The 144,179-nt window shown below is 45.4% G+C and overlaps 1 protein-coding gene across 1 annotated transcript; it reads left to right on the top strand.

Annotated features, from left to right (window-relative positions):
• The first annotated feature begins 33,504 nt into the window (after positions 1 to 33,504).
• Positions 33,505 to 126,995, top strand: LOC137345312 (NACHT, LRR and PYD domains-containing protein 3-like). The gene is made up of 11 exons (XM_068008810.1): positions 33,505 to 33,548; positions 39,176 to 39,271; positions 70,538 to 70,704; positions 76,293 to 76,464; positions 76,570 to 76,635; positions 88,064 to 89,801; positions 117,066 to 117,152; positions 117,374 to 117,544; positions 117,807 to 117,977; positions 126,549 to 126,716; positions 126,889 to 126,995. Exons 2-11 carry the CDS (start codon positions 39,193 to 39,195, stop codon positions 126,974 to 126,976), a joined length of 2,907 nt encoding a protein of 968 aa, XP_067864911.1. The 5' UTR covers positions 33,505 to 33,548; positions 39,176 to 39,192; the 3' UTR covers positions 126,977 to 126,995.
• The last annotated feature ends 17,184 nt before the right edge of the window (positions 126,996 to 144,179 follow it).

Genomic DNA, 144,179 nt, shown 5'->3' with positions numbered 1-144,179 from the left:
CTGATGGGGACCCACCTGTAGGTTTATCAAGGGTTCCCGGTGGCTCCCCGGGGGTAGAAACCCCTGACCCCCCTATTGTTCATCAAAAGACATTTGTTCTACTACCCTTTGTTCTCTCCTTAGTCCCGGACAGTTCTTTTTAAAATGTCCCAGTTGTCCGCAATGGTAACAGCCTGCCTGTCGGGCTCTTTCCCACTGTTCCTGTCGGGGTCCCCTTTGAGTCCCTTTTCCCCTTTTTTCCCCATTTTGCCACTCCGGTCCTTGTCCTCTATTGACTGGTTCTATTCTTTTCTTCACAATCTCATCTACTGTCGCTACCATTATTTTTGCTTTTTGTTTTTCTCTGGCTTCATCTCTATTAACGAAAACTTTCTGCGCTTCTCTGAGCAGTTCGTCCAATTGTTTTTCACTCCATCCCTCTATCTTTTGAATTTTCTTTTGGATGTCCGGCCATGATTTTGTTACAAAATGGTTTCGAAGGAGTCCTTGGGCAACCGGGTCTTCTGGATTTAAACCTGAATATTTCCTCATTGTGTCCCGTAATCTCTGTAAGACATTTGAGGGAGTCTCATCCTTTTCCTGTCTTACTTCGAAGCCTTTATTCAAATTTTGTGATTTCGGGACAGATTCCCTAATGCCTTTTACTATCAGATTTCTAAGGTCTTTCATCTGGCCCCTATGGCCGACGTTATTGTTCTGCCACTGCGGTTCTTGATTAGGGTATTTTTGTTCGGCTGGTTCGTTTCCCCCTACCCCGGGAGGGTTTTCTCTTTCCCAAATTTGCATTGCAGACCGTCGAATCATTCCCCTTTCTTCACTCATAAATAATATGCTCATAATGGACATTAATTCCGTCCAAGTATATATACTTGGACCGAGAAAATGATCTACTTGGTCTGCCAATCCTAAGGGGTCTTCCACAAGGACTTTCATTTCCTTTTTAAGCGCTCTTACCTCTCCTGACGTTAATGGTACACTAACAAATCCAATTTCATTATTTCCTATTGGTACCTCTCTCAAGGGCATCATTGTCTTAGGAGACTCTCTGTCTCTATCGTCGTCATTATCGTCGGGTTTAGGGGTGGTCCTTCTTGCCGTCCTTAGATCATATTTGGGTCTTGTCCCTGTTTCTAATGAGGAATGTGCTGAAGATGCTCCTGAGGCATCTTGTTCCTGGTCCGAACGGGGGTCTGAGCCCTGTGCCCCTCTACCTACTCCGGTTGGTTGTTGATTATTCCCCTGTGGTGTGATATAGGGAGGCGGGAGATGATCTAACACTTCCCACCTTTGGGACTGGGGCGCCGTTGGGTCCCGTTCCTTAGTTTGTAATGGATACAATTTGCAACCCTGTACACCCAACCAACAGGCAGCATAATCCGCCTCTTGTTGACTATATGGGACCTTTTCATTAATCCAAATGTTTAAGGTCTGACAGACCCAATTTTCATCCGATCCGTACTTTGGCCAGAAGACGGAGGGATTTTGGATTGGTTTCTGTGTCCAAATGAAACAACAATATTTGATCATAACTTTCTTATCTTTCTCCTTGGTTTTTGACTCTAAATCCCAATACTCCAACATCCGTCCCAATGGACTTTCTGGAGGTATGTTGCCGGCAGACCCTCCTTGTCTCCCATCGTCTTCCTTTTTAGACGACTTATTTCCCATGGTTAACTGAAGGGTCTTGTACCCTACGGTATTCACCTCCTAGCTGAAGGGTCTTATACCTTACGGTATTCACCTCCTAACTGAAGGGTCTTATACCATACAGTACTCACCTCCCAGCTGAAGGGTCTTATACCCCACAGTATTCACCTCCTAACTGAAGGGTCTTATACCCGGCAGTATTCACCTCCTAGCTGAAGGGTCTTATACTGCCCCACAGTATTCACCTCCTAACTGAAGGGTCTTGAACCCTGCAGTACTCACCTCCTAGCTGAAGGGTCTTATACTGCAGTACTTAGAAGGTCTTATCCTATAGTTAACCAGTATTCAACTCCTAACTGAAGGGTCTTATACCTTACGGTATTCTCCTCCTAGCTGAAGGGTCTTATACTGCCCCACAGTATTCACCTCCTCACTGAAGGGTCTTGTACCCTACGGTATTCACCTCCTAGCTGAAGGGTCTTATACCTTACGGTATTCACCTCCTAACTGAAGGGTCTTATACCATACAGTACTCACCTCCTAGCTGAAGGGTCTTATACTGCCCCACAGTATTCACCTCCTAGCTGAAGGGTCTTGTACCCCACGGTATTCACCTCCTAGCTGAAGGGTCTTATACCTTACGGTATTCACCTCCTAACTGAAGGGTCTTATACCATACAGTACTCACCTCCTAGCTGAAGGGTCTTATACTGCAGGACTGTAAAATTCACTCCTCAAGGACATTTGGTACTTAGAAGGTCTTATCCTACAGTTAACCATAAGTCACCAAGATAATACTTAAAAGTCGTTTTTCTTACCTTGGTCCGTGCACGGAGTTGCCTGACTTCACATGTGTACCTGCCGCACTAAATACTCGTTCAGAGTGACTTCCCTAGGATCTTTTTCAGTCAATTACTCGGGTCCGCTACCGATGAGAGAAACGAGACCGTTTTAAAATTAACGGGACGCGTCTTCTCGTCTGTCGTCGGCCGCGGTCCCGGCAATGATGAATAGATCCCGGACGAGCCCCCACTTATGAGAAACGTAGCCCACTTGATAATAATTTACACCAAGTCAAACTCTGAAGAAGTAAGTTTATTTAACATTCTTGCAAGATCGGGTGTCCTACAAGCAGGCACACCGATCAACATATTCAGTTCATGTTTATACAATACAAATACATTTGTCCACGCCTTTATTTCACATTATTGGTTATAACGTATTATGACACTAACCTATCCGATGGTTGCTACAGTCTCCTCCTCTGTTTACTTCTCCCCCTACTCTAACTTTCTAGCCCCTAACTCTTGTTTTTGTTTTACCTTATTTGGCTCTCCATTGTGTGTTTTAACTTGCAGCTGTCAGCCTTTATCTTAGTGGGGCAGTTTCTTATTCACTACATCCTTTGTTCTAACTCTTGCTGTTTCTCTTTTATCTGCCTAAGCACAATTTTTAAGTGATGTACTGTCCCAAGGTCTGTACTTACACACCCTTATCAATTCTCTTTTTCAGTGATGTACTGTCTTAAGGTCTCCACTTACATACCCTTATCAGTTCTCTTTGTCAGTGATGTACTGTCTTAAGGTCTCCACTTACATATCCTTATCAGTTCTCTTTTTCAGTGATTTCATTATGTTGTGCACAAATGACTTCTTGGTAACTTTCCACAAGCTGTAGAAACAACATTTCAATATTTCTTATTCTCACAATATGATAAAACAGGATCTGGCCAAAGTGGACTGGTATCAGCTACTTGTAGGAAAGTCTACATCAGATCAGTGGGAGTCATTCAAAGAGGAAATAGTGAGAGTTCAGAACCAACATGTACCCGATAAGGTGAAAGGTATGACCAACAAGTCCAGGGAACCCTGGATATCAGGGGATATGGAGGAGTGGATCAGAAAGAAAAGGAGGCTTATGGCAGATTCGGAGCGCTGTAAACAGCAGAGGCATTTAGAGGAGTATAGAAAGTGCAGGGGGGGTACATAAAAAAGTAATTAGGAGAGCGAAGACGGGACATGAAAAACATTGGTGGGCAAGGTAAAGGAAAATCCAAAGGCATTTTATAAGTATATTAAGGGTAAGAGGATAACCAGGGAATGAGGAGGGCTCATTAGGGACCAAAGTGGCAAACTGTGTGTGGAGCCGTAGGACATAGGTAAGGTTTTAAATGATTATTTTTCATTGGTGTTCACTATGGAGAAGGATGATGTAGGTGTGGAGATCAGGGAGGGGGATTGTGATATACTTGAACATATTAGCATTGAAAGGGAGGAGACATTAGTTGTCTTAGTGGGCTTAAAAGTGGATAAGTCCCCAGGCCCAGATGAGATGCATCCCAGGCTGTTATGTGAGACAAGGGAGGAGATAGGAGGGGCTTTGACACTAATTTACAAATCCTCTCTGTCCACAGGAGAGGTACCAGAGGACTGGAGGACAGCGAATGTAGTACCATTATTCAAGAAGGGTAGCAGGGATAAACCAGGTAATTACAGGCTGGTGAGTCCAACATCAGTGCTTGGGAAATTATTGGAAAACATCCTGAGGGACAGGATTAATCTCCACTTGGAGAGGCAGGGATTAATCAGAGATAGTCAGCATGGCTTTGTCAGGGGGAGATTGCATCTAAATAACTTGATTGTATTTTTTGAGGCAGTGACAAGATGTGTAGATGAGGGTAAAGCAGTTGATGTAGTCTACATGGACTTCAGTAAAGATTTTGATAAGGTCACACATGGGAGATTGGTTAAGATGGAAAGAGCCCATGGGAGCCAGGGCAATTTGGCAAATTAGATCCAAAATTGGCTGACTGGCAGGAGGCAGATGGTAATGGTCGAGGGCTGTTTTTGCGAGTGGAAGCCTGTGAGCAGTGGTGTACCACAGGGATCAGTGCTGGGACCCTTTCTGTTTGTAGTGTATATTAATGATTTAGACATGGATATAGGAGGTATGATCAGGAAGTCACGCCATTGGCACCAGCTGGACCTCATCGTCACACGGCGAGCCTCTCTAAACAGCGTTCAAATCACACGCAGCTTCCACAGTGCGGACTGCGACACCGGCCACTCCCTGGTGTGCAGCAAGGTTAGCCTCAAACCAAAGAAGCTGCATCTCTCCAAGCAAAAGGGCCACCCGTGCATCAACACTAGCAGAATTTCTCATCCACAGCTGTTACGTAAGTTTCTAAATTCACTCGAAAAAGCCCTTCAAAACACTCCCGCAGGGGATGCAGAGACCAAGTGGGCCCACATCAGAGATGTCATCTTTGACTCAGCAATGACCACCAAAAGCAAACATGTGAAGCGGAATGCAGACTGGTTTCAATCTCACATCGAAGAGCTGGAACCTGTCATAGCTGCGAAGCGCATTGCACTGCTGAACTACAAGAAAGCCCCCAGCGAGTTAACATCCATAGCACTGAAAGCAGCCAGAAGCACTGCACAAAGAACAGCCAGGCGCTGCGCAAATGACTACTGGCAACATCAATGCAGTCATATTCAGCTGGCCTCTGACACCAGAAATATCAGAGGAATGTATGATGGCATTAAGAGGGCTTTTGGGCCAACCATCATGAAGATTGCCCCCCTCAAATCTAGATCAGGGGACATAATCACTGACCAACACAAGCAAATGGACCACTGGGTGGAACACTCCCTAGAACTGTACTCCAGGGAAAATGTTGTCACGTAGACTGCGCTCAATGCAGCCCAGTCTCTGCCAGTCATGGATGAGCTGGACATACAGCCAACAAAACAAAAGGGTTTAAACTAGTTTGGCAGTGGGATGGGAACCGGAGCTACGGATCAGTGGATGGGGTAGCGGTTGAACAGGCAGATACCGAGTGCAGAGAGTCTGTGAGGAAGGTTAGACAGTTGACAGGGCAAAGTTGCAGCCAGTATGATGGGTTGAAGTGTGTCTATTTTAACGCAAGAAGTGTCAGGAATAAGGCTGATGAATTTAGAACATGGATCAGTACTTGGAGCTACGATGTTGTGGCCATTACAGAGATGTGGATATCACAGGGGCAGGAATGGATGTTGGATGTTCCAGGGTTTAGATGTTTCAAAAGGAATAGGGAGGGAGGTAAAAGAGGTGGGGGAGTGGCATTGCTAATCAGGGATAGTATCACAGCTGCAGAAAGGGAGGTCGTCGAGGAGGGTTTGTCTACTGAGTCATTATGGGTGGAAGTCAGAAACAGGAAAGGAGCAGTCACTTTGTTGGGAGTTTTCTATAGACCCCCTAATAGCAACAGAGACATGGAGGAACAGATTGGGAGGCAGATTTTGGAAAGGTGCAGAAGTAACAGGGTTGTTGTCATGGGTGACTTCAACTTCCCTAATATTGATTGGCACCTCCTTAGTGCAAATAGTTTGGATGGAGCAGTTTTTGTCAGGTGTGTCCAGGAAGGTTTCCTGACTCAATATGTAGATAGGCCGACTAGAGGGGAGACTATGTTGGACTTGGTGCTTAGCAACAAACCAGGCCAGGTGGCAGATCTCTCGGTGGGAGAGCATTTCGGTGATAGTGATCACAACTCCCTGACCTTTACTATAGTCATGGAGAGGGACAGGAGCAGACGGGATGGGAAAATATTTAATTGGGGGAGGGGGAATTACAATGCTATTAGGCAGGAACTGGGGAGCATAAATTGGGAACAAATGTTCTCAGGGAAATGCACGACAGAAATATGGAGGTTGTTTAGGGAGCACTTGCTGCGACTGCTGGATAGGTTTGTCCCGATGAGGCAGGGAAGGGATGGTAGGGTGAAGGAACCTTGGATGACAAGAGATGTGGAACAGCCAGTCAAGAGGAAGAAGGAAGCTTACTTAAGGTTGAGGAAGCAAGGATCATACAGGGCTCTAGAGGGTTACAAGGTAGCCAGGAAGGAACTGAAGAACGGACTTAGGAGAGCTAGAAGGGGAAATGAAAAAGTCTTGGCGGGTAGGATTAAGGAAAATCCCAAGACGTTCTACACTTATGTGAGGAACAAGAGGATGGCCAGAGTGAGGGTAGGGCCGATCAGGGATAGTGGAGGGAACTTGTGCCTGGAGTCAGAGGAGGTAGGGGAGGTCCTAAATGAATACTTTGCTTCAGTATTCATTAGTGAGAGGGACCTGGTCGTTTGTGAGGACAACGTGGAACAGTCTAATATGCTCGAACAGGTTGAGGTTAAGAGGGAGGATGTGCTGGAAATTTTGAATGATATGAGGACAGATAAGTCCCCGGGGCCAGACGGGATATACCCAAGGATATTACGGGAATCGAGGGAAGAGATTGCTGTGCCTTTGGCGATGATCTTTGCATCTTCACTGTCCACTGGAGTAGTACCGGATGATTGGAGGGTGGCAAATGTTGTTCCCTTGTTCAAGAAAGGGAATAGGGATAACCCTGAGAATTATAGACCAGTCAGTCTTAAGTCAGTAGTGGGCAAATTATTGCAGAGGATTCTGAGAGACAGGATTTATGATAATTTGGAAAAGCATGGTTTGATTAGAGACAGTCAGCATGGCTTTGTGAGGGGCAGGTCATGCCTCACAAGCCTTATTGAATTCTTTGAAGATGCGACAAAACACATTGATGAAGGAAGAGCACTGGATGTGGTGTATGTGGATTTTAGCAAGGCGTTTGATAAGGTTCCCCATGGTAGGCTCATTCAGAAAGTAAGGAGGCATGGGATTCAGGGAAAGTTGGCTGTCTGGATACAAAATTGGCTGGCCCATAGAAGTCAGTGGGTGGTAGTAGATGGAAAGTGTTCAGCGTGGAGCTCGGTGACCAGTGGTGTTCCACAAGGATCTGTTCTGGGACCTCTGCTCTTTGTGATTTTTATAAATGACTTGGATGAGGAAGTGGAAGACTGGGTTAGCAAGTTTGCTGATGACACGAAGGTTGCTGGAGTTGTGGATAGTGTGGAAGGCTGTTGTCGGTTGCAACGGGACATTGACAGGATGCAGAGCTGGGCTGAGAAGTGGCAGATGGAGTTCATCCTGGAAAAGTGTGAAGTGATTGATTTTGGAAGGTTGAATTTGAATGTGCAATACAGGCTTAAAGACAGGATTCTTGGTAGTGTGGAGGAACAGAGGGATCTTGGGGTCCATGTCCATAGATCACTCAAAGTTGCCACCCAAGTTGATAGGGTTGTTAAGAAGGCGTATGGTGTGTTGGCTTTCATTAACAGGAGGATTGAGTTTAAGAGCCGCGAGGTTTTGCTGCAGCTCTATAAGGCCCTGGTTCAACCACACTTGGAATATTGTGTTCAGTTCTGGTCGCCTCATTATAGGAAGGATGTGGAAGCTTTAGAGAGGGTGCAGAGGAGATTTACCAGGATGCTGCCTGGACTGGAGGGCATGTCCTACGAAGAAAGAGTGAGGGAGCTAGGGCTTTTCACATTGGAGCGAAGAAGGACGTGAGGTGACTTGATAGAGGGGTACAAGATGATGAGAGGCACAGATAGAGTGGATAGCCAGAGACTTTTTCCCAGGGTGGAAAGGGCTATCACCAGGGGGCATAATTTTAAGGTGATTGGAGGAAGGTTTCAGGGAGATGTCAGAGGTCGGTTCTTTACACAGAGAGTGGTGGGTGCGTGGAATGCGCTGCCAGCGGTGGTAGTAGAAGCAGATACATTAGGGGCATTTAAGCGACTCTTCGATAGGTACATGGATGATAGTAGAATGAAGGGTAGGTAGTTAGTTTGATCTTAGAGTAGGTTAAATGTTCGGTACAACATCGTGGGCTGAAGGGCCTGTACTGTGCTATGTTCTATGTTCTAAAATCGGAACTCAATGATGCCATTGATTTTCTAGCCAGTGGAAAAGCCCCTGAGAAGCACGGTATTACCCCTGAAATCATCAAGGGTGCGAAGCCTGCTATACTTTCAGCACTCCATGAACTGCTTTGCCTGTGCTAGGACGAGGTAGCAGTACCACAGGACATGCGCGATGCCAATATCATCACCCTCTATAAAAACAAGGGTGACCGCGGTGACTGCAACAACTACCGTGGAATCTCCCTGCTCAGCATAGTGGGGAAAGTCTTTGCTCAAGTCGCTTTAAACAGACTCCAGAAGCTGGCTGAGTGTGTCTACCCTGAGGCACAGTGTGGTTTCAAGCAGAGGGATCCACCATTGTCATGCTGTTCTCCCTTCGACAGCTACAGGAGAAATGCCGTGAGCAACAGATGCCCCTCCACATTGCTTTCATTGATCTCACCAAAACCTTTGACCTTGTCAGCAGACATGGTCTCTTCAGACAACTGGAAAAGTTTGGATGCCCACCAAAGCTACTAGGCATCATCACCTCATACCAGGACAATATGAAAGGCACAATTCAGCATAGCGGCGCCTCATCAGACCCCTTTCCAATCCTGAGTGGTGAAACAGGGCTGTGTTCTCGCACCTACACTCTTTGGGATTTTCTTCTGCCTGCTGCTCTCTCATGCGTTCAAGTCTTCAGAAGAAGGAATTTTCCTCCACACAAGATCAGGTGGCAGGTTGTTCAACCTTGCCCGTCTTGGAGCGAAGACCAAAGTACGGAAAGTCCTCATCAGGGAACTCCTCTTTGCTGACGATGCTGCTTTAACATCTCACACTGAAGAGTGCCTGCAGAGCCTCATCGACAGGTTTGCGGCTGCCTGCACCGAATTTGGCCTAACCATCAGCCTCAAGAAAATGAACATTGCGGGACAGGATGTCAGAAATGCTCCATCCATCAATATTGGCGACCACCCTCTGGAAATGGTTCAAGAGTTCACCTACCTAGGCTCAACTATCACCAGTAACCTGTCTCTCGATGCAGAAATCAACAAGCGCATGGGAAAGGCTTCCACTGCTATGTCCAGACTGGCCAAGAGAGTGTGGGAAAATGGTGCACTGACACAGAACACAAAAGTCCAAGTGTATCAAGCCTGTGTCCTCAGTACCTTGCTCTCTGGCAGCGAGGCCTGGACAACGTATATCAGCCAAGAGCGACGTCTCAATTCATTCCATCTTCGCTGCCTCCGGAGAATCCTTGGCATCAGGTGGCAGGACCGGATCTCCAATGCAGAGGTCCTCGAGGTGGCCAACATCCCCAGCATATACACCCTACTAGGCTAGCGGCGCCTGAGCTGGCTTGGCGATGTGAGCTGCATGTAAGATGGCAGGATCCCCAAGGACACATTGTACAGCGAGCTCGTCACTGGTACCAGACCGACCGGCCGTCCATGTCTCCACTTTAAAGACGTCTGCAAACGTGACATGAAGTCCTGTGACATTGATCACAAGTCGTGGGAGTCAGTTGCCAGCGATCGCCAGAGCTGGCGGGCAGCTGTAAAGGAGGGGCTAAAGTGTGGCGAGTCGAGGAGACTCAGCAGTTGGCAGGAAAAAAGACAGAAGCGCAAGGAGAGAGCCAACTGTGTAACACTCCCAACAACCAATTTTATCTGCAGCACCTGTGGAAGAGTCTGCCACTCTAGAATTGGCCTTTATAGCCATTCCAGGCGCTGCTTCACAAACCACTGACCACCTCCAGGTGCTTACCCATTGTCTCTCGAGACAAGGAGGCCAAAGAAGAAGAAGAGGAAGAAGATCAGTAAGTTCGCAGATGACACGAAAATTGGTGGTGTTCTAAATAGTGAGGAGGAAAGCATTAGATTACAGGACGATATAAGTGAGCTGGTAAGATGGGTGGAGCAGTGGCAAATGGAATTTAATCCTGAGAAGTGTGTGGTGATGCATTTTGGGGGGACTAACAAGGCAAGGGAATATACAATGGATGGTCGGACCCTTGGAAGTACAGAAGGTCAGAGGGATCTTGGCGTACTTGTCCATAGATCACTGAAGGCAGCAGCACTGATAGATAAGGTGGTTAGGAAGGTATAAGGGATACTTGCCTTTCTTAGCTGTGGCATAGAATATAAGAGCAGGGAGGTTATGATGGAGCTGTATAAAACGCTAGTTCGGCCACAGCTGGAGTACTGTGTACAGTTCTGGTCACCACACTGTAGGAAGGATGTGATTGCACTGGAGAGGGTGCAGAGGAGATTCACCAGGATGTTGCCTGGGCTGGAGCTTTTCAGCTATGAAGAGAGACTGAAAAGGCTAGGGTTATTTTCCTTAGAGCAGAGAAGGCTGAGGGGAGACCTGATTGAGGTGCACAAAATTATGAGGAGCATTGATAGGTTAGATATGAAGAAACTTTTTCCCTTAGCATAGGATATGGGGCATAGAATTAGGGTAAGAGGCAGGAGGTTTAGAGGGGATTTGAGGAAAAACATTTTCACCCAGAGGATGGTTGGAATCTGGAATGCACTGCCTGAAGAGCTGGTAGAGGTAGAAACCCTCACAACATTTAAGAAGTATTTAGATGAGCATTTGATATGCCGTCGCATAGAAGGCTATGAGCCAAGTGCTGGAAAATGGGATTAGAATAGTTCGGTGCTTGATGGCTGGTTCAGACACGATGGGCCGAAGGGCCTGTTTCTGTGCTGTATAACTCTTTGACTCTGTGACAATGTTTCTGAATTTCTGTCTCTGCGTCTTCAGCTCCATATTACTGTGTGTCTTACTTTCTTTTTGACTGGCTCTGTGTCTCTGACTCTGAGACGCTGTGTGTATGACTCCATATCCCCACGTGTCTCTTTATATTCTTATATATCTGACCCTGCGTCCAATTTTTTCTCTCTCTCTGTACCTTTGTGTGAGCCTGACCCCGTTTCTCTATGCGTTATGACTCTGTATCCGAGCGTCTGATTCTGTGTTCCAGTGCATCTGCCTTTGCCCCTTCATGTCTGACTTTTTATATTTGTCTGTCTAACACTCCATACCTTTCTATGTGACTCTGTGTCCCAGTATAGCTGACTAAGAATAGTCGTGTGTCTGAATGTGTATCCATGAGTCAATGAAACTGTATCTCGGTGTGTCTGACTTATTTAGCGCTGTGTGTCTGAGTTTGTCACCTTATGGGTCTGGATGTGTACCTCAGTGTGCCTGACACTGTATCCCTGTAGATGAATCTTTATAATCTGTGTACGAATCGTTCTGTGTTTTTGACCTTATACCCTCAGTGTCTGATTGTATTCTTGTATTTCTATCTATATAGACCTGAGCACCTGACTTTCTGAACTGTGCCTGACTGTATCTGTGTGCCTGACTCTCTCTACCTGTCAGTATGACTCTGTTTCTCTGTATGTATGTTTCTGTATTCCTGTGTATGGCTCTGTATCTCTGTGCATCTGTATCTATACCTTGTGTATGTCTGTATTCTTGTGTGTCTATATTTATAACCTTGAGTGTCTGACTCCATACGCTGTGTGCCTGACTGTATCTCTGTGTGCCTGTCTCTGTAGACCTGTGGATGTGACTCTGTATTACATATTGACTGACTCAGTGACTTTGTGCATCTAACGGTGTGAAAATCTGTCTGAAATATCTGCGTGTTTCTGACACGGTATGACATTGTAGCCCTGTGCATCTGACTGTATTGCAGTGTGTTTGTTATGTATCAGTGCCAGTCTCTGTATCTCTGCCCCTCTGATAATGTAAGTCTGCGTGTCTGACACTGCATGTCTCTTTACTGCGTGTCTCCTGACAACGCAGCCAAGCACCACATCATCACTGCAGTCCAAACTGTGCACATGCACGGAACACATTCATCCTTACCCACATGCAAAATGCACCTGAACTTTTCCAGCTTGCTGGTACAAATGTGCACATGCGTGCAAAACGTCATCACACAAAGGGACGCAGCCTCCAGTGTGAGTTTTGTAAAGTGGACTCAATTGGCGCTTATCTTCTCCACTCCCTCCCACAATCGGCACCTCAATCACTGCTTCTCTTCCACAAGAACACAAGAAATAGGAGCAGAAGTAGACCATATGGCCCATCGAGGCTGCTCCACCTGCGAGACCAAAAATCTATCTATCCCAGCCTTAAATGTATTCAGTGATGTCAGTCATGTAAGACATCCACAACCCTCTGGGGTAGAGAATTCCAAAGATTCACAACTCTTTGAGTGAAGTAATTTCTCCTCATCTCAGTCCTGAATGATTGACCCCTTATCCTGAGACTGTGTTCCCATGTTCTAGATTCACTGATCAATGGGAACTATTTCTCAGTTTCTACCCTATCAAGCCCTTTTAGAATCTTGTATGTCTCACTAAATCACTTCTCATTCTTCTAAACTCCAGAGAATATCGGCCCAATTTACTCAGCTTCTCACCATAGGACAACATGCTCATCCCAGGGACAAATCTAGTAAATCTTCACTGCACTGTCTCCAGTGCAAGTATATCCTTTCTTAAATGTGGAGACCACAACTGCACACAGTATTCCAGGTGCAGCCTCACCAAAGCCATGTACAATTTTAGTAAGACTTATTTATTCCTGTCCTCCAATCCCCTTGCAATAAAGGCCAACATGCCATTTGCCTTCCTGGTAGCTCACTGCACCTGCATGTTAACTTTGTGTGTTCCTTGTACAAGTACCCCCAAGTCTCTATGAACAACAACACTTAGCAGTGTCACACCTTTTAAAAGAATATTCTGTTTTTCTATTTTTACGACCAAAGTGAACAACTTCACGCTTCCTTACATTATACTCCATTTCCTATCTTGTTGCCCACTCACTTAACTTGTTTATATCTCTTTGCAGCCTCTCTACATCCTCCTCGCAGTTTACCTTTCCACCAAGCTTTCTATCATCAGCAAACTTAAATACCTTACTCTCTGTCTCTTCATCCAAATCATTAATATAGAGTGTAAATAGCTGAGGTCCGAGCATTGATCCTTGCAGCATTCCACTGTTCACTGTCTGCCAACTTGAAAATGCCCCATCTATGCTCACTCACTGCTTCCTGTCAGTTAACCAATCCTCTATCATTGCTAATATATTACCCGCGACACCACGAGCCCTTATCTTGCCTATTAAACTTTTATGTGGCACCTTATTGAATGCCCTTTGAAAATCCAGGTATATTACATCTACTGGTTTCCCTTTATCTACCCTCCTAGTTAGATCCTCCAAAACTCTAATAAATTTGTCAAACTGGATTTCCCATGCTGACTTGTTCTAATTATACTATGATTTGCCAAGTGCAATGTTAAGACGTCCCGAATAATAGTTTTCAGCATCTTCCTTATGGCTGATGTAAGGCTAACTGGCCTGTAGTACCCTGTTATCTCTTTACCTGCTTTCATGAAAAGCGGCGTGACATTTGCCAATTTCCAATCTGATGGGACTATTCTTGAAACTAAGGAATTCTCGAAAATCATAGCCAGTGCATCTTCTATCTCTGCAGCTATCTCTTTTAGAACCTTCGGATGTAGGCCATCTGATCCAGGGGACATGTCAGATTTTAGTACCTCAAGTTTCTCCAATACGTTTTATTGACTGATATAGATTTCCTTAATTTCCTCACTTGTTTTAGCCCCGAGGTTACTGTTTATTTCTGGTATGGAACCTGTGCCTTCCACTGTGAAGACAGACACAAAATATTTGTTCAGTGCCTCTTCCATTTCCTCATTCCCCATGATGATTTCTCCTGTTTCTGCCTCTAAGGGGCCAATGTCTACTTTCGCTATTCTCTTCCTTTTTATGTACTTATAAAAGCTCTTATAATCTGTTTTTATATTGCTGGCTAGTTTACTCTCATATTCTATTTTTTCCCTTTTTATCAACTTTTTGGTGGCCCTTTGCTGGTTTCTAAAACACTCCCAATCCTCAGACTTGCTACTGTTTTTTGCAACATTGTAAGCCATTTCTTTTAGTTTAATACTCTCCTTAACTTCCTGAGTGAGCCACGGATGGGTCTTTCTGGACGAGTTTCTGTTTTTGGACGGAATGTACTTTTGTTGAACCCTTTGAAGTCTTCTTTAAAATGTTTCTCACTGCTCATTTACCACAAAACCTGCCAGTCTATTTACCCAATTAGCCTTTGCCAATTCTTCCTTCATACCTTCGTAATTGGCTTTATTTAAGTTTAAGATTCTTGTTTGTGATTGACATATGTCACTTTCAAACTTAACGTGCAATTCAATGGTATTATGATCACTATTTCCCAGTGGATCTTTTACTATGGCATTGCTTATTAACCCTGCTACATTTCACAATACGAGATCTAAAATAGCTTTATCCCTGGTCAGTTCTACAATGTATTGCTCCAAGAAAATGTCATGAAAGCATTCCACAAATTCATCTTCTAGACCACAGTTGCCAAGCTGATTGTTCCATTCCATATGCAGATTAAAGTTCCCCACAATTAATACATTACTTTTTTACATGCTCCAATAATTTCCCATTTAATGTTCTGTCCAGTAGTATGACTACTGTTAGGGGGCCTGTAAATTACTCCCACAAATGTTTTATGACTTCTGCTATTCCTAATTTCCACCCAAACTGATTCTGCTTCCTGATCTTCTGAGGCCACATTCCTTCTTACTAATGTTTTTATGCCAATCTTTACTATCAGGGCTACCCCTCCTCCTTTGCCATTCTGTCTGTCTGTCCAAAATATTGTGTACCCTGGAATATTTATTTCCCAACCTTGATCTCCTTGTAACCATGGCAATTAGATCTGGATCACTTGCCTCTGTTCGTGCCACTAGTTCATCTATCTTATTACAGATGCTTCATGCTTTCAGATAAAAGCACTTTAATTTCACTTTATTTTCCTCTATTCCCTGCAATGACCTTATTTGCCAATGTACAATTTTTGTTAAACTCTCTGTTCCTGCCTGTCCCATTCTGTTGTGAGTTACCCACATCACTATCCTGCTCCGATACCCTGACCTCTCGCTTTGGATTTCTAAATTCCCCTTCACCCAAACCCTCACCCCTGTTAGTTTAAAGCCCTGTCCACAGCTCTAGTTATTGTTCAGTTTAGTTTAGAGATACAGCACTGAAACAGGCCCTTCGGCCCACCGAGTCTGTGCCGACCATCAACCACCCATTTATACTAATCCTACACTAATCCCATATTCCTATCACATCCCCACCTGTCCCTATATATTTCCCTACCACCTACCTATCCTAGGGGCAATTTATAATGGCCAATTAACCTATCAACCTGCAAGCCTTTTGGCATGTGGGAGGAAACCCATGCAGACACAGGGAGAACTTGCAAACTCCACACAGGCAGTACCCAGAATTGAACCCGGGTCCCTGGAGCTGTGAGGCTGCGGTGCTAACCACTGCGCCGCCTGATTGGCCAGGACACTGGTTCCAGCCTGGTTCAAGTGAAGCCCATCCCAATGGAATAGCTCCCTCTTCCCCGAGTACTGATGCAAGTGCCCCAAGAATCGAAACCCCTTCTTCACACCACTCTTTGAGCCACGCACTCTGATCTCTGATCTGATTGACCCTGTGCCAATTTGTGCGTGGCTCAGGTAGCAATCCGGAGATGATTACCTTTGATGATCTCCGTTGTAGTTTGGACCCGAACTCCTCAAATTCTCTGAGCAGAACATAATTTCCCGTTCTACCTTTGTCATTGGTTCCCACATGGATCACGTCAACTGGATCCTCCCCCTCCCACTCCAGGTACCTCTCCAGCCATGAAGAGATATCCTTAACCCTGGCACCGGGCAGGCAACACAGCCGTTGGAGCTCCCAGTTGCGACTACAGAGAACAGTATCTATCCCCCGGACTATACTGTCTCTGATCACGACCACATTTCTCTTCTCTCTCCCCAATGGAATGGCATCTTTCACCATGTTGCCATGGTCAGTCCGTCCATCCAGCTTACAGTCCTACTCTTCATCCACACAGGTATCAAGGACCTCATACCTGCTGGACAACAGGTGTACAAAATTATGAGGGTGCCATATGGAGCAAACAGGAAGGACCTGTTGCCCCTAGTGAAGAGATCAATTTCCAAGGGGCAGATTTAAAGTGATTAGAGGGGCACTGAATGAAAGCCCAGAGGGTTGAGGGTGTTGGAATTCACTGCCTGGATCAATGGTGGAGGCAAAAACTCTCAACTCATTTGCAAGGTACTTGGACATGCATCTGAAGTGCAGTAACCTGCAAGGCTATAGACCAGATGCTGGAAAGTGAGATTGGAATGGGAGGCTATTATTTTTCAGCCAGTGCAGACACGATGGGCTGAATGGCCGCTTTCTGTGCCTTAATCTTTCTATGGTTGTATGGTTTTATGGGAGTATTCAGACTGTAGGAGGTGAGAAAGGAAGGAAAACATTAGAAGTTAGGACCATAATAGGTAGACAACCCTGGAAGAAGTAACACTGAGACAGAGGGAAGGGAATTAGACATGGGGGAGTCAGGAGAAATATAATTTTAAATAAGAAATAATTTTTCAAAATCCTTGAAACTCTGAATAGATTTATCTGTCAGATTTAAAAAAAAATTTAATTAAATTTATAAACTTACAGTCACACCAATAATAGGGAATTAGTCAATGTTACAGTTGTTTCACTTATTTATGATGCACATTTGCTGATTCAGTTCCAGTAAGTGAGACTTGGAGTATAATATTCATGGGTGTGAACATCCTGATCAAGGCTGATCAATAAACTGAAGACTGTCTGATGAATTTTATAATCATTGCTCCATTGCTAATAAATTACAATGATTTGTTGGCTGTGCATTTTATTCTGGTGTTTGATTCTAAGAATCATGATTTTTGTCCCTTGCTGTCTGTGCCCTGTTATAGTCTGATAATAAGCAGGTTCTGTACTGAACCATGAAATTGAATTGAGGATACCGAACTCCAGGCAGCTACAGAAAACCCTCTTTCCCTGGGGCTTTCTGAACCACAGATTACAAAATTGTTAGAGCAGAAGGAGGTCATTCGGCCCTTCATGTCTACACCATCTCTCCGAATGTGCAATTCACCTAATACCATTCCTATGCCTTCTCCCTGTAACCCTGTACATTCTTCCTGTTCAGATAACAGTCTAATTCCCTTGTGAATACCTTGATTGAATCATCTTCCACCACACTCTCTGATATAAGAGTAGAGGTGGAATTTAGTAATTGTTACCATACACAGAATCCATGACATTGGGTAAAAGCTCAGTTATTCAGTTTGAATTTGACTGAGACCGTGTAGGATTCAGATTCTCCTTGTTCCAAAGAACAGGCCATGTATTGCAATGAAAAGTCTGAAGGTCATCTGTATGACTGGAATGTGGAATTAATCTTTAACTAGGGTGTGTGCAGAACACACAACTCTAACCCACCAGACACACTGGAACCGGAATCAGGAGACACAGCACAAGGTAAGGACCGTGAATTTACTGAGCACAATTATAGTCTTTTTATGTACTCGAATGGACTCGTCGCCTTTTCTCTGCATAGTTTTTCAATATTATTGGTTAGTTGTAATATCCACAATGGATCGAGTTAGAAAGAATTGTTTTATTAGGAAATTAACTTACTGGAAGCAGCACCATGTAACAAAATAAAACTTCCAAATATAGTCTCGCTCGCTAACATTGTACCGTTGTAAATAATGTTTAAATATATTTCTACTGTATGAAATGGTCATGACAACAAAGTTAGAGTCCGGGACTCTTCAACATAACCCCTAACTATCACCGAAATCCAAAGTTTCCAGCCCTGAGTTTGGGGGAGAGGGTATGGGGTAATGGGAGTGGAGAGGTGGGTGGTTCGGGATTGCGGGTGGGGGCACTCTTTAATCGTATTGAGTTCAGGATGTTCGGGTTCTTCAGTACCAAAGTGTGTCAAATACTGCCTTGTTAAGGGGAAATTGCAATCACCATTTCTCTGGAATTTAACTCTTGCATTTGTGAATAAGTCTGAAGATTTCAGGTACAATATGAACTGAACACCCATAAACAGGGTTATTGTTGGGTCAATGCTGACATTTAAAGGCACTATTGATGAGTTCATCTATCACTTTGCTGATCATTGTGAGGTGGCTGATTGGGTGATAAGTTTAGACTTTGTGGATAAGATACAGCCGGTTAATGTTTTATATTGTCCAATATGTCAGTGTCAGTTGCTTTGGAATTGCTTTGCTCAGACAGCTTGTTATGATGTTCAGCTCTTCAGCTGCTATTGGTGGAATGTAGTCACAACCCAGAGTATTCACTGTGTTCCACTATTTCAGCGTCATGTTAACACCAAGTACAGTGAACTGAATTGGCGGGACAGTGACTCTGTGAGGGTGACAATCTCTCAAGGAGTCCAAAGAAAATTACTCACTTGGCAGTTTGCATTCTCTTTTAAACTCGTGCTAAATAATCCTCAGTGTGCTAAGAATTACACTGACAACCAATTTAAGATTGTAAGATTTAGGCTTGCAGTGTGGTGCATTTGTGCATACTGGAAGCTACATATATTAATACACAGGGCTCTGTTCTTTGCAGAAAGAAAGAACATGTACACACATTGTGCCTGTTTCAGCTAAACAAAATAAGCGACAGCCATTTGCTGGTTCATCCGTCGGAGCAACGCCTTGACCAATCAGAGTGAAGCTGCCTGGTTTAAATTTCAAACAAAGCTTGTCCGTTAACTGTCAGTCACCCTAAACATGTGCTTTCTCCATGGCAATGCCACTAAGAATCAGAGTTCACTTGCCAACCAATCAGCACTTTCTTCTCATACAATATAAAGTTGTTGCTTCCCCTTACATTGGTATTCTCTCAGATTGTCCTGATGAGTACAAGACGAAAAGCTTCTGCAACATGTCTCTATTTTCAGCAATAAATATAAATTATAATTCTGAAATTCATTAACATTTCAGTTTTTCAGTCTCATAATTAATTGAATCTGCTGCCAAATCTTTATTTAAATGAAATGAAAGGTAAATTTGCAATACCACCAATAAAAGTTAGCCAGCCAATGGTACAAAGGATTTGTTCATTTACCACTCATATTTGCAGATTAATTTCCAGTAAGTGAAACCTGGAACCTGATAATGGTGGGTGTGAACATCCTGTTCAGGGCCAAGACTATTACTTATTAACTGGAGATTGTCTCTCTGATTTTATGATCATTGCTCTCTTGCTAATAACTGACCAGCTTTATAAACTAACTGTAATGATGGAGAAGGGGATTGAAGTACTCCATGGCAATCCAGATCAGGGGAACATTGTAAAAAGCCTGATACTGAGATTAATACAGCTGGGATTCGAAAGATTTGCATTTATGGTGAATTAGAATCGGCTCCAAGAAACTGCTCAAGATCTAAAGGGAAGATAATTCCGAATAAATAAACGTGTTCAATCAGATGGTTCACTTTACCCTTCTCTATGAAGTGTTATCCCAATAAACTAACCACAATCTTTGTCCATTGCTATCTCTGCCCATTTATAGTTTGATAATAGAGGATTTATGGTGAACAATGAAACCGAATTCAGGATAAAGATTTGATTCCAGCTACCAAACATGGTTTCAATGTGGGGTCTTCTGAACAGTTTGGGGGCAGTTTAGTCATTGTTGCCACAATTACTTTTAATGACTTTGGTTAAAGGATCAGGACAATCCAATCTGAATGAGACAGTGTCCGATTCAGATTCAGCCCTGTGCCAGGAAATAAGGTGGGGAAGGATTGAACTGATCAGGATGAAAGTTGTGTTTATGACTTCATTGTGCAACTGATCTTTACCCAGGGTGTGTTCATTACCTGCAGAACCCATAACACTGACTTACCCGGCGACTCTTGGGCTAGAATCAGGATCGTGACCAGACCAGCAATATGTTGAGAACAATCATTGTCCTTTACTGTAGAGAAATGAACACATCACGTTTTATGTAGTTTCCCCCCATATTTTCCATCTGGGATTCAGATCAGGCTACAAGCCTGCAGCTACTTCTGTAATTATTTAAATACTTCGCCCATTATTTTTAAATAACCACCCCATTCCCTTCCTAGTCCCCATGTTAGTTGACATTGTTAATGTCAAGGGTTCCGAAGAAGGGTCACTGACCCGAAACGTTAACTCTGCTTCTCTTTCCACAGATGCTGCCAGACCTGCTGAGTGAATCCAGCATTTCTTGTTTTTGTTAATGTCTTCCTCTCTTCAGGAACTGTCCTCCTCTGTTTCTGTTGTCATTACCCTCTCATCAACAGAAACACCCTTGAACCCTCTGTCGTTACAAACTACCATCCTATCTCCAAACTCTCTTTCCTGTCAAACTCATGAACGTGTTGTCACATCCACAATGCCTGCCCATCTTTCCAGGAATGCCATGTTTGAGTGACTGCCAATCAGGTTTCTGCCCAAACCACAGCACTGATGCAGGCACTTATCAAAGTTACAAATGATATCCTTTGTGACTGTGTTTGTTTGAAGTTCCTTCACGACCAGTCTGCAGATTTTGACATGGTTGATGACACCATTCTCCTGCAACGCCTCTCCTCTGTTGTCTAACTGGGTGGGATGATCCTCTCCTGGTTCCAATGCTCTCAAAACAATAGTAGCCAGAGAATCATCTTCACTCACTGTCAAAGGTTTCTCTTCTCACTCCAGTCACAGATTTTTCACATGGCTTGTCATACATATGGTATTTGATGAGCATAAATTTACTTGAATGAAATAAATATTGGGGAGACCTAAACCATTGTCTTCAGCCACTGATGTAAATTCTGTTCTCTAACTACTGGCAACATCCCTCTCCCTGGGAGCTGTCTGAGGCCGAGTCGAACTGTTTCCAACCTCGGGGTCCATTTTGACCCTGAATTGAGTTTCAGACCACACATACTCTGCATCACCATGACAGCTTATTTTCACCTCCTTAACATCGGCGACCTCTGCTCCTGCTTTAGCTCATCTGCTGCTGAGACATTCATCCTTATCATTGTTACCTCTCGACTCAAGTATTTCAGTGGTCTCCTGGTCAGAATCCCAGCTTGACCCTCCATAATCTTCAGCTCATCCAAAACTCTGCTCTCTGTATTTTAATGCACAGCTTGTCCCGTTCACCAATCAACCCTGCGCTCACTGACTGACAGTGGCTCCCTGTCCAGCAAAGCTGTGATTTAAAAATTATCTATTTCATTCAAATCCCTCAGTGGTCTCACCTCTCTCTATCACTGTAATCTCCTCCAGCTGAGATGCCTGCACTCCTCAAATTATGTCGCATGGCAGATTTTCACCATTGGGGCAGTGTCTTCAGTTGCCGAAGTCCTAAACTCTGGAATTACCTCTCTAAATCTTTCCTCCTCTCTACCCCTCTTCTTTCCGTGGACACTCCTTAACACCTACATCTTTTACCAAGTCTTTGCGGGATTTAGTTTATTGGATTCTGATGAAAGATCATTGACCTGAAACACTAACACTGCTGTTCTCTCCACAGATGTTGTCTGACCTGCTGAGAATTTTCAACATTTTCTGTTTTTGTTTATCTCACTGGAAATGCCTGGATTACCAGCAGGGAGGAGCAGTGTGTGTGCAGGAAATCCCGGGTGTTCGAGGAAACCAGACTGTGTTTGAGCCTGGCCACTCTGCTAGTGATTATTTAAACAAAATAATAATCAGAAAATGTTGGAAAGAATCAGCAGGTCCTACAGCATCTATAGAGAGTGAAACAGAGTTAACCTCTCAGTATTGTGACCCTCGAGTTGAACTATGGGCATAATGGTTGAACCTGCGCAGGTGTTCTGTCAGCAGCAGAAAGAGCTGGACATCATTCAGGCTTGGGCTGGTAAGTGGAAAGTAAAGACCTGCTCGGGTATGCAAATGAAAGCTGACCCGGGCTCGACAGAACCACATCCGACCCAGGCCCGAGTCCTTTCATTCTTTCCCGTGCCCGACCCCACCTGACCTAACCACCAGAATGTTCAGTTAACCTAGCTTCCGTTTTTTCACTTTTTAAGCTTGTGCTAATAAGCAACAAAAACTATAACTGGACTCGAAAGGTTGTTTTAAAAAGTACATTAAGATTGGAGCCACGTGCCGGAGGTAGTGAGTCAAAGATTGTTACCAGAGAAGTTAGTGATTGTTTGGTCACTAGTTAAACAGAAACCCATGGAGTTGTGTCCAGACAGGTTGTCCCACATGGTGCCAGTATCTGTATGGCTGAAAATAAACACTGCATTGCCCGAAGGCTCAGAAAATATTATACATTACCTAGACTCCTGCTTTACAGGGTGAAATACTTGCTGCAAGTTTATCCAGTGAGCAGCTGAGATACAGACACCAGGAAGGTCCTGAATGGTTAATTATTATAAAATATACATTCCTATATTAAAGATGCTGTGCTCTACCTTCGATGGAATCACTCACTGCAGACTAGTGCAGAGTGTTTCCCACGTTGACGTCCTGGCTGTCACTGGATCATGAGTCCAGGCCTCTGGATTACTAGTCCAGTAATCTTTGAAATATCTCTCCTTGATTTAATATTGTCATCCTGTAGGTTAGATTTTGCAAACAAAAATATTAACTGATTTACGGCTGCTTCGTATTTCGTGGTGTCACATGAATTAAGTAATTACAATATATTCAAAATTAGATATCAATTGTTAAGTACCAATGCCCAGCTTTGTATATGAAAAATGCCTCTTAATTTCATTAATTATCCATAAACACTGAGGCCACATTAAACTAAAAGCAGCGATTTATCAGGTCTCACAATTAATTAAATATATTTCAAATTCAGAGCACAATTCTTTGTATTTCCCGAACAATCTCTTAATTTACCTCACAAGACTCCTTTACTTTTTTTATTCAATACAATATGTTTTGAGACAGGCACGAGAAGTCTTTCCAACCCCTAACGAGACGCAGTCAATTCATTTGAAAACTGTGCAATTAAAGAAAATGGCCAAGTTCCTATTAATGCAGATTGAAGCTGTTAAACTGCTTTTGTCACCAAGAATACAAAGTGCGAAGGAAAACCAAGAGATAAACCAAAACACAAAAAGGTTACATTTGTGTCAATGAAAATAGAACTCATTAAAAACATCTTATTACATAACAGTGCAGCAACTAATTACATTGTAAATATTTCATTCAGGTTAAAATGGCAAAGACTTTCAACACCCCTAAAATCAGGAAAAGGGCAAGAAAGGGCTAACCGGATAATTATGAGCCTGGGCTGAGTTCTGCTACAATGTACGCACAAACCGTTTATTGATTAGTACACAGTAAGTTGAAATACCAAGCAGAGTAGGAAGCACACTTCAAAAGATATGCGGTTTCTAGTGTTTCACAAACATTTGTTACGCAAGGCTGTGACAGTGTTAGAGTGTGTCCAACCCGGTGTGACCCGACCCAAGCCCAAATGCCAGACCTGGAAGAGCAACCCGACCCGACCCCGGCACGTCATCGGGTCCTGTCTGGTTTGGGTCAGGTAGCCATACTCTAGTGGCAAGTAACATTCACGCCACATAAGTGCCAGGCAAAGAGCATCTCCAGGAAGAGAGAAACTAACCATCTCCCCTTGGCATTACCATTGCTGCATCCCCCACTGAGATAAACGTACAAACATATGAAATAAGAGGAGGAGTAGGTCACTCAGCCCCTCGAACCTGCTCTGCCATTCAACAAGATCATGGCTGATCTGATTGTAACCTCAACTCCACATTCCCATCTACCACCGATAACCTTTCACTCCTTCGCTTATCAAGAATCTATCTACCTCTGTCTTAAACATATTCAAAGACACAGCTTCCACTGCCTTTTGAGGAAGAGAGTTCCAAAGATTCGCAACCCTCTCCTTATCTCTGTCTTAAATGGGTGACCTCTTATTTCTAACAGTGACCCTTAGTTCTAAATTCTTCCAGAAGAGGAAACATCCTTCCTACATCCACCCTGTCAAGACCCCTCAGAATCTTATATGTTTGAATTAAGACACCTTTACTCTTCTAAACTCCAGCCTAGCCTGTTCACTCTTTTCTCAAAAGACAAGCCGCCCATTCCAGGTATTAGTCTAGTAAACTTTCTGTGAAATGCTTCCAATGCATTTCCATCCTTCCTTAAATAAGGAGACCAATGCTCTACACAGTACTCCAGATGTGGTCTCAGCAATGCCCTGGATAACTGAAGTGCAACCTCCCTACTTTTTTATTCCAATCCCCTCGAAATAAATGATAACATTCTATTAGCTTTCCTAATTATGTGCTGTACCTGCATACTAACCTTTTGCGATTCATGCACTAGGACACCCAGATCCCAATGCACCTCAGAGTTCTGCAATCTATCACCATCGAGATAATATGCTTTTTTATTCTTCCTGCCAAAATGGACAATTTCACATTTTCCTGCATTATACTCCATTTGTCAGATCTTTGCCCACTCATGTAATCTATCTATATCCCTTTGTAGCCTCCTTATGTTCTCTTCACAACTTATTTTCCTACCTATCTTTGTCATCAGCAAATCTGATAACCATACCTTCAGTCCCTTCATCCAAGTCATTTATATAAATTGTAAAAAGTTGAGGCCCCAGCACTGATCCCTGTGGCACACTGCTCATCACATCTTGACAACCAGAAAATGACCCATTTCTGCCTACTCCCTGTTTCCTGATAGCAAACCAATCTTCTATCAATGCCAAAACGTTACCCCCTGCACCATGACTTTTTATTTTCTGCAATAATCTTTGATGTAGCATCTTATCAAATGCCTTCTGGAAATCTAAGTACAGTACATCCACCAGTTCCCCTTTATCCACAACACATGTTACTTCTCCAAAGAACTCCAGTAAACTGGTTAAACATGATTTCCTTTTCACAAAATCATGTTGACTCTGCTTGATCACCTTGAATGTTTCTAAATGCTCTGCTATAACATTTTTAATTATAGCTTCTAACATTTTCCCTATGGCAGATGTTATTCTCAGCTGAGTGCAGCTCCAACAACACCCAATAAGCTCAACACTATACAGGACAAAGCAGTCTGATTCATCAGCACCCCATCCATCACCTGAAGCATTCACTCCCTCCACCACCGGCACGCAGTAGAAGCAGTGTATACCATCTACAAGATGCAGTGCAGCAGCTTGCGAAGGCTCCTTTGACAGTACCTTCCTGACCCATTACCTCTGCCACCTACAAGGCCAAGGGCAGCAGATGCATGAGAACACCACCATCTGCAAGTGTCCCTCCAAGTCACACATCATTATGACTTGGACTTCGATCTCCAATTCTTCACTGTCTCTGGGTCAACATCCTGGAACTCCCTGCCTCACAGCACTGTGGTTGTACTTACACCACATGGTCTGCAGGGGTTTATGAAGGCGGCTCAACACCACCCTCTCAATGGCAAATAGGTATGTGAAATAAATGCTGGCCATGACTGCGATGACCACATCCCATGAAAGAATAAAATTAGCTACATAACGCGGTGTTGGTCAAAAGTGTGAGCGGAGCTTTGTGCTTCATGTTTGTGGATTTATGGGGAGGAGCTGTCAATCTCCTGATCATAGGCAATAGGAGGAGCGGACTAACTGAGGATCATTAATTGATGCAGAGTTCTGGCTCAGTAGTGGCAGTGAGCATGCTCCACCTCGGCCACCAATTGTATACAGCTCTTTATGTAAATGAAATGTCCAAGAATTTGATATCCAATAATTCATCATGGATCAGTAAAGAAGGTTTCTGTAGATAAAAATCGGTCAGTAACTTATTGATCGATACTGAACCATTTATGTAAACATCCAAAAATTGAAGAGATTCTATCCTTCTTAAATAATTTATTACACTATTGAATCATCAATCTCCAATTCCCCAATCACATCTATTGTATCTCGAGAGTGATCCTGATAAATCCTCAAACTCCAATTCCTCAATCACATCTATTGTATCTCGAGAGTGATCCCGATAAATCCTCAAACTCCAATTCCCCAATCACATCTATTGTATCTCGAGAGTGATCCTGATAAATCCTCAAACTCCAATTCCTCAATCACATCTATTGTATCTCGAGAGTGATCCTGATAAATCCTCAAACTCCAATTCCTCAATCACATCTATTGTATCTCGAGAGTGATCCTGATAAATCCACAAACTCCAATTCCCCAAATAATGTTCATATTTCTAGAGATAGTGGTTTGATTTCTCTTCAAACAAAGAGTAGGCTGTATTTAATTACACACTCTACTGGAAATCATTCAGTTACTGATTCTAATTTTCACTCAGATATTTTATTATAATCATGTAAATGTATATTGTCCACTTGTGCATGTAAATTATGATTCATAGTAAAAGAAAAGCAAGTTCATTGCTTGTGGCATCTAATTTTACTCATTCACTGCATGCAGTATCTCTAATTGGGAACTGAAGACAGAGACATGTGGAATGAACTGCATCGAACCAGGGACTGAAGATCAAGTCATGGGAAATGAACTGTTACTAACTGGGGACTGAACCTTGAGACATGGGGAATGAACTGTTACTAACTGGGGACTGAACCTTGAGACATGGGGAATGAACTGTTACTAACTGGCGACTGAACCTTGAGACATGGGGAATGAACTGTTACTAACTGGCGACTGAACCTTGAGACATGGGGAATGAACTGTTACTAACTGGGGACTGAACCTTGAGACATGGGGAATGAACTGTTACTAACTGGGGACTGAACCTCGAGAGATAGGAAGTGAACTGTTACTAACTGGGGACTGAACCTCGAGACATGGGGAATGAACTGTTACTAACTGGGGAGTGAACCTTGAGTCATGGGGAATGAACTGTTACTAACTGGGGACTGAACCTTGAGTCATGGGGAATGAACTGTTACTAACTGGGGACTGAACCTTGAATCATGGGGAATGAACTGTTACTAACTGGGGACTGAACCTTGAGACATGGGGAATGAACTGTTTCTAACTGGGGAGTGAACCTTGAGTCATGGGGAATGAACTGTTACTAACTGGGGAGTGAACCTTGAATCATGGGGAATGAACTGTTACTAACTGGGGACAGAACCTTGAGACATGGGGAATGAACTGTTTCTAACTGGGGAGTGAACCTTGAGATATGGGGAATGAACTGTTACTAACTGGGGACTGAACCTTGAGACATGGGGAATGAACTGTTACTAACTGGGGACAGAACCTTGAGACATGGGGAATGAACTGTTACTAACTGGGGACAGAACCTTGAGTCATGGGGAATGAACTGTTACTAACTGGGGACTGAACCTTGAGACAAAGGGAATGAACTGTTACTAACTGGGGACTGAACCTTGAGACATGGGGAATGAACTTTTGCTAACTGGGGAGTGAACCTTGAGTCATGGGGAATGAACTGTTACTAACTGGGGACTGAACCTTGAGACATGGGGAATGAACTGTTACTAACTGGGGACTGAACCTTGAGTCATGGGGAATGAACTGTTACTAACTGGGGACAGAACCTTGAGACATGGGGAATGAACTGTTACTAACTGGGGACTGAACCTTGAGTCATGGGGAATGAACTGTTACTAACTGGGGACAGAACCTTGAGACATGGGGAATGGACTGTTACTAACTGGGGACTGAACCTTGAGTCATGGGGAATGAACTGTTACTAACTGGGGACTGAACCTTGAATCATGGGGAATGAACTGTTACTAACTGGGGACAGAAACTTGAGACATGGTGAATGAACTGTTACTAACTGGGGACAGAAACTTGAGACATGGGGAATGAACTGTTACTAACTGGGGACTGAACCTTGAGACATGGGGAATGAACTGTTACTAACTGGGAACTGAACCTTGAGTCATGGGGAATGAACTGTTACTAACTGGGGACTGAACCTTGAGACATGGGGAATGAACTGTTACTAACTGGGGACTGAACCTTGAGACATGGGGAATGAACTGTTACTAACTGGGAACTGAACCTTGAGTCATGGGGAATGAACTGTTACTAACTGGGGACTGAACCTTGAGACATGGGGAATGAACTGTTACTAACTGGGGACTGAACCTTGAGTCATGGGGAATGAACTGTCACTAACTGGGGACTGAACCTTGAGTCATGGGGAATGAACTGTTACTAACTGGTGACTGAACCTTGAGTCATGGGGAATGAACTGTTACTAACTGGGGACTGAACCTTGAGACATGGGGAATGAACTGTTACTAACTGGGGACTGAACCTTGAGACATGAGGAATGAACTGTTACTAACTGGGGACTGAACCTTGAGACATGGTGAATGAACTGTTACTAACTGGGGACTGAACCTTGAGACATGGGGAATGAACTGTTACTAACTGGGGACTGAACCTTGAGACATGGTGAATGAACTGTTACTAACTGGGGACTGAACCTTGAGACATGAGGAATGAACTGTTACTAACTGGGGACTGAACCTTGAGACATGGTGAATGAACTGTTACTAACTGGGGACTGTACCTTGAGTCATGGGGAATGAACTGTTACTAACTGGGGACTGAACCTTGAGTCATGGGGAATGAACTGTTACTAACTGGGGACTGAACCTTGAGACATGGGGAATGAACTGTTACTAACTGGGGACTGAACCTTGAGTCATGGGGAATGAACTGTTACTAACTTGGGACTGAACCTTGAGTCATGGGGAATGAACTGTTACTAACTGGGGACTGAACCTTGAGACATGGGGAATGAACTGTTACTAACTGGGGACTGAACCTTGAGACATGAGGAATGAACTGTTACTAACTGGGGACTGAACCTTGAGACATGGTGAATGAACTGTTACTAACTGGGGACTGAACCTTGAGACATGGGGAATGAACTGTTACTAACTGGGGACTGAACCTTGAGACATGGTGAATGAACTGTTACTAACTGGGGACTGAACCTTGAGACATGAGGAATGAACTGTTACAAACTGGGGACTGAACCTTGAGACATGGTGAATGAACTGTTACTAACTGGGGACTGAACCTTGAGACATGGGGAATGAACTGTTACTAACTGGGGACTGAACCTTGAGACATGGTGAATGAACTGTTACTAACTGGGGACTGAACCTTGAGACATGGGGAATGAAGTGTTACTAACTGAGGACTGAACCTTGAGACATGGGGAATGAACTGTTACTAACTGGGGACTGAACCTTGAGACATGGGGAATGAACTGTTTCTAACTGGGGACTGAACCTTGAGACATGGGGAATGAACTGTTACTAACTGGGGACTGAACCTTGAGACATGGGGAATGAACTGTTACTAACTGGGGACTGAACCTTGAGACATGGGGAATGGACTGGTACTAACTGGGGACTGAACCTTGAGTCATGGGGAATGAACTGTTACTAACTGGGGACTGAACCTTGAGACATGGGGAATGAACTGTTACTAACTGGGGACTGAACCTTGAGACATGGGGAATGAACTGTTACTAACTGGGGACTGAACCTTGAGACATGGGGAATGGACTGTTACTAACTGGGGACTGAACCTTGAGTCATGGGGAATGAACTGTTACTAACTGGGGACTGAACCTTGAGACATGGGGAAGGAACTGTTACTAACTGGGGACTGAACCTTGAGACATGGGGAATGGACTGTTACTAACTGGGTACTGAACCTTGAGTCATGGGGAATGAACTGTTACTAACTGGGGACTGAACCTCGAGACATAGGAAATGAACTGTTACTAACTGGGGACAGAACCTTGAATCATGAGGAATGAACTGTTACTAACTGGGGACTGAACCTTGAATCATGGGGAATGAACTGTTACTAACTGGGGACAGGACCTTGAGACATGGGGAATGAACTGTTACTAACTGGGGACTGAACCTTGAGTCATGAGGAATGAACTGTTACTAACTGGGGACTGAACCTTGAATCATGGGGAATGAACTGTTACTAACTGGGGACTGAACCTTGAGTCATGAGGAATGAACTGTTACTAACTGGGATTGAACCTTGAGTCAAGGGAAACGAACTGTTCCTAACTGGGGACTGAAACTTGAGACATGGTGAATGAACTGTTAGTAACTGGGGACAGAAACTTGAGACATGGGGAATGAACTGTTACTAACTGGGGACTGAACCTTGAGACATGGGGAATGAACTGTTACTAACTGGGAACTGAACCTTGAGTCATGGGGAATGAACTGTTACTAACTGGGGACTGAACCTTGAGACATGGGGAATGAACTGTTACTAACTGGGGACTGAACCTTGAGACATGGGGAATGAACTGTTACTAACTGGGAACTGAACCTTGAGTCATGGGGAATGAACTGTTACTAACTGGGGACTGAACCTTGAGACATGGGGAATGAACTGTTACTAACTGGGGACTGAACCTTGAGTCATGGGGAATGAACTGTCACTAACTGGGGACTGAACCTTGAGTCATGGGGAATGAACTGTTACTAACTGGTGACTGAACCTTGAGTCATGGGGAATGAACTGTTACTAACTGGGGACTGAACCTTGAGACATGGGGAATGAACTGTTACTAACTGGGGACTGAACCTTGAGACATGAGGAATGAACTGTTACTAACTGGGGACTGAACCTTGAGACATGGTGAATGAACTGTTACTAACTGGGGACTGAACCTTGAGACATGGGGAATGAACTGTTACTAACTGGGGACTGAACCTTGAGACATGGTGAATGAACTGTTACTAACTGGGGACTGAACCTTGAGACATGGTGAATGAACTGTTACTAACTGGGGACTGTACCTTGAGTCATGGGGAATGAACTGTTACTAACTGGGGACTGAACCTTGAGTCATGGGGAATGAACTGTTACTAACTGGGGACTGAACCTTGAGACATGGGGAATGAACTGTTACTAACTGGGGACTGAACCTTGAGTCATGGGGAATGAACTGTTACTAACTGGGGACTGAACCTTGAGTCATGGGGAATGAACTGTTACTAACTGGGGACTGAACCTTGAGACATGGGGAATGAACTGTTACTAACTGGGGACTGAACCTTGAGACATGAGGAATGAACTGTTACTAACTGGGGACTGAACCTTGAGACATGGTGAATGAACTGTTACTAACTGGGGACTGAACCTTGAGACATGGGGAATGAACTGTTACTAACTGGGGACTGAACCTTGAGACATGGTGAATGAACTGTTACTAACTGGGGACTGAACCTTGAGACATGAGGAATGAACTGTTACAAACTGGGGACTGAACCTTGAGACATGCTGAATGAACTGTTAATAACTGGGGACTGAACCTTGAGACATGGGGAATGAACTGTTACTAACTGGGGACTGAACCTTGAGACATGGTGAATGAACTGTTACTAACTGGGGACTGAACCTTGAGACATGGGGAATGAAGTGTTACTAACTGAGGACTGAACCTTGAGACATGGGGAATGAACTGTTACTAACTGGGGACTGAACCTTGAGACATGGGGAATGAACTGTTTCTAACTGGGGACTGAACCTTGAGACATGGGGAATGAACTGTTACTAACTGGGGACTGAACCTTGAGACATGGGGAATGAACTGTTACTAACTGGGGACTGAACCTTGAGACATGGGGAATGGACTGGTACTAACTGGGGACTGAACCTTGAGTCATGGGGAATGAACTGTTACTAACTGGGGACTGAACCTTGAGACATGGGGAATGAACTGTTACTAACTGGGGACTGAACCTTGAGACATGGGGAATGAACTGTTACTAACTGGGGACTGAACCTTGAGACATGGGGAATGGACTGTTACTAACTGGGGACTGAACCTTGAGTCATGGGGAATGAACTGTTACTAACTGGGGACTGAACCTTGAGACATGGGGAATGAACTGTTACTAACTGGGGACTGAACCTTGAGACATGGGGAATGGACTGTTACTAACTGGGGACTGAACCTTGAGTCATGGGGAATGAACTGTTACTAACTGGGGACTGAACCTCGAGACATAGGAAATGAACTGTTACTAACTGGGGACAGAACCTTGAATCATGAGGAATGAACTGTTACTAACTGGGGACTGAACCTTGAATCATGGGGAATGAACTGTTACTAACTGGGGACAGGACCTTGAGACATGGGGAATGAACTGTTACTAACTGGGGACTGAACCTTGAGTCATGAGGAATGAACTGTTACTAACTGGGGACTGAACCTTGAATCATGGGGAATGAACTGTTACTAACTGGGGACTGAACCTTGAGTCATGAGGAATGAACTGTTACTAACTGGGATTGAACCTTGAGTCAAGGGAAACGAACTGTTCCTAACTGGGGACTGAAACTTGAGACATGGTGAATGAACTGTTAGTAACTGGGGACTGAACCTGGAGTCAAGAGGAATGAACTGTTACTATCTGGGGACTAAAGATTGAGACATGTGGAATGTACGATCTTCTCGAACCAGAGACTGAAGAATTAATTTCTCACATGTCGTGGCTGTGGCATTAAAGAGACATGGAATGTCGGAGCACAGCTAGATTTTTTTTTTAGATTTAGATTTAGAGATACAGCACTGAAACAGGCCCTTCGTCCCACCAAGTCTGTGCCAACCATTAACCACCCATTTATACTAATCCTACACTAATTCCATATTCCTACCACATCCCCACCTGTCCCTATATTCTCCTACCACCTACCTATACTAGTGGCAATTTATAAAGGCCAATTTACCCATCAACCTGCAAGTCTTTTGGCTGTGGGAGGAAACCGGAGCACCCGGAGGAAACCCACGCAGACACAGGGAGAACTTGCAAACTCCACACAGGCAGTACCCAGAATTGAACCCGGGTCGCTGGAGCTGTGAGCGGTGCTAACCACTGCGCCACTGTGCCTTGAGGCTGTTTATTCAATTCAATATTTATTGTAGTTAAGTTTGTTCCCGTTATTATTAAACGTTAGAGAACAAATGAACGTTACATTTATCTTGAGACTATCAGTAATATTCTCATTTTCTGCCCTGCTATAATTAGATCTCCTGGTGAATGACGGAGTGATGAGAAAGGTCCACAGCTGGAAGTAAACAGGGATTGTCGACTGAAGAACAACAGCAGGTGAACCAGCACAGGATTGTGAGAACACCAACCAGAGAGAATAGTTTCTACAGATTGGAAAGTAGCTAATATAACCGCACTATCTAAAAAAGGATGTAGAGAGAAAACAGAATTGTAGATCAGTCAGCCCGACGTCGGTAGTGGGAAAAATTCTAGAGTCCATTATCAAACATTTTATAGCAGAACACTTAGAGAACAGTGGTAGAATCGGATAGAATCAGCATGGATTTACGAAAGGAAAATCATGCTTGACAAATCTACTGGAATTCTTTGTGGATATAACTAGTAGAGTTGATGTGGGGGGCAGTGGGGAGTGGATGTGGTTTATTTGGACTTTCAGAAGGCTTTCGACAAAGTCCCACATAAGAGATTAGCATGTAAAATTAAAGCGCATGGGATTGGGGATAATGTATTGCGATGGATAGAAAATTGGTTGGCAGACAGGAAACAAAGAGTCGGAATAAACAGGTCTTTATCCGAATGGCAGGCAGTGACTAGTGGGGTACCACAGGGATCAGTGATGGGACCCCAGCTATTCACAATATATATTAATGATTTAGATGAGGGAACTAAATGTATTATTCTCCACATTTGCAGATGACACAAAAGTGGGCGGGAGGGTGAGTTGTGAGGAGGATACAGAGAGGCTTCAGGGTGATTTGGACAAGTTGAGTGAGTGGGCTAATGCATGGCAGATGTAGTATAATGTGGATAAATGTGAGGTTATCCACTTTGGTAGCAAAAATAGGAAGGCAGATTATCTGAATGGCTATAAACTGAGAGAGGGGAATATGCAGCGAGACCTATGTATTCTCGTACACCAGTCGCTGAAGGTAAGCATGCAGGTACATCAGGTGGTATAAAAGTCAAATGGTATGTTCGCCTTCATAGCGAGAGAACTCGAGTCCATGTCTTTCTGCAATTATACAGGGTCTTGGTGAGGCCACACCGGAAATATTGTGTGCAGTTTTGGTCTCCTTATCTGAGGAAGGATGTTCTTGCTATAGAGGGAGTGCAGCGAAGGTTTACCAGACTGATTCCTGGGATGGTGGGACTGACGTATCGGGAGAGATTGAGTTGGTTAGGATTATATTTGCTGGAGTTCAGAAGAGTGAGTGGGGATCTCATAGAAACTTATAAAATTCGAACAGGACTTGACAGGGTAGATGCAGGAAGGATGTTCCCGATGGTGGGGGAGTCCAGAACCAGGGTCATAATCTAAGGGTACGGGGTAAACCTTTCAGAACTGAGATGAGGAGAAATTTCTTCACCCAGAGGGTGGTGAGCCTGTGGAATTCACTACCACAAAAAGCAGTTGAGGCCAAAAAATTGTATGTCTTGAAGAAGGAGTTAGATATCGCTATTGGAGTGAAAGGAATCAAAGGATATGGGGGGAAAGCGAGAACAGGTTACTGAGTTGGATGATCAGCCATGATCATAATGAATGGCAGAGCAGGCTTGAAGGGCTGAATGGCCTACTCCTGCTCCTATTTGCTATGTTTCTATATTTCCGATTCAAAGAGCTTTCATAGATCAACTGGGGAGAAAGGTGAAAGAAAGTCCCATTTACTTGGAAAAACACTGGTCCTGCAGACAGTACACAAAGGTTACAGGGTGAGGCAGGAAATGGTGGGAGAATGAGACTGACTGAGTCTGACCAAGGGGAACAATTCTCCAGCATGAGGCTGAGCAATGGATTGTGAGATCAATTTTTGTCTCAAAACACACAGGATTGAGTGAATTTTGTGTGTATTTTAGAGTTAAGATGTTTCCCATCTTATGGTATCTAGAACTAGGCGGCACAGTTTGAAAATAAGGGGTTTCCCATTGAAGACGGAGATGAGCAATTTCTTCTCTCTGAGGGTTGTTCATCTTTAGAATTCTCTACTCCAGAGAGCAGTGGAAGCTGGGTCATTGAATATATTCATGGCTGAGTTAGTCTGATTTTTGATCTACAAGTGAGTCGAGAGTTATGGAGGACCAGCAGGAAAGTGAAGTTAATGTCACAATCAGATCAGCTCTGATCTTACTGATTGGTGAAACAGGCACCAGGGGTCAAATGACCTACTCCTACTCCTGCTCCTGTTTCTTATGTTCTTATGTTCAGGGATTGTTTAATTCAGCAGTTAAATGGTTAATGTGCTCATGTACAGAAACAGCCTTTCCCTCAGCTCACAGACAAGACACTAGTCCCTGGCTCAAACTGTAAACCTCAGGAATTCAATAGGGATTTTAACAAACAATCTCCCAGATGGAAATGTAACAATTTATTTCTCATTATTTGTCTGTTAAATTGCATTTCCCTGGAAGAAGAGATAAAATAAATTATAACTGACGTTGTTCACAGCTGAATTGGCCAAAAGTTGTCAAACTGGCTGAATTCGGTTTCACTAGAAAGGCCTTTCCCTGTTCTGAACCAAATGAGGAATAGTTGAGTTGAAATCCATCCTGAGGGCAGGAAGCATCTTTCACACAGAGGCTGGAACTCGGAATCTCACAGAATAAGGATCAGATCAAATTCCCAACTTGTAATTTGTTAAAATCAAACAAGGAACTTCTGCCTGATTGGTTATTTCAGTATAACTAGGACAGAGCTTTCAACATCCACATGTAAATAAAGAGATATAAACTCCCTGCTTCATCAAGGTGAGGTTCATGTAGCAGCAAAGCCTCATTTGTGTGTTTACTCTTTCATTTCTCTCGTTTCTTCCTCTCTGAAGCCTGTTGCATTGCCCGGCTGCCGGGGGTGCAGTTACTCTGCAGCTGTGGGCTCACACTGTGACTGAAACGGTGCATTTTAAACCAGGGATATCAGGGTTAAACCCTACTGGGCTCCAGCAGTCACAGGCACATTTGAAGAGAGGTTGTGAATCAGAAAGCAGGAAAAAGAACTCTGGGGATTTAACCCATTCTGGTCCAGAGGCACCTCATTCCTACTGTTGGTATTCATAGTTCAGACAGACTGTGTTGGGAACCTTGTCCTTCCAACTTGGTACATTTTCTTTTATCTTTTTGACTTACTGAACTGTTCATTACCCAGTACATTTTAATTTAACTGATCAAATGTGGGATCAGAAGTTCAGACCAAACACAAAGTTCAGCTCAGTAAACTATTAACACATTTGCACTGGCAAATTATCCCTCTCTGCCAAGCACCTGGAAAATCAGCCTATGGTTACTTGAGGCCGGAATGAACACAATCCAGTCACAGAATAGGAGTAACTTCCGAGAGAGAACTTGTTCCCGATTCATTATTACAATGAATTATTGTTTAATGCAGCAATGTCAGTTTGTCAGTTTCAGACAGTTAGGAATGGATGTGAATGAGCTGAGAATGGAGCAGGGACTTGTGTTTTTACTGAAATAAGTTCATGTTAATGAGATCATTTGTCAAACTTACTGAATAAAAACAGACGCCAGAGAGAAACAAACTTCGGGAATGTTTTAGATGCCAAGTGGTTCAGGGCTGAAAACCACTTTTCACACAGATAGGAGGATCCTGATGATTAAGCTTAACATAATTAACTGCTCAAATTACTAACAGGTAGGAGGTCTCATCACTAATCATTATATACAAAAACAGAAATTTCTGGAAATACTCAGCAGGTCAGGCAGCATCTGTGGAGACAAAAACAAAGGAGTCACAGAGCTGAAAAGTTAACTGATTTTCTCTTCAGAAATGCTGCCTGACCTGCTGAGCATTTCCAGCATTTTATGCTTTTATTTCAGATTTCCAGCATCTGCACTATTTTGCTTTTATGCCAATTGTTACAGAACAAGTTTTCATCCTTCTGATTAGCTCCATTCATGGTCTCCTTCCTCCTCCAGCCCAACAAGATACCATATGCCTTTCTAACCACCTTATCTACCTGTGCTGCTGCCTTCAGTCATCTATGGACAAGTACACCAATGTCCCTCTGACCTTTTGTACTTCCCAGGGTCCTACCATCTATTGAATATTCCCTTGCCTATTTAGTCCTCCCAAAATGCATCACCTCACACTTCTCAGGATTAAATTCCATTTTCCACTGCTCCGCCCATCTTACCAGCCCATCAATGTCATCCTGTAATCTAAGGCTTTCCTCCTCACTATTTACGACACCACCAATTTTCATGTCATCTGCGAACTTACTGATCATGTCTCCTATTTTCATATCTAAATCATTAATGAACACGACAAACAGCAAGGGTCCCAGCACCGATCCCTGTGGTACATCACTGGTCACAGGCTTCTAATCGCAAAAACAACCCTTGACCACCACCCTCTGCCTCCTTCCACTAAGACAATTTTGGATCCAATTTGCCCAGCTTGCCCTGGATCCCATGGGCTCTTACCTTCTTGACCAATCTCCCATGTGGGACCTTATCAAAAGCCTATGTGGGATATCTTGTTTTCTACCCTGTTTTTTATTATTGCAGGGTTTTTAGACAAGCATCCTAATGGTGGAGTAATTGCTTTTAATACATCGAATCGACACCACCATCTAAATGTCAACCCAATCCTGTGGCTACAAAGAAAGCCAGAATTGTGTCCATCCCTTTCATTTAAATAAAATAAGTGGATTATCAGCATCACTTGTGCTGCTCATTGGAGGGTCGCAGAATGATAGAAATTATCTTCACCATTGCTGATGCTGAATAATAATAACCAGGACCTCTAAACTTGGAGGAGCATTTTGACTGTGAGCAACTGTAAGTGAAGTTTGTGGACTATGGCAGACACAGTGGACATCTCAAGGGTCGCCCAATGTCCGCAGGGTGCTTTCGAGGTTTTGCAGGAGAATTGCTGCAGGAATAGGAACATCATCGATCCACCAGACCGCAGGAGGATATCCAGGCAAACTGTGAATGGGTAGAGGTGGTGGAAATACAGCCCACTGCTGCAGTGTAGGAAGAAGTTCAGTGTCTTCATATGGATACTAACTCACTTATACCATTACTCTTTCCTTAGCCTTATGTTACCATGTTTCCTTCTTTCACGAGATGTGGGCAGAGTTGGCTGAGCTGAGGGTTCTTGTGAGGGTGCAGAGGAAATTTGCCAGAATGGTCCCAGGGATGAGGGATTTTAGTTACAAGGTTATGTTGGAAAAGCTGGGTTTGTTCTTCCTAGAACTAAGGAGATTGATAGGAGATTTACTAGAAGTGTCCAAGGTTATGATAGGCTTAGATAAGTTAGACAAGGAATATTTGTTCCCATTAACTGATGGTACAAGGACTAGGGAACACAGATTGAAGATTTTGGGCAAGAAATTCAGGGAGAATATGAAGAACTTTTTTCCACAGTGGATGGTAATGACCTGGAACTCGCTGCTCACAAGGGAGGTGGAAGTGGAGACAATCAATGATTTCAAGAGGAAGTTGAATGGCCACTTGTGGGAAATGGACTTTGAGGACTATGGGGATTGAGTGGGGGAGTGACTGGATAGTTCCATGGAGAGCTGGCATGAACTTGATGGGCTGAATGACCGCCTTCTGTGCCATAAATAATTCAGTGATTCACTGGGCAGCTGTCTGTGTCATACCTGATGTGGAGAGTGGACCAGAAAGCTTGTGAAATGCTTGATCCCAGAGCTAACAGCTATTGTACTAATGGGGGAGGAGGGACTGATATCATGTCTAACAAGGCAACGTTCCACCTCTCATTTTCATATTTGTGTAACCTTCCTATTAATATTGTACTTATTACAGAATATCAGAATCTGGGAATGCCTGTCACCACCATGGCTGAAGGTTCAAACAGGGGAGAAGATCCAACACCTTCAACAAGAATGAGAATGGACACAGGTAGGTTCATAAAATACTTCAAATATAATTTCTGTCCTGATAAAGGTATCCAGGTCTTGAGCAGGAAGCTGCAGCTCACATAGGAAGAGGGAAAAGGACAGGGACTGAGTGAGTGATCATCTCGAGAGGCATCACATTGACAGGTGGACGGAGCCCCTGAGCACTGGAACTGTCCAGGAGATACCTGGTATTGGGACTGTAAGGGGGAGAGAGAAATAGGCAGGATTTTCCATCGGGGGAAGGAAATAGAGGTTGGGATTGTTTCCATGTCCTGAACTTTTTAAAACTTTAATTGAAAACAAATGGATCTTGCAGCCAAACCACCACTGTTAGTGGGGGAACCCCTCTACTGGGCAGAGTGTGGCTGCTCCTTCACCCAGGCTGGCAGGGTGGGCCTCTAGACTTTCCTGGAATACTGGCTCTCCCGGTCTGCTACTGGGAGGCTGCCTCCAGGCAGTTAAACTGGCTCCCGCTGCCTGCAATGATCTGAAGGCCGAATGGAAAATCCCAATTTACCTCCTTTAATTGGCTGCAATAGGCTCTTCGTGAACTTGTCGGTTAACCATCACATGTGGTGGGGAAGCCCTGCTGCCCCCTCCCTCCCCCCATCCCGTCTCCACGCAAATGGCCTGAAGCCAGGATGGAACTGAGGAACCAGTGTGCCAGACGGAGGGGCTATTTTTAACACCCACCCATCCACCTCCAATCCCAGCCCTGAAAGGGGGTTAAATCAAGGAGGGTCTTCCTGAGCAACAGTGTGGGACCAGGAGGCCACCCCGAGTGGGGCCGTGTGAGAGGTAGTTGGGGCACAGGAATAGGGGAGTGATTGTGATGGGAGATTCTACAGTCAGGGCAATAGACAGACTCTTCTGCAGCCCTGAGCAGGTCCAGAATGGTCAGTTACCTCCCTGGTGACAGAGGGAAGAACATCCTGTGATGGGTGGGACCTTCTCTGGGAAGCCAGGGAAAGCAGATAATGGTCATGATTGGAACCAATATCAAGAACAGAAGAAACAGGAGGTGGAATAGGAAATTTGATCCTTTAAGCCTGCTCCACCATTCAATAACATCATGGCTGATCTTCGACTTCAACTCCATCTTCCCACACTAACCCATATTCCTTAATTCCTATGGTACCCAAAATGTATCAACTTCCATCTTGAATATTCTCAGTAACAAAGTGTCTACAGCTCTCTGAGGTAGAGAATTTCAAAGATTCATAACCCTTTAAATGAATAAATTTCTCACCTCAGTCCTAAATGGCTGACCCATTATTCTGAGACTGACCCCATGTTCTCGATTTCCCACTCAGGGGAAACATGTTCTCAGCTTCTAACCTGTCAAACCTGTTATGAATTTTATGAATGCAATCACCTCTCTGTCTTCTAAACTCCAGGGAATATAGGCCTACTCAATCTCTTCTCATAGGACAATCCCTTCATCCCAGGAACAAGTCTAATGACCCTGTGTTGCACTCTCTCCAAAGCAAATATGTTCTTCCTTAGATAAGGAGACCAAAACTGCCCACAGTATTCCAGGCATGGCTTTACCAATACCTTGTATAATTAGACTAAGACTCCTTTATTCTTATAGTTTTATGCCTTTGTCACAAAAGCTAACATATCTTTTCACCTCTTTGAGGCGTCTGGTGGCCATGAAAGGCGCTATATAAATGCAAGTTTTAAAAAATGTTCTTTAACATGAAGACAATTTAATTATTCCCCATTATAATTTCACCTGTCTTTGCTTCTAAAGGGTGTATATTTGCTTTCAGTAATATCTTCCTATTTACATCCCTATAGACACAATTATAATCTGTTTTATGTCTCTTGCTAATCTGCACTTACATTCTCTTTCAATGTCAATATCTTAGTCTTCCTTTGCTTAATTCTGCAATGCGCTGGCTTATTACTCTTTTAGGCAATTAATTTGATTTAATAATAACTTAACTCCTCTTGTTAGCATTGGTTGGACCACTTTTTGTGGGATTTTGTGCCTTAAAGGAATATTTGCTTATGACTCTCCAACAAAATTTGAAAGAGTCATAAAACAGCAAGTCGCAGTAAATGGTTGCATTTTGGACTGGAGGATGGTAGACAGCGGTATTCCCCAAGGGTCAGTACTCGGACAACTGCATTTCTTTGATATAAATAAAATGACCTGGATTTTAGAATCGAGCAGAATTTCAAAATTTGCCAATGATAACACACTTGGAAGAGTGACAAACAGTGAGGATGATACAAACTGCCTGTAACAGAACATAGGCGAACAGAACGGGCAGACAAGTGGCTGATGGAATTGAATACTGACAAGTGTGAGGTGATGTATTTTGGCAGAAGGGATAGGGTGAGGCAATATCGACTTAATGGTGCAGTTCTAAAGAGTGTGCTGCAGTAGAGGCACCTGGGGGTGCATGTGCACTGATCTTTAAAGGTGGCACAACAATTGGGGAGAGTGGTTAGCAAAGCATATGGGATCTTGGGCTTCATAAATAGAGGTATTGAGTACAAAAGCAGGGAAGACATACCACATCTTTATAAAGCTCTGGTTAGACCTCCATTAGAGTACAGTGTCCAGTTCTGGTCACCACACTTTCGGAAGGATGTGAGGGTCCTTGTGAGGATGCAGAGGAGATTTAGTTTAGTTTAGAGATACAGCACTGAAACAGGCCCTTCGGCCCACCGAGTCTGTACCGACCATCAACCACCCGTTTATACTAATCCTACACTAATTCCATATTCCTATCACATCCCCACCTGTCCCTATCACCTACCTATACAAGGGGCAATTTATAATGGCCAATTAACCTATCAACTTGCAAGTCTTTGGCATGTGGGAGGAAACCGGAGCACCCGGAGAAAGCCCACGCAGACACAGGGAGAACTTGCAAACTCCACACAGGCAGTACCTAGAATTGAACCTGGGTCGCTGGAGCTGTGAGGCTGCGGTGCTAACCACTGCACCACCAGAATGGTTCCAGTGATGGGGGATTGTAGTTACAAGGAGAAGTTGGAAAATCTGGGTTTGTTTTTCCTGCAGCAAAGGAGATTGAGGGACAATTTGATAGAAGTGTATAAGATTATGACAGGCTTGGATAAGTTAGACAAGGAAAAGGTGTTCCATTAACTGATGGTAGTTAGACTAGGGGACACAGATTGAAACTTTTGGGCAAGAGATGCAGGGGAAGATGCAGAAGATCCTTTGGTACACATTGGGTGATGCTGACCTGGAGCTCACTGCCCACGAGGGTGGTGGAAGCAGAGACAATGATTTCAAAAGGAAATTGGATGGCCAGCTGATGGAAATGAACTTGCAGAGCTATGGGGATCGAGCTGGAGGAGTGGGACTGACTGGATAGTTCCATGGTGAGCCAGCATGGACTTGATGGGCTGCATGGCCTCCTTCTGTGCCTCAAATGACTGTTAGTCAGACACAACCTCCCTTCAGAAATCCATGCTGACCTTTGATTAATATGTGTCTTCCCAAGTTAAGACTTATCCTGTTCCTCAGAATTTTTACCAATAATTTTCCCACCACAGAGGTTAGGCTGACTGGCCTGTAATTCCTCGGTCTATCCCTTTTTAAACAATGGTACAATGTTAGATATGGTTTTCCAGGATCACAATGTTCTCCACAAATTCCCACATGCTGTTGTTAAAGCCCTGCCATGGCCATCTAGTCTGACTTATTTGATTAATTTTAGTTGATTATTTTAGACTAATTAATTAATTGATTTTCTAGTTAAAGTTATTAATTTAAGTGATAAAGTTTCCTCACATTAGAGACAAATGAAAAACATTCACGAGCAACTGGAGGGATCTAAAAAAATAAAAAACAGCATCTCCTTTCCTCTCTGCTCTGAATTACAACTTGCACCAAATTCTTGACTTTAGCTCTCTGTTAACAAATCACTCTTTACTGAACACTGTGTGTGGCAGTAAATACTGTTCACTTAGATAGAGTTTATAACTCACACCCAAGTTACAACTGTTAACTCAGCTTCCTGTTCCAGTTATTAACATCTATTCAGATAATCACTTTCAGCTGATTGACAGTTAACTCTCACTGACAGGCAGTTTCTGTTAACTTGGTATCTTCACTAACTTGCAGGCTCTTTTACAATTTGTAAAAGTCAAAGTCAATTACTAAATGTAAAACTAAATTTCAGCTTGATAAATACTTACCAGAGAATTTCCTCCTGCACCAAACTCCTGACTTTTCTGTTAATAAAACACTCTTTCACCAGCATTCTTCACTACACACTCACTGTCATACAAATACTGCTTACTGACATCGAGCTAAATTTCTCCCACCAGGGGAAACATCCTCTCAGCTTCGATACTGTCAATCCCCTCATAATCTTGTATGTTTCAATAAGATCACCTCTCATTCTTCCAAACTCCAATGTGTATTGGTCCAAAGTGCCCAACCTTTCTTCACAAGACAAAGCCCTCCTTCATTACAGAATCCAAACAAGTGAACTTTCTCTGAATTACCTACAATGCAAGAATATCCCCTATCAAGAAGGAGACCAAAACTGTACACAGTACTCTAGGTGTGGGGGATGCAGTACATTGCCATTCATTTGCTTGGTCAGTGGAAGTCAGGACTGGGTGAGTGGGGTGCGGAGGCGGGGCTGGGTGAGTGGGGTGCGGGCGCGGGGCTTACTGAGTGGGGTGAGGGCGCGGGGCTGGGTGAGTGGGGTGAGGGCGCGGGGCTGGGTGAATGGGGTGAGGGCGATGGGCTGGGTGAGTGGGGTGAGGGCGCGGGGTCAGATTTGGAGGAGTGCAGAGATGTTGACGGCTGGTCGGGGTGGAGATGTTTCTGTTGATATCAGAAGATTTATTCTAATTCTGCAGCCCACATTAAACATTGTGAAGACTGAGGACATGTTCTTTACCCAGTGCTATGAATTCTGTTCCCTCGCCAGTGATTCTGTCCCCGTCCCAGCCAATGTCGCAGATTGAACCAGACTGTTCACAACCTCAGCGTTCTGTTTGAGGCCGGGCTGAGCTTCCGAGATGATATTCTCTGCATTATAATGACCACTTCCTTCCACCTATGTAACATCGCCCATCTTCCCCTGCTTCAGCCCATCTGCGGCTGATCCCTAATCCATACTTTTATCACCTGTACACTCGATTTCCCGAGGCTCTCTGGAGCAGCTTTGCTCCTTTCACCTTTTGTAAATGTAGATCAATCAAACTCCCTGCTCACTGATCACCCTGTCATTATGAACCTACATTGTATCCTGGTCCCCCAGCACCTGCAAATTAAACTTCTCATTTTATCATCATTCTGGTTTCGTCTGTCCCTGTCTCTGTAACTTCCTCCAGCCCTGCAATCACTCCACCATCTGTAACCTCCTCCAGTCCTGAAATACCTCCACCATCTGTAACCTCCTCCGGCCCTGCAATTCCCTCACCATCTGTAACCTCCTCCAGCCCTGCAATTCCCTCACCATCTGTAACCTCCTCCACTCCTGCAATCCTCCCACTATCTGTAACCTCCTCGAGCCCTGCAATCCCCCCACTATCTGTAACCTCCTCCAGCCCTGCAATCCTCCCAACATCTGTAACCTCCTACAGCCTTGCAGTCCCTCCACCATCTGTAACCTCCTCCAGCCCTGCAATCCCCCCACCATCTGTAACCTCCTCCAGCCCTGCAATCCCCCCACTATCTGTAACCTCCTCCAGCCCTGCAATCCTCCCACCATCTGTAACCTCCTCCAGTCCTGCAATCCTCCCACCATCTGTAACCTCCTCCAGCCCTGCAATCCCTCCACCATCTGTAACCTCCTCCAGCCCTGCAATCACTCCACCATCTGTTACCTCCTCCAGTCCTGAAATCCTCCCACCATCTGTAACCTCCTCCAGCCCTGCAATCCCCCACCATCTGTAACCTCCTCCAGCCCCGCAATCCCTCCACCATCTGTAACCTCCTCCATCCCTGCAATCCCCCCACTATCTGTAACCTCCTCCAGCCCTGCAATCCTCCCACCATCTGTAACCTCCTCTAGTCCTGAAAAACCTCCACCATCTGTAACCTCCTCCAGCCCTGCAATCCCTCCAATCTTGCAATCCTCCCACCATCTGTAACCTCCTCCAGCCCTGCAATCCCCCCACCATCTGTAACCTCCTGCAGCCCTGCAATCCTCCCACCATCTGTAACCTCCTGCAGCCCTGCAATCCTCCCACCATCTGTAACCTCCTCCAGCCCTGCAATCCTCCCAACATCTGTAACCTCCTCCAGCCCTGCAATCCCCCCACCATCTGTAACCTCCTCCAGCCCTGCAATCCCTCCACCATCTGTAACCTCCTCCAGCCCTGCAATCCCCCCACCATCTGTAACCTCCTCCAGCCCTGCAATCCTCCCACCATCTGTAACCTCCTCCAGCCCTGCAACCCTCCCACCATCTGTAACCTCCTCCAGCCCTGCAATACTCCCACCATCTGTAACCTCCTCCAGTCCTGCAATCCCCCACCATCTGTAACCTCCTCCAGCCCTGCAATCCTCCCACCATCTGTAACCTCCTCTAGTCCTGAAATACCTCCACCATCTGTAACCTCCTCCAGCCCTGCAATCCTCCCACCATCTGTAACCTCCTCCAGCCCTGCAATCCCCCACCATCTGTAACCTCCTCCAGCCCTGCAATCCTCCCACCATCTGTAACCTCCTCCAGTCCTGCAATCCTCCCACCATCTGTAACCTTCTCCAGCCCTGCAATCCCTCCACCATCTGTAACCTCCTCCAGTCCTGCAATCCCCCACCATCTGTAACCTCCTCCTTCCCTGCAATCCTCCCACCATCTGTAACCTCCTCCAGTCCTGCAATCCTCCCACCATCTGTAACCTTCTCCAGCCCTGCAATCCCTCCACCATCTGTAACCTCAACCAGCCCTGCAATCCCTTCACCATCTGTAACATCCTCCAGCCCTGCAATCCTCCCACCATCTGTAACCTCCTCCAGTCCTGCAATCCTCCCACCATCTGTAACCTTCTCCAGCCCTGCAATCCCTCCACCATCTGTAACCTTCTCCAGCCCTGCAATCCCTCCACCATCTGTAACCTCCTCCAGCCCTGCAATCCCTCCACCATCTGTAACCTTCTCCAGCCCTGCAATCCCTCCACCATCTGTAACCTCCTCCAGTCCTGCAATCCCCCACCATCTGTAACCTCCTCCAGCCCTGCAATCCTCCCACCATCTGTAACCTCCTCCAGTCCTGCAATCCTCCCACCATCTGTAACCTTCTCCAGCCCTGCAATCCTCCCACCATCTGTAACCTCCTCCAGTCCTGCAATCCTCCCACCATCTGTAACCTTCTCCAGTCCTGCAATCCCTCCACCATCTGTAACCTCCTCCAGCCCTGCAATCCCTCCACCATCTGTAACCTTCTCCAGCCCTGCAATCCCTCCACCATCTGTAACCTCCTCCAGCCCTGCAATCCTCCCACCATCTGTAACCTCCTGCAGCCCTGCAATCCTCCCACCATCTGTAACCTCCTGCAGCCCTGCAATCCTCCCACCATCTGTAACCTCCTCCAGCCCTGCAATCCCCCCACTATCTGTAACCTCCTCCAGCCCTGCAATCCTCCCACCATCTGTAACCTCCTCCAGCCCTGCAATCCCCCCACTATCTGTAACCTCCTCCAGCCCTGCAATCCTCCCACCATCTGTAACCTCCTACAGCCTTGCAGTCCCTCCACCATCTGTAACCTCCTCCAGCCCTGCAATCCTCCCACCATCTGTAACCTCCTCCAGCCCTGCAATCCCCCCACCATCTGTAACCTCCTCCAGCCCTGCAATCCTCCCACCATCTGTAACCTCCTCCAGCCCTGCAATCCCCCCACTATCTGTAACCTCCTCCAGCCCTGCAATCCTCCCACCATCTGTAACCTCCTACAGCCTTGCAGTCCCTCCACCATCTGTAACCTCCTCCAGCCCTGCAACCCCCCACCATCTGTAACCTCCTCCAGCCCTGCAATCCCCCCACCATCTGTAACCTCCTCCAGCCCTGCAATCCCCCCACCATCTGTAACCTCCTCCAGCCCTGCAATCCCCCCACCATCTGTAACCTCCTCCAGCCCTGCAATCCTCCCACCATCTGTAACCTCCTCCAGCCCTGCAATCCCTCCACCATCTGTAACCTCCTCCAGCCCTGCAATCCCCCCACCATCTGTAACCTCCTACAGCCTTGCAATCCATCCACCATCTGTAACCTCCTCCAGCCCTGCAATCCCCCCACTATCTGTAACCTCCACCAGCCCTGCAATCCCCCCACCATCTGTAACCTCCTGCAGCCCTGCAATCCTCCCATCTGTAATCTCCTCCAGCCCTGCAACCCTCCCACCATCTGTAACCTCCTCCAGTCCTGCAATCCCCCACCATCTGTAACCTCCTCCAGCCCTGCAATCCCCCCACTATCTGTAACCTCCTCCAGCCCTGCAATCACTCCACCATCTGTACCCTCCTCCAGTCCTGCATTCCTCCCACCATCTGTAACCTCATCTAGTCCTGAAAAACCTCCACCATCTGTAACCTCCTCCAGCCCTGCAATCCTCCCACCATCTGTAACCTCCTCTAGTCCTGCAATCCTCCCACCATCTGTAACCTCCTCTAGTCCTGAAATACCTCCACCATCTGTAACCTCCTCCAGCCCTGCAATCCTCCCACCATCTGTAACCTCCTCTAGTCCTGCAATCCTCCCACCATCTGTAACCTCCTCCAGTCCTGCAATCCCCCACCATCTGTAACCTCCTCCAGTCCTGCAATCCCCCACCATCTGTAACCTCCTCCAGCCCTGCAATCCCCCCTCCATCTGTAACCTCCTCCAGCCCTGCAATCCTCCCACCATCTGTAACCTCCTCCAGTCCTGCAATCCCCCACCATCTGTAACCTCCTCCAGTCCTGCAATCCCCACCATCTGTAACCTCCTCCAGCCCTGCAATCCTCCCACCATCTGTAACCTCCTCCAGTCCTGCAATCCTCCCACCATCTGTAACCTTCTCCAGCCCTGCAATCCCTCCACCATCTGTAACCTCCTCCAGCCCTGCATTCCCCCCATCATCTGTAACCTCCTGCAGCCCTGCAATCCTCCCACCATCTGTAACCTCCTGCAGCCCTGCAATCCTCCCACCATCTGTAACCTCCTCCAGCCCTGCAATCCTCCCACCATCTGTAACCTCCTCCAGTCCTGCAATCCTCCCACCATCTGTAACCTTCTCCAGCCCTGCAATCCCTCCATCATCTGTAACCTCCTCCAATCCTGCAATCCCCCACCATCTGTAACCTCCTCCAGCCCTGCAATCCTCCCACCATCTGTAACCTCCTCCAGTCCTGCAATCCTCCCACCATCTGTAACCTTCTCCAGCCCTGCAATCCCTCCACCATCTGTAACCTCCTCCAGCCCTGCAATCCCCCCACCATCTGTAACCTCCTGCAGCCCTGCAATCCTCCCACCATCTGTAACCTCCTGCAGCCCTGCAATCCTCCCACCGTCTGTAACCTCCTCCAGCCCTGCAATCCCCCCACTATCTGTAACCTCCTCCAGACCTGCAATCCTCCCACCATCTGTAACCTCCTACAGCCTTGCAGTCCCTCCACCATCTATAACCTCCTCCAGCCCTGCAATCCCCCCACCATCTGTAACCTCCTCCAGCCCTGCAATCCTCCCACCATCTGTAACCTCCTCCAGCCCTGCAATCCCCCCACTATCTGTAACCTCCTCCAGCCCTGCAATCCTCCCACCATCTGTAACCTCCTACAGCCTTGCAGTCCCTCCACCATCTGTAACCTCCTCCAGCCCTGCAATCCCCCCACCATCTGTAACCTCCTCCAGCCCTGCAATCCCCCCACCATCTGTAACCTCCTCCAGCCCTGCAATCCCCCCACCATCTGTAACCTCCTCCAGCCCTGCAATCCCCCCACCATCTGTAACCTCCTCCAGCCCTGCAATCCTCCCACCATCTGTAACCTCCTCCAGCCCTGCAATCCCTCCACCATCTGTAACCTCCTCCAGTCCTGCAATCCCCCCACCATCTGTAACCACCTACAGCCTTGCAATCCCTCCACCATCTTTAACCTCCTCCAGCCCTGCAATCCCCCCACGATCTGTAACGTCCACCAGCCCTGCAATCCCCCCACCATCTGTAACCTCCTGCAGCCCTGCAATCCTCCCATCTGTAATCTCCTCCAGCCCTGCAACCCTCCCACCATCTGTAACCTCCTCCAGTCCTGCAATCCCCCACCATCTGTAACCTCCTCCAGCCCTGCAATCCTCCCACCATCTGTAACCTCCTCCAGTCCTGCAATACTCCCACCATCTGTAACCTCGTCCAGTCCTGCAATCACTCCACCATCTGTTACCTCCTCCAGTCCTGAAATACCTCTACCATCTGTAACCTCCTCCAGCCCTGCAATCCCCCCACTATCTGTAACCTCCTCCAGCCCTGCAATCCTCCCACCATCTGTAACCTCCTCCAGTCCTGCAATCCTCCCACCATCTGTAACCTCCTCCAGTCCTGCAATTCTCCCACCATCTGTAACCTCCTCTAGTCCTGAAAAACCTCCACCATCTGTAACCTCCTCCAGCCCTGCAATCCCCCCACCATCTGTAACCTCCTCCAGCCCTGCAATCCTCCCACCATCTGTAACCTTCTCCAGCCCTGCAATCCCCCCACCATCTGTAACCTCCTCCAGCCCTGCAATCCTCCCACCATCTGTAACCTCCTCCAGCCCTGCAATCCCTCCAATCTTGCAATCCTCCCACCATCTGTAACCTCCTCTAGTCCTGAAAAACCTCCACCATCTGTAACCTCCTCCAGCCCTGCAATCCTCCCACCATCTGTAACCTCCTCCAGTCCTGAAATCCACCCACAATCTGTAACCTTCTCCAGCCCTGCAATCCCTCCACCATCTGTAACCTCCTCCAGCCCTGCAATCCCCCCACCATCTGTAACCTCCTCCAGCCCTGCAATCCCTCCAATCTTGCAATCCTCCCACCATCTGTAACCTCCTCCAGTCCTGAAATCCTCCCACAATCTGTAACCTTCTCCAGCCCTGCAATCCCTCCACCATCTGTAACCTCCTCCAGCCCTGCAATCCCCCCACCATCTGTAACCTCCTCCAGCCCTGCAATCCCTCCAATCTTGCAATCCTCCCACCATCTGTAACCTCCTCCAATCCTGAAATCCTCCCACAATCTGTAACCTTCTCCAGCCCTGCAATCCCTCCACCATCTGTAACCTCCTCCAGCCCTGCAATCCCCCCACCATCTGTAACCTCCTCCAGCCCTGCAATCCCCCCACCATCTGTAACCTCCTCCAGTCCTGCAATCCCCCACCATCTGTAACCTCCTCCAGCCTTCAATCCTCCCACCATCTGTAACCTCCTCCAGCCCTGCAATCCCCCCACTATCTGTAACCTCCTCCAGCCCTGCTATCCTCCCACCATCTGTAACCTCCTCCAGCCCTGCAATCCCTCCAATCTTGCAATCCTCCCACCATCTGTAACCTCCTCCAGCCCTGCAATCCTCCCACCATCTGTAACCTCCTGCAGCCCTGCAATCCTCCCACCATCTGTAACCTCCTGCAGCCCTGCAATCCTCCCACCATCTGTAACCTCCTGCAGCCCTGCAATCCTCCCACCATCTGTAACCTCCTCCAGCCCTGCAATCCCCCCACTATCTGTAACCTCCTCCAGCCCTGCAATCCTCCCACCATCTGTAACCTCCTACAGCCTTGCAGTCCCTCCACCATCTGTAACCTCCTCCAGCCCTGCAATCCCCCCACCATCTGTAACCTCCTCCAGTCCTGCAATCCTCCCACCATCTGTAACCTCCTGCAGCCCTGCAATCCTCCCACCATCTGTAACCTCCTCCAGCCCTGCAATCCCCCCACTATCTGTAACCTCCTCCAGCCCTGCAATCCTCCCACCATCTGTAACCTCCTACAGCCTTGCAGTCCCTCCACCATCTGTAACCTCGTACAGCCCTGCAATCCTCCCACCATCTGTAACCTTCTCCAGCCCTGCAATCCTCCCATCTGTAATCTCCTCCAGCCCTGCAACCCTCCAACCATCTGTAACCTCCTCCAACCCTACAATGCCTCCAGTCCTGCCATCCCCCCACCATCTGTAACCTCCTCCAGCCCTGCAATCCCCCCACCATCTGTAACCTCCTCCAGCCCTGCAATCCTCCCACCATCTGTAACCTCCTCCAGTCCTGCAATCCTCCCACCATCTGTAACCTCCTCCAGCCCTGCAATCACTCCACCATCTGTAACCTCCTCCAGCCCTGCAATCCCCCCACCATCTGTAACCTCCTCCAGCCCTGCAATCCTCCCACCATCTGTAACCTCCTCCAGTCCTGCAATCCTCCCACCATCTGTAACCTCCTCCAGCCCTGCAATCACTCTACCATCTGTAACCTCCTCCAGCCCTGCAATCCCCCCACTATCTGTAACCTCCTCCAGCCCTGCAATCCTCCGACCATCTGTAACCTCCTCTAGTCCTGAAAAACCTCCACCATCTGTAACCTCCTCCAGCCCTGCAATCCTCCCAACATCTGTAACCTCCTCCAGCCCTGCAATCCCTCCAATCTTGCAATCCTCCCACCATCTGTAACCTCCTCCAGCCCTGCAATCCCCCCACCATCTGTAACCTCCTGCAGCCCTGCAATCCTCCCACCATCTGTAAACTCCTGCAGCCCTGCAATCCTCCCACCATCTGTAACCTCCTGCAGCCCTGCAATCCTCCCACCATCTGTAACCTCCTCCAGCCCTGCAATCCTCCCACCATCTGTAACCTCCTACAGCCTTGCAGTCCCTCCACTATCTGTAACCTCCTCCAGCCCTGCAATCCCCCCACCATCTGTAACCTCCTCCAGCCCTGCAATCCTCCCACCATCTGTAACCTCCTCCAGCCCTGCAATCCTCCCACCATCTGTAACCTCCTCTAGTCCTGAAAAACCTCCACCATCTGTAACCTCCTCCAGCCCTGCAATCCTCCCACCATCTGTAACCTCCTCCAGCCCTGCAATCCCTCCAATCTTGCAATCCTCCCACCATCTGTAACCTCCTACAGCCTTGCAATCCCCCCACTATCTGTAACCTCCTGCAGCCCTGCAATCCTCCCACCATCTGTAACCTCCTGCAGCCCTGCAATCCTCCCACCATCTGTAACCTCCTCCAGCCCTGCAATCCCCCCCACTATCTGTAACCTCCACCAGCCCTGCAATCCCCCCACCATCTGTAACCTTCTCCAGCCCTGCAATCCTCCCATCTGTAATCTCCTCCAGCCCTGCAACCCTCCCACCATCTGTAACCTCCTCCAACCCTACAATGCCTCCAGTCCTGCCATCCCCCCACCATCTGTAACCTCCTCCAGCCCTGCAATACTCCCACCATCTGTAATCTCCTCCAGCCCTGCAACCCTCCCACCATCTGTAACCTCCTCCAACCCTACAATGCCTCCAGTCCTGCCATCCCCCCACCATCTGTAACCTCCTCCAGCCCTGCAATACTCCCACCATCTGTAACCTCCTCCAGCCCTGCAATCCTCCCACCATCTGTAACCTCCTCCAGTCCTGCAATCCCTCCACCATCTGTAACCTCCTCCAGCCCTGCAATCACTCTACCATCTGTAACCTCCTCCAGTCCTTAAATACCTCCACCATCTGTAATCTCCTCCAGCCCTGCAATCCCTCCAATCTTGCAATCCTCCCACCATCTGTAACCTCCTCTAGTCCTGAAAAACCTCCACCATCTGTAACCTCCTCCAGCCCTGCAATCCTCCCACCATCTGTAACCTCCTCCAGCCCTGCAATCCCCCCACCATCTGTAACCTCCTCCAGTCCGGCAATCCCCTACCATCTGTAACCTCCTCCAGCCCTGCAATCCTCCCACCATCTGTAACCTCCTCCAGCCCTGCAATCCCTCCAATCTTGCAATCCTCCCACCATCTGTAACCTCCTCCAGTCCTGCAATCCTCCCACCATCTGTAACCTCCTCCAGTCCTGAAATCCTCCCACAATCTGTAACCTTCTCCAGCCCTGCAATCCCTCCACCATCTGTAACCTCCTCCATCCCTGCAATCCCCCCACCATCTGTAACCTCCTCCAGTCCTGCAATCCCCCACCATCTGTAACCTCCTCCAGCCCTGCAATCCTCCCACCATCTGTAACCTCCTCCAGTCCAGAAATCCTCCCACAATCTGTAACCTTCTCCAGCCCTGCCATCCCCCACCATCTGTATGCTCCTCCAGTCCTGTAATCCCTCCACCATCTGTAACCTCCTCCAGCCCTGCAATCCCCCCACCATCTGTAACCTCCTCCAGTCCTGCAATTCCCCACCATCTGTAACCTCCTCCAGCCCTGCAATCCTCCGACTATCTGTAACCTCCTCCAGCCCTGCAATCCTCCCACCATCTGTAACCTCCTCCAGCCCTGCAATCCCTCCAATCTTGCAATCCTCCCACCATCTGTAACCTCCTCCATCCCTGCAATCCCCCCACCATCTGTAACCTCCTGCAGCCCTGCAATCCTCCCACCATCTGTAACCTCCTGCAGCCCTGCAATCCTCCCACCATCTGTAACCTCCTGCAGCCCTGCAATCCTCCCACCATCTGTAACCTCCTGCAGCCCTGCAATCCTCCCACCATCTGTAACCTCCTCCAGCCCTGCAATCCCCCCACTATCTGTAACCTCCTCCAGCCCTGCAATCCTCCCACCATCTGTAACCTCCTACAGCCTTGCAGTCCCTCCACCATCTGTAACCTCCTCCAGCCCTGCAATCCCCCCACCATCTGTAACCTCCTCCAGCCCTGCAATCCTCCCACCATCTGTAACCTCCTCCAGTCCTGAAATACCTCCACCATCTGTAACCTCCTACAGCCTTGCAATCCCCCCACTATCTGTAACCTCCACCAGCCCTGCAATCCTCCCATCTGTAATCTCCTCCAGCCCTGCAACCCTCCCACCATCTGTAACCTCCTCCAACCCTACAATGCCTCCAGTCCTGCCATCCCCCCACCATCTGTAACCTCCTCCAGCCCTGCAATCCCCCCACCATCTGTAACCTCCTCCAGCCCTGCAATCCTCCCACCATCTGTAACCTCCTCCAGTCCTGCAATCCCCCACCATCTGTAACCTCCTCCAGCCCTGCAATCCTCCCACCATCTGTAACCTCCTCCAGTCCTGCAATCCTCCCACCATCTGTAACCTCCTCCAGCCCTGCAATCCCCCCACCATCTGTAACCTCCTCCAGCCCTGCAATCCTCCCACCATCTGTAACCTCCACCAGTCCTGCAATCCTCCCACCATCTGTAACCTCCTCCAGCCCTGCAATCACTCCACCATCTGTTACCTCCTCCAGTCCTGAAATCCCCCCACTATCTGTAACCTCCTCCAGCCCTGCAATCCCCCCACCATCTGTAACCTCCTCCAGTCCTGCAATCCTCCCACCATCTGTAACCTTCTCCAGCCCTGCAATCCCTCCACCATCTGTAACCTCCTCCAGCCCTGCAATCCCCCCACCTTCTGTAACCTCCTCCAGTCCTGCAATCCTCCCACCATCTGTAACCTTCTCCAGCCCTGCAATCCCTCCACCATCTGTAACCTCCTCCAGCCCTGCAATCCCCCCACCATCTGTAACCTCCTCCAGTCCTGCAATCCTCCCACCATCTGTAACCTTCTCCAGCCCTGCAATCCCTCCACCATCTGTAACCTCCTCCAGCCCTGCAATCACTCTACCATCTGTAACCTCCTCCAGTCCTGAAATCCCCCCACCATCTGTAACCTCCTCCAGCCCTGCAATCCTCCCACCATCTGTAACCTCCTCTAGTCCTGAAAAACCTCCACCATCTGTAACCTCCTCCAGCCCTGCAATCCCCCCACTATCTGTAACCGCCTCCAGCCCTGCAATCCTCCCACCATCTGTAACCTCCTCTAGTCCTGAAAAACCTCCACCATCTGTAACCTCCTCCAGCCCTGCAATCCTCCCACCATCTGTAACCTCCTCCAGCCCTGCAATACCTCCAATCTTGCAATCCTCCCACCATCTGTAACCTCCTCCAGCCCTGCAATCCCCCCACTATCTGTAACCTCCTCCAGCCCTGCAATCCTCCCACCATCTGTAACCTCCTCTAGTCCTGAAAAACCTCCACCATCTGTAACCTCCTCCAGCCCTGCAATCCTCCCACCATCTGTAACCTCCTCCAGTCCTGCAATCCCCCACCATCTGTAACCTCCTCCAGTCCTGCAATCCTCCCACCATCTGTAACCTCCTCCAGTCCTGAAATCCTCCCACAATCTGTATCCTTCTCCAGCCCTGCAATCCCTCCACCATCTGTAACCTCCTCCAGCCCTGCAATCCCCCCACCATCTGTAACCTCCTCCAGTCCTGCAATCCCCCACCATCTGTAACCTCCTCCAGCCCTGCAATCCTCCCACTATCTGTAACCTCCTCCAGCCCTGCAATCCTCCCACCATCTGTAACCTCCTCCAGTCCTGCAATCCCCCACCATCTGTATGCACCTCCAGTCCTGTAATCCTCCCACCATCTGTAACCTCTTCCAGCCCTGCAATCCTCCCACCATCTGTAACCTCCTCCAGCCCTGCAATCCCTCCACCATCTGTAACCTCCTCCAGCCCTGCAATTCCCCCACCATCTGTAACCTCCTCCAGTCCTGCAATCCCCCACCATCTGTAACCTCCTCCAGCCCTTCACTCCCGCACCATCTGTAACCTCCTCCATCCTGCAATCCCCCCACCATCTGTAACCTCCTCCATCCTGCAATCCCCCCACCATCTGTAACCTCCTCCAGCCCTGCAATCCCCCACCATCTGTAATCTCCTCCAGTCCTGTAATCCTCCCACCATCTGTAACCTCCTCCAGCCCTGCAATCCCCGCACCATCTGTAACCTCCTCCAGCACTGCAATCCCTCCACCATCTGTAACCTCCTCCAGCCCTGCAATCCCCCCACCATCTGTAACCTCCTCCAGTCCTGCAATCCCTCCAACATCTGTAACCTCCTCCAGCCCTGCAATCCCCCACCATCTGCAACCTCCTCCAGCCCTGCAATCCTCCCACCATCTGTAACCTTCTCCAGTCCTGCAATCCCCCACCATCTGTAACCTCCTCCAGTCCTGCCATCCTCCCACCATCTGTAACCTCCTCCAGCCCTGCAATCCTCCCACCATCTGTAACCTTCTCCAGTCCTGCAATCCTCCCACCATCTGTAACCTCCTCCAGTCCTGCCATCCTCCCACCATCTGTAACCTCCTCCAGCCCTGCAATCCCCCATCTGTAACCTCCTCCAGCCCTGCAATCCCCCACCATCTGTAACCTCCTCCATCCTGCAATCCCCCCACCATCTGTAACCTCCTCCAGCCCTGCAATCCCTCCAGCATCTGTAACCTCCTCCGTGCTGCAATCCCTCCACCATCTGTAATCTTCTCCAGCCCTGCAATCCCCCACTATCTGTAACCTCCTCCAGCCGTGCAATCTCCCCACCATCTGTAACGCCTCCAGTCCTGCAATCCCTCCACCATCTGTAACCTCCTCCATCCCTGCAATCCCCCACCATCTGCAACCTCCTCCAGCCCTGCAATCCCCCACCATCTGTCACCTCCTCCAGTCCTGCAATCCCTCCACCATCTGTAACCTCCTCCAGCCCTGCAATCCCCCCGCCATCTGTAACCTCCTCCAGCCCTGCAATCCCTCCACCATCTGTAACCTCCTCCAGCCCTACAATCCCTCCACCATCTGTAACCTCCTCCATCCTGCAATCCCCCCACCATCTGTAACCTCCTCCATCCTGCAATCCCCCACCATCTGTACCCTCCTCCAGCCCTGCAATCCCTCCACCATCTGTAACCTCCTCCGTCCTGCAATCCCTCCACCATCTGTAATCTCCTCCAGCCCTGCAACCCCCCACCATCTGTAACCTCCTCCAGCCCTGCAAGCCTCCACCATCTGTAACCTCCTCCAGCCCTGCAATCCCTCCACCATCTGTAACCTCCTCCATCCTGCAATCCCCAACCATCTGTAACCTCCTCCAGCCCTGCAATCCCTCCACCATCTGTAACCTCCTCCATCCTGCAATCCCCCCACCATCTGTAACCTCCTCCATCCTGCAATCCCCCCACCAACTGTAAGCTCCTCCAGCCCTGCAATCCCTCCACCATCTGTAACCTCCTCCGTCCTGCAATCCCTCCACCATCTGTAATCTCCTCCAGCCCTGCAACCCCCCACCATCTGTAACCTCCTCCAGCCCTGCAATCCTCCACCATCTGTAACCTCCTCCAGCCCTGCAATCCCCCACCATCTGTAACCTCCTCCAGCCCTGCAAGCCTCCACCATCTGTAACCTCCTCCAGCCCTGCAATCCCCCCACCATCTGTAACGCCTCCAGTCCTGCAATCCCTCCACCATCTGTAACCTCCTCCATCCCTGCAATGCCCCACCATCTGCAACCTCCTCCAGCCCTGCAATCCCCCACCATCTGTATCCTCCTCCAGTCCTGCAATCCCCCCACCATCTGTAACCTCCTCCAGCCCTGCATCCCCCCACCATCTGTAACCTCCTCCAGCCCTGCAATCCCTCCACCATCTGTAACCTCCTCCAGCCCTGCAACCCCCCACCATCTGTAACCTCCTCCAGCCCTGCAATCCCCCACCATCTGTAACCTCCTCCAGCACTGCAATCCCCCATCTGTAACCTCCTCCAGCCCTGCAATCCCCCACCATCTGTAACCTCCTCCAGCCCTGCAATCCCTCCACCATCTGTAATCTCCTTCAGCCCTGCTGTCCCTCCCAACCACCAAATTCTCGCTCTTCCTCCAACTCTGTTCACCTGTACATTTTGCCCTCTCATCACCCCATCTGTGTCGGCCGTACTTTGAATTGCCCAACTTTCTGCTTTCTGCTTCGCCTTCCTGAAACCTCTCAACCTCCTTCTTCTCAATTTGGACCCTCCTATAATTTAGAGCTTTGACCAATATTTTGTCCGCTGCTGCTGCTTCCTCCTTTATTCAGCGTCGATCTTTTGTCTAGCTCAACTTCTATGAAGTGCCTTGGGATGTATTTTGATGTTTAAAATGCTATGGAAATGTCAGTTATTGTTGTGTTTTTATGATACCAGTGTCAGTACGAGTGAAACAGCCGAGAAGTGAATTTCACTTTGTCTCAAACTTGGTTAGAAATGAATGCTGGAGAATAACTGGAACTGTACATCAATGATTTAGACGTGAATAAGGAGGTACAATAAGTAATTTGCAGATGACATGAAAATTGGTAGTGTTGTTAATAGTGAGGAGGAAAGCCTTAGATGGGCTGGTAAGATGGGCAGAGCAGTGGCAAATGGACTAACAAGGAAAGGGAATATACAATGGATGGTCGGACCCTTGGAAGTAGAGAGTGTCAGAGGGACCTTGGTGTACTGGTCCGGAGATCACTGAAGGCAGCAGCACAGGTAGATATGGTGGTTAGGAAGGCATATGGATACTTGTCTGTATCAGCCAAGGCAGAGAATATAAGAAGAGGGAGGTTATGATGGAGCTGTATAAAACGCTAGTTAGTTCACAGCTGGAGTATTGTGTACAGTTCTGGGCACCACACTATATTAAGGATGTGATTGCACTGGAGAGGGTGCAGAGGAGATTCACCAGGATGTTGCCTGGGCTGGAGCATTTCAGCTATGAAGAGAGACTGAAAAGGCTAGGGTTGGTTTCCTCAGAGCCGAGAAGGCTGAGGAGGGACATGATTGAGGTGTTCAGGATTATGAGGGGCATTGATAGGTTAGATAGGAGGAAACTTTTTCATTTAGTGGAGGGGTCAATAACCAGGGGTCATAGATTTAAGGCAAGGGGCAGGAGGTTTAGAGGGGATTTGAGGAAAAAAATGTTCACCGAGGGTGGTTGGAATCTGGAACGCACTGCCTGAAGAGGTGGTAGAGACAAGAACCCTCACAACATTTAAGTAGTATTTAGATGAGCACTTGAAATGCCATACCATACAAGGCTACGGGCCAAGTGCTGGAAAATGGGATTAGAATAGTTAGGTGCTTGATAGCCAGCACAGACACGATGGGCCGAAGGGCCTGTTTCTCTGCTGTATAATGCTATGACTCTATGTAGTTTGGTGAAATTACTGATCTGAGACTGAATCACTGAGCAAACGCAGCTTAACAAGAGCATTATCAATAAAAAAAATGACAGACGCAGAATGAGATATCACAGCACAGGACTTACCTGGGAACAGAGCGGTGCAGTGACTGGCGGACCTGTGTGGAAGCTGATCCAGAACGGCGGCTGTAAGTAATGACCAGGACTCGAGGCCCTCATTCACTTACCTGGGAGCAGAGCGGTGCAGTGACTGGCGGACCTGTGTGGAAGCTGATCCGGAGTGGTGGCTGTAAGCAAAGAGCAGGACTCGAGGCCCTCATTCATTTACCTGGGAACAGAGCGGGGCAGTGACTGGCGGACCTGTGTGGAAGCTGATCCGGATCGGTGGGTGTAAGTAAAGAGCAGGACTCGAGGCCCTCATTCACTTCCCTGGGAGCAGAGCGGGGCAGTGACTGGCGGACCTGTGTGGAAGCTGATCCGGAGCGGCGGCTGTAAGTAAAGAGCAGGACTCGAGGCCCTTATTCACTGACCTGGGAACAGAGCGGGGCAGTGACTGGCGGACCTGTGTCTCTCAGCGCGCATTGAAACTCGAAAAGCGGAAAAGAAACTTAGTGACATCATGGGAATTCTGCAAGGTGATTTGTTGGGTAAGTAACAGCTGTTAATGTATTTAAATTGCTTAAAAAAGGGGAAGGTTTTTTTAAAAAACACAAGTGATAAGGTGAGTGGTACTACTTAAATTAGAGTAATTTATTCAGGACTTTCGATTGTAGTGGGTAGTGTTTGGAGCAGAACAAGGCCCCTAGTGTAATTAGTATTTTTTAAAGGGAGTAACTAAATTAATTTAAAGGTAAGTCATCACAGGAGAGCTCAGCCCTGTGGTATACTCCTCCTGCACTATGTGGGAAATCAGGGATGCTTCCAGTGTCCCTGACGACCATGTGTGCAGGAAGTGTATCCATCTGCAGCTACTGACTGCCCGCATTACAGAGCTGGAGCTGCGGGTAGATTCACTGTGGAGCATCTGTGATGCTGAGGACGTCGTGGATAGCACGTTCAGAGAGGTGATCACATCGCAGGTAATGGCTGCACAGGCAGAAAAGTGATGGGTGACCACCAGGCGGAGTAGTAGGTGCAGGCAGGTAGTGCAGGAGTCCCCTGTGGCCATCACCGTCTCAAACAGATTAGATTAGAGATACAGCATTGACACAGGCCCTTCGGCCCACCGAGTTTGTGCCGAACATCAACCACCCATTTATACTAATCCTACACTAATCCCATATTCCTACCAAACATCCCCACCTGTCCCTATATTTCCCTACCACCTACCTATACCAGTGACAATTTATAATGGCCAATTTACCTATCAACCTGCAAGTCTTTTGGCTTGTGGGAGGAAACCGGAGCACCCGGAGAAAACCCACGCAGACACAGGGAGAACTTGCAAACTCCACACAGGCAGTACCCAGAATCAAACCCGGGTCCCTGGAGCTGTGAGGCTGCGGTGCTAACCACTGCGCCACTGTGCCGCCCTTTGGATACTGTTGGTGGGGGTGGGGGGGGGGGATGACTTCCCAAGGGAAAGCAGCAACAGCCAGGTCCATGGCACCAAGGATGGCTCTGCTGCACCGCAGGGGAGGAAAAGGCAGGGAAGAGCTATAGTGACAGGGGATTCTATCGTAAGGGGTACAGATTGGCGTTTCTGTGGCCGCAACCTTGACTCCAGGATGGTATGTTACCTCCATGGTGCTCAGGTCAAGGATGTCACGGAGCAGCTGCAGGACATTCTGAAGGAGGAGGGTGAGCAGCCAGGGGTCATGGTACACATTGGTACCAACGACATAGGTAGAAAAAGGGATGAGGTCCTGCAACAAGAATTTAGGGAACGAGGTAGCAGATCAAAAAGCAGGACCTCTAAGGTTGTAATCTCTGGATTACTCCCAGTGTCACGTGCTAGTGAGTTCAGAAATAGGAGGATAGAGCAGATGAATGCATGGCTGAAGAGATGGTGCAGGAGGGAGGGCTTTAGTTTCCTGGATTACTGGGTCTATTTCTGTCAAAGGTGGGACCTGTCCAAGTTGGACGGGTTGTACCTGAACTGGAATGGGACAAGCATCCTCGCTGGGAGATTTGCTAGTTCTGTTGGGGCGGGGGGAGGGAGGTGGTTTAAACTGATTTGGCAGGGGGATGGGATACAGAGTAGAGGTACAGTAGGGGGTAATATAGAACAGAAACTGAGGCTGTCTGGAAGGCAGAGCAAATATAGACCTGGTAAGGCACAAGGGAAAAATGCAAGGTTGGATTGCATCTATTTGAATGCAAGGAGTCTTACTAGTCAGGCAGATGAATTGAGGACATTGATTAGCACATGGGATTATGATATTATTGCAATCACAGAGACATGGTTGAGGGAGGGACAGGACTGGCAGCTCAATATTCCAGGGTATAGAATCTTCAGGTGTGACAGGGGAAGGGATAAAAGAGGAGGTGGTATTACACTATTGATCAAGGCGTCAATTACTGCAGTAAGGAGGGATGACATCTTGGAAGGTTCCTCAAATGAGGCCATTTGGGTAGAACTTAAAAACAAAAAGGAGGCAATCACTTGGCTGGATGTTTACTGCAGGCCTCCAAACAGTCAGGAAGAGATAGAGGAGCAGATATGCAGGCAATTCTCTGAGAGGTGTGAAAATAATAGGGTAATAATAGTAGGAGATTTCAACTTCCCCAATATTAACTGGGATAGTCTTCGTGCAAAAGGCTTAAAGGGGGCCGAATTCTTAAAATGCATACAGGAGAGCTTTTTGAGCCAGTACATAGAAAGTCCTGCAAGGGAAGGGGCAGTACTGGACCTAATCCTAGGGAATGAAGCCAGTCAAGTGGGAGAAGTGTCAGTGGGGGAGCATTTCGAGGATGGCAGATCCCAAGCTGAAAACAGCAGAGGCCCCAGAAGAGTATAGAATGTGTCAGGTGGCTCTTAGAAAAGTAATTAGGAGAGCGAAGAGGGGGCATGAAAAAACATGGCGGGCAAGATAAAGGAAAATCCCAAGGCGTTTTATAAGTATATTAGGGGTAAGAAGATAACCAGGGAAAGAGTAGGGCCCATTAGGGACCAACGTGGCAATCTTTGTGTGGAGCCAGAGGACACAGGTGAGGTTTTAAATGACTGGTGTTCACTATGGAGAAGGATGATGTCGGTGTAGAGATCAGGGAGGGGGATTGTGATGTACTTGAATATATTAGCATTGAAAGGGAGGAAATATTAGCTGTTTAAGCGGGCTTAAAAGTGGATAAATCCTCAGGCCCAGATAAGATGTATCCCAGTCTGTTATGTGAGGCAAGGGAGGAGATAGCAAGGGCTTTGTCACAAATTTTCAATCCTCTCTGGCCACAAGACAGGTACCAGAGGACTGGAAGACAGCGAATGTGGTACCATTATTCAAGAAGGGTTTTAGGGATAAACCAGGTAATTACAGGCCGGTGAGTCGAGCATCAGTGGTTGGGAAAATATTGGAAAAAGTTCTGAGGGACAGGATTAATCTCCACTTGGAGAGGCAGGGATTAATCAGGGATAGTCAGCATGGCTTTGTCAGGGGGAGATCGTGACTAACTAACTTGATTGAATTTTTCGAGGAGGTGACTAGATGTGTCGATGAAGGGAAAGCAGTTGATGTAGTATACATGGATTTCAGTAAAGCTTTTGATCAGATCTCCGCATGGGAGATTGGTCAAGAAGGTAAGAGCCCATGGGAGCCAGAGCAATTTGGCAAATTGGATCCAAAATTGGCTTAGTGGCAGGAGGCAGATGGTAATGGTCGAGGGCTTGTTTTGCGATTGGATGCCTGTGACCAGTGGTGTACCACAGGGATCGGTGCTGGGACCCTTGCTGTTTGTAGTGTACATTAATGATTTAGACATGAATATAGGAGGTATGAACAGTAAGTTCGCAGATGACACGAAAATTGGTGGTGTTGCAAATAGTGAGGAGGAAATCCTTAGATTACAGGGAGATATAGATGGGTTGTAAGATGGGCGGAGCAGTGGCAAATGGAATTTAATCCTGAAAGGTGTGAGGTAATGTATTTTGGGATGACTAACAAGGCAAGGGAATACACAATGGATGGTAGGACCCTAGGAAGTACAGAGGGCGGCACAGTGGCGCAGTGGTTAGCACCACAGCCTCACAGCTCCAGTGACCCGGGTTCAATTCTGGGTACTGCCTGTGTGGAATTTGCAAGTTCTCCCTGTGTCTGCGTGGGTTTCCTCCGGGTGCTCCGGTTTCCTCCCACAGCCAAAAGACTTGCAGGTTGATAGGTAAATTGGCCATTATAAATTGTCCCTAGTATAGGTAGGTGGTAGGGGAATATAGGGAAGGTGGGGATGTGGTAGGAATATGGGATTAGTGTAGGATTAGTACAAATGGGTGGTGAATGGTCGGCACAGACTCGGTGGGCCGAAGGGCCTGTTTCAGTGCTGTATCTCTAAAAAAAAAAAGTCAGAGGGACCTTGGTGTACTTGTCCATAGTTCACTGAAGGCAGCAGCACAGCTAGATAAGGTGGTTAGGAAGGCATATGGGATATTTGCCTTTATTAGCCGAGGCATAGAATATAGGAGCAGGGAGGTTATGATGGAGCTGTATAAAACGCTAGTTAGGCCACAGCTGGAGTACTGTGTACAGTTCTGGTCACCACACTATAGGAAGGATGTGATTGCACTGGAGAGGGTGCAGAGGAGATTCACTTGGATGTTGCCTGGGCTGGAGCATTTCAGCTATGAAGAGAGACTGGATAGGCTAGGATTGTTTTCCTTGGAGCTGAGAAGGCTGAGGAGGGACATGATTGACGTGTACAAGATTATGAAAGGCATTGATTGATAGGTTAGATAGGAAGAAACTTTTTCCCTTGGTGGAGTGGTCAAGAACCAGGGGGCATAGATTTGGGGTAAGGGGCAGAAGATTTGAGAAAACATTTTTTCACCCAGCGGGTGATTGGAATCTGGAACACACTGCCTGAAGAGGTGGTGGAGGCAGGAACCCTCACAACATTTAAGAAGTATTTAGATGAGCACTTGAAACGCCATCGCATACAGGGCGATGGGCCAAGTACAGGAATATGGGATTAGAATAGTTAGGTGCTTTATGTCTGGCACGGACACGATGGGCTGAAGAGCCTGTTTCTGTGCTGAAAACTCGATATCTCTAGGACCAAAGTTTGGTCAAAGAGGTTGGTTTTAAGGTGAATCTTAAAGGAGGAGAGAGTGCCAGTGCAGTGGAGAAGATTAGGAAGAGAAATCCAGAGTTTAGGGCCTTGGTAGCTGAAGGCACTGCTGCCAATGGTGGAACATTGTTTTTTTATTTAGAGATACAGCACTGAAACAGGCCCTTCGGCCCACCGAGTCTGTGCCGACCAACAACCACCCACTTATACTAACCCTACAGTAATCCCATATGCCCTACCACCTACCTACAATAGGGGCAATTTATAACAGCCAATTTACCTATCACCTGCAAGTCTTTGGCATGTGGGAGAAAACCCACGCAGACACAGGGAGAACTTGCAAACTCCACACAGACAGTACCCAGAATTGAACCCAGGTCCCTGGAGCTGTGAGGCTGCAGTGCGAGCCACTGTGTCGCCCATGTGCATCCTGATTTTAAATGTGCCAGATTTGGAGGAGTGCCGAGGTATCGAAGGCTTGTAAACTGGATCAAGTTACAAAGATAGGAAGGGCGAGGCTGTGGAGGGATTTGAAAAGTAAAGATGAGGATTATAAAATTGAGGTGTTTTCGGACTGGAAGGCAATGTACATCAGCGACCACAGGTGATGGGGAAATGAGACTTGGTGTGAGTTAGGATAGGAGCAGCAGAGTTTAGGAATAGTGGTGAGGTAAAGCTGGGTGTCATTGACAAGAACATATGAGCGGGTGGAGGCTATTCAGTCCATCGAGCCTGCCACACAATTCTGTATGATCATGGCTGCTCATCCTTCAATGCCCTTTTCTCACACTATCCCCATATCCCATTATGTCATTTGTATTTAGAAATCTGTCAATCTTTGCTTTAAACATACTCAATGACTGAGCTTCCACAGCTTTCTGGGGCAGAGAATTCCAAAGATTCACAACTCTCTGAGTAAAGAAATTTAGTTTAGTTTTAGTTTAGAGATACAGCACTGAAACAGGCCCTTCGGCCCACCGACTCTGTGCCGACCATCAACCTCCCATTTATACTAATCCTACACTAATCCCATGTTCCTACCACATCCTCACCTGTTCCCATATTCCCCTACCACCTACCTATACTAGGGGCAATTTATAATGGCCAATTTACCTATCAACCGGCAAGTCTTTTGGCTTGTGGGAGGAAAGCGGAGCAGCCGGAGAAAACCCACGCAGACACAGGGAGAACTTGCAAACTCCACACAGGCAGTACCCAGAATTGAACCCGGGTCGCTGGAGCTGTGAGGCTGCAGTGCTAACCGCTCCTCATCTCTGTCCTAAGTGGCTTCCCCTTATTTTAAAATTGTGTCCCCTGGTTCTGGACTCCCCAACTAGGGGAAACATCTGAGCTGCATCTCCCCTGTCTATCCCTTTAAGTATTTTGTCAGTTTCAATGAGATTACCTCTCATCCTTCGAAACTCTGGAGAATACAGGCCCAGTTTCCCCAGTCTCTTCACAGGACAGTCCCACCATCTCGACAGCAAGTCTGGTTAATCTTTGTTGCACTCCCTCTATGGCAGTAATATCCTTCCTATGGTAAGGGGACCAAAACTGCACACAGTACTCCAGGTGCAGTCTAACCAAGGTTCTATATAATTGAAGCGAGACTTCACTACTCCTGTACTCAAATCCTCTTGCGATAAAGACTATCAGACCATTAGCCTTCTTAATTTCTTGCTGCACCTGCATGTTAGCTTTCAGTGACTTATTGACAAGGACACCCAGGTCCCTTTGTACATCTACACTTTCTAATCTCTTACCATTTAAGAAATACTTTCTACATCCATTCCTCCTACCAAAGTGGATAACCTCATGTTTCCACATTATATTCCATCTGCCACGTTCTTGCCCACACACTAAGTCTGTTGAAATTCCCTTGAAGCCACTTTGCATCTTCCTCAAAACACACATTCCCACCTAGTTTTGCATCATCCGTGAACTTGGAAATATTACATTTGATCCCCACATCCAAATCATTGATATATATTGTGAAAAGCTGGGGCCCAAGCACTGATCCCTGCAGTACACCACTATTCACAGCTTGCCAACACGAGAATGACCCGTTTATTCCTACTCTTTGCTTTCTGCCAGCTAACCAATCCTTAATCCATGCCAGTATATTACCGAAGAAGGGTCACTGACCCGAAACATTAACTCTGCTTCTCTTTCCACAGATGCTGCCAGACCTGCTGAGTGATTCCAGCATTTCTTGTTTTTGTTCCAGTATATTACCTCTTATTTCATGTGCTTTAATTTTGCTAACGAATCTCTTGTGGAGAACTTTATCAAAAGCCTTCTGAACTCCACATATACCACATCCACCAACTCCCTTTATCAATTCTGTTAGTAACATCCTCAAAAAACTCCAACAGGTTCATCAAACATGATTTCCCCTTCATCTATCCATGTTGACTATGCCCAATCAGATCTTTATTGTACAAGTGTCCATTTTATCGTATCCTTTTGCATAGATACTAGCATTTTCCCAATGACTGATGTAAGGCGAACAGGTCTGTAATTCCCTGTTTTCTCTCTCCCTCCCTTCTTAAATAGTGGGGTGACATTTGCAACTTTCCAATCTGCAGGAACTGCTCCAGCATCCATAGAAGTTTGCAAGATGATCACCAATGCATCCACTATCTCCATAGCTACCTCTTTCAACACTCTTGGATGTAGAATATTAGGTCCTGGGGACTTATCGACCTTCAGCCCCGTTAAGTTCTCCAATGCAACCTTCTTATTAATACGAATACTAATTTCCTTCAATTCCTCATTCCCCCTAATCCCTTGGATCTGTAATTCTGGGAGATTTCTTTTATCTTCCTTAATGAAGACAGACACAATGTAATCATTTAGCTTCTCTGCCATTTCTCTGTTCCCCATGATAAATTCTCCAGACTCTGCCTGTAATGGACCCACATTTGTCTTAGCCAAACATTTACTTTTCAATGTATATGTGAAGCCTAATCCTATGTTTTTGGTTGATGTCACTGAGAGGCAGCAAATTGATGAGAAATAGAAGGAGACCAATGATAGATCATTGGGTGACTCCAGAGGTAACGGTGTGGGAGCAGGAAGAGAAGCCACTGCCAGTGATTCTCTGACTATGATTTGATAGATAAGAATTAAACCAGGAACCACTGACACAGTTCCACCCAGCTGGCCGATGGAGGAGGATGTTGTGGTCAACTGTGTCAAAGGCTGCAGACAGGTTGAGAAGGATTACAGTAAATCATTTACCACTGTCGGAGTCACAGAGGATGTTATTTGTGACTGTGATAAAAGCTGTTTCAGTACTGTGGCACTGGTGGAAATTTGATTGGAGGGATTCAGACATGGAGTTCCAGGAAAGATGGGCACGACAACATGTCCAAGGATTTTGGAGAGCAAAGGGAGGCTGGAGATGGATTTTTTGAGGAGGGAGTGGTTACTGTCGTGCATCTTTTAGATGGTACACACTGCTGCCAGTTTACACTGGTGATGGAGGGAGTGAATGTTTAAAGTGGTGGATGAGGTGTTGATCAATCTGACTGCTTTGTCTTGGATGGTATCGAGCTTCTTGAGTGTTGTTGGAGCGGCACTCATCCTTGCAAGTGGAGAGTATTCCATCAGATTCCTGATTGTAGACAGTGAGCAGGCTTTGGGGTGTCAGGAGGTGAGTTACTCGCTGCAGAATTCCCAGCCTCCGACCTGCTCTTGTAGCTACAGTATTTATGTTGCTGCTCCAGTTCAGTTTCTGGTCAATGGTAACTCCCAGGATGTTGGTGGTGGTGGTATGGGGTATTCAGTGATGGTGGTGCTGTTGAACATCAATGGGTGGTGGTTAGATTCTCTCTTGTTGGAGATGGCCATTACCTGGTGCTTGACAGGTGTGAATGTTACTTGCCATTTACTGCCTAAGCCTGAATGTTGTCCAGGTCTTGCCTGCGGTCACGGACTGCTTCAGTATCTGAGGAGTTGTGAATGGTACTGAACACAGTGTAATCATCAGCAAACATCCCCACTCCTGACCTTATGATGGAGGAAGTGTCATTGATGAGGAGTTGAAGATGGTTGGGCCTGGGACACTTCCCTGAGGAACTCCTGCAGCCTATGGTGCAACGTAACAGTGCGTGAACATTTATGTAATAGTGATAATAATATGATTGAGTTGAATTAGTGATTTGAAAGGGAGAAGTGCGAAGCAGCTGCTAAAATTCCAGATTTAGGTAAGGCTGACTTCAATTTGATGAGACAGAGATTGTCAACAGTAAACTGGCAAATCTGTTAATGGGTAAAATGATAGCGAATCAGTGGGAGGTGTTAAAAAAAAGAATTTGTGATACAGAACCAGTTTATACCCCTCAGGCCACACTCGATCAAATGCTGCCTTGATGTCAAGGCCAGTCACTGTCACCTCACCTCTGGAGTTCAGCTTGTTTGTCCATGTTTGGATCACAGCTGTAATGAGGTCAGGAGCCGAGCGGTTCTGGTGGAACCCAAACTGAACATCAGAACTGTCAATGATACCTTCCATAACTTTGCTGATGATTGTAATATTCTGCTTCCATCTACACTGCTTATAATGCCGCCTATCTTTGTGTCATCAGTAAACCTGGATATGTGGCTTTCTAATCTGTTATCTAAGTTGTTAATAAATACAGTGAATAGTTGAGGTCCCAGTACAAACCTTGCAGGACACCACTAGTCATATCCTGCCAATCAGATTACCTGCCCATTATCCCGTGAATAGACAAAACTGTGGTAAATGGATTTCAGTATAGGCAAATGTGAGGTCATCAACTTTCTAAAATGAATAGAGCGGTACTTTCCAAATGGCAAAAAGCTAGAAACAGTGAAGGTCCAAAGAAACTTGGAAATCCATTGATCATTAAAATGTCATGAACAGGTACAATAATCAAAAAGGCTAATGGAATACTGACCTTTATATCTCGAGGATGAGAATACGACGGGGAAGAAGTTACACTACAGATATACAGAGCCCTGGTTAGACCACACCTGGAGAACTGTGTTCAGTTCTGAACTCCAAACCTTAGGAAGGATCTATTATCCTTGGAAGGAGTATAGCGTAGATTTATCAGAATTATATCTGGATTCCAAGGTTAGATTATGAGAAGAGGTTACACAAACTAGGCTTGTAATCCCTGCTTTTTGCAAAGTTAAGGGGTGATTTGATCAAGGTTTTCAAGATATTAAGGGGAAGAGATGGGGTCAATAGAGAGAAACTATTTCAATGAAATATGGAGTCTAGGACTAGGAGACGTAGTCAAAAAATTAGAACCAGGAGTGAAATTACACAAAACTTCGACACGCAAAGGAACTCTCTTCCACAAACAGCAAGTGATTCCATATCAATTGTTGATTTTAAATCTGAAATTGATAACTTCTTGTTAACCAGGGGTATTAAAGGATATGAGGCAAAGTGGGGTACATAGAATTAGATCACATATCAGCCAGGATATCACTGGATGATGGAACAGGCTCGAGGGGCTAAAGGACCTACTCCTGTTCCCTCGATGGAATCAATAGGTATACATTAAAAGAATTGAAAGGAAAACAGCACATTTCTTAGCAGGTTTTGCAGACTATCGAGAATGGAGATAAGATGCAGGGGGAGGCCAGAGTTATGGGAAAACTCCTGAAGTCTGTGTTTCAGTTTTGACCTAGTGACCATTTAAAGATACAGGGGATTGTTTGGGGATCTGGAGCTGATAAGTTGCAGGTAAATCATGTGTGACAAACTTGTCCCCTGTTTTTAAGAATTGACTATACAGGTCAGTGGAATGTGATACATGTGGTGTTTCTCTGTTTTCAGAAGTTGTTGGTAATGTGACTCACAGGAGGTTTCAGCTGTTTGGTATCATAGGAAATGTAACAGTCTGGATAGAATACCGATAATGTGTTTAGTTTTCTCCATTTGTGTTCACAGATCTGAACTTCACAATCACTGATTTCCTGACAAAGTGTGATGATTACCAGCTGTTCAAGTTGATGCAATTCTACCGGGACAGACTCGAACAGGCGACTGAAGAAGGGGTGGAGGGACTCAGTCTCATATTAACAGGCGAGGACCATTTCACTGGACAAGAGTATCAAGTAAGTGGGAGGGATACAGAATGAGGTTAATTTGTTCTAATGTCACAGAACTGATAGAATATAGTCACATGGGAGCATAGGAAATGCTGGGTAAAAAATGACCAAGGTCTGACTCGCCTTCTAACATTTGGGCAGTCACATACTGCACTGATAATGGAGTTGTTAATTGTTAACTGATCTTTATCAGCTATTCTACAACAGACCCAGGTATGTGGAAAAGCCCAGAGGTGGAGAGCTTTGGGAACCAGAGGTCTAAAGTCACCTGTTCCTTCCAAGCATGTTACACTCACCACGTTTGGGTCCAGTGACATAGTGATCATGTTACTGGATTGTTATACCAGAGATCTGGACCAATAATCCAGACACCTGAGCTCAAATCTCACAGTGGCAGTTTGTGGGTTTGAATTCATTAAATAATATTGGATATTCGTCAAAACCCAGCTGGTTCAGTAACATCCTTTAGGGAAGGAAACCTGCCGTCCTTATCCAGCCTGGCCTACCTGTGACTCCAGACACAGTGGTGTGGTTGACTCTTAACTGCCCTTTGAAATGGCCCAGGAAGTCACTCAAACTGCTACAAAAAAGTATAATAGTAAAACCAGGTGGACCGACCAGAATCGTATTCAGTTACACAGCCAGTTGACCTTCCAAATTCCTCAGTAACATCTGGAGACTAGGGAAAAAAATTGAAAGAACTTATCCCACAGCTTAGTTAAGCAACAGCCTGATCTAGGTATGATTGAGTCTAACCATCAATCAACATCCGAGACTCCTCCATCACTATTCCTAGGTATGTCCTTTCCCACCAGACAGAACGATGGGAGATGCTGGTCCAGTGATATACAGTAAACAGGGTTGGCCACGAGAGTCCTCAACATTGACTCTGAATCCCGTGAAATCTCATGACCTGAGGTCAGACATGGACGAGGAAACCACTCTCTGATTATTGTCCTCCCTCAGTCGATGTATTTGTATTCCTTCATGTCACGTGGAAGAAGCAAGGGCCCAGAATTTACTCTGGAGGGGGTGAGGGTGGGGAATCTTTAATGTCCGTCAAGAGTGGCTCGGTAGAACCACTCCTGACCGAGCTGGCCAATCCTGAAGGACAAATCTGGCAGACAGGGCATGCAAAGGTTGGCGCGAGAACCAACACAAGGGAAAAAATCTACTTGTCCTCACCCATCTACCTGTCGCAGATGTATCTGTCCATGACCACATTGGTAAGAGTGATCATCACACAGTCCTTGTCACGTTTGGGAACTGAAGACTCCTCCATCATGTTGTGTGCACTACCACCGTTGTAAATGTAATGATACAGAAAAGATCTATCATCTAAAACTGAGCATCCATGAGGATGCCACGAGCAGCAGCAGAATGATATTTCACTACGTTCTGTGACCTCATGGCCTGTCGTATCCCTCACTTTACCATTACCATCAAGCCAGGGGACCAACTCTGGTTCAATGAGGAGAGTGGGAGAGCATGACAGGAGCAGCACCAGGCAAACTGAAATTGAGGTGCCAACATAGTGAAGCTACATCACAGGACTACATGCTGAACAGCAGAAGTGGCATGCTGTAAACAGACTAGTGATCCCACAACCAACAAATCATAGAACTTTACAGTCCTGCCACACCCAGTCATATAGTGCAGGACAATTAAACAACTAACTGAAGAGGACGTTCCACAAACATCTGCATCGTCCATAATGGCGGAGCCCAGAGTGCAGAAAACAAAGCTGAAGCATTCGCAGCCATCTTCAACCAGAAGTTTCAAGTAGATGATCCAGATCGACCTCCTCCTGAGGTCCACACCTTCACAGATGCCGGTCTTCAGCCAGTTTGATTTACCCTACGTGATAAAAGGAATGGCTGAGCGCACTGGACACAGCAAAGTTTATAGGCCCCGATGATATCACATCTCAGCAGTTGTTCCAACACTGGCAGCTGCCTAACAAATTGGAAGAATTGCCCAGTTATGTCCTACTCCACAAAAGCACAACAAATCCAATCCAGTAAATTACTGTCCCACAGGGTACTCGTAATCATCAGCAAAGTGATGGAAGGTGTTTTCGACAATGCTCTCAAGAGGCACTTACCAATAATCTGCTCATCGATGCGCAGTTTGCGTTCCACCACAGACACCCGGCTCCAGACCTCATTAAGGCCTTGGTCCAACCCTGGATAAAAGAACCAAATTCCAGAGGAAAGGAGAGAGTGTTGGCCCTTGACATCAAGACAACATTTGAATGAATAATGAAAGAATAAAAAAAAAAGAAAATTCATGGGATGTGGATGCCTGTGGCCTGGCCAGCACTTATTGCCCATGAGTGTTGTTAGAGCTGCACCCATCCAGGCATTGGAGAGTATTCCATCACACTCCTGACTTGTGCTTTGTAGATGGTGGACAGGCTTTGGGGAGTCAGGAGGTGAGTTACTCGCCTCAGGATTCCTGGCCTCTGACCTGCTCTTGCAGCCACGGTATTTATATAGCTACTCCAGTTCAGTTTCTGGTCAATGATAGTCCCTAGGATGTTGATAGTGGGGCATTCAGCGATGGTAATGCCGTTGAATGTCAAGGGAAGATGGTTAGATTCTCTCTTGTTGGAGATGGTCATTGCCTGGCACTTGTGTGGCGCGAATGTTACTTGCCACTTATCAGCCCAAGCCTGGATATTGTCCAGGTCGTGCTGCATTTCTACACGGACTGCTTCAGTATCTGAGGAGGCACGAATGGTGCTGAACATTGTGCAATCATCAGCGAACATCCCCACTTCTGACCTTATGATTGAAGGAAGGTCATTGATGAAGCAGCTGAAGATGGTTGGGCCGAGGACACTACCCTGAGGAACTCCTGCAGTGATGTCCTGGAGCTCAGATGATTGACCTCCAACAACCACAATCATCTTCCTTTGTGCCAGGTATGACTCCAGCCAGCGGAGGGTTTTCCCCTTGATTCCCATTGACCTCAGTTTCGTGAGGGCTCCTTGATGCCATCCTCGGTCAAATGCTGCCTTGATGTCAAGGGCAGTCACTCTCACCTCACCTCTTGAGTTCAGCTCTTTTCTCCATGTTTGAACCAAGGCTGTAATGAGGTCAGGAGCTGAGTGGCCATGGCGGAACCCAAACTGAGCATCACTAAGCAGGTTGCTGCTAAGCAAGTGCCGCTTGATGGCACTGTTGATGACACCTTCCATCACTTTACTGAGGATTGAGAGTAGGCTAATGGGGCGGTAATTGGCCGGGTTGGAATGTCCTGCCTTTTGTGTACAGGACATACCTGGGCAATTTTCCACATTGCAGGGTAGATGCCAGTGTTGTAGCTGTACTGGAACAGCTTGGCTAGGGGTGTGGTAAGTTCTGGAGCACCGGTCTTCAGTACTATTGCCGGAATAAATAAAAAATTACACTAATAGTGCATCTCAAAATGTTATTTTCTGAAATATATCTGTCTAATTCACATTTGAATGAATCAATACTAACTCCAGCTTCCCTAGTGAGTGTGTCCCACAGACTGACTGTTCACTCTGTAATATTGTTACGAGAGATTAGTTGTGAATTTACCCTCCTTGAAGCTCAGGCTGTGTCCTCTGTTTCTACTGTACTGGACAAAGTAAAACAGCAATCAAATCACCTCTCAACATTCTCTTTTCCAATGAGGACATTCCCAGATTACACAATAGTTCCTCAATTCCAACCACTCCCTTCTCTCAGTTATTCTACTTCCTCTTTTCAGTAGCAACATTAACGTTTTGTACTGAGTCAATCAGAATTATACAGTCATCTAAGTGCAGTCACATGAATGATTTTAGGAAGTGACAGGATTATCTCATTCTTTCAGCTCAGTCTTGCACTGTTAATACACCCCAACATGTAATTTGCTTCCCGGCTGCCACTGAGAATTGTTGCAATGTTAGATCTTCGAATTGCAGATTGTTACAGGATAGAAACCGGGAAATAGGAAAGAAAGGATAAAATGGCAAATACCATGAATCTGAAACAATGTTCTGAAGAGGTGAAAATATTAATGGATCCGTCAGTATCTGTACAAAGAACAGGGTAGTGGTTCGAGTGTAACTGGAGTCTGGATTGAAAACAAAGGGAAAGAGTTTTAGTCGGATTGGAAAAAAGGAGAGAACAGAGGCAATTGACAGGATTTGGAGGGAAGGCTTGGAGCAAGACATTTACAATTACCACAGACTTCAACATTTTTAACTACGGACCACTGGTGTCCGTGTGCAGACACATTGTCAACTCCTACTGGCCACTGCCTGAGGCTAAGACAGACTGTCTGTGATTTCAGCATCCACCCTCGAGCTGAACTCCATATCCGACATTCTCTCCATCACGATGATCTCCTACTTCTGTCTATGTAACATTGCCAGTCTCTATCCCTACTTCAGCCCATCTCCTGCTGAGCCCTCGTCTATGCTTCCAGACACGACTATTCCAATGTTCTCCTGCCCAGCCTCCCACCTTACACACTCTGTAATCTTCAGCTACTCAGAGTCTGCTGCCTGTACCCTGTCCCCTCCAGGTCCCATTTCTGATATCACATGTGTGCTCACACACCTAGAATGACTTCCAACCCTCAGGCCTTCAATTTAAAATTCCAATCCTTCTATTGATATAACTTGATGGTCCTGATGCTTCCTATCACTGTAACCTCCTTCAGTTCTCGTACCACTGGAATTTTCCATTGCTCTGACCCTGACCTCCTGTGCAGCCCTTCCTTCACACCACCACTGGTGGTCAAGCTTTCAGTAACCTTGGGTCCCACGCTCTGAAATTCACTCCTGAAACCGATCCCCGTCCCCTCCTTCTTAAAACTGACCTTTTCTTAGGTTTTGGTCACCTGTGCCAATTTATCCTGCTTTATCGCAGGCCCGTTGTCTGATTCTGTCTCTGTGAAACACCTTGGGTTGTTTCTTGACATTAAAAGTCCTATATTAAATGTAATTTGTTGATGGAAGTCCTGACTATCCATTGCTGGATATGTTCTCCCAGTTACTGAGGTTTCATGGTGGCTGCGGATGTACAAAACATTGAGTATCTGACATTTCAATTACTGAGGGGAGTATGTACGGAGCAATTGGATTTTCAGTATTATTATTATTGGTTGATTCTCCTGACTGATAAATCAACAGGGGTATTTTCGATTGGTTGGTGATAATTTCTCAGACAGTTTTCTCGCTGTTTCCCTCAGTTCAGAATTGTCCTTCCCTGTCACTTGAGTTCTGATTCGCTGCTGTTTTATTTCTGAGTAAATCACAAAGTGTGACCGCAGGAAATAAGTGTGAGAAACAAGTGGATCATATTGTCAATCAGTATCTGATGTCATGTTGGACACTGAAGGACAGAGAAAACTAATCCCATTAAAATACTGCAGATTCTCAGTGATTCCTCACTCTCCTAGAACAATACTTCTGATTTTGAATTTAGTTTTGTCACATTTATTTGCCATTAATGTCTGAATCAAGATGTTTACAGAATATTCAGCCCATGTTCAGAATGGATCAGTACCCGGCCCAGTGACTGCTTTCTGTGCTCAAAACTGAGAATTTAGATATTCATTATTATTCTTTACAGAAAGTCACTGAGCTCGTGGAGAAGGGAAACCGGGCGGACAGTTCCAAACTTCTCCTAAATCTGGTGATGGAGAAAGGCTCTCGGGTCCGAAGGGTGATGTGGAAATCCTTTGTGAAAATGTGCCACAGGTTACCAAAGTTGTACAAAATACTGAAAGAAATACAGGAACTCGGTACGGTAAAATCACACATTGAATTCAACTTCAGATTCAAACACTGCAGAATTTACTGTAATATTACACAAATCTGATTTCATGAAAATTAATTGATTTTAACAGGTTGTGATTCATTTGATTATATGGACATCGCACGAGGTTTATCTGAAATACCCAGTGACCTGAAAGGTAAGTGATGACATGGAGATTTCAAACTGTTTATTTCACTTCCGAGAATCAGAATGATTGACTGCAGCCGTTTGTTTAAGAGATTGACAGAATCTGGGAATCAGAAAATCAAAGGCTGGAGAAACAAGATTGAACATTGTTTGGATTTGTTGTCAATTCTCAAATACTCTGCACAGATTCAAGTTACAATTCATACGACTTTTGTCACATCCTGTAAATATGTGAACATTGTATTTCACTGAATCCAGCTGCTGATCATTATTATTTCTGAAATCTTACACACACCTGGCAGGATCCTGATAAGCTGTGAATCTTAATACAAACCTCCTGTGTGCTGCACGGATGCTCTGGGCTCACAGTAAAGAGCAGTGCCTTGACCCAGATGTTAAGGGTTCCCTGCATCCCAAGCAATATGTCCCACCAAAATGATGAGCAGGAAGAGACCAGATGATCCATCAAACCTAACCAACGCCACGAAGGCTCGACCATTATGGCTAAACTCTTCATCCCTCCCTTACCCCTTACCCCCACAAGACACCACTCCCACAGCCAAGAAAAAACATGGAAAGACCCAGAGTCAATATGGGAAAATGTGCTCGGTAATATTCCTCTCTGAACCCCCCTCTGCCCATTGAAACCAATCTAGGAGATCACATGGACCATATTTTACCTGTAAAAACACTTCTACATGATGAGATCTCTGTCCCAGTCAGGAATCGGTCCAGCTCCCTCTTGAAGGTAAACAGAGAATCAGCAGTCGGCAGCACATTCCAGAGGATCACAATTCTCTGGGGAAGAAGAGGCATCGAACATCCAGTTTATTCCTACATTTACATAGTTTAAATGTGTGTTTGCTGGTCCTCCCAATCTGATAAATTAGAATAATCTATCAACAGAGACTCTATCCAGCCATTCAGTTATTTAATAGACCTCTATCAGGTTGCCTAACAGTCTATGCTGCTCTAAAATAAATAGTCCAAGGTCCTTGAGCTTGTCTGAGTAGCTCAGATTCTCTAAAACAGGAATCATTCCTGTAGTTCTCCTCTGGGTCTTTTCCAATGGCACTATATGATCCAATGTGCGAGGGAACAAAACTGAGCATGGTATACAGATGTGATCTGACCAGCGACCTGTTCAGTGTCAAAGTGGTGTCTTTTATACTGAGTGGTTTTGTTAATAACAGCCCAGTACTTTGGTGGCTTTATCTATTGTTTCTCTACATTGGTCATGACCCTTCAGTGATCTGGGCACAATAACACCGAGATCTTTTCTCTCTCTATTGGTCCCTCCCTTTTTATCCCTTCCACGAACTTTCCATTAAGGGATGTCAGCATGATAGGCCTGTAGTTCCCTGGCTCTGATTTGTCTCCTTTTTAACTGTAGGGAAAGAGGTGGAGAAATGTGAAATATTAAAACGTTATCATTTAACAGCACAGAATGAGACATCAGAATGTGTTTGATCCAATCTGAGAATATATGTCGATGTTCACACAATAGAACATTAATCCATGGAGAAATGTGAGGAAAAGACAATGTTCAGGGTGACTGGGAAGTCAGTTATTGGCTAATTTCCTAATGACAGTGAAAGAGAGAATCTCATTCTACTGAAAGAATAATCCTTTAACTCTGGAGTTGTTTTTGAACCCAATGTAATGACTAACAGAAACATATTTTTAATTTCCCAAACCTGCATTATAGGAAACTGGGACCAAAATTAAACAATGCAGTATAATTATTGGTAGAACAGTTCAAATGAACTGCGAATGTTTTCTGCTCTAACATTACACTGAGTGAAGTGGGCAGTAGTTCCATTTCTAATTCTAATCAGTAACAAGGGTGGTGCAGTGACTGGCACCACAGCCTCACGGCTCTAGCGACCTGGGTTCAGTTCTGGGTACTGCCTGCGTGAAGTTTGTAGGTTTCTCCCTGTGACTGTGTGGGTTTCCTCTGGGTGCTCCAGTTTCCTCCCACATGTCAAAGACTTGTGGGTTGATAGGTAAGTCGGCCATTGTTTTTAAAAAAGTCCCTAATTTAGGTAGGTGGTAGGAGAGTTGTGGGGATGGAAAAATATGGGATGAATGAAGGATTAGTATAAATGGGTGGTTGATGGTTGGCATGGACTCATTGGGCTGAAGGGCCTATTTCTGTGCTGTATCTCTCCATGACTATGACCAGCCTGCTATCAAACCACAATCAATGAATATATGCATGAACTACTGATATTGTTAGCGATTTCTGAAACATAATCTAACAGGAGAATGGTTACAGACAGGAAAATGCCTCTTGGCCCAAATAAGCCTGCCCCTGTTCCAGCAATGAACAAGCCTGCCCCTCCACTCAGTGTATCCACCTTGAATTGTCTCTAGACCCCACTTACACTGTCCCCTTAGTGTCCTTCCCTGGTAACTGGCCCCCTGCTCTATTACCCTTTAGGTGAACAAATTACCCTGATTTACCTTCTTACTTCTGATTGTCAGCCTGTTTCCTGAACTAATGTGAATGCCATTAAAATATTTCAATTTCTACGTCACTTGCCTAAATAAAATATATCAAACTCCCTCACATTCACCTCAACCTAAAATCCTATCAGCTTAAATAACTTTTCAGCATTCTGAGGGGACTGTTCCCTCCGTGACATCCTAATCCACTCCTTACTCACCTGTAACCTCTTTCATTCCCACAACACCATCTCATTCAGGTACCAGAGATGTAAAACCTTCCTTTTTACTGACTCCATTCCCACCATCTGGTGCCCCAAACACTCCTTCCAGGTGAAACAGTGATTTACTTTTACTGTTTCCAGTTTAGTAACTGTTTTTGCTGCTCATGGTTCAGCCACTTCTACACTGGGGAGACCAAGCGCAGTTTGGGTGACCGCTTTATGGGCCATCTCTGTTCAGTCCACAAGAGTAACCTCAAGCTTCCAGTCACCTGTAATTTTAATTAGGAGCATAGGAGTCGAAGTAGGTCATTTAGCCCATCGAGCCCACTCCACCATTCAGTTAGATCATGGCTGATCATTTACCTCAATGTCATTTCTCCACACTATCTCCATATCTCTTTATGTCATTAAAATCCAGACATCTATCGACTTCTGTCTTGAACGGCTTCCACAACCCTCTGGGGTGGAGAATTCCAAAGATTCACCTCCCTCTGAGTGAAGAAATTCCTCCTCATCTCCGTCTTAAATTGCCTACCCCTTATTCTGAGATGATGTCCCCTGGTCTAGACTCACCGGTCAGGGGAAACATCCTATCTACATCCACCCTCTAAGACCCTGCAAGAATTTTGTAAGTTTCAGTGAGATCATCTCTCATTCTTTGAAGCTCGAGAGAACAGAGGCTTGGTTTCCTCAATAGCTCCTCATAAAACAATCCTGCCATCCAGGGGCTAGTCTTGCATTCCCTCTATGGCAAGTATATCCTTCCTTAGATGAGGAGATCAAAACTGTACACTATACTCCAGGGGCAGTCTCATCCAGGCTCTGTACAATTGCAGCAAGACTTCTTTACTCCTGTACTGAAAACCCCGTGCGATGAAGGTCACCCTTCCTACTTGCTTGCTGCACTTGCATGCTAGCTTTTAGTGACTCATGAGCAAGGACACCCAGGTTACTTTGGACATCAACATTTCCCAACCTCTGACCTTTTAAGAAGTATTCTGTCATACAGTTTTTTCTACCAAAGTGGGTATCTTCACACTTATTCACATTATATTCCGTCTGCCTTGTTCTTGCCCATTCACTTAGCTTATGCAACTCTCCTTGAAGCCTCCTCACAACTTACATTCCCACCTCGTTTTGTCATCAGCAAATTTGGAAATATTACATTTGGTCCCCACATCCAAATCATTTATATAGATTGTGAATAGCTGTGGCCCCAGCACAAATCCTTGTGGTACCCCACTAGTAACAGCCTTCTTTTGGGCCTCCTTCTCTCGAGAGACAATGGATACGCGCCTGGAGGTGGTCAGTGGTTTGTGAAGCAGCGCCTGGAGTGGCTATAAAGGCCAATTCTGGAGTGACAGGCTCTTCCACAGGTGCTGCAGAGAAATTTGTTTGTCGGGGCTGTTGCACAGTTGGCTCTCCCCTTGCGCCTCTGTCTTTTTTCCTGCCAACTACTAAGTCTCTTCGACTCGCCACAATTTAGCCCTGTCTTTATGGCTGCCCGCCAGCTCTGGCGAATGCTGGCAACTGACTCCCACGACTTGTGATCAATGTCACACGATTTCATGTCGCGTTTGCAGATGTCTTTAAAGCGGAGACATGGACGGCCTGTGGGTCTGATACCAGTGGCGAGCTCGCTGTAGAATGTGTCTTTGGGGATCCTGCCATCTTCCATGCGGCTCACATGGCCAAGCCATCTCAAGCGCCGCTGACTCAGTAGTGTGTATAAGCTGGGGGAGTTGGCTGCTTCAAGGACTTCTGTGTTGGAGATATAGTCCTGCCACCTGATGCCAAGTATTCTCCGAAGGCAGCGAAGATGGAATGAATTGAGACGTCGCTCTTGGCTGGTATACGTTGTCCAGGCCTCGCTGCCGTAGAGCAAGGTACTGAGGACACAGGCCTGATACACTCGGACTTTTGTGTTCAGCCTGCCGCCCTGATAATAACCCATTTATTCCTACTCTCTATTTTCTGTCCAATCACAGATTCTCAACCATATTAATGTGTTTCTCCCAATCTCATGTGCTCTAATTTTGTTTACTAACCTCCTGTGTAGGACTTTATCAAAAGCCTTCTGAAAATCTAAATGCACCACATCCACTGGTTCTCCTTTATCTATGCTACAAGTAACAGCCTCAAAAAACTCCAACAGGTTTGTCAAACATGATTCCCCTTTGATAAATCCATGCTGACTCTGCCCAATCAGATCATTATTTTCAAAGTGTCCAGTTATCACACCACTGATGTCAAATTATCAGGTCTATAGTTCCCCGTTTTCTCTCTCCCTCCTTTCTTCAATAGTGGGGTTGCAATTGCTACTTTCCAGTCTGCAGGAACATTTCCAGAATCTATAGAATTTTGAAAGATAACTACCAATGCGTCCACTTCTCTATAGTCACTTCCTTCATCTAGTCTAGGGGATTTGTCAATCTACAATCCAGTTAATGTTTCAAATACTATCCCTTTATTAATACTAATTTCATTCAGTTCCTTATTTTCCCAAGTTTCTTAGTATTTCTGTGAGATTTTCTGTATCTTCCTCCGTGAAGACAGACACAAAGTAATTGTTTAGTCTGTTCACTATTTTCCTATTTTCCATTATACATTCTCCTGTCTCTGCCTGTAAGGGACCCACATTTGTCCTTGCTAATCTTTTCCTTTACATATACCTAAAGATACTTTTACAGTCCACCTTTATGTTTCTCACTAGCTTGCATTCGTATTCTCTTTTTCCTTTCTTTATCAGTTTCATGGTCATCCTTTGCTGGATTATAAATTGCTCCCAATCCTCGGGCTTACCACTTTTTCTGGCAACCTCATAAAGCACTTCCTTTGATCCAATGCGGTCTTTAATTTCTTTTGTTAGCCACGATTGATTCATCTTTCCTGTTGGGTTTTTGTGTCTTGGAGAAATGTATATTTGTTGTAAACCCATGTAATGCTTCTTTAAATACTAGCCATTGCCTGTCTGCTGTCAAATCTTTATGTATTTTCCCAATCCATCATAACCAACTTGCCGCTCATACTTTCATAGTTTTCTTTGTTCAGATATAAGACCCTAGCTACAGAATGAGCTATATCACTTTCAAAGTTAATGTAAATTATTTCATATTATGGTCACTATTTCCAAAAGGTTCCTTGAAAGCAAGGTTATTAATTAGCCCTTTCACATTCAATACTACTGAATGTAAAATAGCCCGATCCTCGTTGGTTCTATAACACAGTGCTCCAGGAAACTACCTTGTACACACTCCAGTAATTCATCCTCCACAAAATTAGTGCTGATTAGGTTTACCCAGTCTATGTGTCAATTGAAGCAGCCCATTATTACTATATTACATGCATCTCTAATTTCCTGATTTGTATCATGCCCAACATTACCACGACTGTTTGGTGTGCTATAAACAACTGCCACCAATGTTTGCTGCCCCTTGCTGTTTCTTAGCTCTGCCCAAATTGATTCTCCATCTTGATCCTTCGATCTAAGATCTTCTCTTACTCATGTACTGATCTCGTCCCTTTTTAAGAGCACGACCCCATCTCCTTTTCCTTTTTGCCTATCCTTTCTAAATCACAATTTACTTCCCAGTCTTGGTTACCCTGTAACCACGTCTCTGTAATGATCATTAAATCATACCCATTTACCTCTATTTGTGAGTTCAAATCATTTACCTTGTTGCAAATGCTGCGTACATTCTGATAAGAGTGCACTTAGCTTTCTCTTTCTAACCTTATTACAAAGAACAAAGAAAATTACAGCACAGGAACAGGCCCTTCGGCCCTCCAAGCCTGCGCCTATCCAGATCCCCTATCTAAACATGTCGCCTATTTTCTAAGGGTCTGAATCTCTTTGCTTCCTGCCCTTTCATGTATCTGTCTAGATACATCTTAAAAGACGCTATCGTGCCTGCGTCTACCACCTCCGCTGGCAACGCGTTCCAGGCACCCACCACCCTCTGCGTAAATAACTTTCCACGCATATCCCCCCTAAACTTTTCCCCTCTCACTTTGAACTCGTGACCCCTAGTAATTGAATCCCCCACTCTGGGGAAAAGCTTCTTGCTATCCACCCTGTCTATACCTCTCATGATTTTGTACACCTCAATCAGGTCCCCCCTCAACCTCCGTCTTTCTAATGAAAATAATCCTAATCTACTCAACCTCTCTTCATAGCTAGCACCCTCCATACCAGGCAACATCCTGGTGAACCTCCTCTGCACACTCTCCAAAGCACCTACATCCTTTTGGTAATGTGGCAACCAGAACTGCACGCAGTATTCAAAATGTGGCCGAACCAAAGTCTTATACAACTGTAACATGACCTGCCAACTCTTGTACTCAGTACCCCGTCCGATGAAGGAAAGCATGCCGTATGCCTTCTTGACCACTCTATTGACCTATCGCCACCTTCAGGGAACAATGGACCTGAACACCCAAATCTCTCTGTACATCAATTTTCCCCAGGACTTTTCCATTTATTGTATAGTTCACTCTTGAATTGAATCTTCCAAAATGCATCACCTCGCATTTGCCCAGATTGAACTCCATCTGCCATTACTCTGCCCAACTCTCCAATCTATCTATATTCTGCTGTATTCTCTGACAGTCCCCTTCACTATCTGCTACTCCACCAATCTTAGTGTCGTCTGCAAACTTGCTAATCAGACCACCTATACTTTCCTCCAAATCATTTAATTATATCACAAACAACAGTGGTCCCAGCACGGATCCATGTGGAACACCACTGGTTACACATCTCCATTTTGAGAAATTCCCTTCCACTGCTACTCTCTGTCTCCTGTTGCCCAGCCAGTTCTTTATTCTGCATTCTGATCCTATTTGATCCTCGCCTTTGCTTTGTCTAGCTTCTGATTTTGCTTACTACTTTTACTTCCTGTTACCAGTTTCGCTTCCCTCCAATCTTCCCTTCCTGCCACATTTAGATTATCAGTTCCCTGATTGCTATCTTGGTCTCTTGCTGTTTCGCTTTCCCTCTAAATTATCACATCTTCCCTCACTTGATCCCTTGCCCCCACTATTTAGTTTAAAGCCTTCTCTACTGCCCTAGTTATACGACTTGCCAGAACACCGGACCCAGCATGGTTCAGGTAAAGACTGTCCTAATGGTACAGCTCCCACTATCCCCAGTACTGGCGCCAGTGCCCCATGAATCAAAATCCATTTCTCCCACATCAATCTTTGAGCCATGAATTTAATGCTGTAATCTTATTTACCCTACTCAAATTTGCTCTTGGCTCAGGTAATAATCCAAAAATTATTACCTTTGAATTTCTGCTTTTTAATTTAGCCCCTAGTTAAATACTCATACTCTCTATGCAGAACCACTTTTCTAGTCCTGTCTGTGTTGTTGGTACCCACATGGATCACAACAACTGGATCCTCCCCCTCCCACTGCAAGTTCCTCTCCAGCCTGAGCAGATGTACCGAACCCTGGCACACGGCAGGTAATACAGACTTCTGGACTCTCACTCTTGGCCACAGAGAACAGTGTCTATCCCCTGGCTATACTGTCTCCGACTAACACTACATTCCTATTTACTCCTCCCACTTGAATGGCCTCCTGTACCACGGTGCCATAGTCAGTTCTCAGCTGCCTATTATTTTAATTATCTGCCTCACTCCAACTCTTAACTTTCTGTTCTTGTCCTACACTATTCCAATGAAGCTCAATTTAAGCTTGAGGGAAAGCACCTCAGCTTTTCATTAGGCACATTACAGCCTTCCATTCTCAACCTTGAGTTTAATAATTACAGCTCATAATCTCTGCCCCCATTTTTCTGGACAGCAGCTATTGGTCATGATGCTGCTATTTGTATTCACACATCCTCTCGTTCCAAACAAAAACAAAACACTGCAGTTGCTGGAAATCTGAAATAAAAACAGAAATTGCTGGAAATGCTCAGCAGATCTGGCAGCATCTGTGGAAAGAGAAACCGAACTGTTCTGATGAAAGGTCACAAACCTGAAACACAGACTGTTTCTGTCTCCACAGACGCTGCCCAACCTGCTGAGTATTTCCAGCATCTTCTCTCCTCTAGACCCATCTTTTGTTTCTTTATTTGCCCCATTAACATCTCATTTTGCCTTACACCATCATTCCTTTTGTCATTTAATCTCCCTTACCTACCAGCCTATCACAGTTCTTCCCTTTAGATCTTATCCCTGCTCCCTGCCTCTTCCTGCCTCTGTACTTGTTTAATATCTGTAACATCTCTAACATTTTCCAGTTGATGAAAGACAGTTGACCTGAAACGTTAACTCTGTTTCTCTTTCCACACATTCAGCCTGAGCTGAGTATTTCCCGCATTTTCTGTTTTTAATACATATTTCCAGCATCCACAGTAATTTATTTTTGTACCTTATATGAACTTTCTGATTCTCCTCTGCACCATCAGAATGGCAGTGATCGTAACTGTCATCAGGTGACTGTAGAAGTTAAAGTAATACCCAGATATCCTGACCGAGTCATGAAGCAAGAGAGGGAATCCCAGAGATCAGGAACAACGAAGCTGAAGGCATGGCCGCCAATGGTGGAACATTGAAAACTAAGGATGCGCAAGAGGCCAGAGTTGGAGGAATGGAAATATTTTGGAGGGCTTTAGGGCTGGAGGAGTTTAAAGGAAGGGAGGGGTGTGGCCATGGAGGGATTTTTAAACAAGAATTATAATGTTTAAATCGTTATGTTGCTGGACTGGGAGCCAATGTAGGTCAGCAAGCACAGGGTTGATAGGTGAACGGGAACTTGGTGAGATACAGATAGAAGAGTTTTGGATGAGCTCAGGTTTGAACATGAACTGGTGGCAAGAGGCTGAGACCAGGAAAAGTGGAGAGAGAAACTTCTCCAGAGAGAACTGTAAAGATCCGAACTGATCAATTATTCCACAGCAATTTTTCCCAGTGAAAATCCATTTTTGGGTGCTCAGGTACAGATGATGCAAGGTGGGAGGCAGACCAGGAGATCATTGAAATAGTCGAGTCTGGAGTTAACAAAACCATTTATGAAGGTTTCAGCAGCAAATGAGGTGAAGTGGGGACAGGCAGTCATTGTGATGGTGAGGAAATGGGGTCAGAAGCTCAGAGTTCGGATACGATGCCCAGTGGAACTTATCTCCATTCACAGTCTGTTCATATCCTACCCAAGGCAGGTAATAAGTGGGAGGACACTGAGAAGTGAGGGACGTTGGAGTGAATGTGCACAGATCCCTGAAGGTATCATGACAGGTTATGAAGGATTATGGACTTCTTTCCTTTATCAGCCGATGTATACAAGACAAGAGCAGGGAGGTTCTGCTGGAACTGTATAACTCATTGGTTACGCCACAACTTGAGTACTGTGTACAATTCTGGTCACCTCATTACAGGAAGGATGTAATTGCACTAGAGAGGGTACAGAGGAGATTTATGAGGATGTTGCCAGGAATGGAAAAAGCAGCTTTGAGGAAAGATTGGATAGGCTGGGGTTGTTCCCTTTGGAACAGAGGAGGCAGAGCGGAGATCTAATTGAGATGTACAAAATTGTGAAGGGCCTGGATAGAGTGGAGGTGAAGGGCCTATTTACATTAGCAGAGGGGTCAGTGAAGATGAGGAAAATATTTTCACCCAGAGGGTGGTGGGGGTCTGGAACTCACTGCCTGAAAGGGTGGTAGAGGCAGAAACTCTCATCTCATTCAAAAGGTGCCTGGATGTCCAGCCGAAGTGCTGTAACCAGCAGGACCAAATGGACCACATGCTGGAAAGTGGGATTTATTTCGGCATGATGGGCCACGTGGCTTCTTTCTGTGCCATAGGCTTTGTGTGATTATATTCTATTCTAAGGCCTGCTGCAATAACAGTGGAAATCCTGACCTCATGCAGTCTGTTCCTCTCCCACTGATATCCAATGTCCTATTTCCCTTTTTTTTATTCATTCATGGTATGTGGGTATCGCTGGCCAGGCCAGCATTTATTGCCCATCCCTAATTGCCCTTGAGAAGGTGGTGATGAGCTGCCTTCTTTAACCACTGCAGTCCATGTGGGGTAGGTATACCCACAGTGCTGTTAGTAAGGGAGTTCCAGGATTTTGACCCAGCAACAGTGAAGGAACGGCGATATAGTTCCAAATCAGGATGGTGTTCCGAAGAAGGGTCACTGACCCGAAACATTAACTCTGCTTCTCTTTTCACAGATGCTGCCAGACCTGCTGAAGGTTTCCAGCATTTCTTGTTTTTATTTCAGATTTCCAGCATCCGCAGTATTTTGCTTTTATTTTGGATGGTGTGTGACTTGGACGGGAGCTTGCAGATGGTGGTGTTCCCATGCATCTGCTGCTCTTGTCCTTCGAGGTGGTGGAAGTCGTGGGTTTGGAAGGTGCTGTCTAAGGATCCTTGGTGCAGAGTATCAGCACCACTGACCATTGTGAAGATTGATCAACTCGAACATCTGCTGTTGTATACTAGGATCATGTGTGCATTTGCAATGAGATGTTTATAGTACAGGGCAGGCTGGATAGTATTAATCATCAGAGGGAAAATATCACCTTCTGAGAAATCTCTGGGTTCAGTAAATATTAGAATCAAGGGAGCGTTAGAAACTTTTCTCAGGATTATTCACTTTCAAGCAACTTTCAATAACTGGGTTCTAATTCTAATATGCATCTCCATTGAAGTAGTGAATTAAATATATCTATTCAGTGAAATAGTAATGAGAGATTGTTTGTTAACAAAACTAACAGTGAAAACCACTTTCAGTCTGTTCTAATTGAAGATGTTCAACAGAAACACAAGGAAACACTCCGGGTACAAACTGAAACACTGAGAGTGAACACTATCCTAATAAAGGAGAAGGTTAAGATTTTCCAGCTGGTTGATCGATACGCTGAGTTAACGGTCATTACTACTGTTCGAGATCGGATACTTGTAGAACATGAACTGCTGGCAAGAGGCCGAGACCATGAAAAGTGGAGAAAGAAACATCTCAGGGAAAAAATGGAAAAAATCCGAACTGATCAATTATTCCAGAGCAGTTTTGCCCAGAGAAAATCCAAATCTGGGAGTTCAGCAGCAGTGAGTGGAGTCCCGGGGATTGGAAAAACAACAATGGTACAAAAGATTGTTTATGACTGGGCCACTGGGAAAATATACCCAAACTTTCAAATTGTTTTCAGTTTTAAATTCTGGGATTTGAATAATATTAAGTGGAGAATAAACCTGAGGAATCTGATACTGAAGCAGTATCCTTACTTTGGGAATGATCTGGGAGAGCTCTGGAAGAATCCAGAGGGATTGCTGTTTATATTTGATGGTTTGGATGAATTCAAGGACAAGATCGATTTTGCTGACAATCGGAGAAATACAGAACCTCAGTACATGTGCACAGATCCCGAATGCTGGTGTGAAGTGTCTGACATTGTGTACAGTTTAATACAACACAAGCTGCTCCCAGGATGTTCAGTGCTAGTGACCAGTCGCCCCACTGCATTACATTTATTGGGAAAGGCTGAGATCAGTGTCTGGGCTGAAATCCTGGGATTTGTTGGTGATGAACGGAAGGAATATTTCAACAAGTTTTTTGAAGATCAGACGGTGGCAGCAGCTGTTTTCAAACACGTGGAGGAGAATGAGATCCTGTACACCATGTGTTACAACCCTTCCTACTGCTGGATACTCTGTCTGTCACTGGGTCCCTTCTTTACACAAAGAGACAGGAAACAGCAGCAAGTTCCCAAGACCATCACCCAGCTATATTCCTACTATATTTACAACATTCTGAAAAACCATGGCCGAGAGATTGAAAACCCCGGTGATGTGTTACTGAAGATCGGTGAGATGGCCTTCACAGGAGTCTCCAGGAAGAAGATTGTGTTTAGAAATGGAGATTTGATCGAGTACAATCTGCAACCTTCCCAGTTCCTGTCTGGATTCCTGATGGAACTTTTGGAGAGAGATGATTCTGTCCAGAGTGTGGTTTACACCTTCCCGCACCTCACCATCCAAGAGTTTGTAGCTGCACTCGCACAATTCCTGACTGCAGGTCGCAGAGACTTCCGGAATCTCCTCAGTGACGCTCACAGGAAAAAGGATGGGAGATTTGAGATATTTCTGCGTTTTGTTGCTGGTCTCTCCTCCCCACAGGCAGCTCGACCCCTGGAGGAGTTTCTGGGTCCATTTCCTCATCAAACAACCTGCAGAGTGATTGACTGGGTGAAGGAGAAGGTTGAAGGAGAGATTAGAAAAACAGGGATTGAAACTAATAAAAGGAACCTCCTGAACACATTGCAGTACCTGTTTGAGTCTCAGAATAAAGTACTGGCTCAAGATACAGTGGGATCTGTGGACACACTTACATTTAATAGATTGCGACTGACCCCAATTGACTGTGCGGTCCTGTCTCACGTTATTAGTCTCTGTGATACCATCAAAAACCTTCATCTTGATGACTGCAACATTCAGTTTGAAGGACTCGAGCGGCTGGGACCCGTACTGCACAAATGCCAGGAGTTGAGGTAACTGTTTATTTGTCTCTAACTGTTGGGTGAATTGTAGAACAGTCACAGATTGTGTTGTTGCTCCGTAATGAAGGGAAAGAAACAGTTCAGTTAAACCAGAGAGAAACAGATTCAACACAACGATGACAAATAATAAGAGGATTGTTTAGTTTTACCATCAGGACTGGAAAATCTAAAATGAATCCTTGTGAACCATCAGGGATTTTACAATCTGTATGGAATCAGTAAATACAGGTCACTGAAAGGGTCTGATAATTTAATTACAATAAATCATCATTAATAAGGCTGGACAGCAGAATGTAAATATAAAATATAAACCAGCAGAACAGAAAATTAACGTCAAATATTTTCCACATCCACCATTTTAACTAGATACAGGACAGAAACCTGAGTTTAATAATTAACATTAGATATTTAATCCAATCCCATGCAGGATGTGTATGTGGAGGGAGACGTTTCCTGGATTGGGAGTATTGGGAAAACAGGAATTATTTTAGCTGTAAATGTTCAGAATATTCACAGTCCTGAACAGTAAGTAAAGAGTGACATTTTGGAGGTTAAACTTGCTGATAAAAAGACTCCATTCTAATGTGTTGCCCGGTATTAACCCCGGAGTACAGACACACACCGGCCAGTGGTGGGGCCTCACAGCAGCAGCTCCTGGGAAAAACCTGGGGGCCTGAACCTGGGAATTTCCCATAATCCGTCCCCTTGTGTGAAGTCCCAATCTGGGAGGAACTTTGGAAAATTGCCCAGAAACTGTCAGACCAATTAGACTGGAAATAAATGCAGTGCCAGTTTAATGGGGAATAAAGTGAGAGACTCCCCTCCCCTGTAAAATAGGAGCACAGGCACATTTAAAACTTACAACGGGACAGAATCAATTCCCCTTGTTATATAAAATCCTGGGGGAATGGATTTTACAGCAGCAGTTAGCACCATTTCACAATATAACTCAGCCCAGGTATTATACAAATTGATAAACTGTACAGAGTGAAAAGTACGAGAAATCACTGTTTTATCATCTAATTCAGGAGAAATCACCCCATTCCCATAAAATCCAGGATTTAAGAAGTGACAGAAATGAGACCATTTTCCCCAAACATGATGAGGCTGGTCACTAAGCTCCAGGAGGGTAATTCTGATCATCAGGCAATGAGACCAGACTGAGGGACAGTTAAAGACTTCACACAGACAGTACTGTATTACATAGGATATACAGCACAGAAACAGGCCATTCGGCCCAACCAGTCCATGCAGGCATTTATGTTCCACTTGAGCCTCCTCCCGTCTTTCCTCATCTAATCCTATCAGTATAACTCTCTATGGTCTTCTCTGTCATCTGATATTCTAGCCTCCCCTTCAATGTATATAAACTATTCACCACAAACACCTACTGTGTTGCAGGTTCCACATTCTCACCATAGAGTCATTCTGCCACAGAAGGAGGCCATTTGACCCATTGAGTCCATGCCAGCTGGCTGTATAGCAATTCAGTCAGTCCCATTCCCTCGCTCTCTCCCCGTAGCCCTGCTAGTTTATTTCCCTCAAGTATGTATCGAATTCCCTTTTTGAAATCACTGATTGTCTCCACTTCCTCCACCCTCATAGACAGTGAGTTCCAAGTCATGACTACTCACTGTGGAAAGTAAAGTTCTTCCTCACCAACCCCCTGTATCTCTTGCTCAAAATCTGAAATTTGTACCTTCAGCTAATGGTAATGGATTTTCTTTGTCTGTCTTATCTAAACCTGTTATAATCTTATACACCTCTGTCAGATGTCCTCTCAACCTTATATAAAAGCAAAATACTGCGGATGCTGGAAATCTGAAACAAAAACAAGAAATGCTGGATTCACTCAGCAGGTCTGGCAGCATCTGTGGAAAGAGAAGCAGAGTTAACGTTTCGGGTCAGTGACCCTTCTTCCGAAGAAGGGTCACTGACCCGAAACGTTAACTCTGCTTCTCTTTCCACAGATGCTGCCAGACCTGCTGAGTGAATCCAGCATTTCTTGTTTTTGCTTCTCTCAACCTTCTTTGCTCCAAGTAGATGATAACAATAAGGTGCCACATCAAAGGTTATTGTGGCAAATAAAAGCTCACGGTGTAGAGGGTAATATATTGGCATGGGTAGAATATTGATTAGCCAACAGGAAACAGAGAGTAGACACAAATAGGTCATTTTCTGTTTGGCAAAATGTAATGAGATTGTCACTCGGATCAGTGATATGGCCTCAACTTTTTACAATTTATATAAATGACTTGGATGAAGGGACCGAAGGTATAGTTATCAAATTTGCTGATGACACAAAGATAGGTAGGAAAGTAAGTTGTGAAGAGGACATAAGGAGGCTACAAAGGGATAAAGATAGGTTACGCGAGTGGGCAAAGATCTGGAAAATGGAGTGCAATGTGGGAAAACGTGAAATGATCGTGTGAAGAATGTTTCCAGGGGATGTTTTTATTTTAACTCTTTATGGTAATGGATTTATCTGATTACTTTTAGGAACATTAAAGTACAAAAACATTTAAAGACAGAGATTCACATAAGCTTAATTAGAAATACTCCTCAAAACTCAACATGGCCAATTCTTCAGCTTCAGGAGACTTAGAGATTAAGGGCTGGATTTTACATAGAAACATAGAAAAATAGAAGCAGGAGCAGGCCATTCGAGCCTGCTGGGCGATTCAATACCATCATGGCTGATCATCCAAACTCAGTAACCTGGTCCCACTTTCTCCCCGTATCCTTGATCCCTTTAGCCCTAGGAACTATACCTAACTCTTTCTTGAATATGTTTAATGATATTGCCTCGACTGCTTTCCGTGATAGAAAAATTGCACAGGTTCACCACTCTCTGGGTGAAGAAATCTCTCCTCATCTCAGTCCTCATATGGCTAACCCCTTATACTTAGATTGTGACCCCTGGTCCTGGACTCCTCCACCATCGGGAACATCCTTCCTGAATCTAGTCTGTCTAGTCCTGTTAGAATTTTGTAGGTTTCTATGAGATCCCCTCTCATTCTTCTAAACTGTAGCGAATACAAGCCTAATCGACCCAATCTCTCTCATGCATCAGTCCTGCCATCCCAGGAATCAGTCTGCTGAACCTTCGCTGCACTCCCTCCATCGCAAGAACAACCTTCCTCAGATAAGGAGAACAAAACTGCACACAATACTCCAGATGTGTTCTCACCAAGGCCTTGTATAATTGCAGCAAGACATCCTTGCTCCTGTACTCGAATTCTCTCACTATGAAAGACAACATATCATCTGCCTTCTTAACTGCCTGCTGCACCTGCATGCTTACTTTCAGTAACAGGTGCACAAGGTCACCCAGGTCTCGCTGCACATCCCTCTTTCCCAATCTGTCGCTGTTCAGATAATAATCTGCCTTTCTGTATTTGCCACCAAAGTGGATAACCTCACATTTATCCACAGTACACTGCATCTGCCATGTATTTTCTCACTCACTCAACCTGTCCAAATCACACTGGAGCTTCTCTGCATCCTCCTCACAGCTCGCACTCTTACCCAGCTTTGTGTTGTCTGCAAACTTGGATATATTACATTTAATCCCTCATCTTTATCATTACTATATATTATGAATAGCTGTGGTCCTAGCACTGATCCCTGTGGTACCCCACTTGTCACTGCCTGCCACTCGGAAAAAGACCCGTTTATTCCTGCTCTTTGTTTCCTGTCTGCCAACCAATTCTCTATCCATGTCCATACCTTACCCCTAATCCCATGTGCTTTAATTTTGCACGCTAATCTCTTTTGTGGGATCTTATCGAAAGCCTTCTGAAAGTCCAAATACACCACATCCACTGGTTCTCCCTTATCTATTCTACCAGTTACATCCTCAAAAAATTCCAATAAATTTATTAAACATGATTTCCCTTTTGTAAATCTATGTTGACTTTGTCTGATCCTACCATTGTTTACCAAGTGCTCTGCTATTAGATCTTTTATAATGGACTCTGGAATCTTCTCCACTTCTGATGTCAGGCTAACCGGTCTATAATTCCCTACTTTCTCTCTACCTCCTTTTTTAAATAGTGCGGTTACATTAGCTACCCTCAAATCCGTTGGAACTGTTCCAGAGTATATAAAATTTTGAAAAAAATTACCTGCAATGAATCTATTATTTCTAGGACTACTTCCTTCAGTACTCTGGGATGTAGATTATCAGGCCCTGGGGATTTATTGCCCTTCAATACCATCAATTTCCCTAACACCATTTCTCTACTAATACTGATTTCATACAGTTCCTCCTTCTCACAAGACCCTACTTTCCACAACATTTCTGGGAGGTAATTTGTGTTCTCCTTTGTGAAAACAGAACCAAAGTATGTACTTAATTGGCCCACCATTTCTTTGTTTCCCATTATAAATTCCTCCGTTTCTGACTGCAATGCACCCACATTTATCTTCACTAATTTTTTTCTCTTCATATATCTGAAGAAGCTTTTACAGTCAGTTTTTATGTTCTCTGCAAGCTTACTCTCATACTGTTTTTTCCCCTTCTTAATCAATACCTTTGTCCTCCTTTGCTGAATCCTAAACTGCTCCCAATCTTCAGGTTTGCTTCTTGTTCTGGCCATTTTATATTTCTCCTCCTTGGATCTAATACTATCCCTAATTTCTTTTGTAAACCATAGTTGAGCCACCCTTCCTGCTTTATTTTTACGCCAGACAGGAATGAACAATTGTTGTAATTCATCCATGCGCTCTTTAAATGCCAGCCATTGCCTATCCACTGTCAACCCTTTTAAGTAACATTCCCCAATCTATCATAACCAACTCGCGCCTCATACCTTCATAGTTTCCTTTTCCTCTCGGAATCAATGCTATCCCTATCCATCTTAATGAAGAATTCTATCATGTTACGGTCGATCTTCCCCAAGGGACCCCGCACAACAAGATTGTTAACTATTCCTTTTTCATTTCGCAATACCCAATCTAGGATGGCTTGTTCTCCAGTTGGTTCCTCAACGTATTGGTCCAAAAAACCATCACATATGCACTCCAGGAATTCCTCCTCTACGGTATTATTGCTAATTTGGTTCACCAGCCCTTTGGATACGGGCTGGGAGGCAGGAGGGAAGGTAAAATGGTGGTGGAAGGGGTTGGGGGCCAAGGGGGAAGTCTAACGTCTTTCTGGTGTCAAGGTATTTTACCATCAGCGGGAACCTCAGTGGCACTGCTACCCACCGGGTAGTCAATTGAGGCAATTAAGCACCCAATGAAGAGGCACCTCCCACCCCTGCCGATATGTGGAGAGTGCCAGGTAAATCCGCCTTTATGGCTGCTCAGTGGACCATGAAGATGCCTCCTGCTCACAATGGCCACCATCGTGGCTACAGCACCAACGATGGAAGACAAATTTCCCACTCCTCTTGATCGCTGAAGTCTGCCTGCCTGAGTCCAGCGGAGTTCAAGAGTTAAAGCCTGAATTGGCCACCTCTGTCAAAATGCTGTCCCAGAGCACCGTCACCCACCTGCACGGGGTCAGGTCCCGTCACCCACCAGCACGGGGTCAGGTCCCGTCACCCACTGAGACGGGGTCAGGTCCCATCACCCACCAGCACAGGGTCAGGTCCCGTCACCCACCTGCACGGGGTCAGGTCCCGTCACCCACCTGCACGGGGTCAGGTCCCGTCACCCGCTGAGACGGGGTCAGGTCCCGTCACCCACCAGCACGGGGTCAGGTCCCGTCACCCATCTGCACGGGGTCAGGTCCCGTCACCCGCTGAGACGGGGTCAGGTCCCGTCACCCACCAGCATGGGGTCAGGTCCCGTCACCCACCTGCACGGGGTCAGGTCCCGTCACCCGCCGAGATGGGGTCAGGTCCCGTCACCCACCGAGACGGGGTCAGGTCCCGTCACCCACCAGCACAGGGTCATGTCCCGTCACCCACCTGCACGGGGTCAGGTCCCGTCACCCGCCGAGACGGGGTCAAGACCAGTCACCCGCCGAGACGGGGTCAGGTCCCGTCACCCACCTGCACGGGGTCAGGCCCCGTCACCCGCTGAGACGGGGTCAGGTCCCGTCACCCGCCAAGACGGGGTCAGGTCCCGTCACCCGCTGAGACGGGGTCAGGTCCCGTCACCCGCCGAGACGGGGTCAGGTCCCGTCACCCGCCGAGACGGGGTCAGGTCTCGTCACCCGCTGAGACGGGGTCAGGTCCCGTCACCTACCGGCACGGGGTTATATCCCACCGTCCACCGGCACGGGGTCAGGTCCCGTCACCCACCGGCACGGGGTCAGGTCCCGTCACCAACCGGCACAGGGTTATATCCCACCGCCCACCGGCACGGGGTCAGGGCCCATCGCCCACCGGCACTAGGTCAGGTCCCGTCACCCACCAGCACGGGGTCAGGTCCCGTCACCCACCGGCACAGGGTTATATCCCACCGTCCACCGGCACGGGGTCAGGTCCCGTCACCCACCGGCACGGGGTCAGGTCCCGTCACCCACCGGCACAGGGTTATATCCCATCGCCCACTGGCACAGGGTCAGGTCCCGTCACCCACCGGCACAGGGTTATATCCCATCGCCCACCGGCACGGGGTCAGGTCCCGTCACCCACCGGCACGGGGTCAGATCCCATCACCCACCGGCACGGGGTCAGGTCCCGTCACCCACCGGCACAGGGTTATATCCCATCACCCACCGGCACGGGGTCAGGTCCCGTCACCCACCGGCACGGGGTCAGGTCCCATCACCCACCGGCACGGGGTCAGGTCCCGTCACCCACCGGCACGGGGTCAGGTCCCATCACCCACCGGCACAGGGTTATATCCCATCACCCACCGGCACAGGGTTATCTCCCACCGCCCACCGGCACGGGGTTATATCCCATCGCCCATCGACACGGGGTCAGGTCCCATCACCCACCGGCACAGGGTTATATCCCATCGCCCACCGGCACAGGGTCAGGTCCCGTCACCCACCGGCACAGGGTTATATCCCATCGCCCACCGGCACGGGGTCAGGTCCCGTCACCCACTGGCACGGGGTCAGGTCCCGTCACCCACCGGCACGGGGTCAGGTCCCATCACCCACCGGCACAGGGTTATATCCCATCACCCACCGGCACAGGGCTATATCCCACCACCCACCGGCACGGGGTCAGGTCCCGTCACCCACCGGCACTGGGTTATATCCCATCACCCACCGGCACAGGGTTATATCCCACCGTCCACCGGCACGGGGTCAGGTCCCGTCACCCACCGGCACGGGGTCAGGTCCCGTCACCCACCGGCACAGGGTTATATTCCATCACCCACCGGCATGGGGTCAGTTCCCATCACCCACCGGCACGGGGTCAGGTCCCATCACCCACCGGCACGGGGTCAGGTCCCGTCACCCACCGGCACGGGGTCAGGTCCCATCACCCACCGGCACAGGGTTATATCCCATCACCCACCGGCACAGGGATATCTCCCACCGCCCACCGGCACGGGGTTATATCCCATCGCCCATCGACACGGGGTCAGGTCCCATCACCCACCGGCACAGGGTTATATCCCATCGCCCACCGGCACAGTGTTATATCCCATCGCCCACCGGCACAGGGTCAGGTCCCGTCACCCACCGGCACAGGGTTATATCCCATCGCCCACCGGCACGGGGTCAGGTCCCTTCACCCACTGGCACAGGGTTATATCCCATCGCCCACCGGCACGGGGTCAGGTCCCATCACCCACCGGCACAGGGTTATATCCCATCACCCACCAGCACAGGGCTATATCCCACCACCCACCGGCACGGGGTCAGGTCCCGTCACCCACCGGCACTGGGTTATATCCCATCACCCACCGGCACAGGGTTATATCCCACCGCCCACCGGCACGGGGTCAGGTCCCGTCACCCACCGGCACAGTGTTATATCCCATCACCCACCGGCACAGGGTTATATCCCACTGCCCACCGGCACGGGGTCAGGTCCCATCACCCACCGGCACAGGGTTATATCCCATCACCCACCGGCACAGGGTTATATCCCACCGCCCACCGGCACGGGGTTATATCCCATCGCCCATCGACACGGGGTCATGTCCCATCACCCACCGGCACAGGGTTATATCCCATCGCCCACTGGCACGGGGTCAGGTCCCATCACCCACCGGCACAGGGTTATATCCCATCGCCCATCGACACGGGGTCAGGTCCCATCACCCACCGGCACAGGGTTATATCCCATCACCCACCGGCACGGGGTCAGGTCCCATCACCCACCAGCACAGGGTTATATCCCATCGCCCATTGACACGGGGTCAGGTCCCATCACCCACCGGCACAGGGTTATATCCCATCGCCCATCGACACGGGGTCAGGTCCCATCGCCCACCGGCACGGGGTCAGGTCCCATCGTCCACCGGCACGGAGTCAGGTCTCATTTTCAGTCCTGGCGACAAGATTTCTTTGCTGCTAATAAAATTCAGTACCAATTCTCCATCGACATCCCGTGTGGTTTTCTGTTGGATATTTTTCGTGATCTCCTCATGGACTGTCTACTCGAACTTTCTAAAATCCTGGTTTTATAATCTTGCTGGAGAAATACAGTTTGTACTTTTCCTCACACTCTACCTGTTTCTCATAGTTTCAAACAGATTGTTACTACAACATCTGATGCTGACAACAGCTTCTCACAGATTTTCAAGACCTTGCAACTGTCTTATCTTGAACTTTCTAGACAGTCTGCTGAATAAGACATTTTGAATGCAGTCACCCTTACCATCATGCTGTTGATCAGTCCATTTAACAGTTCCTTTGTTAAATTAATACCCTGAAACAAACTCAGATCCTTGAGCAGCTAATTAATCCTTAAACCTGGCATCGAAAAATCCAAGATCCTTCAGGTGTATGGTTCCCAGCTTAGGTTTGGGCAGTGATTGGTGGACCAGACAAGGAATGCATGTAATCATGAAAATGACATTTACTTTCACCTTCTCTTGACACCAACATACCTCGTCCTCATTTACAGCCATGTTCCAGACACCTGGGGAACTACTTTGGCTCAATTGACAACCTCCCTTCCTGCAGCTGCCGACTGTGCTTTTACCGAAGGGTGACACTCAATCTCAAGTAGAACCACCCTCCTTTAGTGCACTTCCTGCACAAACTCCAATTCTTTAACATCAAAGGACATAGTGCTGCTCACATGTCTCCACTGTGTCATTATGTACAATGAAAACTTCCCCTTTTGTAAAAAGCTGCAGCTCTTTAAGAACTGCTGGAGGACTGGATTTTACAAACACTAGTCCAGTGAGCTACAGGGCAAGTTCTCTTGATAACATTTCCCTATTTTTTAGTCTTACAAACATGAAGGGTTTTGATCGAGTAGATCGGGAGAAACTGTTTCCACTGGCGGGAGGGACAGTAATCAGAAAACACAGGTTTAAGATAATTGACAACAGAATCAGGGGAAAGAGGAGGAGAATTTTTTTTACAGTCATTTGCTGTGATCTGGATTGCACTGCCTGAAATGACAGTGAAACAGATTTAATCAGAACTTTCAAAAGGGAATACTTGAAAGGAAAGATTTGCATGGGGAATGGCATTCGGTGAATTGCTCATTCAGAGGGCTGGTGCAGACACGATGGGTTGAATGGCCTCCTTCTGCACTGTAACAATTCTGTGATTCTGAGATTTTCCATTTTGGGAGGAGGAATAAAAGAAGCATATTATCTAAATGGTGAGAGATTGCAGAGCTCGGAGATGCAGAGGGATCTGGGTGTCCTAGTGCATGCATCACAAAAGGTTAGTGTACAGGTACAGCAAGTAATTAGGAAAGCTAATAGAATGTTATCCTTTTTAGTGAGGGGAATTGAATACAAAAGTAGAGAGGTTATGCTTTATTTATGCAGCGCATTGTTGAGACCACATCTCGAGTACTGTGTAGCGTCTTGGTCTCCTTATGTAAGGAAGGATTCTGATGGGTCTTGACAAGGTGGATGTGGAAAGGATCTTTCCTCTTGTGGGAGAATCTGGAACCAGGGGTCACTGTTTAAAAATAAGAGATCGCCCATTTAAGACAGAGATGAGGAGAAATTTTTTCTCTGAGGGTCGTGAGTCTTTGGAAATTCCTTCCTCAAAAGGTGGTGGAAGCAGAGTCTTTGAATATTTTTAAGTCAGAGGTAAATAGATTCTTGATATGCAAGGGGGTGAAAGGTTATTGGGGATAGGCAGGAGATCAGCCATGATCCTATTGAGTGGAGCAGACGCGAGGGGCTGAGTGGCCTACTCCTGCTACTAATTCTTATGTAAGGAGAACAACCCCAGATTTTCCAATCTAACCTTGTCCCTAAAATCCTCCATCCCTGGAACTGTTCTGCTAAATCTCTACTGCACCCTCTCAGGAACCCTCACATCCTTCCTAATGTGTGGTGACCAAAAGTGGATGTAATATTCGAACTGTGGCCTAACCAGAGCTTGATAAAGGTTCTACATAACTTCCCTGCTTTTGTACTCAATGCTTCTATTTATGAAGCCCAAGATCCCATGAAACTTTGTTAACTACTCTTCCAATATTTCGCCGGGTGCTCCGGTTTCCTCCCACTGCCAAAGACTTGCAGGTGATAGTTAAATTGACCATTGTAAGTTGCCCCTAGTGTAGGTAGGTGGTAGGGAATATGGGATTACTGTAGGGTTAGTATAAATGGGTGGTTCTTGGTCGGCACAGACTCGGTGGGCCGAAGGGCCTGTTTCAGTGCTGTATCTCTAAATAAATAAATATATCCTGCCATGTTCAAAGACCCATGCACATGAACCCCCAGGTCCCTCTGTTCCTACACACTCTAGAACTGTACCATTAATTCTATATTGCCTCTCCCTATCCCTTCTGCAAAATGCATCACCTCACACCTCTGTATGACATTCCATCTGCTATTTGTCTGCCCATTCTGATAGCCTATTATGTCCTGATGTAGGCGATTGGTATCATCCTCATAAGAACATTAGAAAAAGGAGCAGGAGTAGGCCATTCAGCCCGTCAAGTCTGTTCTGTCATTCAATAAAATCACGACTGATCTAATTGTGGTCTTTAACTCCACTTTCCTGCCTGCCCCCAATAAACCTTGACTCCCTTGTCAGTCAAAAATCTGTCTAATTCAGCCTTGAATATATTCAATGATCCAGCCTCCACTGCTGTCTGGGGGAAGAGAATTCCAAACACTAATCTCCCTCAGAGAAGAAGTTCCTCCTCATCACCGTCTTCAATGGGAGGCCGCTTAGTTTGAACATGTGCCCCCGAGTTCTCGACTCCCCACTAGGGGAAACATCCTCTCAGCATCTACCCTGTCAAGTCCCCTCAGATTCTTATACTTTTCAATGAGATCACATCTCAATCTTCTAAACTCCAATGAGTATACACCCAACCTGCTCATTCCAGGAATCAGCCGAGTGACCCTCTCTGAACTACTTCCATTACAAGTGTGTCCCTCCTTAAATAAGATGAACAAAACTGTACACAGTATTCTAGATGCAGACTCAACAATACCCTGCACAGTTGTGGCAAGACTTGCCTACTTTTATACTCCATCCCACTTGCATTGAAGGCCAACATTATTTGCCTTTCTAATTACTTGGTGTACCTGCATGCTGACTTTTTGTGAGTCATGTACAAGGTCACCCAGGTCCTTCTGGACCACAGCATTCTGTAGTCTCTCTCCATGTAAATAATTGTATTCCTGCTAAAGTGGACAACCTCACATTTTTCCACATTCTACTCCATCTGCCAAGTTTTTGCCCAGTCACTTAACTTATCGATATCCCTTTGCAGAATCCTCACAACTTGCTTTCATACCTATCTTCATATCGTTAGCAAATTTGGCTACAATACATTCGGTCTCTTTATCTAAGTCATTCATACAGATTGTAAGTGGTTGAGATCTCAGCACTGATCCCTGTGCAATTACACTAATTGCAGTTTGCCATGCTGAAAATGACCCATTTATCCCGACTCTCTGTTTCCTGTCAGTCAGCCAGTCCTCTGTCCATGTTAATATATCATCCCCAATACCAGGAGCTCTTATCTGGTGCAGTAACCTTTTATGCGGCACCTTATCGAATACCTTTTTGGAAATCCACATACACTACATCTCCTGGTTCCCCTTTATCCACCCTGCTTGTTACATCCTCAAAGAACTCTAATAAATGTGTAAAACACGATGTCCCTTTCACAAAACCATGTTGACTCTGCTTGATTGCATTGTGATTTTTCCAGATGTCCTGCTACTACCTCTTTAAATAATGGATTCTAGCATTTTCCGAGCGATAGATGTTAGGCTAACTGGCCTGTAGTTTCCTGCTTTCTGTCTCTCTCCTTTCTTGAACAGAGGAGTTAGACTAGTGATGTTTCCAATCCACTGGGATCTTTTCAGAATCCAGGGAATTTTGGAAGATTAAAGCCAATGCATCCACTATCTCTGCAGCCACTTCCTTTCGGACCCTCAGGTGCAGACCATCAGGTCCAGGGGACTTGTCAGCCTTTAGTCCCATTAGTATTCCCATTACTTTTTCTCTAGTGAGAGTGATTGTTTTAAATTCCTCCCTCCCTTTTGCCTCCTGCTTCCATCCTCAATCTTCCCTGTAACTTCATTAAAAAAATCAATTAGTTTCATCAAACACGATTTGTTGTTTAAAAATCGATGCTGGCTCCCCTTCATAAACATAAACCTTGCCAAGTGCTGATCCTTTTTTCCCCGATCATTGTTTCTAAAACCTTACCCACCACTGATACTATACTCCCCATCCTGTAGTTACTACGAATGTCCTTGCACCCTATTTTGAGTCAGTGTGTCATATTTACCACTTTCCAATCCTCTGGCACCTCCCCTGTATCTAGGGAAGATTGGAAGATTATGACAAGCCCTTCTGCTCTCTCCACCCCACCTCCCTGAGCAACCTGGGATGCAAGCCATCCGGACCAGACGACCCATCCACTCCAAGCAAAGCCAGCCTTTCTAGTCCATCCAGCCGAGCAATTTTCACCCGTCCATTACTTCCAGCATCTCCACTTCTGCTATTTTGTCAGCATCATTTTCCTTAGCAGACACCAATACAAAGTACTCATTAGGTATTTTAACCTTACCCTGTGTCTCTAAACATATATCACCTTCTTAGTTACTAATAGACCCCACCGTGCCTCTGACTATCCACTTACCATTTACATGCTGGTGGAAGATTTTTGGATTCCCTTTTATATTAACTGCCATTCTATTCTCATATTCTCTCTTTGCCAGTCTTATTTTGCTCTTCACTTCCCCTTTCAACTTATTGTATTTGTCCTGGTCCTCTCATGAAGAATCCAGCTGACATGCATCAAACACCCTTTTCTTGTTTCAGTATATTCTCTACCTCGTTCATCATCCCAGGAGTCCTGGCTTTGGTTCCACTAACTTTTACCCTTGTTGGAATGGACTGAACCTGTACCTGAAACATCTCCTCCCATTGGAGACTGCTGAGAATGACAACACATTGGAGAGCAGTCCAGACCATGGCACCAATGAGCAAGAGACTGCACAGTGGGGAACAGCAAAGTGTAGGAATGCAGTGGTTATCGGAGATTCCATCGTCAGGCATTTCTGCAACTGTCATTGTGAGTCCCACATGGTGTGTTGTCTCCCTAATGCCGGGGTAAAGGAGAGAGTGTAGAATAGTTTGCAGGGGGAAGGAAGCGAGCTAGAAGTTGTGGTACACATCAGTAGGTATTGAGGTCCTTCAGTCTGATTTTCAGGAGCTCGGGAGGAAGTCAAAAAGTCGGATCTCGAAGGTAATAATATCTGGATTAGTCGCAGTGTCACACACCAACAAGAGTAGAAATTGGAAGATAAGGAGCATCAATACGTGGCTTGAAGCATGGTGCAGGAGGTAGGGCTTCAGATTCTTGGGGCATTGGGACCAGTTCTGGGGAAGGAGGCTCCGATTCAAAAGGGACAGGTTCCACCCCAACAGGACTGGGACCAATGGCCATGTGGGGATGTTCACTGGCGCGGTTGCGGAGGGTTTAAATTAAAGTGGCAGGAGGATGGTCACCAGCATATAGAAGTACAATAGAGGAATAAGATACATAAAGGAGCGAGTGTATTGGATAGTACGAGAGAAGGAAGTGGTAGCAGATTAGATACGAACAGACACCTTAGTAGGTGGAGTCAGCCATTCGGTCCCTCGAGCCTGTTCCACCATTTGATAAGATCATGACTGATGTGATTGCAGCCCCAACTCTACTTTCCTGTCTTGCTACTATAACCTATGACACTCCTGTCAATCAATAATCTGTTGAACTCAGCCTTAAAAATATTTAATGATCCTGCCTCCACTGCTCTCTGGAGAAGAGAATTCCACAGACTAACAACCCTATGAGAGAAAACATTTCTCTTCATCTCTGTCTTAAATGGGAGACCCCTTATTTTTAAACTGTGTTCCATAATTTTAGTCTCTGCCACAAGGGGAAACATCTTTTCAACATCCACCTGCCAAGTCCCCTCAGGAGCTTATATGTTTCAATAAGATGACCTCTCGTTCTTCTAAACTCCAATGAATACAGACCCAGTAGGGCGGCACAGTGGCGCAGTGGTTAGCACCGCAGCCTCACAGCTCCAGGGACCCGGGTTCGATTCCAGGTACTGCCTGTGTGGAGTTTGCAAGTTCTCCCTGTGTCTGCGTGGGTTTTCTCCGGGTGCTCCGGTTTCCTCCCACAAGCCAAAAGACTTGCAGGTTGATAGGTAAATTGGCCATTATAAATTGTCACTAGTGTAGGTAGGTGGTAGGGAAATATTGGGACAGGTGGGGATGTTTGGTAGGAATATGGGATTAGCGTAGGGTTAGTATAAATGGGTGGTTGATGTTCGGCACAGTCTCGGTGGGCCGAAGGGCCTGTTTCAGTGCTGTATCTCTAATCCAACCTGTCCAACCTTTCCTCATATGATAACCCCTTCATCCCAGGAATCAGTCAAGTGAACCTTCTCTGAATGGTTTCTAATGCAATTCTATCCTTTCTTAAGTAAGTAGGGCGGCGCAGTGGTTAGCAGCGCAGCCTCACAGCTCCAGCGACCCGGGTTCAATTCTGGGTACTGCCTGTGTGGAGTTTTCAAGTTCTCCCTGTGTCTGCGTGGGTTTCCTCCCACATGCCAAAGACTTGCAAGTTGATAGGTAAATTGGCCATTATAAATTTCCCCTAGTATAGGTAGGTGGTAGGGAAATATAGGGACCGGTGGGGATGTTGTAGGAATATGGGATTTGTGTAGGATTAGTATAAATGGGTGGTTGATGATCAGCACAGACTTGGTGGGCCGAAGGGCCTCTTTCAGTGCTGTATCTCTAAACTAAACTAAACTAAAAACTGAATGCAGGACTTCAGATGTGGTCTCACCAACACCCTGTACAACTGTAGCTAAGCTTCCCTACTTTTATATTCTATTCCCTTTGCATTAAACAACAGCATTCCATTTCATTCCTCATCACTTGCTGTACCTGAAGACTAACTTTGTGAATCATGTACCAGGACACCCAGATCCCTCTGTACTGCAGATTTCTGCAATCTCTCTCCATTTAAATAATATACTGCTTTTCAATTCTTCCTGCCAAAGTGGACAAGTACACACTTTCCCACATTATACTCCATCTGCCAAATTTTTGGCTACTCACTTAACCTGTCTATATCTCTTTGTTGATGCTTTATGTCCTCTTCACAACTTACTCTGCTACCTATCTTTGTGTCATCAGCAGATTTAGTGACCATACATTGAGTTAAGAGCAGACAATAACATCAGCTGATATTTATATAGCACCTTTAATGTAATAAAATGACAAAACGCACATCACATTAGTATTATAAAACAAAGTATGTCACTGAATCATAAACATGTGTCAGCTGTGACTTAGTTGGTCGCACTCTCACCTCTGAGTCACAAAGTTCCAGATTCAAGTCCCTCTCCAGGGCTTGAACACAAAAATTAAGGCTCACACTGCAATGCAATACTGAGGGAGTGCTGCACTGTTGGAGATACTGCCTTCCACATGAGATGTTAAACCAAGGTCCCATCTGCCAGCTTGGGTGGATGTAAAAGATTCTATGGCACTATTTTGAAGAAGAGCAGGGGGATTTTCCCTGGTGTCCTGGCCAATCCTGGCCCTCAATCAATATCACAACAACAGATTGTCTGCTCATTATCACATTGATGTTTGTGGGAGTTTACTGTGTGTAAATTAGCTGCCACACTTCCTACATTACTACAGTGACGACACTTCAAAAATACTTCATTGACTGTAAAGTGTTTTGAGACGTCCGGTGGTTATGAAAAGCGCTATAGAAATGTAAGTCTTTTTCTTTATATGGCGATATTAGATCAGGTGACCAAAAGCTTGGTCTAAAGTAGGTTTTAAGGAGTTTCTTATTGGAGGAAAGTGGTCTGGGGAGGGTATTCCAGAGCTTGGGGCCTAGAAAACTGAAGGTCACCAATGGTGGAGCGATTAAAATCAGGGAAGTACAAGAGGCCAGAATTAGAGGAGCACAGATATCTCGGAGAGTTGTGGGGCTGGAGGAGATTACAGAGATAGAGAGATTAAGAAGGACTACAAGGAATACAAAGACATGTTTAGACATGTGTGTATAAGCACAAAGTGTGGTGAATAAGTTTGTTGAGCTACAAGTACAAACAGCATGTGGAAATATGAAAGAAAAACAGAAAGTGTAGTAAATACTCAGCAGGTCTGGCAGCATCTGTGGAGAGAGAAGCAGAGTTAACGTTTCAGGTCTGTGACCTTTCATCAGAACTGGTGTAAAGATAGGGAAGGATAAAAGGGAAGTGTGGTGACAGTACTGATTAGGGAAGACATTGTCCCTCTGTCTCTCCACACTCTTTAGAACTATGACATTAAGTCTATATTGCCTCTCCCTCCCCATTCTGCCAAAATGCATCACCTCACACTTCACTGTATTAAATTCCATCTGCCACTTGTCTGCCTATATTACTAGTCTATCTCTGCCCTGTTGCAGTCGATTGGTGACATCCTCACAGTCTGCTACATCTCCGAGTTTGGTATTCCAGTAAATTTTGAAATTTTACACAGTTCCAACATCCAAGTTATTTATATATGTCACAAATAAAATCAGTGCACCAGCACTGACCCTTGGGGAATATCAATGTCTCCCATCCAGTAGTCTGATAAACAACCATTTACCACCACTCGCTGTTTTCCATCCTCAAGCCAGGTTTTTGTCCAAGCTGACACTGCTCTTGCTATTCCAAGCGCCCCGTTTTTTAGGCTGCGTTTGCTGAAAACACAACCACTAGGTGGCGCGGTAATTGCAGATGCGCAAGTGCAGCCTCTTCAACTGGAATGTCAGTGTTTGCGACATTCAGGTTGCTGCCGGGATGAAAGATGGAGCTGCTCAATTTATCTCAGGAAATGCTATGGCGAGATCGTTCAGAGAACATAGAACTTCGAACAGTACAGCACAGTACAGGCCCTTCGGCCCACAATGTTGTGCCGAACCTTTAACTTCCTCTAAGAGCAAACTAACTACCTACCCTTTATTCTACTATCATCCATGTACCTATCCAAGAGTCGCTTAAATGCCTCTAATGTATCTGCTTCTACTACCACCTCTGGCAGCGCATTCCACGCACCCACCACTCTCTGTATAAAGAACCTACCTTTGACATCTCCCCGAAACCTTCCTCCAATCACCTTTAAATTATGCCCCCTGCTGATAGCCCTTTCCACCCTGGGAAAAAGTCTCTGGCTATCCACTCTATCTATGCCTCTCATCATCTTGTACCCCTCTATCAAGTCACCTCTCATCCTTCTTCGCTCCAATGAGAAAAGCCTTAGCTCCCTCAATCTTTCTTCGTAGGACATGCCCTCCAGTCCAGGCAGCATCCTGGTAAATCTCCTCTGCACCCTCTCTAAAGCTTCCACATCCGTCCTATAATAAGGCGACCAGAACTGAACACAATATTCCAAGTGTGGTCGAACCAGGGCCTTATAGAGCTGCAGCATTACCTCGCGGCTCTTAAACTCAATCACCCTGTTCATGAAAGCCAACACACCATACGCCTTCTTAACAACCCTATCAACTTGGGTGGCAACTTTGAGCGATCTATGGACATGGACCCCAAGATCCCTCTGTTCCTCCACACCACCAAGAATCCTGTCTTTAAGCCTGTATTCTGCATTCAAATTCGACCTTCCAAAATGAATCACTTCACACTTTTCTAGGTTGAACTCCATCTGCCACTTCTCAGCCCTGCTCTGCATCCTGTCAATGTCCCGTTGCGACCTACAACAGCCTTCCACACTATCCACAACTCCAGCAACCTTCGTGTCATCGGCAAACTTGCTAACCCAGCCTTCCACTTCCTCATCCAAGTCATTTATAAAAATCACGAAGAGCAGAGGTCCCAGAACAGATCCTTGTGGAACACCACTGGTCACCGAGCTCCATGCTGAATACTTTCCATCTACTACCACCCTCTGACTTCTATGGGCCAGCCAATTTTGTATCCAGACAGCCAACTTTCCCTGTATCCCATGCCTCCTTACTTTCTGAATGAGCCTACCATGTGGAACCTTATCAAACACCTTGCTAAAATCCATATACACCACATGCACTGCTCTTCCTTCATCAATGTGTTTTGTCACATCTTCAAAGAATTCAATAAGGCTTGTGAGGCATGACCTGCCCCTTACAAAGCCATGCTGACTGTCTCTAATCAAACCATGCTTTTCCAAATAATCATAAATCCTGACTCGCAGAATCCTCTCCAATAATTTGCCCACTACCGACGTAAGACTGACTGCTCTATAATTTCCAGGGTCATCCCTATTCCCTTTCTTGAACAAGGGAACAACATTTGCCACCCTCCAATCATCCGGTACTACTCCAGTGGACAGTGACGACGCAAAGATCATCGCCAAAGGCGCAGCAATCTCTTCCCTCGCTTCCCGTAATATCCTTGGGTATATCCCGTCTGGCCCCGGGGACTTATCTGTCCTCATATCATTCAAAGAAAGCTAACCTTACATTAACTTGGATGGAAGACCAGTAATATGCTATGCAGTTGTAGGACACTAACTGTAATCCTCAGATCCATTTAATATGCCAGTAATTGTACTAAATACAAAAAAAATTTGATGATTGAATTTCCATTGGGAGATAGTGAATTGACACCACTATGGATGGAAGAGAAAATCGGGCAGAGTATAAAATGTGCTCCCAATTCGTTATTGTGATTCGTTTATCTAACTGACCAGGACTGATTTCCCCCGAACGCAGCTGCTAGCTCCTGCCCCACTGGCCACTCTCCCCCCTCAGTAACTCGCTTTCTCCCCCTCCTCCCCACCGGTTGCCTCTCCCTGTCAGCTGCTCGCTCCAGACCTCGCTGCTCCCCACCACCCCACACTCCCTTGGTCGATTGTTCACCATTCCTCGGCACCCCACTCTCTGGCCGCTAGCTCCCCGCATCCCGCTCCCCCATTCCCCTCCAGCCACTAGCTCTAGGCCATGCTGCTTCCCTCCTCTTGGCCACTCGCTGCAGTATGGTCTAGAGCTAGGAGGTGGGTGGATGCGGTGAGCGAGTGGACGGAGAGCGGGATGGCACGAAGTGAGTAACAATCGGCCAGGGGAGTTGGGGGTGGGGGGGGGAGCACCGTGGTTTGGAGAGAGTTGCTAAGGGAGGAGAGCTCCAGCCGCTATTCAGCCGCTTCCTCTAACTGAGTGCGGGGGCTGGATACTCGATGACGCTTTATCGCACATGCGCGACGATGAACCAGGCATGATCCATCTCTGACACTTCCCTTCCCTTCCTCGACTTCTCTATCTCCATCTCTGGGGATAGGCTATCTACTAACATCCATTTTAAGCCCACCGACTCCCACAGCTACCTCGACTACACTTCTTCTCACCCTACCTCCTGTAAGGACTCCATTCCATTCTCCCCGTTTCTCCATCTCCGAAGCATCACCTCTGATGATGCTACCTTCCATGAAAGCACTTTTGATATGTCTTCCTTTTTCCTCAACCGAGGATTCCCCCCCACTGTGGTTGACAGGGCCCTCAACCGTGTCCGGCCAATCTCCCGCACCTCTACCCTCACCCATTCCCCTCCCTCCCAGAACTGCGACAGTGTTCCCCTTGTCCTCACTTTCCACCCCATCAGCCTCCATATCCAAAGGATCATCCTCCGCCATTTCTGCCACCTCCAGCATGATGCCACTACCAAACGCATCTTCCCCTCCCCTGCCAGCATTCCGAAGGGATCGTTCCCTCCGCGACACCCTGGTCCACTCCTCCATTACTCCCACCACCTTGTCCCCGTCCCATGGCACCTTCCCCTGCAATCGCAGGTGGTGTAATACCTGCCCATTTACCTCCTCTCTCCTCACTATCCCAGACCCCAAACACACCTTTCAGGTGAAGCAGCGATTTACTTGTACTTCTTTCAATGTAGTATACTGTATTCGCTGCTCACAGTGTGGTCTCCTCTGCATTGGGGAGACTAAACGCAGACTGGGTGACCGCTTTGTGGAACATCTCTGCTCAGTCTGCAAGCAGGACCCCGAGCTTCCGGTTGCTTGCCATTTCTACACTCCCCCCTGCTCTCATGCTTACATCTCTGTCCTGGGATTGTTGCAGTGTTCCAGTGAACATCAACGCAAGCTCGAGGAACAGCATCTCATTTACCGATTAGGCACACTACAGCCTGCCGGACTGAATATTGAGTTCAATAATTTCAGAGCATGACGGGCCCCCCATTTTACTTTTATTTTTATTTATTTTTTATTTTTCCTTTTCTCATATATATTTTTGTGTGTTTTATTTTATTTCATCTTAGTTTGTTCAGTTTGCTTACCCACTGCTTTTTTTTTTCATGTGTGTACTTGTTTGAACAGGTCCGGTTCAATTTTCAGTCCATTGACACCCTCTCTGTACTAATGCTTTGTCTTTCAGCACACTATTAACATATTGTTTGCCTTTGCTCCATGACCTTCAGCTAATCTGTGACCTTATCCTATCTGCACCTCCTTTGTTATCTCTTGCCCCTCCCCCGTTTTACTTGCTTATAACCTTTTACATTTCTAATAGTAGCCAGTTAAGAAGAATGGTCACTGACCTGAAACGTTAACTCTGCTCCTCTCTCTGCCGATGCTGCCAGACCTGCTGAGTATTTCCAGCATTTCTTGTTTTTATATACGCCATGACATCATCCCATGTATTCGCCACTTAGTCCTGGCAAGATGCAGCTGTGCAAGATTGGCGCACTCTGATGACTCAGTGGGCCGTTGCATATTCAGGAGTCACTTTGTTTTTTTAACCAGCCTTTATGTGGTACTTTGTCAAAAGCTATTCTAAAATCCATATGAAGTCCACCGAATTCCCCTCATCAACCTTGTCTCTTACATCATTAAAAAAATTCAGTTAGATTAGTAAAACATGATCTGCCTTTTACAAATCCGTACTGACTCTCCTTAATTAACTCAAACCTCTCCAAACACCTGTTAATTTTTTCTCTGATCATTCGTTCCAAAATCTTATCCAACACAGTTAAACTGACTGGCCTGTAGTTACTATGCATGTTCTTGCACCTTTCTTGAACAAGGGTGTCACATTTGTCACTCTCCAATCCTCTAGCACCTCCGCCATATCTTGGGGAAGATTGGAAGATTGTGGCAAGCCCTTCCATATCTCCACTCCCACTTAAGCAACCTGGATGCAAGACATCCAGACCAGGTTACTTATGCACACTAATCAGATCCAGCCTTTCCAGTACATTCTGCCTATCAATTTTCACCCCATCCATTACCCCTACCATCTCCACTTCAACCGGTATTTTGTCAGATTCCACTTCCTTAGTAAACACCGATACGAAGTGCTCATTTTGTGTTCTAGCCATGCCCTGTACCTCTAAGCATGTACCAGTCTCTTTGACCCTTAAGCCCTTAAGGTGATTGGTAGAAGGATTAGAGGGGACATGAGGAGAAACGTTTTCACCCAGAGGGTGGTGGGTGTCTGGAATTCACTGTCAGGAATGGTGGTGGAGGCAGAAACTCTCAATTCTTTTAAAAGGTACCTGGACATGTACCGAGGGTGCTGTAACCTGCGGGGCTGTGGACCAGGTGCTGGAAGGTGGGATTAGTTTGGGTGGATAGCTTCTTTGACCGGCACGGACACGATGGGCTGAATAGCCTCCTTCTGTGCTGTACGTTTTCTATGTTTCTTACCATTTACGAGCCGTTAGAAGATTTTTGGGTTCCCTTTCACATTCACAGCCAATCCATTCTCAGATGGCCTTGCACATCAAAGCTGCCACAATCTTCCTCATGACAGCTCAATTAAGCAGCTGGCACAGCCTCCCCCGACAACATGGAGGGGGCGGGCTGTCCAACGCCGGCAGTGGTCTCAGATGCCCGTCGCAGGCGCTGCCGCCATTTTTAAAGGGCAGCCAGTTCTGCCGCCAATTTGATGATTTAAAGAAGTATCCCCGCCCCCAAAATTTACCAAATAAATTTGTAACGCCCCTTTCCCACCCCCAATAAGAATTACATTAACTATTTGCCCTTTTCCCCCACAAAACACTTACCTTTGAAATGTGACCTCACCCCCCTCAGACTGTACAAAGTTTAAAGTTCATCCCTTCCCACAATCCCCTATACTGATGATGATTATTTGACCCCGTCCCCCCATCACCGTCCTCACCCCCTGGTGCTAAAAATCTTAATTCCCCACCCCCCACCCCACTCCCACCCCGCACCAGTGTCCTGCCTGCTTTTCCCAGACGGGGAAGTGAAGGTGTGGGAGTGCCGGCTGCTGAACTGGAGATCGTGGTGGGCCCGGAAGATTCGAGGTAAGTTTATTTAAATCTATTCATTAAAATATTTAAATGCAGGTCCCATCGCCCAGTGACAGGGGTGCCATCACAGAGCCTTGTCACCACCAGGAGGATCAGGCCGGACCCTCCCGGAGTCGGGCTCCATGGTGAGCCTCTGCCAGAAGCATCTCCCAGCCCACCCCTCAACCGCACCCCCCGCCATGGAGTCTAACACCCGGAGCTCGGTAAAATCCAGCCCATTGTGTTTGGCCTGGTTCGTGCTTGAAGAATTCACCTGACATGCTCCATACACTGTTTTTTAATTTTTTCATATTTTCTATCTCCCTCATTATCCAAGGAGCCCTGGCTTTGTTTCCCCGACCTTTCCAGCTTGTTGGAATGTACTTAGCCCATTCTCCGTGATGTCCTTTACCCCAGTACCAGGGAGGTAACACATCATACAGGACTGACCAATCTGAATTCACTGTTTGATTTGTGGGTGACTATCTTACATTGATGGCCTCTAGTTTTGCTTTTCCCCACAAGTGGAAACATTCTCTCTGTGTCTCCTCTATTGAAACCTTTCATACTTTTAAACACCTCTATTAGGTCACCCCTCAGCCTGCTCTTTTTTTTTTAGAGAAAAGAGACCAGCCTGTTCATTCCCTCCTGATCGGTATTCCCGACATTTCTGGTATCATCCTTGTAAATATTTTTCACCCTCTCCAGTGCCTCCATATCTTTTTTATAATATGGTGAACAGAATTGTCTGCAGTATTCCAGGTGTGGTCCAACCAGGGTTTGACACAAGTTTAGCATAACTTCTATACTTTTCAATTCTACCCCCTAGGAATAAACCTTAGTGCTTGGTTTACTGTTAACCTGTGTAATTACTTTTAGTGATTTGTGTATTTGCACTCCCAGATCCCTTACCTCCTCTGCCCCATTTAGATTCTTATTTTGTAAGTAATTTGTAACCTCTTTACTTTTCTTTCCAAAATGTAATACCTCACATTTATCTATGTTGATATTAATTTGTCAATTACATGTCCATTCTGCAAGTTTGTGAATATCTTCATGTAATTTGTTGCTATCCTCCTCAGATTAACTATCCCCCCAACCCCAAGTTTGGTGCCATCTGAAGATTGAGAAATTGTGTTTTTGATTCCAAAGTCTAAATCATTAATATAAATTGTAAAACAGTGATCCCAGCACTGATCCTTGTGGAACATCACTTTCCACCTTCTGCCATTCTGAGTAACTACTCTTTATCCCTAATCTCTGCTTTCTGTTTTGAAGCCAGCTCGCTGTCCATTCTGCTTGTTCCCTGATCCTGCAATCTCTGACCTTATTCATTAGTCTGTTATGTGATACCTTATTGAAGACTTTTTGAAAATCTGGATAAATTGCATCCACTGCATTAACATTGTCTACTTTCTCTGTCACCTCTTCAAAAAATTCAACAAGGTTGGTTAAGCAAGACTTTCTCTTTAAATCCATGCTGACTATTCATTATTATATCTTTGTTTTCGAGATATTCTTCTATTCCCACCTTTAGTAGAGATTCCATTATTTTTCCTACCACTGATGTTAAGCCAACTGGTCTATAGTTCCCTGTACATGTTCTATCTCCTTTCTTAAATATCGGTATAATGTTAGCTATCGGCCAGTCTTCTGACACTACACCTTTCTCTAAAGAGTTATTAAAAATGTGTAGTAATGTTTCTGCTATCACTTCCCGAGATTCTTTTAAAATGTGTGGATGTGATCCATTTGGACCAGGGGTTTTTATCCTCTGAGTTTGATTAGTTTATTTAAAACTTCACCTTTTTATTTTCAATGCTGTTATCTGATTTCTAATCTGTCCACCTATCCTGTTTTCCTGGTAAATATTGAAGCAAGGTCATTATTTAATATTCCTGCCATTTCTCTATCATTGCCTGTTGTGATATAATCCTGACCATCAATAATTAGCCCTTTTTCCATCATGATTTTCCTTTTTTTATTGATGTGCCTATAAAATATTTTGCTATTTGTTCCTTGATAATTTAATTGTTCCTTTTTGTCCTTTTTTAAAAATTTCTAATCTCTTTGTCATGCTCTCCCCTGCTGCTCATGTACTTAGTGTCTGTCTTTTTCCAAGACCTCATTTTTCTTTATCTGATGTCTTTATTCATCCATGGTAACTCATTAGTGTTTCATTTGTTCTTGTCTTTTTAGCAGAATATATTTTTCCTGGACTATGTCGAACACGGTTTTAAATGTTTCCCATTTCTGTTCGACATCACTGTTTGACAATATTGTTGTCAGTTTTATTTTCCTCAGCTCTATTCTCAGCCCCTCAAAATCCACTTTTCTCCAATCTATTCCCTGGTCTTCGTCATACTTACCTCCTTCTCAATTATTATCTTAAAGTATATAATATTAATGTTCACTATTGTCTAGATGTTCCCCTACTTTTACTTCTTTTATCTGCTCTGGCTCATTCCCCATTACTGGATCCAGTAGGGAATCCTCCCTTGTTGAGCTTCTTACATATTGGGTTAGAAAGGAGTCTTGTACACATTGTAGGAACTCCATTCCCTATTTCCTTTACATGTCTCTTCTGGCCAATTAATCTCATGTTGGTTGAAATTCCCCATGATTATTATTCCATGTTTTTTTATTAATTTCCCTAATTTCTTTGTACACTTCTCCCTCCCCTTCCTTCCACTATTATGTGGTCCATAGACTATCCCTGTTAATGTGGTTAATCCTTTATTATCTTTTATCTTTATCCATGTGGATTCTATTTCTGTCTTGCTGATGGCTGTGTCACTTTTTGCTCCTGCCATTGTTTTCAGTATTAAGTACAGCTCCTCCACCTCCCCAATTTCCTCTCTATCTTTTCTAAGTCGTTTTTTCCTGCAGTTTTTAATGCTCAGTCCAGATTTTTCCATAGCTATGCCTGAATAATCCCTAATATGATTCCTCACAATGTAATATTGCCTCCAGTTCCCCTGTTTTATTACAAACACTGTGTGCATTGCTGTATGAAAAGTTTGAATCATTTGTAATAGCAGTTCCTCTTACTTTTTTTAACCATCTTTTTACACTCATGCTCCATAATTCTATTTACCTCCTTTCCATCAAAATCCTCACTTATTTTTGTTTCTTTCCAATGCTCCGCTTTCCTGATTTGTTTATATTCAGGCTGCTTTCATTTTCTGTTCATCCCTCCCCATCTCCCCCACACCCCCACCATGTCCCGTCTTATTAGTTTAAAGCCTTTACCACCTCCCTGTTTACCCTTTTCACAAGGACACAGGTCCCATCCCAGTTCAGGTGGAGTCTGTAAACTCGGTATAACTCCTTCCTGTGCCAGTACCGGTGCCAGTGTTTCATTTAAAGGAACCCCTCTTTCCCACACCAGCTCTTTAGCCACACTTTAATTCCCCAAATTGCTCTCCTGCCTCCAGAAGATATCCCTTACCCTGGCACCTTGTAGACAACGCACCCGACAGGATTCTCATTCATGGCTGCAGAGGATGATATCCATCCCTCCAATTATAGAAACCCTTATCACTACCACATTCTATTCTGTTCTTTCCCCCTTGGACAGTCTTCTGAGCCACAGTACCTTGGTCTACATTGTGACTGTCCTCTCCACAGTCTTTCTCCTTGTCCTCACAGGTAACAAGTACATTGTACCTTTTGGACAGGACCTGTGTTTGAGGGACCTCCTTCTCAACCTCTCCTCAGTCCTCACCATGCTGCTCCCTAATGGTTACACCCTCTTCTTGAACCTGTGATTTTCTCTGAGCTGTGATTGTGTTCTGGATAAAACTGTGAAGAAATTCCTCCCCCTCCCTTATGTTTGGGAATGTCTCTAACTCACATTCCAGCCCATTAACTCTGAGCTGGAATGACTGAAGATGGAGACATTTCCTGCTGGTGTGGGAATGTGGGACAGTCTCACTGTCCACAAACTCCCACATCCTACAGTCACAACACGTAGCCTGCCCTGTCATCTCTAGTCTTTTACAATTAATTTCCTTATTGATCACCTGAATAAATGTAATTCGGTCTTTTAAAACAATTCATAATAAATGTATTAATTAATTGATTTATCTGATTAATTTCATAAAGTAATAGTTATTTCCCCAATCAATACTTTATTCAAATGCTGTCACTTAGAGAGACAAAAACACACTGTAATACTCACCAACCAATCACCTACCTTCTGTCCTGCTACTTCCCTCTTTGATGTTTATTGACAGCTCCTGAATATATGAGGAGTTCTACAGTGTGAGATTCATTGTCAGTGACAGGAAAATCTGGTTGTTAATTTCCTCAAGTCTTTTTCAGTGTTTCCTGTAATAATCAACAGAAAGTGAATTGTATCAGGTCCAGGGTTTGATTCAGTTTGTTTCTCACTCTCTGTCTGTTTGTGTTTAGACTGGGTTTCAATAATCTGGGAGATTCAGGAGTGAAACTACTGTCTGAGGCTTTGAGGAACCCGGACTGTAAAATCCAGAAACTGGGGTAAGTGTCAGACTATGTGAGATTGTGTTTATAATAAATGGATATCTGGCACTGTATATTATTATCAGTAATAGCGTTATTAATAAACACTGTGCATTATTATTAGTATCAGCAATCGTGTTATTGTTAAGCACTGCACTTTATTAATATCAGTAATGGTGTTACCAACAAACAATGGGGATTTTCTTTGATTCCTGTTATTTCTCCATCTTTGATCATAGGCTGAAAAAAGAAAATCTCACAGCTTCTTGCATTGAAGATCTCGCCTCCGCTCTCATTACAAACCAATCACTGACGTTTCTGAACCTGGATCATAACAAACTGGGAGATTCAGGAGTGAAACTATTGTCTGCAGCTCTGAGGAACCCAGACTGTAAAATACAGAGACTGCAGTAAGTGCTAATTCTTCCCTATTTATGTTCAATTGTGTGAAGATGGTGGGCATTAACCTGAACTGTAAAATACAGACACTGGAGTAAGTACCAGACTGTGAGAGATTGTGTCTATAATAACTGGGTGTCTAAAAAAGTACATTATTATTATCATCAATAATAGTGTTATCCATAAACATTTTTATTCGTAACAGTAATGGCGTTCTGAATAAACACTGGGAATTTACTGTGATTCCTGTTATTTCTTGCTCTCTCATCCCAGGCTTGAAAAGAACAAACTCACAGCCTCTTGTATTGAAGACCTCAACTCTGCTCTCAGTACAAACCGATCATTGACGGATCTGAACCTGGGTACTAATAAACTGGGAGATTCAGTAGTGAAACTACTGTCTGCAGCTCTGAGGAACCCAGACTGTAAAATACAGAAACTGGAGTAAGTGCTCATAGTATATTAATTGTGTTTGCTGGGCATCTACTTGGCAATATGGAAAATAGCCCAGGTATGTCCTGCACACAAAAAACAGGACAAGTCCAAGCCGGCCAATTACTGCCCCATCAGCCTACTCTCATTCAGCAGTAAAGTGATGGAAGGTGTCATCAACAGTGCCAATCAAGTGGCACTTGCTGAGCAATAACCTGCTCAGTGACGCTCAGTTTGGGTTCTGCCAGGGCCACTCAGATCCTGATGTCATTACAGCCTTGGTTCAAGCATTGACAAAACAGCTGAACTCAAGATATGAGGTGAGAGTGGACTTCCCTTGATATCGAGGCAGCATTTGACTGAGTGTGGCATCAAGGAGCCCGAGTCAAATTGAAGTTAGTGGGAATCAGGGGGAAAACCCTCCACTGGTTGGTGTTATGACCGAGGATGGAGGAGTGCACTGTCTTTCTCTCGTTCAACTTCTCCACAGGTCACAACATATATTTAAATGTTTTACCCAGTTACTGATACAGCTAATTATATACTTCATCTATTTTAGTTTCTGAATAAAAATCTAACAACCAGGTTTCTTTAATAATCAACAAAATTATTAATTTACTATAAAACACGACACATTTTATAAAGACACAAAGATTATTAACACAGAGGTTGAAATATGAAAGCATAAATGTATTCCCTTCGAAATAACCCAACACACATGCTGACACACACCAGTTAAAGGAAAAATAAAGATGCTTTCTCTGCAGAGATCAACTTTGCAAAAAAACAGAAAAAAATACTTTGACCAAGTACTTGTCAATTCTTGGAGAAAAAGGATAAGATATGGAATATTACAGTTGGTCTGGATACATGTAGACAGGGGTTACTAGACACACGCAGTTGTCACTGGGATATTTTCAGAAGCAGTTCATTCAGGAGATGTGAAGAGAAAGTCTTGCAGAAACTTCTCAGGAGAAATGCTGCATCAGTTTCTCCAGTTCTCACGCTGGATTCTCAGAGTTCTCAAAGAGGTGGAACAGGATGAACTGGTGACCTCTCTCTCTTAGCAGGCTGAAACCCCAACTGTCCATTTAAACAGTTCAAAACAAAACCAAATCCTGACCACCATAAATCTAGACATGTGACTTCTCTGTAAACAACTCCAATAGTCAGCAAGGCCTCTTCCTCTTTACTTAGCTAAGAGCATGTGACTTCCAGTAACTGTTTTTTAAACAAAGTCGCAAGTATCCTTCCACTGATACTTTTTCAAAAAAAAAGTCAAGTATCTCCTCAGGTATTTCCACAGTCTTTTGAACACAAGTCCTCAAAAATATTTTTTAAAATGGTAGCACCTTCATAACTTTGGAGTCACACCTAGCACAAAGGATGATGGTTGTGGTTAAAGCCTGGCGACATGATCCGAACCCGACTAGACCTGACTGCATGTGTCGGGTTTAGGTCACGTCGAAATTCTGAGTCCAGCATTCGGGGTCGGTTGGGCTGGACATTGCTTCTGGGAAGTCAGGGGATCAGGCTTACCAATGATTCCCCACAAGTTCAGCTGCAGGAACAGCCTGCTGCCTGAACAGATGAAGGAGAAGCGTGTCAGGTCGGGTCGGATGTGAAACAAAATTAAAAGGCTCGGGTCGGGTTCGGGTTGGCTCTGGTCGGGTCGGGTTTTAATTTTATACATGAACCAGGCTTTAGTTGTGGATGTTGGAGGTTAATAATCTCAGCTCCAGGACATCGCAGCAGGAGTTCCTCGGAGTAGTATCCTAGGCTCAACCATCTTGAGCTGCTTCATCAATGACCTTCCTTCCATCATAAAGTCAGACGTGAGGATGTTCTGTGATGATTGTACAATGCACAGTGCCACAAGAACACAAAAAATTGGAGCAGGAGTAGACCATATGGCCCATCGAGCCTGCTGCACCATCCAGTACGATCATGGCTAATCTTAGGCTTCAACTTCACTTTCCCACCTCCTTGTCATATCCCTTGATTCCCTGAGAGACCAAAACTCTCTCTATCCCAGTCTTAAATGTATTCAACAATTGAGCATCCACAACCCTCTGGGTCGAGAATTCCAAAGATTCTCAACCCTTTGAGTGAAGCAATTTTTCCTTATCTCTGTCCTAAATGATCAGCCGCTAATCCTGAGACTGTGCCCTGTGTTTTTGATTCCCCGACCAGTGGAAACAATCTCTGTGTCTCTTCTATCCAGTCCCTTCAGAATCTTGTACGTTTCCATGAGATCGCCCCTCATTCTTCTAAACTCCAGAAAGTATGGGCCCAACTTATTTAACCTCTCATCATAGGACAGCCCCCTCATCCCAGGGACCAATCTAGTGAACCTTCGCTGTACCGCCTCCAATGCAATTCTATCCTTACTTAAATGTGGAGACTAATACTAGAGACAGCACTCCAGATGTGGTCTCACCAAAACCCTGTGCAATTGCAACAAGACTTCTTTATTCCTGTACTCCAATCCCCTTGCAATAAATGCCAACATGCCATTTGCTTTCCTAATTGCTTGCTGTACCTGCGTGCTAACTTTCGGCATTCAAGCACACCTAAGTCTCACTGAACAGCAACACTTGCTAATTTCACACCTTCGAAACATCACTCTGCTTTTCTATTCTAACTACCAAAGTGAATAACTTCGCACTTCCCTACATTATACTACATCTACCATTCTCAATGTCTCAGATACTGAAGTAGTCCATGTCCCCATGAGGCAAGACCTGGACAACATCCAGGCTTGGGCTGATAAGTGCTAAGTAACATTAATGCTAAACAAGTGCCAGGCAATGCCCATCTCCAACAAGAGAGAATCTAACCATCTCCCCTTGACATTCAGCGGCATTACCCACTATCAACATCCTGGGGATTACCACTGACCAGAAACTGAACTGGAGCAGCAGTATAAATACTGTGTCTACAAGAGCAGGTCAGAGGCTGGAAATTCTACAGCGAGTATTCCACCCCCTGAATCCCCAAAGCCTGTCCACCATCTACAAGGCACAAGTCAAGAGTGTAATAGAATACTCTCTACTTGCTTGGATCAGCGCAGCTCCAACAACACTCAGGAAGCTCAACACCATCCAGGATAAATGCAGCCCACTTGATCGACACCCCATTCATCATCTTAAACATTCACTCCCTCCACCAGGGATGGACAGTGGCAGCAGAGTGTACCAGATACAAGATGCACTGCAGCAATTCACCATGCCTCCTTCAACATCACCTTCCTCTTCCACCTAGAAGGACAAGAGCAGCAGACATGTGGGAACACCACCAACTGCAAGTTCCCCTCCAGGCCACACACCATCTTGACTTGGAAATATATCACCGTTCCTTCACAGCTGCTAGATCGACATCCTGGAATTCCCTCTCTAACAGCATTGTGGATGTACCTACACCAGATAGACTGCTGAGGTTCAAGAAGGCAGCTCACCACCACCTTCCCAAGGGCAATTAGGGATGGGCAACAAATGCTGGTCTTTCCAGTGACGTCCACATCCCACAAAACAAATAAGTATAAAAAATGACCAGTGGAAGAATGAAGTGGAGATGTGGACATGGGTTGTGTCCCAATGAGAAAGGAAACAAGGTATGGCCTTGGCGTTGCTTCGGACCAGAAGTAAAATAAGAAGTAAAATGCTTTGTGAGCTGCCTCCCCGTCAGTTAAAAACTGATGATGGTTTGGATCTTCTATTAGAGTTCCTGGATGAAATGTACAAGTAAGGTGATCTACTAAATGCCTTTGAGGCATGGTCAGAGTTTGATACATTTTGGAAAACAGATGTTTATTCAAAGGAAGAATATATCATGCACTTTAACAGATTGTATAAACGATTGACAACATTCACTTTAGAGATTCCTGTTTCAGTGCTAGCATTTAAATTGCTGGATTGTCCCAAGGTGTAGCATAGGGACATGCTCCTGGTTCTAACTGGTCCTCAGTTCTCGGAGAGAGAGACTCCCTGTTGGATCAGATGTTTGCTCTCTTGAAAAGATTCCTGGGGCCTTGGTGGAGCAAATGGGACATTCGGCAGTAACACAAAGAATAGAAGACACAATAATTGCCAGATTTTGAAATGGAACAGATACTGGATACAGGTGTAAGTACAATGGAATGGTTATGGACAGTCAGAATGAGGATGAAAGCACCTTTAGCAGATCTGGCTGTTAAAGCGAAGACAGAATTGGAACAGCAATAATAGGTGACTGAATCCCAGCAATGGACAAGGAACAGTTAATAGGTGCATCAGATGAGACGCCAAGTACCATTATGCCATGAACTGCACCAAGCATAGAGGTAGATTCCTCGAAATAACACATGGGACAGAGGATACTGAGGCAGAAGGTGAAGACTTTGATGAATCTGAACAAATTGTACAGGTCACAAGGAGTTTTAGTCCTATACTATATTATTCTCAGAGACAGAAGCACAAGAGGGGAGCCAACTGTGTAACAGCCCCGACAACCAATTTTATCTGTAACACCTGTGGAAGTGTCTATCGCTCTAGAATTGGCCTTTATAACCAATCCAGGCGCTGCTTCACAAAGCACTGACCACCTCCAGGCACTTACCTATTGTCTCCCGAGACAAGTAGGCCAAAGAAGAAATATTCACTGACTTGTTTAACTGTGTCATGCTAGCAGTGCTTGCAATCAACAGTGTGTAGAACAGATTGGTTAAAATGTTAGCTAGATTCACTAAGTAGTGAGGATTAATGCAGCGTTGAGGAGTATAGAAAATACTTCTTGTTATATGTTTAGTGATGACAAGCATTGAGGTCACTAAAGAGAGTCATAATTCCGTATAAAATAGCTGGAGTAAGCCATGTTATCAGTACTGATGTCTCTAGTGAGATATCTATGTGGTTGAGTAAACCTTCTATCAAAGAGGCACAAATGAAACATGACATGGAGTGTGATAAGGCAGTTACTTTTGGAAAGTCAGTGGATCTGCAGTTTACCCAATCAGGACATTATCGTGGTCCCTCAACAAAACCTGTTGTTTCTTTTCAGAGTGTTAGACAAGTATTAATGGCATCAGTTGATAAGAATCAGAGAGTAGAAAAGCAAATTGGCGTGAAGTAATATAGACAATTTGCTCACCCTGCTTGTCAGAGGTTAAAAACCCTGCTAAAAGATACAGGTACAGTTGAAGAGTGTATAAGGCTAATAGAAGAGATTAGTCAAGTGTAAAATATGTATAAAGTATTGGAGGATGCCACCACGTCCTATTGTAAACATTCCATTGGCATGTGGCTTTAATGAGGCCATTGTGTGGATTAAAGACAGAAATATTTTCATTCTACATTTTATAGACCTGGCCACCAGACTTAGTGTTTCTACAATAAAACAGAGTAAGGTCAAAAGGGTGATTATAGATAAAATCATGGAGAAATGGATAGGGATCAGACTTAGGGCACGAGCAAAGTTTCTAATTGATCGTGGAGGGAATTTGCTAATGATGAGTTCAGAGACATATTTGAAAACATGAACATTCTGGTCATGAATACAGCAGCTGAAAGTCTTTTCAGTAATGGACTCTGTGACAGGAATGATGTGGTGATTGATGAAATGCTGCATAAAATCTTAGCTGATCAACCAGACTGCAAGTTGACAACCGGCCGAGCATTGATGGTTCATACAAAGAATTCACTCCAGTGGTTGGAGGGTTTAGTCCCTGTCAATTGGTCTATGGGGAATATTCCAAATTACCTCCTGAACTGTGTGATAGTCCTCCTGCTCCAGAAAGTACTACAATTAGTTCAATTTTGTTCAGCACATTTGAATATTTTACATGTGTGAAAATGGTCTTTCATCAGGTCTGAGATCTTGTAGAAAATTCAGAGAGCGCTGAGGCATCATATAAGACCATTTGAGATAGAATTTAATTCAGCAGATTTGGTCTATTATAAAAGAGAGGGTCATCGGGAATGGAGAGGCCTGGGTAAAGTAATAGGCCATGATGGTAAAACAGTCCTTATCAAACATAACAAAATGTTCAGGTTCATTCCTCACGATTAATCAGGATTAATTATATCTTGGATTCTGAGCAGTCGATAGAAGTAAACGAGGCACCTTGTACCTCAAATGTTTGTGTGTTTTGTGATGAGGGTCCTGAGGATCAGTAAAACAGTAGATCAAGGGCTGGTTAGTGATACTGTGAGTGATCATGACACACAGAACAGAGCGATCACATCCAAAGACCAATTGCTCAGAAACTTGGGTGACACATATTCCAGAGGGGTCAAGTTAATGCAGGAATATGACAATTGTGGGACTTGCAGGAAAAGCTACTGGCAAATTTAAATATTGTTTAATGTACAGGATGATGGTCAAGAAGTGAGGTCTGTGGACTGGTAGAATGGGATGAAAGAGTGGAGGGTATGAAAGCACAGTGCACGTTCTGATAGTGGATCTGGAGGTGACTCTTGTATCAGAAAAGAATCAGGTACTGGAGAAAGAGTCTCGATAGTGTAAGAGAGAGATCTCACAGTAATCATCCCAACAGATATAAAAGTGCAAGTAGAGGCTGTAACTTGAACAGATGACACAATGAAATTAAAGACACAGAACAGTCTCTCAACAGAACTAGAAGCAGAAGTCCTCATGATTGTGACGTTTTAGTGACTGCCAATAAACGTGAGGACAAACTATTAAGAGAAGTAAAACAAAGGGAATTAGATAGTTGGAGACAGTTGGAGTTTACTCTGATACCAGATCAGGGACAAGCAGCCTTGTCACATAGGTGGATTTGTACTGAAAAGGTCCTTGCAGATGGGACTGATAAGGCCAAAGCCAGGCTGGTTGCTCGGGGTTTTGAAGAATGACTGGATGATACAGATGTAGGAGTGGGCTCTCCCACAGCTGGAAAAGTAATCTTGAAAATCGTTTTAGCTCTTTTGGTCACATATTCATGGGAGTGTAGATCAATTGTCATGAAAGCTTCATTTCTGCAGGGCGATACATTTCAGAGAGGTGTGTTTCTGAAACTTCCCAAAGAGACAGCAGATGCAGAAGGGAAACTGTGGAAACTAAACAAATGCATGTATGGCCTGAATGATGCTTCCAGCGTGTGGTATTTTACAGTGAGATCTGTTTTGCTGAAAATAGGTTATGTTCAACTCAAAACAGATCCCACAATGTTTTATTAGCATCATAAAGGATACTTTCAGACATCTTTATGATAGATGTTAATTTCTGATGTGGTGATACTGCGGAATTTGAGAAACGTGTTATTAAGATTCGAGTAGAATTTAAAATAGGGAGTCAGGCTTGTGGAACTTTTAAATATATTGGTTTAGATATTAAGCAGAGTAGGTCTGAAATAATTTTGAATCAACAATCCTATTTAGTGGGTGTTACTCCCCTCCCAGTTAATCGTACTCGGACATCACAGAAAGATGATGTTATATCTGAAGAAGAGACAGAACAAGTGTGAAGCTTGATTGGTCAGTTGAACTGTTTGGGCCCTCAGACGAGACCAGAGACTAGTTTTTATGTGTTGGAGTGAAGTGCTACAATGAAACACCCTAAAGTCAAGAATGTTTTATTTACCCTTAAAACATTCTATAATTAAATTGATTAAATCTGGAGAAATGTGTGTTTAAGTTCCCATCCCGAGGTCACCCAAAGAACATGAAACTAGTCATTTTTAGCGATGGTTCACATGCTAATCTTCCTGATGGGTATTCTAGTGCAGCTGGTTTCATAATATTACTGATGGGTGAAAATGGGAGATACTGTCCTTCAGCTTGGGAAGCTCAGAAAATAAAAAGGGTTGTTAAAAGTACTTCAGCTGATTGACACACTGGCCCTTGTGGAGACAGTGGATATGGGATTCTATTTGTCAAATATTGTAAGTGAGATTCTATACAAGGGGTTTACTGAAGATCACATACTCATTGAATGTTATGTAGATAATTGTTCATTGTTGGATAATGCACATGCTGCAAAAAAGCGTGAGAAAAAGTTACAGATCGACTTTGCTGGCTTGAAAGAAATGCCAGAGAGAAAGGAAATCTCTAAAATTACATGTGTAGATGCAAGTCATCAACTGTCTGATTGTTTTACGAAAGGAAATGTTTATATGAACAAATTGTTAGTTGTCCTCGAGGAGAGCCCTCTCACAATGTAATGCTTTCTACAGAATATGGAGGTTTTTGATTTGATTTTTTTGTTGAAATGTTGTTTGTGCATATTAACTCTAATTTGTACTTAAAGAGAAAGAAGGTAATCTGTTAATTGTATATTAATGGTGTTTACTATGTCAGCAGTGGTCATTAACAAGGGTTTCAATTGAGCACATGCATAGAGACACTTCTTGAAACTGTGTGTGGTTGAGTGAGGAGGTGTGTGCTTGTAATGTTTAACTGTAAATATATGTAAGTCTGAGTAAAGATTAGCTCCAGTATTATACTTCACCAGCTGCCTTTACAGAGTAGAACAGTAAGTACCAGACTGTGTGAGATTATGAACATTATTATTAGTATCAATAATTGTGTTATTAATGATCCCTGGTGATTTACACTGATTCCTGTTATTTCTCTCTCTGATCCCCAGTCTATGTCATGTCCGTCTCTCAGATTCTTGCACCGAGGATCTCGCCTCTGTTCTCAGTACACACACATCACTGATGGAGCTAAACCTGGGTTCAAATTTCTTCACAGACCGATCTATCCCCGCTTTCCATTACCTCATACTGAACTGCAGGAGTCTGGAGCGGATAGAGTGAGTGTTTGTGTTAATGGTTAATGTAATAAATAAAATATAAATGGGATTCAGTCACTCTTATCAGTAATATCTGTCTGTAATTATTATTGAAATATTAATCCCAGTCTCCCTGTTATTTACGCTATTGTTCAATCTATTTATTTCCTGTTTAATCTTTAATCTGTTTCAGGTTGTGGCGGAATCAGTTCAGTTCAAATGGAGAGAATCATCTGAAGTCGCTGCAGGGTACAAGACCCGGACTGAATGTGGTTGTGTGAACATTTCAATTTGTTAACATTACTGGTCTATCTATATGAACATTGTTGGCCAATTTGCTGTCCTTCCCCTTTAATTGGCCTCACTCCAGGTTTAAATCCTATTGGCTGTTTCACTGTGTCCAGTTCGAGCTGACATTGTGACATCAGAGGCCCAGCAACAGGGTCACGTGACTCAGCCGCTCAGCCCCACAGAGCTGCTTCTGCAGGATATCCGGGACTGAATGTTCCCCAATGGGGCACTGGGGAAATATACAGAGAGGAAGGGCCCAGGGTGGGGCTCAGTCTGGTCTGCAGTGGGACACTCAATATCCCTGGGTTTGGGAACTACATTATCCAGGGTTCACGCTCAGTATCAGTACCCAGTGACCCTACTGGGAAGTGAACATGTGTGTATTCAGGATGGAGACACGCTCTGTTCAACTTGGATAGATCCCACTTTCCAATAGATACCAATACCCAGTGTATGGGGTCACCCAGAGGGAGTATCCTATTGGGGAAGTTCCTGAAACTGGTGCACCCAGGATGGGTCAGCACTGCGAGAGGAGAAATGGGGAAAGTGCCAGTCGGGAATCCCACTGTTCTGTCTGGGTGATCGTGAGCATTTGTAGTGTTTAAGGATCCTGAACTTAACATGTTTGTGGCACCAACATGGAAGCAGGTACTGGTGTTACCATGGAAATTAAACATTGTGTACTTACTGTGGACTGAATTTTCAAACGGAATCACCTGAGACTGTAAACCATGAGATTGTGAAAAGGTGCAATGACCCTGTGAAACATCCTGAGGAAACTGAGGGGTCGATGAACGGACTTGTTACCTGTACTCACCTGGATTTGTATAATGACTTCCACTTGGAAATGTTTTATTAAACTTCACCTCTGTATCACTGCCTCCTGGATGATGTAACAGTACTGATGAGAATTGTTATTGTGTGATGTTGAATTAAATGATACATTATCTTAACAAGTACATCTCAGGACTTCTTACCAACTTCAAATTTGAGAATAGTTTCAGAGAGTTTTGACCATGGAATCCCTTCTTATATTTTCTGGACATAGAAAAGCCTCTGGAGACTGAGTTCATTCAATCGTGACCTCACTATTGTTTGAATTGTCCAATTAGGAAACGATCTGTCCACCCGAACCAGGTCAGAATCTCAAAATCTCTGACTTCCCACACTCGGACTCCTATCAGCTTGAATGTGAACGCCTGGTAAAAGCAAGTAGAAATGATGTGGCCTTAACATCCAGCTAATTTGCCTCGGCACTACCTATATCTGAGCCTCTGAGATTCTGCTAAGGTGTTTATCTTTTACTTCTCACACAGCAGGTCACCTGTTTTCACACTCTACTGCATTTCTGTTGAAGTTTACTATTGACCAGGGTTATAAAGTTACAATCAGATCTAGGCTGATCAGGGTGATGTCAGGAAGCTCTTCCCCAATAAGAAAAGTGGAAATCTGAATCCTCACCTATGTCTCCAAGTCCTTGTAACATTTGTTGATGGGAACACCTATTCCATATTTAACTTATCTAAGACTGTGATAATCTTATACGCTTCTATTAAATCTCCCTTCTATCTCCTTTGTTCTAAGCGGAACTAATCAAGCGTTTCCCATTTAACCTTGTAACTGTATTCTCCATCACTGGAACCATTCCAGTAAATCTCCTCTGCACCCTCTCACGGACCCTCGTGTCCTGCCTAAAGTGTGATGACCAGAAATGGACACAGTTCTCTAGTTGGGGCCTAACCAGCTTTATAAAGGTTCACCATAACTTCTCTGCTTTTGTACTCAATGCATCCATTTATGAATCCCAAGATCCCAGATGGTTTAATAACCACGCTGTCAGTATGTCCTGCCACCTTCAAATATCTATGCACATGCACTCTCACGTCCCACTGTCCCTGCACACGCTTTAGAACTGTGTCATTAAGTATATATTACCTCTCCCTATTCATTCTGCCAAAATGCATCACCTCACACTTGCCAATATTAAATTCCATCTTCCAGCTCTCTGTCCATTCTGCCAGCCTATCTATGTCCTATTGCAGGCAGTTCATATCATCCTCACTGTTTGCTAAACATCCAAGCTTGGTGTCATCGGCACATCGAAGGAATTTTGGAAGATCATAGCCACTGTATCCACTATCTCTAGAGCTTTCTGTTTTAGAACCCTAGGATTTAAACCATCACGTCCTGGGGATTTGTCACATTTTAGTCCCTTCTATTCCTCCAGTACCACTTCTGTGCTGATATTCCCTTAGCTGCTTGGTTATACTCTATGTCTGGTATGTTTTTTTGATTCATTCATGTGATGTGGGCGTCGCTGGCCAGGACAGCATTTATTGCCCATCCCTAATTGCCCATGAGAAGGTGGTGGTGAGCTGCCATCTTGAACCGCTGCAGTCCATGTGAGGTAGGTACACCCACAGTGCTGTTAGGAAGGCAGTTCCAGGACTTTGACCCAGCGACAGTGAAGGAACGGCGATATAGTTCCAAGTCAGGATGGTGTGTGACTAGGAGGGGAACTTGCAGGTGGTGGTGTTCCCATGTATTTGCTGCCCTTGTCCTTCTAGTTGGTAGAGGTCGCGGGTTTGGAAGGTGCTGTCGAAGGATCCTTGGTGCATTGCTGCAGTGCATCTTGTAGATGGTACACACTGCTGCCACTGTGCGTCGGTGGTGGAGGGAGTGAATGTTTGTAGATGGGGTGCCAATCAAGCGGGCTGCTTTGTCCTGGATGGTGTTGAGCTTCTTGAGTGTTGTTGGAGCTGCACCCATCCAGGCAAGTGGAGAGTATTCCATCACACTCCTGACTTGTGCCTTGTAGATTGTGGACAGGCTTTGGGGAGTCAGGAGGTGAGTTACTCACCTCAGGATTCCTAGCCTCTGACCTGTTCTTGTAGCCACGGTATTTATATGGCTACTCCAGTTCAGTTTTCGGTCAATGGTAGCCCCTAGGCTGTTGATAGTGGGGGATTCAGCAATGGTAATGCCGTTGAATGTCAAGGGGAGATGGTTAGATTCTCTCTTGTTGGAGATGGTCATTGCCTGTCACTTGTGTGGCGCGAATGTTACTTGCCACTTATCAGCCCAAGCCTGGATATTGTCCAGGTCTTGCTGCATTTCTACACAGACTGCTTCAGTATCTGAGGAGTCGTGAATGGTGCTGAATGTTGTGCAATCATCAGCGAACATCCCCACTTCTGACCTTGAATGAAGGAAGGTCATTGATGAAGCAGCTGAAGATGGTTGGGCCTAGGACACTACCCTGAGGTACTCCTGCAGCGATGTCCTGGAGCTCAGATGATTGACCTCCAACAACCACAACCATCTTCCTTTGCTCTAGGTATGACTCCAGCCAGCGGAGGGTTTTCCCCCTGATTCCCATTGACCTCAGTTTTGCTAGGGCTCCTTGATGCCATACTCGGTCAAATGCTGCCTTGATGTCAAGGGCAGTCACTCTCACCTAACCTCTTGAACTCAGCTCTTTTGTCCATGTTTGAACCAAGGCTGTAATGAGGTCAGGAGCTGAGTGGCCCTGGCGGAACCCAAACTGAGCATCACTGAGCAGGTTGTTGCTAAGCAATTGCCGCTTGATGGCACTGTTGATGACACCTTCCATCACTTTACTGATGATTGCGAGGAGGCTAATGGGGCGGTAGTTGGCCGGGTTGGATTTGTCCTGCAATTTGTGTACCGGACATACCTGGGCAATTTTCCACATTGCAGGGTAGAAGCTAGTGTTGTAGCTGTACTGGAACAGCTTGGCTAGGGGCGTGGCAAGTTCTGGAGCACAGGTCTTCAGTACTATTGCCGGAATGTTGACAGGCCCCAAAGCTTTTGCAGTATCCAGTGCCTTCAGTCGTTTTTGATATCACGTGGAGTGAATCGAATTGGCTGAAGTTTGGCATCTGTGATGCTGGGGACTTCAGGAGGAGGCCGAGATGGATCATCAACTCAGCACTTCTGGCTGAAGATTGTTGCAAATGCTTCAGCGTAATCTTTCGCACTGATGTGCTGGGCTCCCCCATCATTGAGGATGGGGATATTTGTGGAGCCACCTCCTCCAGTTAGTTGTTTAATTGTCCACCACCATTCATGGCTGGATGTGGCAGGACTGCAGAGCTTAGATCTGATCCGTTGGTTATGGGATCGCTTAGCTCTGTTATCGCATGCTGCTTACACAGTTTGGCAGGCAAGTAGTCCTGGGTTGTAGCTTCACCAGGTTGACACCTCATTTTGAGGTATGCCTGGTGCTGCTCCTGGCATGCTCTCCTGCACTCTTCATTGAACCAGGGTTGGTCTCCTGGCTTGATGGTAATGGTAGAGTGGGGGATATGCCAGGCCATGAGGTTACAGATTGTGGTTGAGTACAATTCTGCTGCTGCTGATGGCCCACAGCGCCTCATGGATGCCCAGTTTTGCATTGCTAGATCTGTTCGAAATCTATCCCATTCAACACGGTGATAGTGCCACACAACACGATGGACGGTATCCTTGATGTGAAGGCAGGACTTTGTCTCCATGAGGACTGTGTGGTGGTCACTCCTACCAATACTGTCATGGACCGATGCATCTGCGGCAGGTAGACTGGTGAGGATGAGGTCGAGTATGTTGTTCCCTCGTGTCGGTTCCCCCATCATCTGCCGCAGACCCAGTCCAGCAGCCATGTCCTTTAGGACTCGGCCAGCTCGGTCAGTAGTGGTGCTACCGAGCCACTCATGGTGATGGACGTTGAAGTCCCCCACCCAGAGTACATTTTGTGCCCTTGCCACCCTCAGTGCTTCCTCCAAGTGCTGTTCAACATGGTGGAGTACTGAGACATCAGCTGAAGGAGGACGGTAGGCGGTAATCAGTAGGAGGTTACCTTGCCCATATTTGACCTGATGCCATGACACTTCATGAGGTCCGGAGTCGATGTTGAGGACTCCTAGGGCAACTCCCTCCCTACTGTATACCACTGTGCCACCACCACTGCCGGGTCTGTCCTGTGGGTGGGACAGGATGTCCCCGGGGATGGTTATGGCAGTGTCTGGGACCTTGTCTGTTAGGATTGATTCCGTGAGTATGACTATGTCAGGCTGTTGCTTGACTAGTCTGTGGGACAGCTCTCCCAACTTTGGCACAAGCCCCCAGATGTTAGTAAGGAGGACTTGGTAGGGTCGACAGGGCTGGGTTTGCCGTTGTCGTTTCCGGTGCCTGGGTCAATGCCGGGTGGTCTGTCCAATTTCATTCCTTTTTATAGACTTTGTAGCGGTTAGTTACAACTGAGTGGCTTGTTCGGTCATTTCAGAGGGCATGTAAGAGTTAACCACATTGCTGTGGGTCTGGAGTCACATGTCGGCCAGACCAGGTAAGGACGGAAGATTTCCTTCCCTAAAGGACATTAGTGAACCAGATGGGTTTTAACTTGTAACTTGTGTCTTCTACTCTGAAGACAGACACAAAATATTTGTTCAATGTCTCTGCCATTTCTTCATTCCCCAGGGTAATTTCTCCTGTTCCTGCCTCTTAGGGATCAATGTTTACTTCAGCTACTTTCCTCCTTTTTCTCCACTTGTAAAAGCTCTTACAATCTGTTTTTATATTCCTGGGTAGTTCACTGTCATTCTATTTATTTCCTTTTTATCAACTTTTTGGCCCTTGGCTTAATCCGATTCTTTGACACATTAATAAACCTGTGTTTTATTCTGAGGCTGCGTTTGCCGACAACGCAACCACTAGGAGGTGCAGTACTGACACATGCGCAAATGCAGTCTCGTCACTGCCATCTCAGGCAGCTGCCAGTACAAAAAATGGCGCTGCTCAATTTGTCACAAAAATAAATTAAACACAAACCCCCTCAATGGCTGCGATTACCACTTCCATCTTACTCCCAACATTACCCCACTCCCTCCTGCCATCACGCTTCTCTTCGCCGGTCCCTGCTATGCCCGTCTGCTCCCCCCCGCCTCACCGCTGCTTTCCCTCAGCCACTCACTTCAGGCCTTGCTGCTTCCCCTCTCTTGGTCACTCGCTGCTGCGTCGCTCCTTCACCCCGCGGCCGTTCACTCTCAGTATTGCCACTTCGGTGGTTCCTTCCCGGTCGCCTCTTCGGACAGCGCGACGGGGAGAGATCGGCCAAGTGGAGCCAACAGCGAAGCCAGGAGAGAACGGGGAGTGGTCAGGAGAGGGAAATTGAACGCAGTGATTGAAGTGGGGTTGTCGGGAGGGAGAGGGATCTGTTAGGGGGAATATGGAATTTAATATGGAATTCGACTTTATTGTGAGCACTTTTTCCCCAGCAGTTCTTTTACTATGAGATTACTAATTAACACTGCCTCATTGTGCTTCTACACAGGGCATAATGGTAATGCTGTTGTGGTTTGATACTGCTGCTCAGACATTAGCATGTAGCAAGTCTTACTTATCCTGAATAAAATATAACCACTGTCACCAATAAGGTTTGTGTCATTTAGGGAGGGATTAAAGGGTGAATTGACTGTTACCCCAAATTCCGACGACAGCCAATGTTGTTGATGGCACAAAGATAGGTGGCATTGTAATCAGCATTGTTAATATTATAAAATTACCAACAGTTATTAATAGATTAAGTATATGGACAAACTCTGGAAAGTGGATTTTAATATAGGGGAGTGTTCGGTGTCACCAACTTTAGACTAAAGAGGATAGAACATATACTTTATAAATTGAGAATAGCTAGAAACGGTTGAAGCCAAAAGAGACTTGGGATCTATGGACAAAGATCGTTAAAATATCATAAACAGGTACAGAAAAGAATGAAAAGAGCTAATCAAATGCTAACCTTTTATATTGTGAGGACTAGAATACAGTGAGATTGAAATCATGCTTCAGCTATACAAAACCCTGATTAGACGACACCTGGAGAACTGTGAGCAGTTCCTGGCACCACACCTTAGGAAGGAAAAATTTGTCTTGAAGGGAGCGGAGGGTAGATTTACCAGAATTATACCTTGGGTCCAAGTTTAAATTGCAAGGAGAGATTACACAAACTGGTTGCATTTCCTGGGATTTTGCAGGTTAAGGGGTGATTTGATCAAAGATTTCAAGAGATAAAGGGGAACTCATAGGATTGATAAAAACTTTTTCTGCTGTTTGGGAGTCTCGGATTAGAGAGCTTAGTCTAAAAGTTAGAGACAGACCTTTCAAGACTACAATTAAGGAACACTGCTACACACAAAGGGTGGTAGAAGTTTGGAACTTCATTCCACAAACAGCAATTGATGATAAATGGACAAATCAGTTGTCCATTTTAAAACTGAGACTGAGATGTTTTTGTTATCCAAAGGTATTAAGGGATATGAGCAAAGGCGGGCATATGGAGCTAGGTTGTAAATCAGCCATTTACCAGAAGGTTCCAGGGATTTGAGTTACAAGGTTAGGTTGGGAAAGCTGGGGCTGTTCTCCTTGGAGTTTGAGGGGAGATTTGATAGAGATGTACTTATGACAGGCTTAGATAGGTTAGACAAGGAAAAGCTGTTCCAATTAACTGATGATACAATGACTAGGGGACACAGATTGAAGGTTTGGGGCAAGAGATGTTGAGGGAATGTGAGGAAGAACATTTTCACACAATGACCTGGAACCTGCTGCCCACCAAGATGGTGGAAGCAGATAATTTCAAAATTAAATTAGATAGACTTCCAGGGCTACAGGGATCGAGCCAGGAAGTGAGACTGACTGGATCCCTCTGCGGAGAGCTGGCATGGACTCGCTGGATGAATGGCCTCCTTCTGTGTCATAAATGCCTCTACAACCTCATTGAATTCCAGAACAGGCTCAAGGGGCTAAATGACCTCCTGCTGTTCCTTTTTCTTCCCTCTATACCTGGTCATCTCACTGGCCTGTCTACTATTGTCTCAACAATAAACAATAAAATCACTTCCACATATCCCTCACAACCCACTTCCAACACCACTTCTTGTGTCTGTCACTGCACCAAACTCACCCCTGAGTCATTTACTACCATAATTTTAAATTACCAACTATTGGCTCAGCATTTGTCATGATATTTCTATTGCTGTTGATCTACCCCTCTCCCAGTGATGACCTGGATCCCAGTAAATTCCTTCTGATCTGGCCTCCATCTTAGGGATTCAAATGTATCTGGTTCACAACTGGTTCAACCATCCATCAGTAGATCTGACTGAACCACATCAAACACTAACCTTACGTAATGGAGACATTCAGATAAAAATGCTTCAAAATGACACAAGCAGCAGGTTTTAGTTTCAGCAAGTTCTGATTCAACATATAATTGTTTTAATAAATTACCAGGAATTCCTACGACTGAGAGAATGGGATAATAAATGGGCTCATACAATAATCATGGAGAATTCTAAACTCCATACAGAATGGGCAAACCATATTCAGTAATAATGTGGAGCATGAGTACATGGTATGTATACAAGGTAGTTTTCTTGATCAGTCTGTTGATGAACTGATTAGGGAACATGCTTTTTGGATCGATAAATGTGCAATGAGGAAGAATTAATTGATAACTTGTAGAAAAGAGGCCTCTTGAGAAGGATTTTATATTGGGTTTGAAAGTGATTTAGTTAAGTCCAAAACTGGCATCTTAAATCTAAACAAAGCAAATGACACAGGTATGAAGGGCGAGTTGGTAAAGGTAGATTGAAAACTACATTAAAAGATATGATGATGGGCAAGCAATGGGTAGCATGTAATAAAATTAATGGATAATTTGCTAGAAATATACATTCCTTCAAGGCATAAAAACTGTGGCTAAGAAGAGGAGTTAAATATACTAGTAGATAAAAGGAAGAGGCTTATAATGTTGTCTAAATGTTACTACAGAAAGCCAAGAGGATTATAGAAAGTGGAGGGGTGAAATCAAAAAGCAAATTATGAAAGCAAAGAGAGAACATGAAAGAATATTGGCAATAAAATCAATGTGAACCCAAAAATGTTCAACACGTTAACAGTAAGAGGATAACTAAGGAAAGGGTAGGGCCCATATAAGACCAAGAAGGTAACTTATGCATGGAGACGGACGATGTTGGCATGGTTTTTTATGAATACTTTTCGTCTACACAAAAGAGGAGGATGATGCAGGTATTGTAGTTAAGGAAGCGGGGTGTGAAGTATTGGATGTGACAAACATCGGGAAAGAGGAAGTATTAATGGGATTAGCATCCTTGAAAGTTGATAAATCACCAGGGCCAGATGAATCGTACCCCAGGCTATTAAAAGAAGCAAGGGAGGAAATAGCGGAGGGTCTGACCATCATTTTCCAGGCCTCACTGGATACAGTTGTGCTGCCAGAGGATTGGAGGATTGCTAACATTGTGCCTCTGTTTAAAAATGGAGTGAGGGATAGACTGAACAGTGACAGGCCAGTCAGTCTAACCTCAGTAGTGGGCAAATTATTGGAATATGTTCTGAAAGACAGGGATGAACTGTCAATTAAAAAGGCACAGATTAATCAAGGACAGTCAGCATGGATTTGTTAAGGGAAGATCTTGTCTGAGCAACTTGATCAACTTTTTTGAAGAAGTAACAAGGAAGATAGATGAGGGTAGTGTGGTTCATGTGGTCTACATGGATATTAGCAAGATTTTTGACAAGGTCCCACATGGCAGACTGGTTAAATAAATAAAATCCCATTGGATCCTGGGAAATTCAGCAGTAAAATTGGCTCAGTGGCAGGAAACAAAGGGTAATTGTTGACGGGTGTTCTAGCGACTGGAGGGCTGTTTCCAGTCGTGTTCTACACGGCTCAGTAATGGTTCACCTGCTTTTTGTGGTATATATTAATGATTTGGACAAAAATGGTGGGGCACGATCAAGAAGTTTTCAGATGACACAAAGGTTGGCCGTGTGGTAGATAGTGAGGATGATAGCTGTAGGCTGCAGGAAGATATTGATGTTCTGGTCAAATAGGCAGAAAAGTGGCAAATGAAATTCAACCTGGAGAAGGGGATATCAAACAAGGCAATGGAATAGATAATTAATGGGAAAAGTGTAGAGGAAGTGAGGGACCTTGGAGTGAATGTCCACAGATCCCTGAAGGTAGCAGGACAGGTCAATAAGATCGCTAAGAATGCATATGGAATCCTTTCCTTTATTAGCCGAGATATAGAATATAAGAGCATGGAAGTTATGCTGGAACTGCATAAATCATTGGTTGTGCCACAACTTGAGTACTGTGTGCAGTTATGGTCACTCACAATAGAAAGGATGTAATTGCATTGGAGAGGGTTTAGAGATTTATCAGGATGTTGCCGGGACTGGAAAATTGCAGCTATGAGGAAAGAACTAGATAGGCTGGGATTGTCTCCTTGGAACAGAGAAAGCTGAAGGGAGATCCGATGGAAATGTACAAAGTTGTGACGGGCTTGGAGAGAGTGAAGGTAAAGCGCCTATTTACTTTAGCAAAGAGGTCAGTGATGAGGGTGCATAGATTTAAAGTGATTGGTAGAAAGATTTGAGGGGAGACATTGGTGGCAGTCATTTCATAAATAAACTGGGTAAGTTGCTTTCTGACATTTCAGAATTAGGGAAAGGGTTAACACTAAGGCAATTTTAAAAACACAGAATTAAAACATTATTTACAAATTGAACGACTGTGGATCCTATTCCCACAGGACCAGCCAATGTCACTCGCTTTGCACGAATTGTCCTGACGCTGACCTTCACTCTAACCTATTGATTCAACACCTGCAGATCAGGCAGCAGAAGAACTACTGCAATATTTGTGATAAAAATGGTCCTGAAGCAATACAGGGGAGTATAGTTTTCTGAGACTAGTGGGACCACTACATGTAAACAGAGGTCTACATGCTTATCCTTGTTAGAGTTACACCACTTTCACACTAGAGGTTGCCATATGCCTCCAGAACTAGTGGTACCCTTCGATTATGCTTGAGGTGAGCAGGATGTCTCTGTAATAGTGGTGTGACATCACTTACTCTAGAGGTGACCAAGTTCCTTTCGGGCTAATGGCACCTATGATTACAGTAAACGTGTCCATCTTCCTCTGAACTAGTAGCACCTACACTGACAGGAAATGTGACCATCCTGCTCCAATACTAGTGGTTCCCTACACTTACAATGGAGATAAAATCCATTGTCTGATACTCTTGATTCCCTTTATTTACTGTAGAGGTGGCCAATGGTGGTAACCCTACACTCATATAAGGTACGTAGTTACCTATAATTGCAATGGAGGTAACAGTGCTCCTCCATTACTAATGGTTCCCTGCACTTACATAAGAAATAAAGAAAATGAGAAAAAAGAACAGGAGTAGGCCATATGTCTGTCAAATCTGCTCTGTTACTCAATGCGATCACTGCTGATCCTTTTCCTCAACTCCACTTTTATGTCCACTCCCTACAATTCTATTCCATGAAAGGCTATGAATGTGTCTATCTCAGCATTAAATATATATTTTCAAGGATGGCGCATCCACATTCCTCTGGAGTACACAACTCCAACGATTCACAACCATTTGAGTGAAGAAATGTCCCTTCAGCACTGTCCTAATCTTAACCCTAACCCTAAACCTTTATCCTGAGACTGTGGCCCCACATATTCTGGATTCCCCAGGATTACAATTCACAGCGTTTAGTCTAACAAACCCCTTCAGATTCTTATTTGTTTCAATGAGATCGCCGCTCATTCTTCTAAACTCCAGAGAGTATCGGCCCAATTTACTCAGCCTCTCATCATTGGACAACTCATTCATCCCAGAAACCAATCTGGTGAACTGCTTCCAAAGCAATTATATTTTCTCTTCGATATAGAGACTGAAACTGCTCAAAGTACGCTCGGTGTGGTCTCACCAGAGCCCTGTACAATTGTAGCAAGACATCCTTATTACAGTACCTCGATCTCCTTGCAGTAAAGACCAACATCCCATTTGTCTTCCTAATTGCTTGCTCTTCCTGCATGCTATTTTGTTGGCGTTCCTTGTATGAGCATACCCAACTCAGTCTGAACATCAACATTTAGAAGTTTCTCAACTTTAAAAAAAATAGCTTTTCTTTCTTCCTACCAAAGTAAATAACCGTACCATTCCCTGCATTATACTCCATCTACCACCACTTTGCCCACTCACTTAACCTGTCTATATCTCTTGTAGTCTTTTTGTGTCCTCATCACAAATGAAAGGTGTATTTGCTACTCCAGTACAAGTGCAGCAACCACAATTGCACTGGAGGTGATCTTGCCTCTCCTGTCCTAGTGACACTCTACACTTACACTAAAAAATGTTCTTCCAGTATGAGTGGTAGACCTGCACATGAATTAGAGGAGACCATGTTCCTCCAGTACAAGTGTTAACCTAAACTCACACTGGAGATGGACTTCCAACCCCGATGTGAGTGCAATCCTAAACTTACTTTCGAGGGACCATTCTTCCTCCAGTGCCCGTGGTAATCCAACATTTACACGAGAGGTAAAAATGTTCCTCTGGTACTGGTGGTGCCCTACCCTTGGGCTAGATAATACAGTTTTCCTCTGGAATACAGTGGAGACATATATGTTGCTTCAGTATCAGTGGTACCCTACAATTACACTAACAATGACAATTGTCCTCTGGTACGAGTGGTAAACTGCACTTACATAAGAGATGATAGTGTCCAACCGGTACCACCAGTAACACACAGTTACACATGAAATGTTCATGCTCCTCTGTTACTAGTGCTGCAACATCAACCAAGCTAGATCTTACCGTGCTCATCTGGTGCTAGCAATGCCCATACACATACACCAGGTGTGATCGTGCTCTTCTGGTACGAGTGATGTTCCTACACATGCACTGGTTGTGAGCAAGCTCTTAAGTAACCAGTGGTTCCCGACACATGCATTATCAGTGACTGTGCTCCTCCGTTAACAGTGTGCTTGACAAACACATCTGCAGGAAGTGTCACCGGCTGCAAAAGCTTGAACGCCAGGTTTCAGAACTCGAGCGGTGGCTGGAGTCACTGTGGTGCATCCACGAGGCAGAGAACGATGTTGATAGTGCATTTCAGGAAGTATTCAGCCCAGAGCATAAGAGATTGCAGGGAGAGAGAGATTGGATGCTGCCAGGCAGACAGGAAGGTCAAGGCAGGAGACCCCAGGGAACATCCCACTTCCTAACCAGTATTCAGTTCTGAGTACCGATTGAAGAGAGGGTTCCACTGGAGAGTGCAGCAAGAGTCATGACCAGAGCATTATGGGTGGCTCAGCTGTGCAGAGAACGATTAGAACAGGCAAGAGAGCAATAGTGGTAGATGATTCTATAGTTAGTGGAACAGATAGGTGTTTCTGTGGTCGCAGACGTGATTCCAGGCTGGTATGTTGCCTCCCTGCTGCAAGGGTCATGGATATCACAGAGCGGCTACAGGCCATTCTGGAGGGCGAGGGTGCACAGACAGAGGTCGTGTTCCATGTTGGTACCAACGATATAGGAAGAGGGATGGGGTCCTGCAGGTTGAATACAGAGAGTTAGGAAAGAGATTAGCAAGGAGGACTTCAAGGGTCGTCATCTCTGGATTGTTCACAAGGCCACGGACTAGTGAGTATAGAAATAGGAGAATACACCAGATGAATGTGTGGCTGGAGAGATGGTGCAGGAGGGAGGGCTTCAGATTTCTGAGACATTGGGACCAGTTCTGGGGAAAGTGGAACCTGAGCAAGCAAGATGGTCTACACCTGAATTGGGTTGGGACAAATATCCATGCAGGAAGGTTTGCTAGTGCTGTTGGGGATGGTTTAAACTACTTTGGCAGGTGGACCAAACCTGAGGGACAGCTTCTGATAGGACAATACTCCCGTCTCATTTCATATTCCCAGGTCTAAAATGGCCAGTTCCTTGATTGGCACCAGAACCTACTGCTCTCAGAAATTGCACTAAATATACTCTTTGAACTTATCTTCCAGACTACATTTGCCAATCTGAATCGTCCAATCTATATGTACATTAAAATCACCCATGAATATTACAGTACCACATCTCTCTTCTCCCCAGCCCGCTCCGCCCCATCCCCTATATAAAGCCCTTTCATGCCTTATTTATAATACTCGCCAGGACACTGATCCCAAAATGGCACAAGGGAAGCTTATTCCAAAGATACAGCTCCGTCTCTCCCCAGTACTTGTGCCAGTGTCCCATGAATCGATACCCATTTCTCCAGCACTAAGTTTTGAGCCACGCATTCAACTCTCTCATCTTATTTATCCAATTCCAATTTTTAGGTGCCTTTGATAGTAATCTAGAGATGATAACCTTTGTGGTTCTGCTTTTTAATTTAGCCCCTTGCTGCTCATAATCTATAAGCAGAACCACTATCTTAGTCCTATCTACGTCGTTGGGACCCTGGTGGACCACAACAACTGGACTCTCTCCCTTCCGCTACAAGTTCCTCTTCAGCCCTGAGCAAATGTTCCGAACTCCAGCAACACAGCCATCTGGAGTCACACACTTGAGTGCAGAGAACAGTGTCGATCCCACTGACTGTCCTGTCCCCTACGACCACTGCATTCCTATGTACTCCTTGCATTTGAGTGGCCTCCTGCACCACGGTGCTGATGTCAGTTTGTTCATCCGCCCTCCTGTCCCCACTCTCTTCCACACAAACTGCAAGAACCTCTAACTTGTTGAACAATTGCATGTGCTGAGGCTCCTCCACATAAAACTTCTCAATCCCCTTACCTGCCCCACTCGCAGTCACACCCTCCTGTTCCTGACCACTGACCAAATCACCAAACCCTAGCCTAAGTGGTGTGACTGCCTTCTTGAACAAAGTGTCCAAGTAACTTTTCCCCTTCCTGATGCATCACAGTGTTGTCACTTGGCCTCCAGCTCGTCAAATCTGAGGTGAAGTTCCTCGAGCAGCAGACACTTACTGCAGCTGTGGTTGCAGTGGATCACACTCGTGTCCAGCAGCTCCCACATACTAGAGCTGCAACATATCCCCAGCCCTGCCATCCCGATTGTGTTTTACTTAATTAATTAATTATCTTCTTAATTATTTTAATTAATACCTCTACTCACCATCCACTTACGTTACTAACTTACATCCTTCTAATACTGAAAAACGTTACGCCTTATAGATAAACAAAAAATTCTACCACTCATTACTTTCCTTTGACTGGGGTTTGTTTAATTAATTATAAAGAAGCGAATTAAGCCATATTTAATTTTTATTTTTACCTTTTTTCTCATCTCCACCTGTTTACGTTGTTATGATCCTGCAGTTTTTTTTGTCTTTTCTGGGAAGTATTCGGCGTGCCTTTAAGGCTGCAAAAGGATCATTCCTGCTTTAAGAACAAACAAGCTTCAGAAATTGCTAAGAAGATGCATTTTAGGTGCCGTTGGAAGCAACCACACGGAGAGGAAACTAACTAGATTCAAATAAAGCATCCTGGTTACCCAGAAACAGCCATTTGGAGAACAAGGACAAAGATACAATGATTGCTGATTCCCTTTTGCAAAATTAGCTTTAAAAACTGGCTTTTGTCAGACACAGTTAACAGACACACAAACATCTGTTCTGCCAGCATGTACTGAAGGAGAGTTCTCCCCCGGTTTATTTAAACCCTATTTATTATACTCTCCGAATTCTGATAAGTCAAGCCAGGTTAATTTCTGAAAAGAAAATAATCAATTACTTTAACTATTGAACTGTAATTGCTGAAATCACCGCTGGGAGAAGAAGAGCATCACTTCAACTGGACTAGACTATTGACTGTCCAACTGCTGAAGAACATGTTTTGTCCATTGGACAGCTTCAAGTAACTGCAGTGAGGCAGGAACACCAGCAGATGGAGATGGTGAGAGGAGCAGTAACTGCAGTAAGAGAGGGACACCAGCAGATGGAGATGGTGAGAGGAGCAGTAACTGCAGTAAGAGAGGGACACCAGCAGATGGAGATGGTGAGAGGAGCAGTAACTGCAGTGAGACAGGGACACCAACAGATGGTGATGGTGAGAGGAGCAGTAACTGCAGTGAGACAGGGACACCAGCAGATGGAGATGGTGAGAGGGGCAGTAACTGCAGTGAGACAGGGACACCAGCAGATGGTGATGGTGAGAGGAGCAGTAACTGCAGTAAGAGAGGGACACCAGCAGATGGAGATGGTGAGAGGGGCAGTAACTGCAGTGAGACGGGGTACCAGCAGATGGAGATGGTGAGACGGGGCAGTAACTGCAGTGAGACAGGGACACCAGCAGATGGAGATGGTGAGCGGAGGCAGTAACTGCAGTGAGAGAGGGACACCAGCAGATGGAGGTACTGAGCCATTGTTGATGGGGAGATTCTCTGTTCATGAGTGTTTGAAAGTTTGCTGCAAGTTAGAGGAATGTATGTTTGTTTCAATCTGAAACTTTATGCAACATTTAAATGCTTAATGAAAGAATTTAAATACAACTTGTGTTAAATGGTAATTTTATAGCTATGTAAATGCTTGTAACGTTATCCTGGTTTCTGTTTGAAAAATTATTTTGAGTGAGTAAGCGCTAATGCAGAAATAAAACAAGATCAAATAAAGTCCAAATATTCATTTACAATTGAAAATTCTCTGAATAAGTTGCGTTGAATTCTTCATCACTAAAGTTATGACATCTCTCACTTTCCTTTTTGTGCCGTTATCTTCTCTGCTATTAGTGAGAGGAATTGAAGTATTGATGCAATTGTCTTTTGAAAATGGATATTAAATCTGCTTTCACCAACCTGTCAGACAGTGCATTCCAGACCAGAACAACAAGTGACAAACATCCCTCTGAATATCCCAGGAAAGCAGAGGATAGAAACAGTCAAGATGGAAAGTGAAACAAGTGACACTTTAATGCAGCAGCAAAAACTCATTGCCAGATTCTCGAGGTATTTATTGCTAACTTTATGTGAACTGGAGGTGAAAAGTGAAAGACCTTTCATAACATTTGTGCGAAATGGCTGTTTTTCAACTTTGTAAACCCTTGTGATTTTACAGTGGTAAATGTTGAGAAAATTATTTTGAATGCTTACCGGCTAATGCATAAATGCAACAACATCAAGAAACGAATCATTTACAGATACAAGTGTAAATATGGGTCAGAATTGTTCTGTGAAATGTAACCAGTTGTAAACGTTTTCTTGGCTGCATCATTTACCTGGTTGTAATTTCAGGGATTGTCACCCAGAGTAACTGAGAAGCCTAAGAAAAATTGGCTGTTTCTCAATCTGCAGCAAACAG

The sequence above is a fragment of the Heterodontus francisci genome, chromosome 28 (assembly GCF_036365525.1).
Source record: "Heterodontus francisci isolate sHetFra1 chromosome 28, sHetFra1.hap1, whole genome shotgun sequence".
Classification (NCBI taxonomy): Eukaryota; Metazoa; Chordata; class Chondrichthyes; order Heterodontiformes; family Heterodontidae; genus Heterodontus; species Heterodontus francisci.
The sequence above is the reverse complement of the archived record's forward strand: the minus strand, read 5'-3'. Positions and strand labels throughout refer to the sequence as shown.

Excerpts from the sequence above, each read along its gene's own strand:
- LOC137345312 (XM_068008810.1), top strand. The coding sequence starts at position 39,193 with ATGCCTGTCACCACCATGGCTGAAGGTTCAAACAGGGGAGAAGATCCA. Across the intron at positions 70,705-76,292 it reads TCACTGGACAAGAGTATCAA|AAAGTCACTGAGCTCGTGGA; the intron begins GTAAGTGGGAGG and ends TATTCTTTACAG. Across the intron at positions 76,636-88,063 it reads AATACCCAGTGACCTGAAAG|ATGTTCAACAGAAACACAAG; the intron begins GTAAGTGATGAC and ends TTCTAATTGAAG.